Source organism: Dasypus novemcinctus, chromosome 1 (assembly GCF_030445035.2).
Source record: "Dasypus novemcinctus isolate mDasNov1 chromosome 1, mDasNov1.1.hap2, whole genome shotgun sequence".
In the NCBI taxonomy this organism is placed as follows: Eukaryota; Metazoa; Chordata; class Mammalia; order Cingulata; family Dasypodidae; genus Dasypus; species Dasypus novemcinctus.
This window is the reverse complement of record NC_080673.1, coordinates 36276329-36420507: the sequence shown is the minus strand read 5'-3', so window position 1 is coordinate 36420507 and position 144179 is coordinate 36276329.

Here is a 144179-nt window from a genome sequence, read left to right as displayed (position 1 = left end):
TAAAACACAGTTGTGCTCTCATTAGCAAAGCTCGGCCACCCTGCAGCCTACCTGGCTTATGAAGCTGTGCTGAGAGCCTGCCCAGGTAGGCTGAGGTGATCAAGAGGTACAGCTTGCCCGTTTGAAGTCTGACTGATTGATATGCATTAGCAGTCAAACTTCAAAGACCAACACTTCCTCATATTTGTGATCCAACCACTGTTTCAGCAGTAATTTATGGCCTGGTGATGTTAAATCAAGAATGGTTTAGATGCTCCCAATTAAGCTTTGTAAATGAAATGAAAAGTTCAAAGTACCCAGCTGCTTGTAAAGAGAGTGAGCTAAGTTGGGAGAAGGCTGTGGTAGTTTGCTTTGAAGTTTGTTTGCCAGCACTTCTTAGACAGTTGAACTTATAGAAAAATACTGTTTGGGTTAACACAGCTTTTGTTGGAATACATGTTTTTTTTCGAATAGCATAATCATATTATATTAGCCTAAAATCCCCCCCAAACACATTCACACACACACAGACACACACACACCTTGACATATTTGAATCCTGCAGATGAATTGAATTCTCAAACTTAACTCCACCACCTTGTGCATTAGCTTTTGAGACTCTGCCCTCTAAACCATCCATCACAGATGGCTGGCTCTCCATCCTAAAAAGCTTTAGGGAAGGAAGGTCAAAAGTTGGATTTTCATGAGGTCCAGAAAGGGCAAGAATTATAAAATCACATTATAGGAAATAAGTAAAGTAGCACACACAAAAAAATACAATTTACTGGGTCTCATTTGTTTAAAAATGACAGAGAAGAAAGAGTTTCCTTTTTGTATTATATTTCGATTCTTAAATATGAAAGAGATCTCAGAGCAGAAGTTTATGGCATTTTTCAAAAAGAATGATCAAATAAATACTGGAAGTGTCTGATTAAATGTGGGCTATACATGAATACTGATGTTTTTTCTTTAAGGAAAAAAACACCCAGCTATAAAATGACATTGCTTTTAACATAAATGCTATATAGTTCATTATGCAAATGAAGTAGGAGGCAGATCCTGGAGGCCATTGTTTTAGAACACTTCAAGCAATCTCTGAATTGCTTGGGAATGTGTGCCTTCTCACTAAGTCCCTCTGCCTGCTGTAGAGCTCTCATGCTTCTCCAATTGCCATCACTGCCTTTTAATGTTACCTAACTTCAAATCTATTGCTTTCTCCTGATTTTCCCAAATGGAATACATTTTACATTTCTATTAGAAACCTGAGCTCTCTGAAGAACGCATCAAAGATCTCTTATGAATTCCCAGACTTTTTCTCTGAGCCAAGGGCATTTTCATGAGCTAGAGAGGGAAGTTGTGTGGTAAAATGTGAGCAGGTTGCTTGGAAGCCAGGGCAGAGGCAGGGCAGGAACTACTGTTTCCTGACTCCCAACCCAAGCCCTGATGCTTGATCCACGGCCACCCCAATAAAAACAGTAGCAAAAACAAACAGTGGAGAAGCTTGGCTAGGAAAATGGTTACTTTTCCTAAGGGACAGATTGGGGGAGGGGGGAGGGAAGCCTGACTGTTTTACACATATCTTTTCAACTGCAATTTACATCCTAATGAATCATCAGAAAAGTAAACTTTTAATAAAATGTCAAGTTGAAACTGACTTCCAGTCTAAGCTATCATGACCTCCCAGTTAAGGCTCAGACAAACTCTTTCCACTGCTGTTTCTGACATCATCTAAGGGTCTGCAGTGGGTGGCATGCTGCTAGGGAGTTCTTGCCTTACTTTCACACTCCCTGTGAGTAATAAGCATCCCCCAGTTGGACATGTCAGCCAATGAAAGAAGTTATTACCATCCTAAACTGTAATTTCATTGCAGATATATAATCTTATTGACATTGGGGAGGAAATGGTACAAGGAATACTGTCATGGCCCCTGTGCTTTCAAAACTGCTGAGAGGCAGCACAGGAACAATCATTTTGAAGCCAGTCTAATAGAGTAATAGAGCAGCTGGGTTGCTCTTTTGGTCTAATGGTTCAGGACGTGTGTGTGTGTGTGTGTGTGTGTGTTAGTCATCCACACCTGCACTATCTGCTCTGGCTGCACTGCTCCAGGATGTGTGGTTTCAGAGAGCTGCCAAAAATGCTAAGGGCCCGAAGAGACAGATGATGCATCTATGGAAGCCAAATCCAGTTGTAGATCCTTGATTTTTTTTCTCTGCTACAGAGAAACCTTCAGGATATGAGGGAAGCAGATTTGGCTCACTGGACAGAGCATCCGCCTACCACATGGGAGGTCCAGGGTGTGATAAGCTGGCCCATATGCAGTGCTGATGCACACAAGGAGTGCCGTGCCATGCATGGGTGTCCCCTGCATAGGGGAGCCCCATGCGCAAGGAGTGCACCCCGTAAGGAAAGCCACCTGGAGCAAAAGAAGTGCAGCCTGCCCAGGAGTGGCGCCACACCCCTGGAGAGCTGACACAGCAAGTTGATGTAACAAAAAAAGAGACACAGATTCCTGGTGCTGCTGACAAGAATATAAGCGGATGCAGAAGAACACACAGTGAATGGACATTTGGGGAGGGGAGGGCAGAAAAGGGGAGAGAAATAAAAAATAAAAAGATGAAAATAATCTTGGAAGAAAGTACTTTTTAAAAAGTATGGGATGCATTTTGACATGGAAACATTGTATATGCTTCTTCAATTTATCTAATCTTCCTCCAATTTTAGAGGATTGCATAATCTCCAGGAAAATGGAAAAGTCTTTTAAAAAAAAATTAAGGATATCCAAAAATAAAAATTTCTGATTTTTATCAGTCCCTGGAGATTATAATCAAATTATATAAAAATTGGGTTCTTTAAGTATTCTTAGTACTGAGATAAGAGTCTGAGGAGGCAGGTTTTCTCTTTCAGGCCACATGGGTTCTCTCTCTCTTTTTACCTGCATCTTGCTTATTAAAGTTTATATTAAATCATTGAGTAATATCCTGGCTCCTTAAACTCTTCTATATATTGGGCAGCTCAGAATTCCCTACATAATAAAAACAAAAACAAAAGCAAAAAATAAATACAGGAAAAGATAGATGGCAGTTTGCAAGTCATTTATTATACTTTGAAAGTACTTAATTGCGTTGGGCTATATTAACAAAAACAATCACCAGATAGTGCTTATCTCCTAAATTTGAGTACTCTTCACTAATGATAACTAATATAGTCTTGCCTCTTGCCAGAAAGGATAACAGGTTGTAATCACCTTTATCCACTGTAGTTGGACACTAACTTCAAGAGTGCTTCTCCCCTCATTTTAAAACATTGTTCTCTTCCTCAAAGAGGAGACACTCTGACATGGACCTAGGACAGGCACAGTGCATAAGATGGGGCTCCAGAGTGAAAATGAGGGGGTAAGAATGCCTATATTATGGGGTTGTTACGATAAGAAGGAATGACATATGGGAGGTACTAACTAAATGATAAATTATTATCCCCATATCATTTACTTGATATATTTGGAATATTGCCAGATATTTCATGGGTGTAAATTGATTGTTAAAATAGTCGCAAAAGAGCAAATGATGTGTTACTCCCTAACTAAGATAATTTTGTAGTCTTTATTTTCACTGGGTATTCCAAGCTACAAGAATTAAAAATAAAGAAAAGAAACTGAGACTTTGGTTTAGATCAGAATTTGTGATGCAAGATAATTATCATATTTTCTGTATTATTTAAAAACATCTCAGCACATACAGAATATATGTATGCTTAATTTAATACTATAGAAACAATTAGTAGTCATTTTAAGGATTCTATTCAGAAATACATCAGAGATTATTACCTATCATTTGAAAAGGACTTAATTAGTTGGCATTTGGAAAGGTAAACAATAAAACAAAGCAAGCATAATGGGAAGCGAAAACTCCATAATAGGCTGATTTAAATTTTTAGTTGTCTTGGTCTTCCAAAGACCCTAAATGGTTGCTAAGTAACATAAAGTGTTAGAAATTATTTTTCACTGATAAAAAAAGTGTTCAAGATGGGTGGATTGACTAGAAATATTGTACAAACACTCCTGCTCTTGCACAAACAGGATATAAGTATAAATTGAGCCCAGTAGAATATACCATTAAGAACGGCTCCCAGGATTTAGGACTCCTTCATCTTGCATTTTGTCATGTAGGACTCCTCCAGGGAAAAAAAAATAGCTAAATTCCTCCAAAAGTATATCTTTGCAATCTTTACAAATTGGTAAAAATTTTTGCAATGTAGCTGTCATATCAGCTAAAAAGTTCAGAGAGCCAGGCTCTGTTCAGCTTACGAGAGGTTGAGAGATGTTAATTGCCAACTTAATGATAAATATTTCATGCATGATTATTTCACCAATAATTTATTGAAGTATCTTATTCATACATGAGCATAAATATCAGTAAGTGTGTAGTAAAGTTGTGAATTTACAGAACAAACATGCATATCATAATATAGGACTCTCATACATTACCCCACCACCAAAACCTTACATAGTTGTGAAACATTTGTTACAAACTATGAAAGAGCTTTGTCAAAATATTACTAATATTACTAACTATAGCCAATATCTTATATTTGGTGTATTTTTCCCCCAACCCACCCAATCATAAGAATTGTGCCAGTTTGGTAGAATTCTACCATGCTCTCCCATGAGTAGCTCCCAAAACTTCTCTTGCTTTTTCTTCCTACCTTTATCTTATTCTTGAAATTGAGAATAAAAAAGTTCTTACAAACTTAGGAAAAGACTGATTGTTTTGAAACCTGGGTATCCAGAAATGGTTTTAAACCTTTTCTATTGATCAACAACAACTTGCCTTGGTAAACATATTTTTATAAGCTGACTGATCAGTGTTGGTCCCTCACTTCTGAAAGTCAGCCAGTTAGGGACAAACTCACCCCAATAAGCACATCACCGAATGGTACCTCACAATTCCTCCTGAGCAATCATGCTTCTACGATGATGTCAATACACTCAGACATCTGAGAGTCACCAATTGCAGAACTCCATGCTTCCCCCAAATCCTACATAAGATCACCAGTGTGCTCTGCTTGAAGAGACTGTGCCTGGCCAGCACAGTCCTCTCTTACTCTTGTGAGCAATAAGTTAGCTTTGTCTTTGAGTTCAGATTTTGAGTGATGGTCTCAGTGTCTTTTGACAATTCTTCAAATTCCACCATGATCCTTCTGAAGACCCTCATTTGGCAGCATTCCAGGGGAACAGGTACATTCCATGGGCCTCTTGTGCCAAAATTCTATTTACTCTTCAGATATGCTGTCAATTTAGTCAGTCTCAACAATAATCAGAGCTCTTACTTGTTGCAAGTTCTTTTATTATTATTATTATTTTTAAAGAAACTTTAGATTATATAATTGTTACGTCAAAAATACGGGATTCCTGTACACCTCACCCCACCCTGTCCCACACTTTTCCCCATTAACAACACCTTTTATTAGTGTGGTACATTTGTTGCGATTGATGAGCACATATTGAAGTATTGCTATTAACCATGGATTTTGGTTTTTACTTTGCACTGCACAATTTTATAGGTGTTGACAAAATGTGTAATGTCCTGTATCCCTTATTCCAATGTTCCCCAAATGCCTCATGGTATCCATATTCTTCCCTCAGAATTCCTCCTCTCAGAACCTCTGGTGAGCACTGCTTTTATAGCAATGTATCAAATCTTTCCATTATTAGAATAATAATAAGTATACATTAGCCGATAGTTGCATTCCCACCTTATGTTTTATCATTCCTCAATCTTGAGGATTTGGGGATGGTGATGTCCACTTTGCTTCCAGTTGAAAGGGGGCTTAGATCCCATGGGGAAGATGGATGGAACTGTCTTGCAGCGTAGAGACTCTCTGTCTTTTGTAATTGGCATTGTTTATCATCATCTTTTGTTTAGTTGTCCTGGGTGAGTCCAGGACCCAGAATTGGAGGGTAGGTATTAGGGGTAATTCCATTGAGATTTAGGGCTCAAATGGCATATGAATAGCCAGAAGATTTAAGTCTTTGGGACAAAAAATGTAACAGGTATAGTGCTAATTATAGGTTCAAATAAAAGGGACAGAAGAACCATGGAAAAGAAAATTATAAATGAGTTCAACTCCAATACCTAGGGGGGATAGGTTATCATATATTCCAAGGTAAAGCCTACTCACAGGGTCCTGAAATCCAGGGTTGTTGGCCCTATTCATAGTATCCAGATATATTATCATAGTCTCCAGTCTAAACTGATGGATCAAAATTTTTTTTATTTTTAAAGAAATTTCAGATTACATAAAAGTTACACCTTGGGAATATTTATATGGCATTGGCTGCAACTCTGCCGATAGTCAAGGTTCAACCAGCACATGAACAGCTGGAAGATATAAGTCTCTGGGACACATATTTAATGAGTATAGTGTTAATTATAGACTCAAATAAAAGGCACAGAAGAACCATGTGTAGGTAAATTATAAATGAATCTAACTCTGATACTTTGGGGGAGATAGGTTGTCATATATTCTAAGGTAAGGCCCACAGATATGGTGCCTATTTCCTGGGGTTGTCTGTCCTGCCTATATTATCCAGTTTGCTCTAGAGCCCTCAGGAGACCCCGTGCTTGAGGCACTTTTTACTGTGGCAGTCAGTGAGATCCTCCTGAGACACGGAAAAGTGTAAGCTCTGGAAGACCTCCCAACTCACTTTGAAATCTCTTAGCTATAAAAATTTATTTGTATTTAATATTTTCCCTTTTTGGTCAAGGTCTTTTTCCAAATGCATCACTGGGTGGCACTTGGTAATAATCCCTCAGTGCCAGGGATTATTACCAGGGAGGATCATCCCTGGGAATCTTGTCCCACACTGGTGGAAGGTATTGAGTTTATATACTGAATTTGGCTTAGAGAGAGGCCACATTTGAGCAACATGGAGGCTTTCAGCAGGTAACTCTTAGACAATACATAATACTAGGCTAATTTCAGTTTCATAAGAACAAGGTTCATAAGTACAAGCATCAATACCAAGGTCTTGGTGTATTGATCTCTCCTCCTTCACTAGGTACTGCCCATGTCCTCGAGGGATTCTTGCTACCAATTTTAGAGAATGTATTAATAGCCAGACTACAAGGATGGGACTTGATTATTTTTTCAGTTATTGTTGGGTCTCCACCCACTGAGATGACATCCTATATGACCACCTGAACACATTCGTATCTATAGAGGCATTTACTAGGTTCACCCCTCCTCACACATCCCCCCACTGCTGTCAGGTCTGATTTTAATCTGAGAGCTTTTCTTTGTAATATGTCACCAGGTAGTCAGATAGCGTGGAACAAAATATCCTACCTCCCTATACTTGTAAATTAATATCTGCATTAAAAAACTTAATAATTATGAACAACCAAACAGACATAGGTCACAACAAACCCCATCCAATCTTTGACAGAATACCAGTGTCATAATGCCTTCTTGGAGAGTCTCATTTATTTTTCATTGATCATAATCTTGGGAAATCATTTGTTAAGCACCTGGTTTAGGAATGGTGGAAAATTGGCCAAGTGATAGAAATCAGTCACTTAGACTTTTCAAATTCCCTGGTCTCCAGAAGCAGCCAGTGGAAAATGGTATTTAGATAGACGTTTCAAGCACGTGGTTAGTGCTTTCAAGAAAATTGTTTGGTAAGACAATCCATTTGTGAAGGAAGGTTTTGACATTCATAAACCTCTTCCTTAAAAGTTTTTAGTGGGTAAAACATGGTGTTGCAAATTAATCTCATGCGAATTTTTACTTTCCTTGGGTATATCATATTATTCATAGAGACTTAGGTTTCAATAGAAGTAAATTTTAACTTTGTCAGTAAGAAAATGAATAGAGCACAGGACTGAAATGAAAATGGAACATCACTTTTTTCTCTATTCCTTTTCTTTTCCTTTTTGGAGGCAATGGGAAGGATGTGGTGGTGACAATAGGAGACTGATATTCAGGGCCAGAACTAAGGGTGGGAGAATGAGCCATTCACCTTGTCACAAAATTTAATAGGTTCCCCAAAATTCAGTAATCAATGTAAATTATATTTTCAGGCAATATTTTTAAAAAACCAAAATAAGTGCCAATAAATCCAAGATGAAAAAAATATCAAAAATTTCTTTCTCCTTCCTTCCCTCTTTCCTCTCTCCTTCTCACCCTCCCTTTCTACTTTCTTCCACTCTTCCTTTCAGAAATTTAGACTTGAGTTTAATGTATAATTTGTATAATACCCCTGAACCTTAAAGATTGTAGGCCACCACTACCATAATGTCACTGGGGAAATGTTTTAGAACCTGATCAACTAACTGAAAGTCTTAGTCTTAAATCCTCTGAACTCAATATCCATTCCAGTTTACGAAGGCAGGTCCAACTCAAATGCTGCAGTCTTAGACAAGGCATGCTGCTAAGTCTTAGACTTAGACTGCTTAGTGTAGCAGGGTCCTGGGGAACATGACCTGTGTAGCTCATCTCTCCAGGAGTTTGAGATCAGAGAATTTCCAAGTCTTTTTATGCATATGGAAGGAAGAAAAAAGTGTGAATGGATTCCATTATGACTCTTTCTGCTTAGTAACAGCAATCTAAACAATATTGTCATATGTTCCATTAAAACATTTTTCCATGTATTTACATACCCAATTCACAGATACTGATTAATTAGAATAATTTCAGAACTTCTAATTCTGTTGACTCATATGTCCACAAGGTATTAATTTGTTTACCAGTGAGGGACTTGTTTGAGAATCTCTTGTAGGCAACACAAATCTCCTCTTACATTTTTAACAGATGTCAAACATATGATAAGCTTTCTGGTACTTTTTATGTAATGAATTCTGGTTATATCAAATATAAACTTTGACTGAATGCCTCCGAGGGAATCTAACAGAACTTTCATAGGATTTTGCAATTATTTTTGACTATATATTTTTGAACACTTTCCCCCTGCAGATGTAATTATGTATAACATGTGTCACTTTTTTCTCTATTCTTTTTCTTTATTTCTTTGGAGGCAAAGGGAAGGAATGTGGTGGTGGGAATGGCAGATTGATACTCAGGGCCAGAACTAAGGATGGGATAATGAGACATTCACCTTGGTATAAAATTTAATAGGTCCCCCAAACTCAGTAAACAAGGCAAATTATATTTTCATGCATTTTTTTAAAAAATCAAAATAGGTGTCAAAAGAATCCATGATGATAAAATAAATAATTTAAATAAAGAATATCAGTATCACTAATTTTTTCTTTGGCCTCAGGCTCTAACATGGCTTGGACCAGTACTATTGAGAACTCTATCCAGAAGTTAGGATCACATCTTAATTCTGAAAGAAAATAACGAGGTATGATTGCATCAGTTTCAATGTGTCTTGGGATCATGTATATTTTCATAAATATTTACATGTACATAATTGCAAATGTGAATAAACATTTAGGCAATATCTAAAAAGCCATTTAGCTAAATAAAGAGAAAGGAGAGAAAGTTACATGTCTCAAAACAATGAATCATGTAAAGATACTAATTTAACTCTTTTTCTAATATAAGAAATATATAATTATTATAACAAATTATAAAAATATAGGAAAATATGAAGTGTAAACATAAATCACCAATAATTTCATACCCTAGAAATATCATTGTAAATATCTTGATGCACTGATTTCTGGATTTTCTACCAGTTTTGCACAAATCATATTTTACAACAAAATAGTAGTTTTAGTTTCATTACCTATAGTTCTATCGAAAGGGGAAGTTTTAGATCAAAACATACAGTTTTGAGAGCAGACAGACATATAGCATAACTGCCTTCCTGCATCTTCGTTACTATTTATGTCTACATGGTGTATAGTCGGTGGGGCCTGTTTCTCTGTTTATATATGAAGTACTATCATCCTTTTTCATCTTTGATGATCTGAAGAATACAGTTAAAAAACTAGACAAAACACAAGAAAACAAAACTGTAATCTGTTGCTTTAATTGGTCTTTCTAGTTGAATTAGTCATGTCTTTTAAAATTCTTTTTAAGGACTCAAATATCCTAATAATGGTGTTTTTTTTCCTGTCATCTATGAAACATTCTAATATTTGTTACTTTGCTGTGGCTCATTTTAGTTCTCTTTAGATACTAAAATCACCTCAGAGATTCTGTGTTTTTTCTTTCATTTTTTAAATTGGGTTATGGAGTTTCTACAGAATTTTTGCTTTTGATGCTGACAAGCCTTAAGCTTCATCAGGGCTCGAGTTTGCTTCATTTTTGTTTAACCCTCAGTGTTTATAATAGCCTTTATTTTTCTTTGAGAATTTAGACATCCAAAACACCTATTTTCCATGTGTCTGGAAATCTATTTGTCTCGTAATGACTTATACTCCCTCACCTCTAAGTCTGCATTCTCCACACATACTTGGGAAGCTCAATTCCCCCACTTTTCCTCCTATATAGATGTCCTTTTTTATGCTCCCACATCATTCTATGCTTCCCCTTCCACACGACACTTCTCGATATGTTACAATTGCTTATTTAACTATTTATTTCTCCTAGAAAATATAATCTCTGAATGCAGCAAAATTATCTGATCATCCATGTTTTGCTGTGCCAATTTCAGTGTCCATTGCTATGAGGCTTAGCTTCTGCAATAAAAAGTTTCCTATTTATTGTGATTAAGCCTGCCATGAACACATATCTCTTCTTAGTGTCTAAAGTGAGTTTAACTGTTTATTCCCTATTTGTCGATTAAGAGTCTCCTCACTGTAGGTGACAGAAATTTTACTTTAACCTATTGGCAAACATTATATGTGTTGGAAGGTTTAGTGCACCAAAACCTTGGAAGAAGCAAGGATGCAGTTGGGTCCCAAAAAGAGCTGAAATGAGGGAACCAAACATAGCCAGTTTCTCCCTCTCATTTATTGTTGCATCTCTTTACATTCTCAGGGTTTTTCTTCCCAATACACAAGGATTTTCTGCACGTACAGAATAACTGGCCACCTTCAGCTCCCAAACTTAAGTTCAAAGGTCTGAGGAAGAGAAAACTGACCTAAATTAGATCAGGTTACTGTGGTCAAGGGCAAAATCCTAGTATTTGAACACAGCCAATTTTGTCGTGACCACATGGATAAGGCAAGCACAGTGCCTTAGATGAAGAGGGTTCAGCAGTCTAGACTGTAAAATCTTCTCAGGTAGACTCTATATTAATTTCAGAGTCCCCCAAGAGAGGAGGTGATTCTGGATTCATAAAGCACACTCTCTCTCACTCTCTCTCTCGTTTTCAAAGGCCATAGTAATTCTTTGTGAATTTGATTTCTAAATGAACAAGAGAAGCCATTTTTAATCTGAACACATATGCATTGTATTGTACAGTTCTTAAACTTCTTAAGGCTGATTCATCTTTCCACTTACCTTGTTTTTTGAAGTTTGTGAAGGGAGTAGCAAGATGTTTAAACTGTTTGCCTGGAGATGGATTCATACATTTAGTTACTTTGCCTTTTCCTTATGCGGGTGATATGAAGATTGAATTGAAAAACAACTAATTATTTAGGGTGAAAATCATGTTAAATGATAGGAAAAAACTGTCAGACCTCACATAATATTCTTTGAAGAATATTATGAACAGAAAAGACCTTGCTTTTCCTCTAAAACCATCATTTATCTTCATCTTAATATCTACTCTGCATAGCCTCACTGCTTTTGGAAAAATCAAGCTCATGGCTCACTGACAGTACAATTATGTTAAAACTAAGAGTAACAGAAGATAACATTTCTCACATACAAGCTGGTTATAAAATATTCTTTGCTTTTTACTATTGAATTATTCATCTTCATATGTATTTGTATTTAATAGAAATGGAAATAATGTTTATGGAAAATTAGATTGGTCATTTTTGTTATCAAAATTAAGAGAAAGATCTGGACCAATATTTTATGTTATAGATGTTTTATACTGTGGTTGCAGAAAATAGTACATGTATTAACTATGAATAAATGTTAATTATTACTTATACATTCATATATAAATGTAGAATCTGTGATTGCTAATACAGGTCGACCTAGACAAATTCATCTTTTAAAAGTCCATGGATAAATGGCCTCTAATCTCAAGAAATGTGCTACAACTTTATTCTCACAAGTTTAATTTTGTATGTGATAGAGATAAAACTCCTATTTACTAAGCTTGATTAAATATAACTTAAATAAAGACAACATTTAAGAGACTCTTGTTAAAAGGGAAATAAAAAAATATCCCACAATTTTTGTGTGCTGGTTACCTTTGTTGTTTGCAACTAGTCAGAAAACAGTGGATAGAATGCACAAGTACTTGAAAAAATAATAATTCTCTTCCAGAGACTATGCCTGAGGGATTCAAATAACTTTCTTTTCATTGTTTGGCACCTTCCTTTCTCCTACCCACCCTCTCCCATTCATCCTTTAGGAGAAGCAAAGTATGACTACAACTCATTCATTCCAAATCCAACATTTCTTGAGCACCTACTATGCATTATGCCTGGCATGATGATAATTGCTGAAATAGTGTCCCAGTCATTCAATGAGTTTAGAGTCTAGCAGGAGTGACAAACAATATTTAAGTAAACATATCAAGGAACAATAGCATTTTCTAGGTTATAATAATTACATTAAAGGAAAGAAAACAATAGTGAGATATGAAGAAACAGGAGCTCCACTTTGGAGAGGGTGGTCATGAAAGGCCTTTCCTAGACAGAATTATTGAATTGACATCTGAAGGATGAATGTGAGGCAGATTTTCTAAAAATTGGAAGAAATACTTTCCAATCAGAGAAAAATCACAAGCCAAAGGCCCTGAGGCAGGAAAGGGCATAAAGGAGATCATTGAATCTGGGAAAGAGAAGCTATTGATATGTTTTAAGCAGAGAGTGACATCATCTGATTTGCTTTTTTCAATGCTCACTCTGGAGACTTTATGGGAAATGATTTAGGTTGTGAGTGGGTTGGCAGAAGGGGCCCCGTTAAGAGACTTTTACAGCAGTCCACGGTGGACATCTTCAGACTCTGGTGTGCACACTGGGTTTCCCTAAGACTCTCCAAGGACTATGCAAGCAAAGGATTGCTTTAAGAAATCATTGCATTCTTTCTTAGAACTACTCTACCTAAGAAGATTTTCTTTTTCACAAATGTTTACCTTTCATTCACCTGGAAGTCTGTCATGGGGCATTGTTCCAAGATGTAAAATCCATCAGGGCACCAAATAGAGAATCGCTTGAAATATTGATATAGATTGTAAGTATGGAAATTATTTTATTAACAGAGTTAAAGTTCTTTTGCAAGTCATGTGCCTTCCAAATGTTCTCTTCAACAAAATTCCAGAAGGACCCAATTGAATGGTCAATTTGCACCTTTTTTTCATAGATCATTTTATGATTTTTGCCAGGTGTTATGAGTTCAGTTGTGTCCCCCCAAAAAGTACATTGAAACTCCTCATCCCAGTACCTTGGAATGTGACCCTACTCGGAAATAGGTTCCTTGCAGATGAATGGTATTAGTTAAATTAAGATAAGGTCATACTGGATTAGGGTGGATCCTAACTCACTGGAATTGTTGTCCTTATAAGGAGAGAAAAGATACAGACAGAGAGGAGGAGGCCACATGTTGACTAAGGCGAAGCCTGAAGCCCAAGGATTACTGACACACCACCAACAGCTAGCAAGAGGAAAATGAGGACTCGCCAAAACAAATTTTGGACTTCTAGCCTCCTGTTTTAGTTTGCTAAAGGCTGCCAAGGCAATATACTAGAAATGGGTTGGCTTTTACAATAAGAATGTATTGACTTATAAGCTTACAGTTCCAAGACTGAAAATGTCCAAATCAAATCATCAGGAAAAGCTCTCTCCTGGAACACGTGGCTGCCAATGATCCTGGACTCCTGTCATATGGCCTGGCACAATGGTGGCATCTGCCAGACGCTGCTTCTCCTCCAAGCTCCACTGCATTCAGCATCTGGCTGTCCTTCTGTGGCGTTTTCTCTTTGACTTTTGTTGACTTCAGTTTCTTTCTTTTACTGACTTTCTCTATCAGCTTCTGTGGGGTGTCTCTGAGCTTCTGGGTCTTTTCTCTCTGTCTCTCTTTCTGAATTCATCCCATTTACAAAAAACTCCAGTAAGAGGATCAAGACCCACGCTGGGCTTCTACTTAGTGATATAATCTAATCAAATGGCCTTTAAGTGAATTTAATCAAAAGGTTCCACCTACAATAGATTTACACATGTAGGAATGGATTAATTTAATTTTCTGGGGTCCACAAAAGCCTCAAACCACCCCATCTTTAGAACAGAGACAATGCATTTCTGTTCTTTTAGGCCATTCAGTTTGTGATACTTTGTTATGGCAGATATAGGAACTAAAAACACTATGTAATCTAGGAGTTCAATGAATTTAGTGATGTTGCTATAATTACATGTCTTCCATTCTATTTATTTTTTTGTAAAAAGGTATGACAGTGCTTGCATCTAAAATGTGAAAAATAAAAATAAAATTGATAATGAACTTGTCTCTTTACTAATAAGTAATATTTATCTGTGTGCATGTGAACCAATAAGATAAATATTACACTCAGCACATTAAGATGTGTACAAATTAGTTTATTAATAGATTAATTTGATAAATTAGTCTATTAATAATAATTGTGATGATAATAAATTAGGACACTTTTAAAATGTTTTAGAACCCTCTGATAGTAGAAGATTTTTAAAATTTCCTATATAGTATATATATTTTTTATCAGATAACTGTGATATGTTGACAAATGATTTTATTTACAATTCAAAACTTAAAATTTTGTTTAAAATTCTGAAGGGAAATAGAATGAGAATATAAGTTCAGAGAGAGAAGAAACAAAGTAAAATTTCCAAACATTAAACAATTATTTGTTCGTCTGTTTTTTTTCAAATGGTTGGTGCTAGATATGAAATTGCTACATTATAAATATTCCATGTAACAGATTTATTTTAAGATGCAACATATTTACTATTTAATAAAAAATATCTTTCCTTTCCAGATATTTTGATGTATGGTAAAATATTTAAAATGTAAACTTAGATATGTGCTAGAAGGTATACTGATTTTCAAAGATCTTTTAGATTGTATGTGAGTGAAAAATTTTAAGAACGTTCATCTGCAAAAGAGACATTGTGATTAGTTAAAATGATGCTTGAGTAGGTAAAAGGTAGCTTGGCTTAACATGGTAGCAATGGAGATAGAGAGAAGTAGTCGTATTAGAAATATATTTTTGGGTTTGAGTCGACAGGACTTGGTAATAGATTGAATGTAGGTATGGAGGGTGAGGAATAGGGGAGGAAGTGATATTATTTCCTTTGTATTTGACTTGAACAACTGTTGGCATGTTTAATGATCTGGGGAATAATGGGGCAGGCACTTGATGGAAACAAAGGAGTTAAAAGCTGAGTTTGAGATGACTATTTTACTTATATGTGAAGATATCAAGTTATATATGAGTCTGGAACTCAAGAAAGAGACTGCTTCAAAATGATTAATAATCTTGCATTATTAAGAATTCTATATCTTCATACTAGATCATCCAAGATAAAAAGGTGGTATTCTCAACTACTGAAACAATAAATCTAATATTTCTGTCTTCTTTTTGTATGGCTTACATATATTAATTAAGTACTAGGGTAATTCAGGGACTTAATTAAAATAACATTTTTCATATAAGAAAAATGGGTAAATTATAAATGGAGGTAAATATTTTATTGTAATTCTAAAAATCAAGGTCTTTATCTATACATTTTCATAATGCATAAGCTCTTCCATTAGCCTAATGCTGGGTGATTATTTGCAATATTCTGGAGGATCATCATGTAAGTGCCTATTTTGAAATTCTCTAAAAAAGGGAATTAGAAAATTAGGAACTAAAACAAATACTTATTTAGAATAAAAAAGAAATCACAACAAAAATTATACATTTAAAAATTTGACAAATACCACAAAGATAAGAAATTCATAATATAGTATAATAAATTTCTTACTAAATTCCTGAATGCACATTTATATTTTTCCTGAATTTTGTTATGATCAATATTTTTTGACAAATATACAAAATAAATCTGAAATTAAGTGATACACAGGAGCAATTCAGGTATTTTTAAATTCCTACATCATTGTGTTGAGAAATATACTTGCATAATCAAATTACTCTTTGTTCAAGTTTGAATTTTCCTCCGCATAAGATATATTCAAGTCCTAACTCCTAGTTATGTAGGTTTGAACTCATTTGTAAATTGGATGCTCTAACATCCAAGATGAGGCATGAGGCCAAATTGATAAGGGTGGGCCTTAATCCTATGTGACTGAAGTTCTTAAAAGAAAAGGAAATTTGGACACTGAAATGGAAGTCATAAGAGGAGACAGAAAGGTTTATGTGATGGAAGCAGAGACTGAGTGTCAGTAAGTCTCCACCAGAGAGCTATAGAATTGGAGAAGGCATGGCCTACAATACCTTGATTTTTAACTTCTAACCTCCAAAATTGTTAGAGAATAAATTCCTGTTGTTTAAACTGACTAGGGTGTGATATCTGTTATAGAAGCCCTGGCAAACTAGGACAATTATTATGCACATATTGACACAATAATAAATATGTGTAGGGTTTTTGATATGACACATGTTGTTGATGGCCATTTTGCTGTTCCCAGTCAGTGTTTGCATGCTGTTTCATCTGAAAACAGTAGATATTGTAATACAAGATGGGCCAAAGACGGTGGGATGTTATTGGTTCATGAAGGAGGCAGGATGCATAAAACATACTTCACGTATAGGCAAATGTTGATGTTTGCAATACTGCTAGAGGTTTCACCCTACCAATATAGGAATTCTTATAAAATGTATTCCATGAAAGTCACATTAGAAAAAAAAAAAAGTATATAGCACATATCTAATCATTTATGTTGTATTATCTGAGTGTGTTTCTGACAGGAAAGAAACTCTGTTTTGACCAGGCATTGATAATAAAATCTTCCACTAAAATTTTACATTCTCAATGAAAAGAAATTTCCACACACATTATTAATTTCATACATTTCAAGGCTTCTTTCTCTTCCACTATACACATATTTCTGGGGCTGGGGAAAGAGAGAGCAGGTATTGTGATATGACATCTGGCCTGCAATTCTGTGTCAGAGCTGTCCACATAGAAGACATCTAGAAGACATTTTACACGGGGAAGCTGGCAATAACTTCTCCTGCTCTGAGGTAACTGTGAACCACAGAAGCACATTCTGTCAAACTCAGCTTCTCCTTACTGGACCCTTCATAGTTCCATTGCCACACAAGTGCCACCAGGCAGGAAAAGAGGCCAGAGTGGAAAGAGCAAATTAACCAATTGCACATTACCCAAATGTCTTTCTTCTGCACACTTGATGAAAACAAGTGCTCACGTGAACACATTTGTAAGTCTGTATGAGGATCTTGGAAGAAGCTGTGCACAGCGAGGGGGTCCAAAAATACATTTTATTAGTGTCATAATAAGTTCACCCCTGCCACATATTAAAGAGCATCTAGAAATTTGTAGTGGTCAAACTCCCAGGATCATGAGAAAAATAGGCAGACTGAATGGTAAAAGTACTTTTTCATGTAAGAAATAAGCACCTGTTTCTAGAACATTCTTTCAAAAGAAAATAATTCCCTTCTGCTATGTTAGTTCTAGATGACTGCATGTTTCCACTTGGGCTGTACCAAAACACGTTCTCTATTAGCTACACTAATTTTGGTGTCCTCAGAAAAATAACAGAAAACTGTAATAAAAATAATGCAAGGGACCAACTGTTAAATTAATTTTGGAAGTGGAACTAGACTATTTGACACTGAGTAATTATTTGGCATACCTCAAAAATGCCTAGGAATAAATGAGAAAAAAGGGGATCATTTATTAAAAACAAAAGAAAAAGCAAGCAAATAAAGACTTACAACTACTTAAAATTGATCTTACTAAAGCTGCTCATATAGTTAGGTTCTATGATAAATCACTATTTAATTAATATTTATAAGAATAAATGCAAAGAAATTACATGGATAGTAACTGGTGTGCTCATGTTTTTCATGTCAATATATATGAAGGTTCTAATATTTTTCTGCAACACTTTAATAAATATTTCTCATGATTTATTTGCCATTTACTTTTTTGGTAATGAGCTTTCATACTCAAGAGTTTCTAATTTTTGTACGGTCAAGTTTATCACAGTCAATCATTGTGTTCTTTCTTCTCTATTACTGTTATGGTTAGAAAATTCTTCCCTATCCAGACAGAAGTTCACAATTCAAATTATATTTATTAATATTTTTGAACTAATATATACTCTTTAAAATTTCTAATAAACTTAGGTTTAAAATTTTTCAAAGCTTAATTGAGCCAATATGTTCTACAAATTTAACTTTTTAAAATTTACATCAATGTTATGTTACACTAGAACTTCAACATGCTTTTAGATTCCCTCTCTGCTTACTTACTCATGAATCTTTAAAAATAAAATCTGAAATTTAGAACTTGTTAATTATTATTCAATAACTAATATTCCTATGCTTTATATACTTTCTCATTCAGTAAATATATCTTGGCAGTTGACTTTAATTCTGTGCCCATGTGTATTAAATTGATTAAACAACTTAATACTTACTGGGTTTCAGTGCTTTCTGCAAGTCTCTTTATTACCCCCATTTCCTTATTCTTGATTTCTTATTTATGACTCATATCTCAATAAGCCTGACTATAAATAGATATGTTTGTTTTGTAGAAATATACGTGTGTTGACATACTTTTCATTTTCGATTGCATTGTGAGAAGTTCATCCTTTGCCTTTTTATATGAATTGTACTTATAGAATTCTTGTGCGACAAAAATTTTCTCTAAACATTTAAAGATGTAATTTTCCTGAATTTACTATTGTGTGGTATGGTGTGAAGAATATACTCAAGGTCCACTAATTGCAAAGACTCAAGCATTTTTGGCTTTTATACACTTATTTGTTTGATTGGCTGGAATATATGAAGATGAGGTCAGAAAAGTCTATATGAACTGGAAACATGGATGTTGCTGACAACTTGGCAAATGCAAACTCAGTATAGTGGTGAAATGAAGCCCAATTGTACTGAGCTGAGGAATGAGTCCTAAGTAAAGAAGTGAAGACAGAAAATGTGAGTAAATTTTTAAGGAGATTGACAGTGAAACGGAACGTGGGACATTTGTTGGTTGCACGTGGGATCAAGGATTGGAAATACAGGTAAAATGTTTTGTTAACAGGAATTTTCCGGTGGAAAAATTAAGCCTGATAGTGCAGGAGAAATACACAGACAGAGAGCAAGGGAGAGGAATATAACTGCAAATTCTTAAAAAGAAAATAAGCTTAGGCTATTGAACAAATGAAAAAGATTGCCCTATGGTGGCAAGAGGGCACTTCCTACATTATAATAAGACTGAAGAAGATGATGAGGGGAAATGCCATTGCCATTGATAAGAAGGGCTGGAGGGGGAAAGATGATGGAGTTCACATTTGATGGCTTCTGCTTTTCTCAGTGAAATTTGGGCCTTGGTCATTATTTGAGAAAGGGTGGCAAAAGAAGTGTTGGAGGTTTGAAGAGCCAGAATCCAGATGTGAAATCATTTTCCTGGAAAATGAGAAAAATCCCATTAGAAAACAGAAGAATTGTCAGTCTGTTTTAGTGCCAAATAAAATTTTAAGTGATACATTTAAATTTAAAGGGTGTCTATTCAGTGGTTTATATATAAACATGAGTATAACATGAATATAATGTACCTTTTTTTATCATAAGGAATGTGGTGTATGTGTGGGTGTAATATGTGCATTGTCACTTTTAGAACAAACATATTTGGCCTTAATTATATATTTTATTAATGTAGGATGATGAAAACCATGAATTAGAATAAAAGACCTCTGGGAGTATGTTCCAGCATTACTTGAAGTTTTCCAGTCTAATTTACTCATGTGATCCCAGTATTTACCATACAGACTGTCACTTAATAGACATCTTAAATGTCACAAATCCTTCTTTATATTGAGGCTTACTACCCCTTGTAGACAAGAAGAATTTTTCTTCTTCATATTGCAGTTGCCTAGAAATTAGTGAGTGAATGTAAAATCCTAGTTATTACTTGTGATGAATACAAATTTCCACAATAACAAAATATGTATTTTTAAACTTTTGGCTTTGTTTAGTGAAAGAAAGTTTGCTAAAATTATTTACTGTTTGTTTCCATGGAAATACTTCTACCCTAAGTTTAATGAAAGTCACAGTTAAGGTAATAATAACCCAAATTACTTTTTTTCTTATTGAATATGATCCTTTATAATGAAATAATAGACTCTTGAAAAAAATTATTAATAGATTAATGAATGAATTAAATGCATTCAAATATTTTTAGAAAATGATGGAATATATTTAGATGGATTTTAAAAATTACACAAAACAAAAACTTTGCCAAAAATCAAAAATATTTGACTGGATACCCTGAACAGATTGGATCTGTATGTTTTATATTAATATTTCTAGTCATGTATATATTTATATTTTTTTCCTTCCTACTTCATTTACATGAGAAGAAAACATGAAGAAAGTACATTTAAAATAAAAGTTTATTAAAAACTTTACCTTAAGATACTAAAAGCTGAAACTTAGTGATTGCATAACCACTAGGAAATATAAATTTGAGATTATAGCATCTTTAACACTTCTGGAAATGATTCGCAGTATTTATTGTTGTATAGATTTTTTCTTAATAAGAGTCAATTGTTCCTCCAAGATCTGAATTTAAGTAACAAAAATTCTCCAAACTGTTTACTAGAAAACAATTTGGACAGTCCTTCTTAGTGCCTTTCATTCTATTTTAATTTCAGACTAAATTCAGTACATTACCTAGTTTTATGTTTTGCCATATTAAAACCAGATCATGTTTTTGTCAACTTCTACTTCTTCATGTTTCTGTGCTATCAGTTTTGCATATTATGGCCTGATTCTTCAGTGACTTTATTCTCTTTACCTAATATTGCCACATTCCTCGGAGACTTGAATTTTTTCCATCTTTATTTTCCCATTCAATGGCTAGAAAGTGAACATTTAACTCACTTTTTAAAAATGACTGTGAGCAAAGATTTCGAATGTTGACAGAAAATATCCCCAACCTACTAATGTACAAAATATATGCAATATATTTTATCATGGTGATAAAATCGCTATCAAGAAAGATATCAAGCTGCATTGTATAATATAGAGATTTGTTGCTTATGCTTGCTAAGATCCACTTTTATTTCAAGAACTTGAAAAATTACTTTCCAAAAAATGAAGGCACAGAGTAGCAGACTTTCTAGTTCAGGGCCTCTACAATGTCTAGAGTTGTTCACACTGCCAAAGACTGAATCTTTGAACAAAAGGGCATTCCAGCCCTATCTCTGTCTGATTTCATATGCAGTATCTTCCCAAAACAGAAGACTGTCAATAACCAATTTCTTGATGCCAAAATTACATGATATTTTGTTACTCTTCTGAAATTTCAAGGTGTAAATGAATTTAAAATTCCATTTTTAGAATCAATACTGGTAGAAGTGAGGAGTGCTTGACCTTTTTCTTTCTACTCTGAATACAGCAAAGAAAGACAGAGTACATGAAAGAAATTTAAAAGGCTTTAAACTTCAAACTTTTTGAAGTGATGTTTTGAAACTATGAGTCAGGCCACTTTATCTACTGAATGCCTTCTTTTATTCACTCTTGCTACTTTTGGCAGAGGAGGGAAATCATTACATAGCAATAAAGAAATTACACAATAGAATATTTGACTTTCAGACAGAACAAGAGTCCTGCATATTTCCCCAGTATGTGATTAAAACATTTGGCATTAGTCACGTTAACCGCTTGTGTGATGGCTTATTTAGATAATTTTTCTCCCTCAAAATCATGGGAAAACTCCAAAAAAACATGTTGGACAACAAATCACTGTAAGGTATTCAATTCATTTTATGTTTTAGGAGATGCCTGGAGTGAAGGAATAAACATAAGGGATCTTTTAAAGATTATAAAGCATTGGTGTCTATGTTCTGTTTGAATTATTACCTTTTTCCACCATAAATGGTTTGTTGTGGTTTGTTTTCTATCTATGCCTTAAAAATCAGTCCTCTTTGTCCTTCTTGATGTCAGTCCTGGTTTGTCTCCGATCTCTCCAGCTGATCTGTAATCTCTTGCTTGAGCTCCTCATCCTCTACCCTATTCCTAAATATGGGTTTTTACAGAGATTGTGTACAAGATCCTCTTCTGTTCTCACTCTGTATTTTTCTTCTAACATCTTACCTATCTATCCCCTACAATGTGGAGATTCCCTAACTTTTTTCTTCGGCTTTCTTTTCTGGGCTGTCTCCCAACTTTCCAATATGTGTAATTATAATCTATAGCCTCCCCAGCAATTTTGCTTCCTTGTCCCACAGAGTTTTCTTTCCTCTCGAAACTGTTTCCTTTTTTCTTCTTGTGATTTCCACCTTAATGAAAGGTGTGGTTGTCCATCCGATTGCCATAGTATACAACCTGACAATCAAACTTTTCTCTTTCTACTCCCATACTGTCTAGAAAGAATTAGGGCCTGTCAATTCTCTGTGTTTAAACATCTGGTATCCCTGCACTGTTCTGTGTTCTGCTAACATGGTGTCACTATCTCAGCTCTACTCTCTGACTTCTCTAGCCTTAAATGATGTAACTTTATCCTCTCTGGTCTCTCTGGCTCCAGTTCTATTCTCACTGACGCAAGATACGAAGGTTTTAGGAATATCGAGGGTCAGACTGGGTAGTTGGGAGCTTGCTAGAGAAAGGGAGAGAGAAAGTCAAGGATGCCCACCAGGAATCTATATTCTAGAAAATGAGAACATGAAGCAGAGTAGAATTTTCTTTTCTTTCTTTTTTTTTTTTTTTGAGGCACAGGGACCTGGGATTGAACCCGGGACCTCGTATGTGGGAAGATGGCTCTCAACAGCTTAACCACATGGCTCCCCTGAGTTGGTTTTTTGTTTATTTGCTTTTTCATTTTTAGGAGATACTGGGAACTTCCCATGCGGGAAGCAGGCACTCAACTGCTTGAGCTACATCCACTCGCCTGGAATTTTCTAATTAGCACATATTTGGTGTGAAAATCAAGACAGCTGTAGGAAAAGGAGTTAACTCGTGATTTTTTCACCCATAAATTTAATATTGGTCTTGCTTCCCAAATAGAGGATAATGATCATTAAAGTACCACTTTATTCAAGAGTAAGCATCTCTGTCTTTAGCTACACTAACTTCCGTGATCATTAATCCTGAACTACCTTTATTTACTTCTTTTCTTCACTTTGCTGTTCTGTGTGATCACTTTCTACAACTAATATTTTTCCACCAAATAAACCAATTTTGGATCAGAGAACCTGGAATATATCAATGTCAGAAGTCTGAGGCCTACATAGGCATATAAACATATACAAGCACCACATAAACTTACTAAGGATATTTAATGCATAAAGTAGGTTACATAAAATATTATTTTACAGAAAAAATTATGAGTTGTTTAAAAAAAGGACTGAAAAATGACTAGTTACTATATTACTATAGATGCTAGTGTTTGAATTGGGCTAACAGACAAATTATGGAAATAGCCTCAACTGAATATGATAATGATATTCATTAAAATGAAATTTTACCTGCACTCTAAACCCTGTATTTTCAGTGATATTTAAGGGAAATTTACTAGAGCTAAAATGGCATAAAAGGACCATAGGAAATATTTGAAGAGATCATTTATATGTCTATTAATTTTACAGAGATGATAAAATATGATTCTTATTCTAAGGGAACTCATAGATTATTAGAGTTGATAGACTCAAAGAAAACTCAAAACAAAAACATTACAGTGTAAGAAGTGCCTAATAGAGATATCCAGATTACTTTGAAAACACAGAAATTAATCTCTGTTTTGGAAAGATGCAAGATTATCACAGGAGTGCCCAAAGTAACAGAAAACACCAATCAGTTTTATCACAATTAATTGTGAAAATGGCATCTATCAAGGGATTAGACTAATGGCAATTTGTTCCAGAAACCCTGGGCAACCTAGCTTTCAGATTTCCTTTTATGCCAAGATGTTTTTGGAGATGTGGGACTCAACACGATCCTTGAGTGGAATTCTAGGTCCTACATCAAATTCATACCTTTCATGTACATGTTGTCAGGCTTCCTAGTTTGCTTCAGGAAAAGGGAAATCAAAGAGTAGAAGACATATTAGGACTAAATCCCTGCTAAAGACCAGCACCAAAGACTTATTGTAGGATGCACTGTGGGCAGAAACTGACCCTAACCCTTGCCTGATTGATCTCTGCATCCTGCTGATAAGAAATTTCAGAGAGGTGAACAAAATATTAGCTTGTGAAAGATATCTTTTATATCTAGTAATTCCTTTGACGAAAATAGTTATTTTCTCCCTAATTGATAAATTATATTAGATGTTTTGTTTTCATGTTATTGTAAAGTGAAAACATGGTAAGCAGTGTGAATTATTAGGCTTGATATGCTTACCTAAGGAGTTAACAGGAAACTCAGGACACTGCTTATTTAAAATAAAACTTTTGGAAATTTGTTTCTTGCCTAATTAATGCATGCTCAATAATAGTGAGGAATACCTTTCTTCCTTTTAATATGGCAGAATGTTGCTTAAACTTGATAAGATGGGACCAAAATTACACCTGCTACTGCTGTCTATATATATAAAAGAAGCATGATTTTATGTTCTATGTATGCTAAATATATAGCTATATGTGTGTAAAGTGTTTGGTTAATGTAGCAAAGTGCTTTTAAACAAAATTGGCTGTAGTTTAATTTACTTAATAGAAATATTGACATATTACTTAAATGTGCACAATTTTAAAAGTATTTCAAAGACACATTGCCATCTCCTTCACTCAAAATTTAGAATATATTTCTAGAAAAGAATGTTATTTATTTCAGTTTTGCTGACATTAAAAATAGAGAAGGAGGAAAATATGGAAGATATACAATTTCAGAAATCAGTATGAATGGGAATACTATCTTGACCATAAAACCATGCTTATTGTCCTTATCTTTTATTTAAATCACATTTCTGATCTCTTAGAATTTCATTCCTTTCCTCCTACTTGAGATGTCAAAATTTTTTTGTATTAAATTTTTGTCTATCAAGGGAATGAAAATATCAGTGAAAGTTAACCATAGAACTGTAACCACTTTGAACCCCATATTTATGACGCTTTAATTTATTTAATCATTCAGAATGATGACCTTTAAAATGGTTTTTCTTGGGACTAATTTCATGTGCATGAGACTGAGTAGCTGCATAAATTTACAGCTGGTGAGAGAATTGACTTGGATGGCCAAGGTTTGAGTACTACTTGTTATACATCCCTTAATAGTTTTGAGCTTCATTTTCCTCAGATGACCATAAATACTTCATTAGATTGCTGTTGAAATGAAATCAGTTGAAAAATCATGATGCACATATTAAATCATTCCCTGTATTATCATAGTCTCCAGGCTAAACTGATGGACCACATTTTTTTTCTTTATTTGTAAAGAAGCTCTGGATTATATAGAAACTACATAGAAAATATAGGGGAATCACATACACCCCAGCTCCTCCTCACAATTTCCCCCATTAATACATCTTCCATTAGTGTGGTACACTTATTACAACTGATGAACCAATATTGAAGCATTGCGGCTAGCCATCGTCTATGGTTTATATCATGGTTTATACTTTGTAACACAATTTTAGAGGTTTTGGCAAAATGTATAATGGCTTGTATCTGTCATTGCAATGTCATGCAGAACGATTCCAATGTCCCAAAAATGTCCCATGTTACATCTATTCTTCCTGCTTCTTCTCCTCAGAACCTCTGATGACCGCTGTATGTATATCAATGTTACAAGTTCCTCTATTACTAGAATAATATTAAGTCTACTTTATCCATAGTTGCATTTCCCCTTGTGTTTCTTCATTCTTCATTCTTGAGGATTTGGGGATGGTGATGCCTTCTCTGCTTCCAGGTGAGAGGGGGTTTAGATCCCATGGAACAGATGGATGGAACTGTCCTGCTTGCAGTTGTAGTTACTCTCTGTTTTTTGGGATGGGCATTATCTATCATTATCTTTTTTTAGTTGTCCTGGGTGAGTCCAATGAACTGGAAAGTAGGCATTGGCTGCAACTCTGCTGATAGTCAGGGTTCAACCGGCATATGAACAGCTGGAGATTTAAGCCTCTGGGACACATATTTAATGAGTATAGTGCTAATTATAGACTCAAATAAAAGGGACAGAAGAACCATATGTAGGTAAATTATAAATGAGTCTAACTCTGATACTTTGGGGAGATAGTTTATCGTATATTGCAAGATAAGGCCCATGGATGGGGTGCCGATTTCCTGAGGTTGTCTGCCCTGCCTATATTGTCCAGTTGTCTCTAGAGCCCTCAGTAGCACCACTGCTTGAGGCGCTAGTTACGATGGCAGTCAGTGATATCCTCTTGCGATGTGCGTTAAGTGCAATTTCTAGAATGACCTCCTAATACACTTTGAAATCTCTTGGCCATAAAAGCTCATTTGTATTTAATATTTCCCCCTTTTAGTCAAGGTCTCTTTCCAAATGCATCACTAGATGGTGCTTGGTAATAATCCCTTGATTCCAGGGAGGCTGATGGGCCACATTTTACTACTTTAGATAACATCTTCCAAAGTGTTTCAATGATATGCTGCAAAATACTTTTAATAATGTTCATGATTATACAAGTTTAGAAAATTATACATACTATAACCCCACTTAAAGGAGTTGCACATTGTAGCACATTAAAGGCCTCAACCTTTACCGTTATACAATAAAGGAAACGATTTAATATTGTTTAACATGGGCTTTTTGAACCTACTTATTCTAGAAAACTTTTTCGTATAATATCTCTCATATTCATTTTAATTTAAGAAGCTAATAAAGCAGGGGAAAAATTAATATTTGAAGATAATTATCATAAATAATGTTAAAATGATAGTTCATACTAATTTATATAACATATGGGTTTACCTGGAGATTTTACTTTTAAATTTAGATACATTTAGCATAACAAACCCAAGAAACACACATAGAGAACATACACTGAACAACGTGTCTAGGAAAGCAGTACTGGATATTTATTTATTGCAGAGGTGAACAGAGTAAGGAGGAATCAATTATGGAAAAATCTCCAGATAGGGTAAGCCGTAGAGAATGCATTTTTGAAGGATGTTAGAGATGTGATTAGTCAAGTGAGATTGAAAGAACATTCCAGTTGAAGCAAGTCATACATGAGGGAACTCAGGAAGCAAGCAGAATCTCATGTGTGGATGGCAGCAAGCAAATTAATTTGATAGTTATGTAAGCTCAGGTTGGGATAAATGAGGGAAATCTTGGTAAGATTGAATGGAAATGGAATCTCAGGGTTAGACAAGCTCAGGAAACCAATGTTTTTTATGGAACTTAAATATCAAAGCCTCTACACACATTTAATCAGCTAGTCAGCAGAGTTCACAATTCATCCTAAGTTATCCATTACTTTAAATACTAATTATTCTTGTCTAGACATTTCAGCAAGTTATGTGTATGGTTTCAGGAAAACATAATAAATATTTTGAGTCTGATCCTGTGCATGGAACAGAAAGTCTTTGTGTTTCCCAGTCAGCTAAGTGCGAGTGACATGGAAAATATGAAGAGGTGTTTAAAAAAAGTTGTCCCTGTACACTCACCTACCTGTAAACACTGGGCTTCCCTTTATGAATACACCTGCTCTCCTGAAGCATTCTTTCTTGAAATACTGACAAATTTTCTATTTTCAAATTTAACAGTAGAATACTAGGGAATGACTTCTATGTAACCTTATTTTACATAATACATATCATACCAGAATAGCCTTGAGAATGATAATTAATTAGTGGTTCTCAGCATAATTCAAAGAATTAGACCACAAAAATTCTTCATAATACAATAACATTTTACTATTAATTATTTTTAAAATCTCTGTGAAGTTTGAACATTGGTATAATTCAGATGGGACTCTGGTATGGTTTAAATTTGAATCTTTAGGATAGATGGGTGATCAGAGTAATGTGGACAAAATAAACAAAGGGGACTAACAGCATACATCTAAAAATAGTTTTAATACATTAAAATACATTCACCATTACTATGAATAGACTTAAAAATAATTTTCAAATAACTTTTCTTACAAGGAAGAAAATGATAGAACCTGCACTTGGCACTACACTGCTGGCTTGTGAATCCTGTTCCCATAAGTACTTGGCAAAAACAGAATTACATTTCCATGATATGTTCCATAATCTTTCATTCTTTCCAATTTTAAAACATCACCTGTCAATTATTCTGAATTAATTAGGTGGGACCGCTTTTCAGAGTGTTTTCAATGCAGAGTGTAGCTGTACATGAAAATCCATATGAATTTAAAGAATTCTTGTAACAAGCAAAAATAGATGTGAAGGCATGTTTTGTTTTCAGCCAATTATATTCTTCCAGAAAGCCAAGCTGAATTCCCCTGTGAGCAGCTTAAAGATAGCAGGGTCCTATAGTTATTCTTGGCATGCTATGTAGATATGATAGGTCCAAACCTGTGAAATTAGCTTCTTTAATGGAATTTCCATAATCCTAAGAAAGTAAAACCGTTTTTCAGCTGCTTTGATAATAATGGTGTTTCTGAAGAAATGTTTATATAGCCAAGGCCTGGTGCCATGGGCCATAATAACCAATCTGTCCCTGAGATTTGGTCTTCCATGAGAGTTAGAACAAGCCAGTGACTGTGTTCCTGCCACACAGCAGAGTCCCAATGTATTTCTTTATTTACCACGCTGTTTCCTAAAGGATGTGAATTAGCTTACAAGTTGCAAAAATAAATAGTGGGTGAGGCAAGATGAAAGGAGTAAATACCTTTAGACATTAAAGCTGATGAATATAGACCAAAGTGCACTTCAGAGAGTCTTGTGTGGCTGCTTAGACGGTCACCTCAATTCCAGCTCTAAATTGCCCAATAGCAAAAAGAAGACTGGGGAGGAGAGGGAGAAGGAGAAAGAGAGAGACAAAGCATGCTATTTAGACCAAGTTTCCATAATAAAATAAGTCAGTAATTCAGATATAGGGACATTTTTTTTTTCTGAGACCTGGATGGAAGAACATGGAGTGTGGAGTATGAGACAATATTCTTGAAAGCATTCCTAAATAACAGGTGATGCTGATTTTTATGATTTCATAGTATTCTTCAGTGAGGGCATTGTTTAATGCCGCAGTGAAATGTGATGAAGACAGTTCTCCAAGGGCCTACATAGGTCCTTTACTATGATGTGAGTCAGCATATTTCACAGAAATCCTTATGAATGGGATATCACTTTGTTTGGAGGTTCTCTTAGAATCTAGAGCATTTATTAGGCAACTAACTATTCCTTTGAGACTTGGGAAATCAGAATCTACATGCTTCTTCTTAAAATATAGGGCATTGAAAATAGATAGTGAATGTTGTTAGGCATTCTTTATCCAAGAGAGTAATGAAAAAGCATGTATAAACTATCAAAATATTGATTTATTTTAATTGAGATATGAGTTTTCTTGCAGTAATTATAGTTATTTTATTTGCACTTCAATATTTCATAGAAAGCCAAAAGGTGTTAAAGGTGACTGAATGGTGGCACCTATGCTGCTTCCCTGCTGTATTTTACCAAAACCCTTTTCTGGTGCTCAGACTACAACGTTAGATGTATTTTCCTCATTAAAAACTGTCTCATAAGTCTCGATCTCTAGTATGGAAGGAAATTTGGTTTCTGAGGTATTTCTCTTTAATTATCGGAAGGCTTTTAAAAGATGATTAATTGTGTAGCATTCAAATCTATAACCGTTAGTAGATAAAGATTGTAAGGTCAGTATTCCTACTACTATCTATGTTATTTATTTAAAAATAAATCTATCTTTCATTGGTATTTGAATAATTGCTTTTCAAAAGACATGGTTTGTCTTAAATCATTTTTAGCTACCAAATAACTATTGAGAGCAGATTGTCTTTTGACAATATCTTTAAATAATATATTATTTAATCTGGATCACACTGATTGATAACAGAATAAGATGATGGAAGTTTCTGTAATACTATGTGATGATGAAGGGTTTGAAAATGTGCTTGCTGATAGTTCTTGGAATTCAGTGGCAGGTGGAAAGGGTCCAGGAAGTAAGCACCCTCATGAGAACAGGACACTGGAGATACCCCAGTCCCTGCCCTGGCCATCTGCCTTGCTGAGGTAATGGGCATAGGCAACTATGTTGTATCCTGTAATCCTGCCCCTTTCTTTATATAACTGATCAGCCCAGTGTTGAGCCCTCACCTAAGCATAGCCTATCTCACACTCTCACTTACCAATCTAATGGAAATGTAATTGAACAATCCGAATTAGTGTTCAGGCATTTGAACAGAAAAACATACTAAATTTTTTGTCAAAGTGAAGAAAGATTTGAAACAAAATAATTATTTTATTACTTTCCCAGGCTACCCAACTAAATATCATGAAATGGGTTGGGTTAAACAATGGGAATTTATTCACTCAGTTTTGAAGCTGAGAAAATGTTCAAATCAAAGCATCATTAAGGTGGTGCTGTCTTCCTGAAAACCTGCTGCTGGTGATCCCTGGCTCCTCTGCCACATGAAGAGGTACATGGTGGTGTCTGCTGGTTTCCTGTATCTGCCTGGTTTTGTTGATTTCAGCTGCTTGCTTCCTTGACTTTCTCTTTCTCTCTCTCCGTCTTCCTTCCCTCCTTCCCTCTCTGTCCCTGGTCCTGTCTGTATACTTATCTCTCTATTAATTCTGTTTATAAAAGACACAACTAATGGATTAAGACCCATTCTGATTGGGTGAGCCTCACCTGAACTGAAGAACCCTCTTCATAAAGGTCCTACTTATAATGGGTTCACATCTACAGGAATGGATTAGTTTTAAGAACATGTTTTTCTGGAGTATGGATAGCTTCAAATCACCCCAAAAATTATGAGGGAGAGGCAAAAGAACTATAGGGACTTAAAGGCAAATACAAGGCAAAGTTAAGAGGAACCAAAACATATGAATTATCCATGAAATGTGATCAGTAGAGAGAACAGAATGTTGTAGATGTGCAGAGAAAAAGATTATGTGGTCCTTGCAGGAGTGGTTGATGATTCTTCAGTTCTAGTTGCTTCTGCAGGCACATTCTTATGATAAATCTTCAATTACTTGGATTCACAGGAGAAAATTTCTTCTTTTTTAGAACCAAAGATTGATTGCAGTTATAAAGAAATATGACCCCAAAGGGTTTTGTGACAACAGAAATTAAATGGGCATGGAAAAGTAGAAGAAATGGCATATGTAGTTAATAGGATGAATGTGTGTGGAGTTCCAACACTGATAAAACATGGATATGGACACTATGGCATAAGTTATACCTGAAATTGGAAGTTCTCAGCAGATAACAACTCCAGATGCTGGAATGATGTTCCCAGGACTGAAATGTCTTAAGGAGAATCAGCAAAAGCAAGGCTGGTCCTAGGTCCTCATATGATCAGAAGTGATTATAGACCATAGGAACAAGACTCATAACAGTAAACAGAGCAAAAATCTATGGGTAGGTCTGGGGCACATGGGGAAGAGTTGGACTTGGGGATTCAGAAGATTTTAAGTGATTTTCCAACAGAGAAACTAGAAAACGAAATAAGGCAAAGGAAATTGGCTTTTGAAGCACTATTACTAAAAAATTAACTGGTTGGGGAGTTATAACTTGGAAACAGTGTGAGAGGTTAGTGGTCAGCCCTGAGAGCCTGCACCAGGGAATCACACAGGCTGATTGAGGCTTAATTTCCAGATGAACCTGGAGGGAACAGCTCTCCAAAGGACCCTGGACAGTCAGCAACTCTTTCTTAACTCATGGGTTCAGAGCAGGCTCCATTTAAAATTAAAATAAAATAAAATGGACTTCAGCCTGCAAGTCATTGCCTTAGAGGATCCTTCTAGGTGCCAACTCTTTAAACTGTTTCTCTTCTTTCTCTTTTCTTTCTGTTTTTGTTTTTGATGGACTGCAGTAGAACTTGGCTTTGTTTACTACCCATATCTTTGTCCTTGATTCTTTAGAATAGTCCTTCTTTCCTTGTCTTAACTCAATCTGTCTCAGAGATATACCAAGACTTCCTTCACACCTGTCATTCCTGCACTTGGCCCCCTCGCTCTTATACCACAGAAATCTAATCATCCAAGCCTGTTCCACTCCCAGGCCTTCCCAGCTCCTGAAAACTCAGGACTGGCCAGAATTTTCTTGTACGTGAAGGGGGGTGAGGGAACTTAGGCTTGGAAATTAAATGGGAGTTCATCATCAAAGAGAAATTCAGCAATGGAACTTGACCTTGGGAGCAATGTTATCAGAATGACTTCTCAGACTTCCAATCTGATAGTTATGGTGACCTGGAATAGGCAAGACCATAGAAGAGAAAATCAATGACCCATCTGCCAGGAATTTAGGAAATATATGATATAATAAATATTCATTAATCAAATTATACATGAACATGATTACTAAGCTAAAGAACTTAACCTTATTATGAAAAGCGACAATTGATGTATCATTCTTTACCCTCTGTCCCAGTAAAAACAGCAACTACAACAATAAATATCATTGGCTGAGTGCTTATTATTTCTCATACAATTCTTGTAATAATTCCATGAACTACTGTAAATATTTCCTCTTCTCAGATGTTGAAAATGGGCATCATTATCAAGAAAGATCATGTCTTAAAGGCAATGTAGTTAATCATTCTCATATTTGCGTTCTCCATACACAGGCAAAAACACATGCAAACGTATGCACACACAACTAAATTTAATGCAGATGAAGTTTTCTCATCATACATCAGATCAGTTACAATAAAAGTATTTCATTCTAAGAACAAAAAATATAAACCATCTCAATATTACTATTAGGCAATAAAGAAATAGAAAATTTTCACTGATTTAAAATGTTACTTTATAAATTTCTCAAATGTATCTGCTTTCTATTAATCTTGGAAGAATAAGGTTTTTAGAAATTAGAAGCTCTTTAGATATTTGATATATAATTAAATGAATTAATGACATAAGTAATAGTGGTTATTGACTTTTCATCATTCAATTTCATTAAAATCTTCCAAAAATGAAAGCAAACTTTTATTTTGGATCTAATAAGTAATTAGAAAATCTATGTTCTTTTATAACTTTCTAGTGATATTATCATTTTACTTCTTCACTCATAAATCTCTTAGCTGCCTGGTGACTGAGTCTCCAATCCGACCACAGTGCAGACTCACATAACTCATTTTGACAACTGTTTCTCCTATGGAAACGTGTTAAGAGCGATCTGTTGGAAGGAATATCAAATGATGACCCTAGAGGTGATTATTAATATAAATCTGGCCATATTTTAAAATATATTTCAATGAGTGAATCTATATAAAATATGTAGCCACTTTGCACTATGCCCCTATATTTGCTTTACAAGGTAAATTTTATGAACAAGACCTTTGTAAATTTAAAAATATGTATTTTTGTTGATTTTATAGACAAAATTTTTGTCTCCATCCTAATACTTATTCCCCTTGCTTTTTTATTTTTGAACCAATATGATAAGGTTATATTTGCAAGAATAGAGTCAACCAAAAATTTGACAAGCATTTGTGGCTGGCTTGGAGAATTTGCATGAAAGCACTATTTTCCATAGTATATTTCTGGAATCTTATTATAAAAGAATTCATTTTAGTGTGATATTTAGACAAATATAACATGAATAATTTCCAATTATAAGAAATCTTATTGTATTATCTAATTCATAACTAAGTTTCAGAGTAAGATTTTTATAATATTATCTAACTTACAACTTAAGAGCTACAGGAAAAATTTGAAATAAGGCACTAGGATAGTCATAAAATCACTCTAGCTATGCAATAATAACATGAATAATTTCATATTGTTTTCCAAATACCACAAACCAAGAAAGAGTTCTCTTGTAAAGGGAAACTGCTATATATCATATATCTTTATATTTTTAAAATATACTGAATATGGAGTTATTGGTGTGATATCGTATTTCTGAATATGGCATTAGCATGTCCTAACTGTGGGACAGCACCTTCTCAGTTTAGGTCTTGCAAAGGAATAATCTAATTAAAACCTGATGTAGCAGTTTGATATTATTGATGAATTCCAGAAAGAAATATTGTATTATGTTTGTAAACCAATCTCCTCTGGGCATATAAAATCATATTGGATTCATAGATTTACTTGATTAAGTAATTATGTAAGCCTCTTGTACCAGTGGGGTGTTGAGTCTTGGTGGGTGGGGACTCACAGATAAAAGACATGGCAAAGAACAGAGTTAAAGGACTTTTGATGTTGGAGTTTGATGCTGAAGCTGGAGCCCTGGGAAGCAAGGAAGCCTGACCCCAGAGAGAAGCAAGATCTTGGAAGGGAGGAACCCAGGAAGCCTGAACCCTCACAGATGTCGGCAGCCATCTTGCTCCAACACGTGAAAATAGACTTTGGTGAGAAAAGTAACTTATGCTTTATGGCTTGGTATCTGTGATCTCCTACCCAAATAAATACCCTTTATAAAAACCAAACAGTTTTGGTGTTTTGCATTAGCACCCCTTTGGCTGACTAATATACCTCATTAGTTTGATTTTTTTCCCATTATTCATTCCTATTGCAGTGTACATGGAAGATATTGAAAAGGAATACAAATTGCAGAAATGGGTCAGAATAGCCCAATTTTAACTTTTGCTTTTCAATTTTTTCAAATATCAACCTCAAAATATAGTTCACAAGATTTGACAAGAGCAAATATATCTCTAAAATACTGAGGAAAGTTGACAAATTTAATTAATTTCTTTCTGTAGTAAACCAGTGAGTGCTTTAGCAATGCATCATTATGAAATACAATATAGTCTCTTCCTATCTTAAACTGATGGAACAGTGGTCCAAAATTGAAAAGAGTAAAAAGGACAAAGGACGCAGAACATTTGGAGTACGGGAGCAACTTGTAAAGGTCATAGTCAGGGGTTGGCTTGCCCATTCTTTAGTAAAGCCAGCCATAAGTACAGGCATATAATTAACATGGACACGAGGAGTGTGTACTGCCATTTTCTCTGCCATCCCACACATACGGTGCTGGAGAGGCTGCACATTTGATATTCGTCAGTGAGATCCACCCCAGATTCTTCTACTTACCTACACCTCCAAATTCAGCAGTACTGATGGTTTTCAGGCTATTGTTCTCTTGCTCGAAGAAATGTTTCTGTTCTTGAATAAATTATATCAGTAAAGTTCAAAGGGGTAATCAGGAAGAGACACAAAAGCCTCATATCTTGATTGAATATCTCCTCAAGATAGACCTTAGTAAAATACAAAATTAGATTAAAAGCTGCTCTAGGATAAATATAAGTACATACATAAAGCCACATATTTATTCCATGTAATTCCTACATCATCTAAAAATTCACTTCTAATAGTAGTCTTACATAAACAATTTCATTATTAATTGGTAGTTCCTAATATTCAGCCTAGACCCTATAGATTCATATGCTTGTTCAAATATTCCTTTTGTATCTTCTAGAAATTCAAAGTGATCATTTTTTGATGGTGCCATCATCAGTGAAAATGTGAATCACTTTAACACTTTCCTGCAACATATAGTAGACATTTTTAAAAATCTATAATAGAAACAGGTTGTACAAGAAAATGGGAGAGTTATAACAATGGAATAAACCAAACATTTCAAAAAATATTTAGCTAGCACATTAAGTACTTCAAAAGACAAGTAAAGGCAGTTGTGTTAAAATAACTAACAAATCAGAGCTAAAGTTGAAATAATTAGAACATGGAATAATATTCTGTGGTATTCTAGAACGGGCAGTTTTATCTTCAACATGCCTTCTTTACCATTCCCATTGAGAGCCATTTATAAGAAACTGCTAAAAAGCAAAGGCACTGTTATTTCTTCATTGTGAGAAACAGTCACCTTTAGAAAGACATTCAAAACTGCAACTTAACAAAGAACATTTTGCTAATAAGCCTGCAGAATACCACAGGGTTTATGAACACATAGATCAATGCCAACTACTTTAGTACATGACATTGGCAATAGTAGGCACCTGCAGTGAAGTTTTCCGTTTTTAGAACACTTTTTCCCCTGACATATTTGTATCTTTGGATGAGAAATTTTATACCAAGTAATCTCCCACAGTCATTGCTTCATATCTGAGCCCATAATTTATATTCTAGCCACGTAATTATAATTGGCTATATTGAAGACCTCTTTAACTCACCAAAAGAAAATATAAACCAATCTCTATTTTGAGAAATAAAAGAAAGGTAATATTCTGGAAATCTTGTTTTCTTATTCTGTTAAAATAAACCAGTATATGGCTGGCTCGACATTTTCCAACATACATAGAACTATTGTTCCTGAAATGACCTGACAGAAGAAATTTTAAGTGCACGTTCTTTTCTCTACTATGATAATTTTCTTTAAATAATACTGATAAGCTCATCTTAAAAGAATATGCCAAATGCTCATATCTTCATTATGTCACTACATGAAACCAAATGCTGAACTGTTTTTTTTATAACCCTGGAGCTTCCCCTTTAAGTGTCTAAATCTTACTAATACTTTAAAAAGGACACAGTAATGTCTTGAAAGGAGAATGCAGTCTGATCTGTGAGCACTTAAATTTAGAAATACGTGTATGATCTCAGAGAATCAGGCCAACAGTCATTATATTTTCAATTATGTTTAACAATTTCTGCTTATATTCATGAATATTATCTCATAGTTAATGTGCTCATCTAAAAGTATTTTTAAAAATTATCTGATTGAGTGTTTGTTTCTGTGTGCGTGTGTCTTTGGGTTGTGCATAAAAAATAGCACTTCAAAAGAACTTAATGCTGGCAGTCATTCAGATACAGACTGTGAGCTCCTCACAGGGCAGATAATGGTTTGAAGGCTTGATAAATAATGCAGTCTATTAATCCTGTTGTACGTTTGAAAACTTTCACTAATAAAATTCTACACATTGTATGCAGCTATTTTTACCTAAAGACCCTCATAATCCCAAGGAAGGTATAATAGAATTGCTTTCCTAGTATGTGCTTTTATATATAAAACACTATTAAGAGAACCAGAAGCATCTTCCTGCTATTATAAATTCAGTAGCCTCCCTGTACTGTGTTCTTTTACACAAGAATCTCTTAAATGAGTCAATCAATTATAAACAATCAGCCCAAGTACCCAAATCTTGATCTGAATACCTAAATCATATAAAATGGTTAGTCTAGCAGCTTTATGTTTCATATTTTGAAAATCCATTCTTGTGTTATCAAGAAAAAACTTTAAAAAGAAGCATTTTAAAATAAGACTCTAATATCCAGGTAAAATACAATTATTAAATTAATTCAGATATTCAGAAAATCAGTGATTTGTTTAGATCTAAAATATAAGTACATATAGAATATGATAAGGCTAATTAAATTATATTATGCAACTGATAATTACAACAGTGTACTTCATACACTTATAGAATAAATTAAAGTTCAAATTGTTGTGAAAAATGAACTAATTTGTATTTCTCTTCATATTCCAAATTAACCAAAAAAGTCCAAAATAACTTTTCTAGAAAAAAAGGAACAGAAAATTCTATGTTATATACAGTACAACATTATATAACAAAGAGACTTTTTGAATTGTTTTATAAATTAAGTTGATAGCACAATTCTAGTGTTGAAATAAAAAGAGTTTTATATTTTTAAAGATGGATAATAACAGGATGACCAGAGCTTGAAAGATGTCAACAAAGAACAAGTTCTGGTTTAAATTTTCAAATTTAAGGACTGTTCTATACAAAATTCATCTCATATTTTATTTTATTTTATTTTATTTTATTTTTTTAGGTTACTTATTTTATTTTATTTATTTTTTATTGACTTTGTAATAATATTACATTAAAAATATATATGTGAGGTCCCATTCAACCCCACCCCTCCACCCCACCTCTCCCCCCGCCCAGCAACACTCATTCCCATCATCATGACACATCCATTGGATTTGGTAAGTACATCTTTGGGCACCTCTGCACCTCATAGTCAATGGTCCACATCATGGCCCATACTCTCCTCCATTCCATCCAGTGGGCCCTGTGAGGATTTACAATGTCCGGTGATTGCCTCTGAAGCACCATCCAGGGCAGCTCCATGTCCCAAAGACGCCTCCTCCTCTCATCTCTTCCTGCCTTTCCCCGTACCCATCAGCCACCATGTCCACTTTTCCTAATCCAATGCCACCTCTTCTATGTGGACATTGGATTGGTTGTGTCCATTGCACCTCTATGTCAAGAGGAGGCTCAGATTCCACATGGATGCTGGATGCAATCCTCCCACTTTCAGTTGTAATCACTCTAGGCTCCATGGTGTGGTGGTTGTCCTTCTTCAACTCCATCTTAGCTGAATGTGGTAAGTCCAATAAATCAGATTGTAGGTGCTGGAGTCTGTTGAGGCTCAGGACCTGGCTATCACATTGTCAGTCCAGAGATTCAAATCCCCTAAATATATCTTAAACCCCAACATTAACTGCACCTCCAGCACATTCGCGTGAAAGTCTTATGAAGGAAGATCCCATCTGAGTCCAGATCCATCACACATAAACACCATTTCCAAAGAGGGGCCATCTGACCTGGTAGTTAACCCCATCGGCCATGACCATAACTACCATGGGTCTCTTAAGCCCTCAAAGGAACCAATATCTGGGGGTTGCATCTGCTTTATCTGTCTCTCTGACTCTGCTCAGTTGTGCATGAGGGCAATCCTTCTGCCAGCCTCCAGACTCTTTTTTAGAAACTCGTAGCCATATAAACTCATTTCTCCTTTCCATTTCCCCCTTACTTTAGGTCAAACAGCATTTTAAAGTCATGTTATTTTATGTAGACAGGGATATTCTGCTGATCCGCATTGAACCTTCCGTTTAAGGTCATTTTTCAGTTGCATCATCAGTTGGTAGTTGATAGTGGTCCCTCGGTGCCAGGGAGGCTCATCCCCGGGTGTCATGTCCCACGCTGGGGGGAAGGCATTGCATTTACATGCTGAGTTTGGCTTTGAGACTGGCCACATTTGAGTAACATGAAGGCTGACAGGAGGAAATTCCCAGGCACAATGTTGCTCTAGGCCTTGTTCTTATTTTAGGCTTATCAGCTCACAAGCATAGTCATTAGCATCAGGGGCTCACTGTTGAACCCTCACTCCCTCCCGGTCCCCGCCGCTGTACCTGGGAGACTGTCACTGCTCCCCTAGGGACCACGACAGAGCACCACTGGCCAGGAACCCAGTACCCCCCCTGCTGTGGTTTTTAATTGTTGCCACTATGAGTATATCCAAACATTACCATGCACCCTGGACATATGTTCTGTACAGCTCCCTGTCAGCCATATATCACCTGTCATTGGTATCCATACCAGTATCCCTGCATTGCCATTGTTGAAGAAACACTCTGTGATCCAGAACTCCCCGAAATTTGAAGCCCAATATAATGTCATGGTCCCTTACTAGGGAATGGCATATAGCGATGGGTTTAAAGGTTAGATAAAGAACTTGGATAAAGTTAGATAAAGAACTTAGATAAAGAATGTTGACTTGAAAAAATTCTACATCCTATCTTTTTCTTTTTTTCTTTTTTTTTTTTTCCCCCTAATTATTCAGCTTCTCTTCACAGGAGTCCTAGACCACAGCAATGCTTATATATAATATACAGCACTCCCATACATCCACCACAAAACCTTTTTCCTTCCACAGCGATACTCTTACACCCTATTCACATCATATTTACTTAACGTGATGTACAGAGTCTGAGACATTAGCTTTCTAACAAGGTGACATCTGTGCTTACATTATGGTGCATACTTTAGGATACACAGTTCTTTACATTCTTAGTTATCCTATGTTTTACATTATGGTTTACATTATCAGTCTGTCATCTCCTATATGTTATGGTGTAATATTACATGTTTTATATCCATCCTTGTGTACTCTCAAGAAACTCCTCTCTTACCCCCCATTTACCTTGGTTCCACACATTTAACGTCCATTTTCCCTTCCACCTTGGTGCCCACAGTGACAGCCAACCTCCGTTTCCTGAGGAGCCACTTCCAGAGATAGATGGAATAGTGTTCAGGGCCTAACTTGCTCAACTGCCCCAATGCCCTGGGAGCCACCCTTTCTCTCGAAGGATACAGTTCCCTCTATTTGATGGCATTAGTCCTCCCCAGGATGTGGGTCCACCCCCACTCTCACTACTTGGGTTTCTACCCCATGGTGTCACCCACTCTGGCAGAATGAGCATTTAGACATTCCCCAGGAGCCCTTCCTGCATCAAACCCTCCCCTCCGAGCATTCTAAACAGGTAACCCTCTTTATTATATTTTGATATGATTTTCTCGGCATTTTACTCTCCACCAACACCTGACCCTCTCCTGTGTTCGTATGCTACCCCTCCCTCCCCCCACTTTTGGGCAATGTTACCTATCCGTCCCTCCCCAGCCACCCTCAAACCCGCAAAGCCCCAACAAAAGGCAACCCCTTGCCCCCCTTTTATCTCTTCTTTGTGTTCATACTTACCACCATCTCGTCTAAAATTCCACCCCTGCAGACATCGGCTCATATCCTTCCTCCACCCTCCGATTTCCTGTAAGCCTATCGTTCAGTCTCTTGCTATCTAGGGCAGCTTGTTTATTTCATATCATTGAGGTCATGTAGTATTTGTCCTTCAATGTCTGGGTTGCTTCACTCAACATAAGGTTCTCAAGATTCATCCATGTTATCACATGTGTTTGTAGTGTGTTTGTTCTTGCAGCCGAGTAGTATTCCATTGTGTGTATATACCACATTTTATTGATCCACTCATCTGTTGATGGGCATTTGGGTTGATTCCAACTTTTGGCAATAGTGAACAATGCTGCTATGAACATTGGTGTACATATATCGGTTTGTGTCCTTGTTTTCAGTTCTGCTGGGTATATACCCAGCAGTGGTATTGCTGGGTCATATGGCAAATCTATGGCTAGTTTTTTGAGAAACCGCCATACTGTCCTCCAGAATGGTTGGATCCTTCTGCATTCCCACCAGCAGTGGATGAGTGTTCCCCTTCCTTCACATCCTCTCCAGCACTTGTATTCTTCTGTTTTTTTCATAGCTGCCAATCTTATGGGTGTAAGATGGTATCTCATTGTAGTTTTTCATCTCATATTTTAAAGCTTTATAAAGCTTGAGGAAGTATACTATAAGAGGAAGAAGGAAGTTAGAAGTACATAAATTTCTCTAATTTTTCATCTATTTTATTGTCTAAGTTACTAAATCAAGTTGGTGACTTAAACTGTAAAATAACTGAATATTTTAGGTTTAAAATAATTTATTTTGCTGCCAAAATATTAAACTTCTAATAATTCAATATTGAGATCATACTCTCAATTCAGCTTTAATTCTGATGATTTTTACTTAAAAATTACTATTAAAGAACACTCTTAAATATTTCCCAACAGCATCAATATTGATTTCCTCATATGATATCCTATCTATATTATGGTATTATATTAGACAAAATTCTTATCATTATGGTTGTTTTCAGATTTTTGCTATTTTTCTTGTTCATGTTTCTCAGTATTCACTCATATTGATTCGTTGAAGTAGAATTATAAAGTCAAAAAGCATGATTATTTTAGAGCTTTCAATCCATGAGCCATAAAACTTCTTAAAAAGTCTTCAAACCAGAGAGTGAAATAGTGGTGTCTGTCACTTCACTCTGACCAACACTGAATGCTAACCACTAAAAGGAATGACAATTTGAAAGAAGAATATTGATCACTTATTATTGCTTACATTTTTATTTTCTTGTACATAAACAAGATTAATTTTTAATATATATTGGTTATTTTATTTCTTTCTGGGATTTTTCTGCTCGTTGCTGGGACCATTCTTCAACATGTTTTTTTCATATGTAGTTTTAAGGACTCTTATTAGAGTAAAAATTATTTTCACTTTGTCAATTGTGTTTTTGGACTCATCAAATATATAAAGTTTATGCACATATATATCTATGTTCTTAAACCTGACAATATGAACATTTTTATACCAATATATATGGCAATATTAATGAGATGGACAGATTCTTTTAAACCTGCAATTTACCCAAAATAATATATGAAACAGAAAGTCCAACTAGCCCTAAATATACACTAAAGACATTGAATTTATCTTCAAAAATCTTCCCACAAGAGCATTCCAGTCCCAAATTGTTTCAAAGTGAATTCTATTGAATAATTAGGCAAAAAAAAAAAAAAAGAAGAACCTTAAATTCTTTGGGAGACTGGAGACATATATGGAGGGAGAAGTTTTCAACTCATTTTCTAAGTGCAGTTTTATGCTTGTATCAGACAAATACATCAAAAGAAAATAAAACTAGAGACTAATAGCCCTCCTGAACAGGCAAAAATACCTAACAAAATATTGGAAAATCCAGTCTAGAAAAATAGAAAAATGATAATACTTTATGACCAAATATGGGTTATCACAGAAATGCAGGGTTGACCTAACATTTGAAATTCAGTCAATATAATTCACAATATTAACAAAATAAAACAAAGAAACCATAAGAAGGTGTTAGGACATGCAGAAAACTATTCAGTAAAATTCAGCTATTTATATTTAAAAACTCTTAGCAACAAAAAGGGACAGGTAATTCCCTAATCTGATAAAAAGCACTTACAAAAATATCTAAAGCTAACTCAATGGCAAAAATTATACATTTTCCTCCTAAGATAAAAAACAAGGCAAGGATGCCTGCTCTAACAATTTTGAGCCAACATTTTACTGTAGGCTTAGCAATGGGTACAAGGGCAAAAAGAAAGGAAAAATGTAAAATGACATAATAGGTGAAAAGTAAAAGAGCAGAACTATTTGTAGACAACATACTTATTTACATAAAAAATGCTGCAAATCTTGAAAACCAGTACTAGAACTGATAAGTGAACTTAGCAAGGTTGCAAGATACTAGGTTAGCACATAAAATATTAATTGCCTTCTTTATACACTAGCAACAAACATTTGGAAATTAAAATTTTAATAATTTTATTTTTAATAGTATTCAAAAATAAATATAAAACACTAAGAGTAAATTTAACAAAATCATGTGAGATCTCTACACTGAAATTTACAAAAACATTGCCAAGAGAAAAAAGACAACATAAATAAATTGGGAGATGGTAAATCGATATTGGGAGATTGGAGGAATCAATATTAAAATGTCAATTCTCTCCAAATGAACTGATCAATTCAATAACAAACAAAATCTGAGCAGACTTTTTAGAAGTAATTGACAATCTATTTTTAGAATTTACATGAAATGCAAAGGAAATGTAATAGCCAATACAATCTTTAAAAAAAAATATGGGATTCACACTTGCTAATTTCAAGACTTTCTCTAAAGCTAAATGATTAAGAAATTATGTTATTTTAAGGACTGACAAATAGATCAGTGGAACAGAATAGGGAACCAAGAAAATTTATTTCTATTAAACATCTCTGTTTGTCTCTGTTGGTATCTTGAGGTTTACTTTGTTAATAGAGCCACACCAGATTTCATTTGCTTAATGTCTGTATTGTATATTTTCCCCACCTTTTTACATTTCCACTAATAATGCCTTTTTATTTAAAGTGTATATCTTATAGATGACATATAGTTAGCTCTTGTTTTTTTGTAAGTCCAGTCTATTTCTGCCTTTAATTAGAATGTTTAGTCCATTGACATCCATGTAATTATTGATATATTTGAATTTCAATATTTCATTTACTGATTGGTTTTCTGTTTGTCCTATATGCTTCTTCCTATTTTTCTGTGCGTGTTTTTTTTTTTTTTTGGTGGGTGTGGAGGTGTGGGGAAGTTGTTCCAATGGTTTTTAGTATTTATAGTTTATTCACATTTTAACTACCCTTCTTGCATTATTTCTGGTAGTTGCTTTAGTGCATGCCTTTGTGTCAAATCCATCTCACCAATTGCATTTATTTTTTTCACTTTTTTGTCTTTATTTGATTTTTTAATGTTACATTAAAAAAATATGAGGTCCCCATATAACCCCCACCCCCCTTATCCCACCCCTTCCCCCATAACAACAACCTCCTCCATCATCATGAGACATTCATTGCATTTGGTGAATACATCTCTGAGCACCGCTGCACCTCATGGACAATGGTCCACATCATAGCCCACACTCTCCCACAGTCCACCCAGTGGGCCATGGGAGGACATACCATGTCCGGTAACTGTCCCTGCAGCACCACCCAGGACAACCCCAATCCCCAAAAATGCCCCCACATCACACCTCTTCCTCCCACTCCGTACCCCCAGCAGCCACCATGGCCACTTTCTCCACACCAATGCCACACCTTCTTCAATTACTAATCATAACAGTTCATGAATAGAATATCAGTAAATCCACTCTAATCCATACTTTATTCCTCCATCCTGTGGACCTTAAAATGGTTGTGTCCACTCCACATCTATATCAAGAGGGGGCAGATTATTATTTATTGGATCATGGTTGCACTGATTTGTTTATCACTACTGCTTTTGATGTAAGAACAGAGTTGAATAGTTATGATAGAGGCCATTTTGGGCATCACAAAGCCCAAAATATTATTTGGGTTTTTACAGAAATATTTGCCAACCTCTGTTTTAGACTTGTAGTATGTGTCTCGAAATTATCATAGCCTATTTAAAATAAACATTATATCTCTTATATAAAATGTTAGATTCTTTCAACAGTATGATATGAATTATACCATTCCATTCTTTGGGTTATTACAATCATATGTTTTTTTCTGATATGAATTATAGTTCCCATAGTACATATTTTAATTTGCTTTAGTTGCCATTTTTTAAAAATTTGAAAGAATAGTACCAAGATTATTATTACTCAGTCTGCATTTCTTCTAATATTGTGTTTTTTGCTCAACGCTTAATCTTTCTTCTCCTTCTGGGATTCAAAATACAAGTGTGTTAGATTATTTGATATGCCACAGAGTCCTCTTCATTTCCTTTAATCCTTTTCTCTTTCTGTTCTTCAAATGTCAAATACTTTCAGTTGATTTGTCTTCATATTTGTTAACTCTTTCTACCACAGCTGCAATCTGTTGCTCAGTCAATTCAATGACATTTTCTTTACAGATAATTCATTTTTTATGTTAGAACTCCATTTTGTTCTATTTGAGTTTACATATTTCTGCTGAGTTTCCTCAATTGTTCTATTACTGTATCTACTTTTTTTTAAAGTCCTTGGACATATTTTTTTTTATTGACTTTGTAATAATATTACATTAAAAATATATATGTGAGGTCCCCTTCAACCCCACCCCCCCCACCCCTCCTCTCCCCCCCCCCCAGCAACACTCATTCCCATCATCATGACACATCCATTGGATTTGGTAAGTACATCTTTGGGCACCTCTGCACCTCATAGTCAATGGTCCACATCATGGCCCATACTCTCCTCCATTCCATCCAGTGGGCCCTGTGAGGATTTACAATGTCCGGTGATTGCCTCTGAAGCACCATCCAGGGCAGCTCCATGTCCCAAAGACGCCTCCACCTCTCATCTCTTCCTGCCTTTCCCCATACCCATCAGCCACCATGTCCACTTTTCCCAATCCAATGCCACCTCTTCTATGTGGACATTGGATTGGTTGTGTCCATTGCACCTCTATGTCAAGAGGAGGCTCAGATTCCACATGGATGCTGGATGCAATCCTTGGACATATTAATAACAGCAATTTTAAGGTCCTTGTTTACAAATCTCCAAAACCTGATTTTATTGGAGTCAGTCTATTGACTTTTTTTATCTTGATTATGGCTATATTTTCTTGCTTCTGGATAGTACATTAACTCCTGGAGCTGCTCATATTCATTTCTCCACACATTTGAGGAATAGCTATTTCATGATTCCAAGAACCTTTATTACTAAGGGGTAACATAGAAGAGGGAGGTTAGTGGGATTAACTAAATTAATATAAATTTCTCTTATACTTAGTTATCACCTGCATCTTGGCAGCTTACCTGGTGGTATAACTTAAACCTTTCCTAAGGATTTGAGCCCTTGGGAATTATAATGCTTTCAGTCAAGCATTGGTACTGCACATGCATATTTATAGCTACATTAGAGTAAGGAAGTACCAAGAGGCTCCCAGTTATATCACATGGTATATTACCTTTCCTGGATTCTCTGCTTAGGTCTCAACTAGGCTGAAATCATGGTTTCAATGAAGGTGGCCGTCATTTAAGGGGGAGATTCTGTTATCTAGCTCATCCAGGTGGTTGGAAGAATTTAATTGTAGTACTAATGCCCTCAGCTCTAGGCTTCACCCTCTCCATAGGCATTCGCGTGATGACAGTTTGATTATTCTAGGCTAGTGGAAAATGTTCACTTTAAGTATTTTTCAAGATTGCTAGGCATACCCAGAATAATCTCCCTTTTGATTAATTTATAGCCAACTGATTAAAGATTTTAACTACATCCAAATATCCCTTTATCTTGGTCATATATAGGATCTCTCACCATATTCATAAGTCTAAGCCACCCTTAAGGGGAAGCAATTGCACAAAGCCAAATGTCATTAGGAGTCACCTTAGAATTCTTCCACATGTGGGTTCTACACATATTCATCTGCCCCATTTATGTAAAAGCTGTCCCGCTTCCACATGCTGATAAGGGTCAATTACTATTCCCAAGACATTGACTTCTCTTCTCATTTGCTGGTCCTTAAAACCCAAATTTCAAGTCCTCTGGCAGCAGCCTTACCTATAGTTCACCTGTTTTGCCTAGCAAGATTCTGTTAACCTGGGGACCTGGACCTCAAACCCTGCCAAGCCCAGATTTGTGAAGCATAAAAACCCTGGTCTGTCATGGAAGTAGTAAGGGGCACCACAATTACTTGCAACCCTTAGTTGCCATTTTGTATATCCTTTCTACCAGGGATACAGCATTATATAATGGTATACACTTTAATGAGTATTCTGCAACTTGAAGAATATAATCCTTGCAAAATATTGTTTCAGTGCTTGCACTTTTCCTGTGTCTTCAGTAGGGTGTTTCAATACTTCCTGAGATCAGCTGCTGTGGATAGTGTGGTATGTGATATGACCATCAAATTCCATGGTCATGGAATACTCCCACTCCTCCATTATTACGAGGTAGATCTGCTTATTGGAGCCTCTATGGAATAAGATTTTGCGTATGTGGAACTGTTATTCTGTAAGAGCAATATAATGATTCTGGCTGAGGGACAGACCAACACAAACCTGGATTAGGTAACTATCCTGGATGGAAGTAGCTCAATGTAATGGATTTATCACCAAGTGATCAGTTTATCACCTATGTCAGTAAGAGTCCATTAAAAGCAGACAAGCTTAGACATTCAAGAATTATTTGGGGATAAATGTCTGTAAAACAGAAGTCAACAAGATCCTTCCCACCATTATGTAGAACAACTGCAAAAGAAGAGCCAGAAGGTACAATTTGGTAAGTAAAATCTCTTGTACAGTGCAATTTGAGAAAGTCTCCAGAGGAGGGAATTATCTTGGGTAAATGTTTCCTGTTATAAGAAACCAGACTTGAGAAAGAATGGCTTGGCTCTAGCACCCCTCCATGCTCATTCATTGACTGGAAGCAACCCTGTTGAAGAGTGGTCTAAGTGGGGCATCCAAAGTTACAGCAATTAGAGCTGTCATGAACACTACTCCCTAGAAAATATTCTCTTGGATGGACATCTGAGCATCATGCCCACCACAATATCCAAATTGGGATCATGAAATAAGAGTTTAAAAATCAGAAAAACAGGGATACCTGAAAGGAAACACATAAAAGTTTTAGAGTTTGATGGCATTTTCAGGCAGCTAAATTAAGCACAAGCCCCCTGCTTCTGGATTTCGAGTAATAATGAATTCTCCTATTTATGAAAATCGCTTTAATGGGTAAAGAAAGACTTCACAAGATAAGAGAAAAATGGCAAAGAATGGCTTAACTGTCTCAAACAACCAAAAATCTGTTAGGAATTCCTAGGTCACCATGGCTATTCAAATAATTCAGGACAAACCCAATTAGTTCTTTTCATATCTTTTCACTCTCCTTCGTGTACCGACTTCATTATCATGATTTTCCCCCAAATCGAAAGAAGACTATGTAAGATAACTCCAAATATTATATTCGCCTTTCAAGTAGACAGGAGAATAAGTAAAGGAACAAATTGCCCCTGAAGCCTTACAATTGAGTGTTTCACTTTTTAAAACCTCTTTCAGAAGAAAATTACACTTGAATTTCATTCAGTAGAGTTGGATTATATGACGTTTCTAGCTATTGGAAGTTTGGTAAGAGAAAAGTCCGTTGTAGATGAGAGTTAGATTAGTTGACCAATATTGACTACCACAATACTCTTACGTGATATTTTCTGTTACTAAGGCTTTTTAACTGATTAAAAACTTAGTTAGCATAAATCAATCTTGGCATTGGAGTGGAGAGGTGGGGGAAAATATAAGTGTTCTAATTTCTTCATCTCCCACTCTGAAGAGTTAAGGGATATTGTCTATAACTGAGGAAACAAAGAATATCGAGGTAAGAAAAATTAATGGTATAAAGGAAAATAGAAGAAATGAATATAATTTCAGTCCTTGGAAGGACAAGGAAAAAGGAAATGTATGACTTGAAAGAGGGAAGGAAATATGAGTGAAGTAATTTGTCATGATTTATATAGAGTTAATGAGCTTCTTCTAAACAGAATCGTTGAAAATCAGGATTAAAATACTTTATTGAGAGAAAGATAAGAAACACCAGGAAAAATCACACTTAAAATAGTTCTTTCTGAAGACTGAGTAGGGTGGAAGACCATGTAGGTAATGATAACACAGGTTTTCAATGTATTCCTTTCCACACTATTCATTTTTTAAAATTTGCAATAACATATTAATTTGTATCCATTTGCTAATTTTAATCAGTAGAAAAACAGCAAATGTAGAGGATAAACATACCCTTCAATTTGCTTTCATCAATCCTGTAAGATTTCTTCACTTCCCTTTTTTCATGTGTGACATTATAGCCAATCAAACACATCTGAGTTTAATCCATTTGTAAGTGCTTCAGTGAATTATTTACTTCTAGACTACCATTCAACTTTTTTATTAGATTGAGACATACTAAGTGTTCTATTTTTCTTTGTAGTTCATTTAAAATCTATAATTTTTTAATTAGGAAGAAGTCACAATTTTTAAATTAATAAATCTGTAACCATTGTATTGATTGTTATAGTTAACCACTAACTGATATTTCTAAAACTATGTTTTGTAGATATTGATTTATCCCACAGTGGCAGATGTTTAGCGTAATATTTCCAAAGCTTAAAAAATGTGTATCTGTTACTGCTATAAATAACTTTTATTTTAATGACAGACAAATCAAAATCATTTCCTCTGTGTCTGCTTTTTCTTCCCTGATAGGATGCTGGAACGTCCTAATGTAAAGCCTCCTTTATCTTTGTGTCCAATTCTTGCAAATTGTTGCTGCACATCTGAATACTAGCTCTTGTTTTTGTAACCAGTAAAGGAATTTGCATGTGATTTTTACCATGTTCAAAAATATATACATTTAATATTTCAAAATATCAAGGGCCAGTTGAAAAGATTCTGTTTCTTTTATTTCAACCAACTTTATTGACGACTAACTTTTCAACAACTGCGATACCACTTTTCAGTAACTAATTTTAGTATCTGTGATTTTAAATGCCACCTTCCATTGGTGAAAACTTTTACAAATTTAAGAGAAGCAAAAGTGCGAACACTGGCATGTAAGGATAAAGAGTGAAAGACTCTGCAAACCAAACAAATTCTTTAAAAATACCAATGATGATGCTAAGTCCCACACTATCGATTGCTTACTCAATACATACACCTCCTTCTCTCCTGCTAAAAAATAAAAATCACAATTTTGTCTGGAGTGGCAACATGTCCAACCCCAAGCAAAAAAAATGGTTTATAGTTGAAGCATCAGCAGCTTTCTTGCCCCATATTAGAAAAGATGAATTATTAGTAGATATATTGAGTTACTGACCTGAAATCAGCAATCTCTTAACTCAAAATTATTTAAAAAAATAAAAAACAAACTATCCTTTCTTCCTACCACTGTCATTATTTCTGTTCCTAGAAACCTAGTAGAATATTAGCAAAAATAACTACCTAATAATTTTATAGTTGTACAGTTTGCCTAATTCTTTCATAATAATGATCTCATTTATATGCAGTGTAGAAGAGACAAGAGTTTTTCCACTTGAACTATATTCATAGAGAGTGATTCTTTTCTGCAGTGCTACCTTTGAATGCAATTGGAATAAATCACTTGATTTATCTAGTCAGATTTAGAATCTCAGTAAATAAAACAGTGAAGTAAAATTTCCAGCTATCTTCCAGATAGAAAGAGACATAAAATTTGTGAATTCAGGATGCAGATATGCCTTATTTAGGTTTGGGTTTATTATGACATTTTCAGCTTTTTAAAAAAAGATTACAGTTGTAATTTCTCATCCACTAAAACAAATATAGATTAGTTTAAATGCAGGAATATTTGGCTCACAATTTGGGGGCTAGGAGAAAACCCAAATCAAGGTGTTATAAAGGCAATGCTATCTTCTAGAAGACTGTGGCATTTTAGGGCTAGCTGCTGGTCCTTGTTTCTTGGTTTTCCTGCTACATGGCAATACACATGGTAGCCTCTCCTGGCTTCTCTGGGTTCCAAGAACTTCCAGCTTCTGGCTGCTTCCTGTGGCTTCTTTCTGTGGCCTTCCCTACAAGACTTTCAGTAATAGGACTAAGAGCTATCCTGATTCAGTTGGGCCACAACCTAAATGAAGTAACCTCATCAAAAGGTTCTATTTGCAATTGGTTCACACTCACAAGAATGGATTAAGATTAAGGACATGTTTTTTGGGGGGGTACACAATTCCAAACCACCACAATTACCTGCAAAGAACTCAAGTAAGCAGAGCTGTAAAGTTTAGTTTAAGGATTTGAAATATCTTATAGGACAATAAGTGATGTCAAGGTTTTGACATAAGGCTATGGAAAAAAAAGTCTAGGATGAATGAAGATAGGGTAGAGATAAATTAGTGCTCTTCAAATTTAGAGAGAATAGCAAAATGAATTCAGTGATTGGAAAACATTAACAAAGACACTGCCCAATTCAATATGGCAAAGTGTGATGATTCCTCGTTCCATTCCTCCAAAGAAGCTTTGAGCAACCAGAAAGGCTGATATAAACATCTTTTCCAAAGCTCCAGAAAGGGCTGCAGTAAGAGGGTGAGCACCAAATCAAGAAAAAGTCTACTTAAAAGCAGTAGGATCTTATGGTTCCCTGGCTGGTCCCTTCCTCATCTCTCAATGGCTTGGCCCCAAGCCAGCCCATGCTCCCAGTGCAGATCCCTGTTCTTGGTTCTGGAGAGCAGAATAACCCTTGAAACATATTGGGAGCATGTATGTCTCACCCAGTCTTACTGGTGGTGGCCTGATGGACATCCCAGAACTTAACTTCCATGTAGAAACAGCCCTTGGAACTCTCCAGAAAGGGAGAGCAGACAAGGCTGGCTACCTGGAGCAAGAGGTTTCTGGCTATTGGACATAAAGTGTAGTGCCTGGAGCAGTGAGGAAACATTGCTATGAAAGAGGGGACACTCATAACCATTTAAATGAGGGTATTCCTAGGACAACAGGTATTTCCCAACACAAGACATTCACACAGAAAGGACTGAGGAGAAATTTCTGCTTTGACCTTGAGCTATTCTATATACTCATTGTAGGATACACCCTCAAACACAGCACTTGCACAAGACAATCTGCAAAGACTGGGACTGGTGCTTCCTCTCCCTCCTCCTCATCTTTTCCTCTTCCTCCTCTTCTTTCTCCTCCCCCTCTCCTCCTCTTCTTCTTCTCCTGTCCCTGCCCCGGCCACTTTCACTTTTGCTTGCACTTCCTCTTCTGCTTCTGCTTCTATAAGTTCCTGGCAATCAGGGAAAGCCATGCCATGATATTAGCTAGATACAGAGTCTAAATTCCAATGATAACACATTAAAATATCAGAAAGTCCAGGTTTTAACAAAAGTTTACAAAACATATAAAGAAAGAGGAAGTGAAATCGAGGCAAAAGAGATTATAGTTCAGCATTTTGATTGTGAGATTCATACATGTTGCTGTGTGTAGCAATAATTGATTCATTTCCACTTCTATAGAATTTTTAATACAATTTAAGTCTATGTTTGATGGATATTTGCAATTAAGCATCATTATGAAAATCTTCTTATAAACATTTTAGCATGTGTTTTTTGAAGCACATAACATTTCTGGTACTTATGAATGGAAATGCATATGCTAAACTTTCTAGCTTCTCTCAAAGAGTTTTGAGCGTCTGTTTCAATTTACAATTGCAATGTTTTTATTATAGTGTTCAAGGGCTCCAGTTATCCCGCCCATGTTTTTTATTGTTAGCTTTTTCATTTCCATTCTTTAAGACACAACTTTAATTTGTATTTCTGTAATAATTCTAGTGAAGTTAAACTTTTCTTTTATCAGTCACCCTTTACTATATATTTGTGACATGGCTGTTCAAGTCCCTTACCTGTTTTGGTATTGCATTGTCTGCTTTTTTCTTGTTATTTGAAAGACCCCTTTATGTATTATGGATTCATATCCTTTATTAGTTATATGTATTGGAAACAAATTCTCCTGCTGTGTTTGATTTTAATCCTTTAATATTTGTTGTAATTTATTCTATTTTTCAATTTATGTTTAAATTTGGAATGTGTTCCATATGAATTTGAAAAGAATATGTATTCTGTAAGAGCTAACTGAAAAGGAGCACATAGGTAAATCAGATTAAATTTGTTAATTGCATTTCCAAATAGTTTCTATTTGGAATATATTTCCAAATATATTTCCAAATAGCAGATTTTCTGTCTGCTTTTTTTTTTTCAGTTAATGAGAGACTTTTGTTTAAATCTCCCAAACTGATTTTGGTTTTTACCTAGTGTTCTTTTAGTTCTGTCAATTTCTGATTTATCTTTTGAGGTTACAATTGTTAGACACATACAAATTTAGAGCTATCCATATCTTTCTTGTGAATTGAATGTTTTCATTTTGAAATATACAATTTTTTACTTTTTATTTGATTAATTTCAAAATTACAGAAAATTTCAAGAGCAGTACAACTTTCATAATTCCTTTTGCTCAGAGACCCCTTCAAGTTTTGCCAGCTCTCCCAAAGATGTCCTTCATAGCGAATTGACACAATGGAAGGCCATGCACTGCAATTGGTTGTCATGTCTCCCATGTCTTCTTCAATTGGCAGCATTTCATCATTCTTTGTTTTACAGTTCCAGTCATGTGAGCTACCATTTACAATCCAAGGAAAGCCCTCTGGGCTTTATGAAAATATTTATTATACTTTTGTACAGTAAGTAAGTCCCCAATTTTGTGCCCTAGAATAGAGAACATATGATTATAAGCTTTTGCAAGGAAAGTACACTTATGGTCTATAGATGAGGGGAATATAGTTTCTTGAATACAGGATAATTCTGTATTCAACTATGTTAAACTTGTAGATCTCCAGTTCTAACTGCTTCAGAAAGACAGAACTGACAACATGCTACCATTATACAGGAAATTGTAGTTTATAAGGTACTTTCACAAGACATGGTAATTTGATTTTAACACAATCTGGTAAATTAGGTAGGACATGGATTAACTTCTTTTTACATATTAAGGAAACTGGGAGTTAGATTAACTGACTTTATAAAAATATATGACAGTTTGAATTTGGTGAATCCCAAAAGAGATTTTTTAAAACAAATCCATATTTATGGATGTTGGGCCCTTTTGATTGGACCTCAGTGAGGTTTGACACAGGTTGAGTTTCTGCCTTCTGGCAGGGTCTTATAAAAATGGAGTCAAAAAGAAATGAAGCTGCCATATTGATCCTGCCATGTGAAAGAAAGGACGCAGGAAAACAGAGAGGCCCCAATAGGCTGAGAAAGATCATGGAGTCTGGAATCAGTAGAGCACAGAGGCACAGAAAGAGACCTCCAAGAGGCTGGGTCCATGGAGAAGCTCAAGGCTAAGTAGCAGAGACTTAAGCCTAAAACTGCTAGATGTGGGAAGAAGGCTGAGCAACCTAGACTGAGAGAAGAGGCCCATGCCTGGTCCCTCAAATTAGTGGAAGGTAACAGTGGAACAGTGGGAATGTAGAAAGTAAAGCTTGCTTTAGATGTAAACTTGAAATTTTGTTTTATGCTGGTCTGTTCTAGTAGTATTTAAAAGTGAGGCACATTAATTGAAATGAAACTTGGTCCAATAATTGAAGGTGATTAGAAAGTATAGAATCTTCTTTTTAGAAATGGGATGGAATATGGTTGTAAAGAGAAATTATTTTCCTCGTTTTACTTCTTGAGTTCAAGTATTCAATAAACCAGTAAATATATATTGTCTTAGTTTGTCAAAGGGCTACCAAAGCAAAGTACCAGAAATGGTTGGCTTTTATAATAGGAATTTTGTTTAGGGTAAAAGCTTACAGTTCTGAGGCAGCCATGAAATGTCCAAATAAAGACATCAGCAGAGGTGCTTACTCATGAAAGTTAGCTATTAGTGATCCTGCCTTCTATATAAGCAAGATGGCCACCAATTTCTGCTAAGGTCCCTGCCTTCCCTTTCAAGATCTATCATCTCTCGGAGCTTAGCTGTGGGCAACAGGGCATAGGGCTTGTCTCTTTCTGGGCCTCCTCTCTCCGTATCCACTGAGAGAGTTCTCTACCACATGACACGTTCAAAAATGGCAGACCTCCCTTCTCCTGTGTGTCTCTTTCTCTGTCTCTATTTACATAAGACCCAGCACGAAGGTGGAGACTCAACCTGAGACACCACAATGACGTAGTCCAATCAAAAGGTTTTATACCACAAGACTGTAATAGTTCAAAAACATAATCTTTTTCTTTTGGGATTCATAATAAAAGAACTTCACACTGTCACAGGGACCATGCCTGTTTTGTTCATAATGACATTTTCAATGCTTAATGTACACGTAGAAGGGTGCTATGTAAATATTTTTTGATTGATTGAAAATATGATCTCAAGCAAGTCTCATTCAACCCTCTTGGTAAACTGGAGAGATCTCTAAGCTCCCTTCAAATATCCAGCAATCCTTGCTATAATGTAGTGACAGCTGGAGAATGGTGTCATGAGAGTAAACGTAAGGATTTTTTTAAAAGAGGAACACCTAGTCTTTAAGGCTGACTTCCCTCTCTGATTCGTAAAGCTCAGAGGAATGTTTCTTCTACCGCAAGATGACTAAGACACTGATGGAACACTGGTTAATGTTCTCTTTGAGTAGCTAGGCAGATTTCTGACTTATCCAAGAATTATGAGAGGGATAGATAACCTGCTTTCTTCTCTCCCAATTTCGGATTTTATCTTATTATACTTTGGAATAAAAAAAGGGAAAAACAACCTGATATTTTCTTAAATGGCACATACTTATTTTATGCTGCTATTTGTTTTTCTAATGAGTCCTATTCTTGGATAGATAGCTTTGTGCCTTCCTTAGTATAGGACTGCATGACTTTTAATTTTTTTCAATTCAGTATTCAAGTGAAATGAAGTAGAACTGAATGAGAATCAATTGGGAACAAACAGCACTGTACAGAAACTTTCATATCATCTTATGTTCCACCCACCCCCCCCTTCTCCTTCCTCCTTTTTATTGTCCTGTACCTTCTATTCCCAATCCCCTCACTCTTCTCCATGTAATGCTCAAGGTTAGGGACAGAGGAAAAGAAGTGGCCCCTGGGCTTATAACCAGGAAGCCAGGAAGGCCAGCAAGGATGCACGACTTCTAGCATTTGAGTATTTCCTAAATGCCAGGCACTTTAAATACATTGTTTCAATTAATTCTCACAGAGAAATTGATCTATAAGTGTTTAATATTATCCTCCATTTTCTAGGTGAAGAATTGGAGGCTTATGGAAGTTTAAACATTTTGCCCATGGTTAAAAATTCTGTGGGTCTGTTTCAGAGCAAGAATTTGAACACAGAGTTGTGTGACGCCAACACCCACATTATCCCCACTTCATTTACTTTTAAATAAATAAACACGAAATGTACAGAATAAAAATCAACAGCAGGTGAATCTCTTCCCAGTTGATTGTATAATGTAGAAGTAGAGCTAAAAGAGAGATGTTTGCACCTTATTTGAGTGCAATGCATTTTCTAATTCCAAAATGTTTAAGGTTTTCACTATGGACCTCAATCTATTTAGTGTTTAGGAAACAAATAAAAAGAGAAAGAAATCAAGAAGATGAGTTTAAAACACACAATTAAGGTGCTGGTACAAAAATGCACTAGGGATAGTATTTTGCCAGCACACTGAAAGCCATCTGTGCTTCAAATTTTCCAAATGAATTTTTGTATTTACTTGCCCTTGTGGCAAAATTCAGAACACTCCTTGGTCATTTGAAAATTCATGTTGACACAAGCTTTTCTGGAATTGCTTGTAATTCCATAGTAACCAAGAGCCTCTCCTAACTGTTTTCTTGGCTTTATTCATCTGTTTGCCCTTCAGTTTAGAATTCTGTAACAGTGTTGGGTTTGCATAATATCAGTTCTCGCCTTTTGCCCAGAGGCCAATGAGAGAAAAGTGTGTAGAGAATATGGAAATTCTCAACCAGATTGAATGAGAAAATTGAGGCAATTATCTGAAAATACATGTGAAAACCTGTTATCACTCAGAATGAAAGGTAAATGACTTCAAATTTCTGTTTCGTTTGGATGAAGAAGACTTGAAGAGATTGCAATCTTTTCCTTCTCATGCATAAATCATTAACTTACACATTTGCAAGAATGAAGGTGTCACTGAAGTACTTGTTTAAAAATAAATATTGCTTTTCACAGAAAGGCTAAATTCATTCTCCAGGGGAGCTGTAACCATGGTAATGACACTTGAGAACTAACATCAACAATACTCTCTTTGATAAAACTAGTTATTGCCTAGTTTATATAAATATATGCATTTTGCCTATTCAAGTATTTAAGCTATGAAATTAATGCTCTTGAACATCAGCGACCACAGATCTTAAATTCTTCTCTTCTAAATATATTTGTAAAAAAATTAGTTTTCTTTTCACTTGATATAATGGCTGCTATTATGTTATTAATAGACCAACTATTAAATCTAAGACCCAAGAGTTTTATCTGACAAAAAAAGTTATAATCTGCATCAGGAGTCTAGACATTTTTTCTTCACATTCATAGGCATGTGGTAATAATTTACTCCACATATAAGTAACACAATAATAAGAATCTCCCTCAATTCAGATATCTTTGATTTTTTATGAGAAACTTTCTCTTTTTTATGTATTTCTTTATGTTTATATAAGTTAAATTAAAGAAATTTGGAAAAATATTCTGAAAATGAAGGAAAATATAAACCACACCCCTAAATTCACAACTCAGAACACTGTTTCTATGTTGCATATTCAGATGTATTTCTTGGAGCTTATAAATTATATGCATCTGTGTCTTGAGTATTTTATATTTTAATGATATTCTTTAAAAACCTCATTTGCAGTGTTAGTTTGTGAGGGCCTCTGTACCACAGACTAGTACCACGAGCAGTTATCTTGAACCAACAGAAAGTTATTGTATCACAGTTTTGGAGGCTACAAGTCCAAATCAAGGTGTCAGCAGGATCATGCTTTCTTTGGAGTCCCTAGTATTCTGGTGGCAGCTTGCTGGCAAATCATAACTCATTTTCTGTTTCTGCCACATTACCACGTGTCTTCTTTTGTCTCCTCTTACTGTACTCAAATTTCCTCTACCTACAAGAACACTAGTAAAATTGGATTAAGGTCTATCCTGATTCACTTTTGCCTCACCTTATCTAATAGGATCTTTGAAAGTCTTATTTACAAATGAATTCATATATATGAACAGGATTTAGGAGTTGAACATGTTTTTGTGGGAGATGTGATTCTGTCCATAACAATGACTAAATACTACTTCATTTCCTGAATGTCTGATAATACCTTTAATCATTCCCCCATACTTAGATATTTGGTATTTATATATGGAATTATACTTATGGAATATTATTTCTATTTGTATGAGCTTTTTAAATACTATGTAGTCCATTATCAGTCTGCTGTTTATACTGTTCTGATATTTAGCTATTATATAGATGTATTGCTTTAAGCCACAGAAAAATATATAACTTTAACAATGTTGAATATCATTTTATTAAAGTTGTCAGATAAAACTTAACAAAGTTAAAAATTAATACAGTATAAGGAAACAAAGGTAAAATATTGAAAACTAAGTAGAAGCATTTACTCCTTCCAGAATGTGTCCCAAAATAAATATTATAGCTATATATTATTACTTGGATGTCTAATTAAAGAATATAGCCTAGCTTATTTACTCAATTTCATGAGTTACTTTATGATAAAATGAAATTACTTATAATTTAAAGGGTTTTATATGAATCTTTTTATAAAAATCTGGAAGAAAGATGTGAATAATATGGCAGTATGGACAGTTTTCTTGTGTGCAATCTCCTTCCAAAGTATACAGAAAAAAGGTACCAGAAATGTGTTTTTTTTTCCACTTCTTTCTTGAACTTTATTTGAATTATCCTATCTTAAGTTGAAGTCACTCTGTTTTCACTTAACAACAACAACAACAAAAAAAAACTACAAGCACCTGGGGTATCAAATAATATCTTTATTTAACAATATTTTAAACATAAATAACAATACTTATTTGAACATTTTACGTACAATAAATCTCCCACGCTTCCATAGCACTAATGTCTTTTGATTCCATTCCTTTATTTCTTTTTTCTAAGATTGTATTAGGAACACTGTTTCTTGTGAATTGAGACAAAGGGCACTTCCATTTACTTTTACCAGTCTTCCTGTTCTGTGATTTTGCATCCAAAATAGGGAGACCTTATGCATTTTCTGAAAGCGTCTGTGGGCCTCTCCCAAAATATAAAGTTAAATGGTGGGCATATGCTGAACCCTCTTCTATTCCCACCTTATCCCTCCCTACCACTTTACTCTTAGAGAGCTACCAGCAGCAGGGATGCTGTTTACAGCAAGGAAAATTCATTGTCTACAAATGAGCTGTCTATCAATGCAGGCCTTTCTGTTTGCTTAAAAACACCTGTGGCTTTGATCCTCAACAACAGAAAAGAAAGAATTTTTATGTAAGCATTCTGTAATATCCAATATCTTTCATACCCAAAGACCACTATCTGCTATTGCCTAGAATGTACTACTGACTTTACTTAACCACCAGGATTGTGCTGATCAGTAATTAAAAATTTATTATTTTGAAGACTTGTCAATACAAGTAATTGCTTCCTAAGAAAAAAGAAAAAAAAGAGAGAAAGAACTCAATATCTCCCCCTTCATCCCAAAATTTGATATAGAGTCTAGGAATAGGTTACAGAAAAGGCAAAACCAGAGTAGGAGGCTTAAAATCTCACTTTCAAGATGGCTACACATTTGGCCTTCCATAGTAGTTTCTCAGTGGAGTCATTCATTGTTTGGCACAGCCCATTCTTTGATGAGCCTGGGAAAATGGCTGTTTTGTTTGGGCAAAATCCAAGGGAAATTTACAGAGAAGGTAATTTGAAGAAAATAAGATGGTGTGTGATTGAGAGTTGGACCCAATAGGAATTTGGTGTTGGACAGGAGGGAATATAAATGGAGAGTTCAGGGCTAGGTGCACAGCAATGTGTCAATAAATATTGCATGTATATTTATGACAATTTTGTGAAGGGCTTGTCTTAAATCTGTTCTCTTTGACTTCTGTCCTGTTTTTCATTACAATGCAGAGGAACATAACTGATGAGGAAGGTTGTAAACAAACCACCCCCATTTAATTAATCTTTAAGCTGGTTTTGCTGATAATCTTTCTCCCACCAATCATTCTCTTCAACAAGTTTGAACAACATGCAGAATAATGAATTTAGCATAACATCCAATATCTTGCCACCTATTTACCATATCTTTTCCTCTTGTCAGTTTTTTTTAAAAAAAATGAAGATTAACAAGGCATTACTAATCCATTGAATGACTTTACCATGCCTTTAAATGTTAATTTCGTTGTCTAAAATAAGACTGGGGTTATCAGTTTTCACTTGATCGTTTGTTTCCTTAATAGTTATTTGTCTAAAAACATGCTGAGAGAATGTTTTTAGTTTTCTGAAAATTAGCATATTTGAAATATATCTTGAGATTCCTGCCTTTATTGAATAGTCGGAAGGCATTTCTCATCTGTATGTATTTTATGTTATGTTAAAAATCTCAGAAACATATGTTACAAGGAAAGAAGACAGATAATTCATATCTCAGAATAATTGCTAAGCATATACTGTTATCTGGCTGTTCTGTTGGTTGTATATGAAGATTACACAAATTTCAAATATTTTATTATTTCTATGACTTCTTTTTAAACTTCTTTTGGCCTCTTTTTTATTTCTGCTATATTTATCCTTAGCTTTGGTTAATTATACAAACTGCCATGGACATCTAGACATTATTTTACATTTTCATCCAAAAAGCATGCCAATGCAAGAAGGTAATTATGATTTTGAAAAAGCAATAATTATCTTATTTATTTATAAGCTCAAATAATAAATTTAAAGTATATTCATTGATCTTACCAGATGGCTGCTCACTCATACCCAATTTCTGTTCTCTGGAAGATGATGAAGCCAGAGAATGCAATCGACACGTGATAAAGGGTTAAGATCTTCCTGTTGCTTAACAGTTCAGGCAGGTATTTCTATTATCTTCTTCCTACTGTTACTTCAAGTAGTCATGGGTTTCCATGGGCTACAGTGCTTTATACATAGCACTGTGGTGTTTTATTAATAAAAATTGCATATGTGAGCAATTAAATAATAAAATATATTTCCTAATGTAGATATGTCCAATAGTGATTTTCAGTTGAAATTTTTTTAAACTAATGAACTGACAATCAGCCTCTTGCAGCTAACTACCCTATAAAGGTGAATCAAACTGGTTAGAGAGAATAATATCCTCCAAAACTCTGAACTAAATAAAGAAAACCTCAGGGGTAGAAGAATTTACATAATATAATTAAATGCACAATTAAATTTTATATTTTATGTATTTTATATAAAATTTCATTTGCAATATCAAACCTTTTAAGTGATTTTTTAATGTTTTTTTATGACTTGTCTTTTTTCTTTGAATTCTATGATTTTCTCTATTTTTACCATAGTCCATTTTTGCTTTTTGGATGTTAATGTGTGAGAATTAATACTTCTTTGTGGATCTATGGACATAGGCAAAAAATAGTTCAGTTTATAGTACTATGAATTTTAAAAGCCTGATATGCCTAAGTAAAAACTATCTAGTCAACATTAATTATTTCTGGTATATATGCCAAGCAAGTCCCTGGAAAAAGCTTTTTCTATTCTATATGGTATCATATTCCTTCTGCCTAAAAGACTTTCTTAACTATTTCTTGAGTCATGAATCTGTTTACAATGAATTATTTCAACTTCTTATGTCTAAAAATGTCTTTATTTTGCTTTATTATTGAAAAGTATTTATGGTAGACTGAAATAATGGGCTCCCAAAGATGTCCAAATCCTAGTTCCTGGAATCTGAAAACTTACATGGAAAAAGGGATTTTGCAAATGTGATTAAAGATCTTAAGATATGGAAATTATCCTGGATTATCAGGGTGGGAACAGTGTAATCACAAAGGTTCTTATAAAATAGAGAGAAGATGAAAGGATAGAATTAGATGTCAGAGAGGAGAGCAAACACTACAATACTGGCCCTGTGAATGGAGGAAGGAGCCATGAGCTGAAGAATGCAGTTAGCATAGAAGCTAGAAAAAGTCAGGAAATGGATTCTCCCTAGAGCTTCTAGAAGGAGCACAGAACTGCTGACACCTTGGTTTTAGTGCAGTGAAACTAATTTCAAATTCTTTACCTCCGGAAGTTTGACAAGAAATTAATATAATAAGATTTTGTTCAGGACTTTTAAAAAGTTGCTCTATTGCCTGCTTATTTGCATTTTTTTCTGTAAGTAACATGTCTTTTATTCCTGCCTGCTCTTAGGGTATTCTCTTTATCATTGATTTTGTGCAACTTGTTTATAATATGCTTTTATGTTGTTTCTATTTATGTTTCTTAGGCGTAGGGTTTGTTGAGCTTCTTGGATCTATGCATTCACGGTTTTGAATTTTTGGCCATTATTTCTTCAAACAAGAAATAATAAATGTTTCCTTTCCTTCAGTTAATTTACAAAAAAATGCATATTAGATTACTTAAGGTTCACCCACAACTTACTGATAACTTTTTCATTTTTTTTAGATTCTTCTCAGTGTTTCTTTTTTTTTTAAAGATTTATTTTTTATTTATTTCTCTCCCCTCCCCCAGCTGTCTGCTCTCTGTGTCCTTTCACTGCCTATTCTTCTGTGACTGCTTCTATCCTTATCAGTGGCACCGGGAATCTGTGTTTCTTTATGTTGCATCATCTTGTTGTGTCAACTCTCCATGTGGGCGGTGCCATTCTTGGGCAGGCTGCATTTTCTTTCGTGCTGGGTGGCTCTCCTTACGGAGTGCGCTCCTTGTGCATGGGGTTCCCTTACGCAAGGGACACCCTTGCGTGGCAAGGCACTCCTTGTGTGCACCAGCACTGCGCATAGGCCAGCTCCACATGGGTCAAGGAGGCCCAGGGTTTGAACCTTGGACCTCCCATGTGGTAGGTGGATGCCCTATCCATTGGGCCAAGTCCACTTCCCGTCAGTGTTTCATTTTGGAATCTTCTGTTCATTGTCTTCAAGATCATCAGTATTTTCTTCTGCAATGTTAAATTTTTGTTACGTCCATCCAGTGATTTTCTTACTGTTTTAGTTTACTTATTAAGCTTTTAAGTTAGAACAATTTATATTTATCAAAAACTTGCAAAGAGATTACCAAGAATTCTCATATTGGCTGCACCCTTTTCCTCCTATCATTAACATCTCATATTAGAAAGGTATATTTATTATAATAAATCAACCAATATTAATATATTATTAATTTAAGTCCATATGTTATTCATGGTTCCTTAATTTCTACTTAATGTTCTTCCTCTGTTTCAAGATCCCATTCAAGATTGCACTGCATTTAATCAATTATCCTTAGGCTCCTCTTAGCTGTGACATTTTCTAGACATTCTTTACTTTTAATTGATCTTGACATTTTTGAGGAATATTGATTAGATATTTTGTAGAATTTCTTTCAATTTAGGTTTGCCTGATATTTTTTCTCATGAATAGACTGGGATTATGTGATTTTAGGAGGAGAACAACAGAGAGAAAATACATTTTTATCAAGTCACATGAAGGATTTGCACCTTGAACATGACTTATCACTGTTGGTTTTAACCTTGACCACCTGGCTGAGATTGTGTTTGTCAGATTTCTCCACCATAAAGTTACTCTTCCCCACCTTTGCATATTTTATGGTTTGGAAAGAAGTCATTATTTACAGCTCACAGTTAAATAGCAGAGAATTTTTGTATAATAACATAATATGTAATATAGCATTGATGTTATATAGCATATATTTAATCATTAATTCTTATCAGTATGGACTCATGGATATTTATTTTATACTTTTGGTTTGAATACAATACTACTTTATTTATTTATTTAATTGTGCTCAAATTGTTCCACCTTTAGCCATGGGTTGCTTTCAATTAGCTCTTGTCGACTTTGGTCTAATCCCAACACTGGTGGCTTCTTTTATTTTAACTACTTCCATACTTTCTATCTCATCTTGTATATTTCCTTCCTCAGTCCTAAATTAGTCATTTTTCCAAGGAATTCTGATTCCTTTTATTATAGAAAAATGTTATAAACCAAGATTTGACTCCTACATGTGATCAACTGATCATTGCTATTGTGGTATAATTGTTTCTAAGCTAGCTTAGCTGTCAAAGCAAGAAAATACATGTGCACATGTTAGCCCATATATATCTACATATCTATCTATATATGTTTATATGTAACCATCTGTATCTATATCAAGCTAAATATATTATACTGATGTCATTCACACAGTGTTTTTTCATCTCATCATTGTACTTTTCATTTCTGGAAGTTTGATTTAAATATTGTTTATATATTCTATGTCCCTAACTTTTTTTGAACACATAAAATATAGCTATTTTAATGTACACTCTTTGCTAATTTTAACATCTGTATCAGTTCTTGGATGATTTAAACTGATTGATTAGTCTTTTCATTAAGTATCATCTTTTCTTGTTTCTTTGATTATAAGGTAATCTTCGATTAGATGACGGACATCATGAATTTTACTTTCCTGGGTGCTGTATATTTTTTGTATTCCCAAAATATTCTTGAACATTGTTTTAGAATGCAGTTAAGTTACTTGGACACAGTTTCATCCATTTAGATCTTATTAGTATGATTTGTTAGTTGGATACAGAGCAGTTATCAGTTTAGGGCTAATTATTCCTTACTTCTGAGGCAAGAAATTTCTGAGAACCTCATTCAAAGACCTGGAAATCAAGAGATTTCCTGTCTTTTATATTCGTTATTGTGGGTTGGAACTGGCACTATTAACAGTTCTGTATGCTCTTTAGGTATTTTAAACCATTGAGTGGCTTCTTTCCCTGGCTTTGGTTAGTTTCTCACATGCATACATCGTTAGTATTATGCTAAATACTCAAATGACTCTGCATTTCTTTAAGGCTGTTTCTCTATGAAGTTCTCTCTCCAGTACTTGTTATTGTGGACTCTACCCAGATTTGTCTCTCTGGACCCTAATGTCCATATCAACAATTCAGGTAGTCTGCAGTTTCTTATGTTGCAGCCTGCAAACTCTCTTAAGGAGAGAGGCACATTCAATTGTAGAGCTCATCTCATTTTGCTTCTCATCTCTCAGGGATCATTGCTTTTTGATGCCTGATGGCCAGTATCTTGAAAACCATTGTTGCATATATTTTGTCTAGTTTTTAAATTTTTATGGGGTTGTTTCACATGGGAGTGTGAATTCAGTCCTTGTTTCTCTGTTTATCCAGAGGCAGACGCCCTGTGTCATATTCTCTTGTTAAGTCTCTATATACATAACACACCAAAAAATTTCATTATTCCTAAAATATATTCAACTTATCACTACTTCTTGTCCTTTTTTTCTAGTCATGCACCAAATAAATTAGTTATTACTTTCCTGAACAATTTATTTTTCCCTGCACTTGGTGTCACTCTCTAGCCACCCTCTTGATTCTTTTCTATCATATCTTAGATGTTCATCATGAAAGAACACTTTACACAAGCTGCATCCATATTCTTACCTCCCCTTTCTTCACAGCAAATGGGCTACTGAATTTTCCACACAATTGAACACTCCCAATCAATGTCTTATATATAAAAAAACCTAATGAATACTTTGTAATCTTTATTATTCTTCTCTGATTGACATTGTTGATCACTCATACCATCTTTAAAATATAAAAGTTTACTGATGGCTCTACCAAAGAAACTTTGATTTATTTAAAAACATAATATGGAAGAAATGTTACTCATATAATATTAAGTTTGGCTTTTTAAAGTAGTAGAGTAAACTATCCGTGTATTCTTATCATCTTTCTTTGAGTTTCTTAGGTTTTAAGTAACAGAAATGCACTCAAGCAAGTCTTTTTTCAAGGAGAATTTATTAGTAGATAGCAAAGTATCTCAAGAAATCCAAGAGCAGGAAATGCAATCAGGTTTCATGGTGGTCTGAAAGAAAGAACTGGGAGGCAATCTAAAATCAGGCAGCTATGTTCCTGTATTATTATAACTCTTGGAATAACATGTCCAGTTTATCTCAAATCGAAATTATGCAAATTAAGAAAACCCTAACACTGGAAAAATAACAAAACTGTTACTCATTACCATATTTAATACACATGAAAATTTTTAAATACTTCTCTCATTATTTGCTAATGGATATTTATATCAAATAAATAAAATTTTCATAAGGCATTTTTGACATTTTATCAAGAGGTCCCAACTCTTCATGTCCTTTGTCTCTGTATTGTACTGAGTAAACTGATCTTAAAATTGTGAATGTAAAAATTCTGAATGCATAATTTTTCACAGTATTATTTATAACAATGAAAAACAGAGGACATAGTGTTGATCTTTGTATAATAATCAGTTTGAAGTGTTAAGATTACCAAGCAAGAAATTGGACTTTAAAATTTATCTTCTGCATATTCTGTATGATTTCATTTATGTGAAGTCCAAACATGGATAAATGTAATAATTAGGTGATAGAGATCAGAGAGTAGTTGCTTAAAAGAGAAATGTAGGTTGATTAGAAAAATATATGAGATTATTTTCTTAGGTGATGAAACTGTTAGGTGCCTCAGAGCAATCAAGGACATTATTTGGTTAACTACGTTGTATATTTCTGGGTTGATATTGTCCCTAGAGCAGAATGTTGATTAGGGGAGTTTCACTGAGGGACCACCCTTGTACAAACCTTTCAAGTACTTTTGTTTTTCTTCATTTTGAGAACATAATTCAAATCCATAAAGATTTGTACAAAGCATAATATTAATTTATTGAAGAATAATGCAAGTATATATTAATTTATTATTATATTAACACAAGTATATGCTAATATTAATTTAGTGACGAATAACACAAGTGTATATTTCCACTCATCATTCTTTGATCATTAGCAACATGCAATTTAAAAGTTCTTTCAGTGATTCTTCCTTTGAAAAATTCTCATTTAAAATAAAACAAAGACATCTAACCTAACATTCATTTAAATAAAATAATTATCTGAACTAACGCTTACCATTCTAAGAGAATGCTTTTTAAAATTGGGAAATATAAAACTCCATGCCTCAAAGTGGCACGCTTGCCACTGCAAATTCATGTAATTAAATCAATAAATTTAAAGTAAAGTTAAAGAAGGTGATAATGAGTTTGCCCATAGTAATATAAACTAATCATGTTGGAGAAGGAATGTGCAGAAACGGAAATGATTCACTGGCTCTCATTAGGGCAGTAGTGAGAAATGCAATTATAGTCAGAATGCTGAACAACCTAAATCTCCCTCCCTTTCCCACTTTTGAAGTAGCTTCTCAAGAGGAGTTGCCCTCTTCAGTGTTCCATGTTTATTTTGCAAACTCTGGTGATTAATACTTAAAATGCAAGCAGCAAAACATTATAACAAAAAAAAACATTTAAAAAAGTGATGTCTGATTACCCAAGAGTGTGCCTCATATTGAATTACATAATGTATTGCTATGTCACTTGAATAGAATATTAATTGTACGTATGAAATTGCCAAGATGCAATTTCTGGCATTTGGATTCTAAATTAAATGCAGAGTGATTGTTTTAGAGAGTTTCTCTTTATTCTGGTCACTAACTAATTAAACCCAGAAAGATCACATGAGGAACACCATACTTGAAACTGTATAATATTTTACCTTAAAGAAAAATGCTGATTAGCAGAAGAAATGCTAAGCAATCATTTGTTTTGGTATAGTTTCATAATTTTTTAAAAAGTGCCAGTGTAAATTCTGGGTGTTTCGAGGTACAGATTCTGCAAGTGCTTCCAAATGGATTGCAACTCAATAGAAGGAAACAGAGATTAAGAAAGAAGGAAGAACAAGAATCGTCAAATCATAGGCTCCTGGAGACAGAGGGAAGTGTCTTTTTCAAAATCATTTGGTTCAACCTCCACACAAACATAACCCCAGATAAAGCTTCTCAATGATTAGTTCAACCTTTTAAAAAGTCATTAATAAGCAAGAAACAGTAATTTTTTTCAGGCAAACTGACCTTAACTTGGCTAAGATTAGGTACTAGAAAGTTCTTTATTAAAAATAATATATTATTTATTTATTTTTAAAAGATACATAAATCACACAAAGTGTTACATTAAAAGATATAGGAGGATCCCATATACCCTACTCCCCAGACCCACTTTTCCCACCTCAACAATTACTTTCATTGGTGTTGTACATTCACTGCACTTGATTAATACATTTTAAAGCACTGCAACACAGCATGTATTATAGTCTACATTGTAATTTACACTCCTTCTTAGACCATTCAGTGGGTTATGGCAGGATATATAATGCCCTGCATCTGTCCCTGCTATATGATTCAGGACAAATCCAAGTCCCCAAAATGCCCCCACATCATACCTCCTCTTCCCTCTCCCTGCATCCAGCAGCTCCCATGGCTACTGTCCCCATATAATTTCTTCCATTGCTAGAGTCATAATTTCTTCCATTGCTAGAGTCACAATAATTCTATAGTAGAATACCAGTAAGTCCAGTCCAATCCATATTTTATTCTTCCATCCTGAGGGCCCTGGGATGGTGATGCACACACCACCCCTCAATTGAGAGGGGGCCTCGATCCCACATGGCTGGTGGATGGAACTCTCATGCCTGCAGCTGTAGACTGTCTCAGCTCCCCAACACAATGGTTGTCCATCCTCACATCCCTGTCAACTGACCTGGGTAAGTCCAATGAACTGGAGAGGAGGTGCTGCAACACTGCTGAGGCTCAGGGACCAGCTGGAACATGGACAGCCCAGAGACCCAAGTCTTCTGGGCATATACCAACCCCAGCACCAACCAGAGGCTCAATAGAAGGGACAGGAGCTGTGCGGAGAAGCCACACACAAGTCCAACTTCCCCACACTCAGGAGCACAAACTCTAAAGTAGGGTCCACTGGCAAGGCATCAAATCCCAGAGCCATCCACCATGACCATAGGACTTGGGCGTCTCTGTAGCCCCCAGGAGTATCATTACGTGGGGCTATATCTACTTTGGCTGTCTCTGAGATCCTGCCATGATGTGTGCAAACATGAATCCTCTGATGACCTCCCAACTCATTCTGAAGTCTCTAGCCATATAAACTCATCTGTCTTTGCCATTTCCCCCTTTTATTAAAGGTCCTTTTCTAGTTATATCACCAGTTGGTGCTTAGTGGTAATCCCTTGGCAACAGGGAGGCTTATCCCTGGGAGTCATGTCCCATGCTGGGGGGCGGGGGGGAAGGTAATGTATTTATATGCTGAGTTTGACTTAGAGAATGGCCACATTTGGGCAGCATCGAGGCTCTCAGGAGGTAACTCTTAGGCACCCTGCAACACTAGGCAATGTCAAAATTCCAAACTTAACAGGTTCATAAGCATAGTCATCAAAATCAGAGGTCCATCATTGAACCATCCTTCCTCATTGGTCATTGCCCTTGCACTTGGGGTATTGCTGCTGTTCCATTGGGGAATGTGACAGAGTTCCCTAGGATAAGAACCCTGCACTCCCTCAGTTGTCATGTGAATCTGTACCACTGTGTCAATACTCAGTGAACATTTGAACATATCTATATACCTTATATTCATGTCCAGGCAAACTCCCTCCCTTGTGTCCCCCATCAATGACACCCCACACCAATGCTCTTCCCCTGCCATAGTTGAGTCCCTCTGTGATCCAAAACTTCTTCAAAAATGAAGCCTAATATATTGCCAAATTCAATTAATAGGAAAATGAATAGTAATGATAGATTTAAACATTAAAAATAAAATACATAATAATTTAGAAAAGCTAAAATAAAGCAAAAAATGGGTTATTAAAGAAGATGAAAATCATTATAAAATTTTGTTTGATGTTTTGCCTTTCATCACTGTAATAGATGTTGTCCTGTATGCACAGTGGGAAGGCAATCTCTTCCATATCTTCCTCAATGTCTTACCTCTTTTTTTAAAAATGTATCTTCGAAGAAGTTTTAGGTCACAGTAAAGTCACATACAGAATATAGAGGACTCCCATATAACCAACATCCTCCCCCTATTCCCCCTTCCCCAACAATGATATTTTTACATGTGGCTGTTATATTAGCTACAAATGATGTACAAATATTGAAACACAGCCCTGACCATGGTCAGTAGTTTACATTATCGTTTACATATTAGACCATACAATTTTAGAAATTTTTGGTGAAATTTAAGATGGCCTGCATCCATCATTGCACAATCATTCAGACCACTTCCATTGCCCCCCAATCGCCCCCTCGTCCATCTATTCTATTCCTCCCTCCCCCTCTCCTCAGGGTTCACAGTGACAACGAAGCTTCACTGCTTGAAGGACAAGATTCATAGATACTTGCAACAATGCTGAGATCTTGACACACTAGTCTGTCTTCCCCTATAAGAGCCATCCATGCTCTCAAAAGACACCCTCCCACCTATTTGAGAACATTGGGTCTCCCAGGATGGAGGTACAACATCTTCCCTTTCATTGTATGGGTCTCCACCCACTGATATAACATGCCATGACAAGGTGAACACTCACACTTTCCCTAGAAGCCTGCCCCTCTGTCAGATGCCCCCATTAAACAGGTAACCCTTCCTTATTATATTGTCTACACAGTTTTCTCAAAATAATAGCTTCAGCCACATACCACTCAGTCTCCTGTGTTCAACTGCTCCCCGCAACCCTCCCCCCAATTCCATGGACCATCCAAACTCTCCTCTCAGCCCTAGTCCCCACCATGGCCCAACATAAGAGTGTCCTAATACCCCCATCACATCCCTTCACTGCACAACTACTTACCTCAAATTTATTATAGATTTTGCCTGTGTGGGCATTGGCTCACAACCTTCCTATACCCCCCTACTTCCTGTAAGCCTGTCTGCCAGATTCTAGCTCTCTGAGATGACTCAATTAGCTGAATTCATATCAGAGAGGTCAAGCTTTAATTCCTGGCTTGCTTCACTCAGCATAAGGACCTCAAGATTCATCCATGTTATCCCATGTGCTTGTACTGTATTCCTTCTTACAGCTGAATAGTATTCCGTTGTATGTATATACCACATTTTGTTTATCCATTCATCTGTTGATGGGCATTTGGTTGATTCCAACTTTTAAAAACAGTGAATAATGCTGCTATGAACATTGGTAGGCATATATCGGTTCATGTCCTTGTTTTCAGTTCTTCTGGGTATACACCCAGCGGTGGAATTGCTGGGTCATATGGCAAATCTATAACAGCCAAACTGTCCTCCACAATGGCTGGATCCTTTTACATTCCTACCAGCATTCCTCCACATCCTCTCCAATACTTGTAGTCCTCTTTTTTTTTTTTTTTTTGATGGCCATCAGTCTAATGGGTGTAAGATGGTATCACATTGTAGTTTTGATTTGCATTTCCCTGATGGCTAGTGATGTCAAGCATTTTTTTCATATGCTTTTTAGCAATTTGTATTTCTTCTTTGAGGAAGTGTCTATTCAAATCTCTTGTCCATTTTTTAAAATGGGTTGTTTTTCTTTTCAAAATATAGGATTTCTTTATATATGCTAGATATTAGTCTTCTATCAGATATGTGGTTACCAAATATTTTCTCCCACTGGGTATGCTGTCTTTTCACTTTCTTGACAAACTCCCTTGAGTTGCAAAAGATTTTAATTTTGAGGTGGTCCCATTTATCTATTTTTCTTTTCACTACTTGTGCTTTTGGTGTGAAGTTCATGAATCCATTTCCTATAACAAGATCATGTAGCTGCTTCCCTATATTGTCTTCTAAGATCTTTATGGTCTTGGCTTTTATATTTAGATCTTTGATCAATCCTGAGTTGATTTTTGTGTAAGGTGTGTGATGGTGTTCCTCTCTTATTCTTTTGCATATGGATATCCAGTTCTCCAAGCACCATTTGTTGAAGAGGCCATTCTCTCTCAGTTGAGTAGGCTTGGTGACCTTGTCGAATATCAGATAACTGTATATGTGAGGATCTGTATTAGAGCTCCCAATTTGGTTTCATTGGTCAGTATATCTATCCTTATACCAATAACGAGCAGTTTTGACCACTGCAGATTTGTAGTATGTTTTAAAAGTCAGGTAGCATGATTCCTCCAATTTGATTTTTCTTTTTCAATAGTTCTTTGGCTATTTGAGACTTTTTTCCCTTCCAAATAAATTCCATAGTTTTTCCAGTTCAGTAAAAAATGTTGTGCTGATTTTTATTGAGATTGCATTAAATCTGTAGATTAGTTTGTGTAGGATAGATGTCTTAGTGATATTTAGTCTTCATATCCATGAACAGGGAATTTTCTTCCATTTAGTTAAGACTTCTTTGATTTCCTTCAACAGTGTTGTGTAGTTTTCTGCATGGAAGTCACATATCTTTAATTAAATTTATTCCAAGGTATTTGATTTTTTATTTACTATTGTAATTGGTATTTTTTCTTGATTTGCTCATCAGATTGCCCATTTTTGGTGTACAGAAATGCTACTGGTTTTTTCACATTTATCTTAAAACCTGTGACTGTACTCAACTCATTTGTAAGTGTCAGGAGCTTTGTTGTAAATATCTCAGGGTTTTCTATGTATAGGATCATGTTGTCAGCAAATGGTGAAATTTTGACCACTTCCTTTCCAATTTGGATGCCTTTTATATCTTTTTCTTGCTTCAGTGTTTGAGCAAGTACTTTTAACACAATGTTAAATAGGAGGGGTGATAGTGGGTATTCTTTTCTTGATCCTGATCTTAGAGGGAAAGATTTTAGGATTTCACCATTGTATATAAAGTTAGCAGTGGGTTTTTCATATATATCCTTTAGCATACCGAGGAAGTTTCCTTTTATTCCTATCTTTTATAGTGCTTTTTATCAGGAAAGGGTGCTGTATTTTGTGTAATGGTTTTTCTGCATCTATAGATATGATCATGTGATATTTTTCTTTAGATCTGTTTATGTGGTATATTACATAGATTTATTTTCTTATGTTGAAACATCCTTGTATACCAGGGATGAAACCCACTTAGTCATGATGTATAATTTCTTTGATGTGTTGTTGAACACAATTAGCAAGTATTTTGTTCAGGATTTTAGCATCTAGATTCATTAGAGAAATTGGTCTGTAATTTTTCTTTCTTGTGATGACTTTGTTTGGCTTTGGTATTAGGGTAATGTTGGCATCATAGAATGAGTTAGGCAATGTTCCTACTACTTCTATTGTTTGGAAGAGTTAAAGCAAGATTGGTGTTTGTTCTTTCTGGAATGTTTGGTATAATTCACCTGTGAAGCTGTCTGGTCCTGGACTCTTCTTAGTTGGGAGGTTTTTAATGACTGATTCTATCTTTTTACTTGTGATTGATCTGTTGAGGTTATCAATTTCTTTTTTCATCAATGTAGTGTGCTTATGTGTTTCTAGGAATTTGTCCATTTCATCCAAATTGTCCTTCTTATTTTCCAAAGTACCCTCTTATTGATACTCTTTATTTCTGTGGAGTCAGTGATGATATCCCCTTCCTCATTTCTCATTTTGTGTATTTGCATCTTCTCTCTTTTTTTCTTTGTTAATCTATCTAAGGGTTTGTCAATTTTATTGATCTTCTCAAAGAACCAGCTATTTGTTTTGTTTATTTTTTCTAGTGCTTTCTTATTTTCTATTTCATTTAGTTCTTCTTTGATCTTTGTTATTTCTTTCTTTATACTTCCTTTGGGGTTAGTTTGTTTGCTTTTACTAATTCCTCCATGTGTATTGTTAGGTCTTTGATTTTAGCTCTTTCTTCTTTTTTGACATATGAATTAGTGGCTATGAATTTCCAGCTCAATACAGCTTTTGTTGCATTCATAATTTCTGATATGTTGTGTTGTCATTTTCATTAGTTTCAACGTAGTTAATGATTTCTTTTGAGATTTCCTTCTTGATCCACTGTTTGTCTAAGAGTGTGTTGCTTAACTTCCATATCTTCATGCCTAATCTGGTTCTCTAGCCCTTGCAGATTACAGCTTCATTCCATTGTGGTCTGAGAAGTTACTTTGTATGATTTATATCTGTATGAATTCATTGAAACTTTCTCTGTGGCCTAGCATGTGGTCTATCTTGGACAATAATCCATGTGCATTTGAGAAGAATGTATATCCTGCTGTATTTGGGTATAGTGTTCTATATATATCTATTAGGTCCCTATCTTCTAATACCTTATTCAAAGTCTTTGTTTCTTTATTGATTCTCTGTTGAGATGTTCTGTCTAATGGTGATAATGATGTATTATAGCCCTCCACTATAATTGTGAGAGGTACATATTTCTCCACTAAGTTTTTCTAGTGTTTGCTTCAAGTATTTTGAGGTGCCCTGGTTAGGTGCATAAATGTTTATGACTGTTCTTTCTTCTTGAAAGATTACCCCTTTTACTAATATGTAGTGTTCATCTTGTCTCTCACTACAGTTTTGCATTTAAAGTCTATTTTGTCCAATATTAGTATAGCTACATGTGCCCTTTTTTGGTTATTTTTTGCTTATAAGATTGTTTTCCAGACATTCACTTCCAGCCTCCTTGAATCCCTGGGTCTAAGATGGATTTCTTGTAAACAGCATGTAAATGGGTCATATTTCCTTATCAATTCTGCCAATCTGTGTTTCTTGACTGGTGAGTTTAATCCATTAACATTCAGTGGTATTACTCTCAAGGAATTACTTACATTAGCCATAATTTCTTTGGATTTATTTGTGTCATATCTTCTTTTTATTTCTCTTTTTGTCTTTTTAGTTGTTCTCACACTTTCCTACTACTCTCCCTCTCCTGTTTTTTCCTTTCAACCTGCAGAACTCCCTTTTGTATTTCTTGAAGGGCAGGTTTCTTATTGGCATACTGTCTTAGTTTCTCTTTATCTGTGACTATTTTGACCTCCCCATCATTTTTTAATACCAGCTTTTCTGGATAGAGAATTCTTGGCTGGAGATTATTTTCTTTTAGTACCTTGACTATATCACACCGCTTCCTTCTTGCCTGCATGGTTTCAGATGAAAAATCAGCACTTAATCTTATTGAGCTTCCATTGTATGTGATGGTTCTATTTTCTCTTGCTTCCTTCAGTATTTTCTCTTTGTCTTGAGCTTTGGGTAATTTGATAAGTATGTATCTTGGAGTAGGCCTGTTGGGATTTATACTGTTTGGGGTGCACTGTACTTCCTGAGCATATAGCTCCATCTCCCTCAATAAGGTTGGGAAGTTTTGTATCATTATTTCCTCCAATATCCCTCCAGTCCCCTTTCCCTTCTCTTCTCCTTCTGGGATGCCTATAATGCATTCGTTTATGATTTTTTTTGTCATTCAAGTTCCTAAATCCCTGCTGGATTTTTTCTATCTTTTAATCTATCAGTTCTACTATCTGTTTGATTTCAGATGTACTGTCTTCCACATCACTAATTCTTTCCTTTGCCTGTTCAAATCTGCTGTAATTTGCCAAGACTGTATTTTTAATTTCTTGGATTGTGCCATTCATCACCATCATATGTGCTATCATTTTATGTATGTTTACAATTTCTTCAGTATGCTCTCCCAGTGTTTTCTTAATGTACTTAATCTCTTTCTTCACTTCATTAAGTTGGTCCATGATATTTGTTTGGACAACTTTGATTAGTTATTCCATGTTCTGCTTCTCTTCCTGGTTTTCAGTTTGTTCATTGGACAGGGTCATGTCTTCCTGTTTCTTAGTATGGTTTGTAATTTTTATTGATACCTAGGAATTTTTTTCTTGATGAGTTTGTTCAATTGACTAGCTTCTCCCTTTTGTCTAGGGTTTTATTTAGTTGCTGTTTTTGTGTGTGTGTAAAGTTTTCACTTTGACACTTTGTTCTTCTTATTCTATTTCCTTGTTGTTGTCTAAATTCCCTTGAAGGAAAAAAATAAGGCCAAGGAAAGCAAAAGAGGTAAGAAAAGAAAAAGGATAATTGTACTATTGATAATAAAAGTTAGCAGAAGAACCATATAAGACCTAGGAAAATGAATATTTAATTCATGCAAGCAGTGTAGAGTTATAGGAATAAAAAAGTGGAGTAACTACAATGAAACAGGAAACTGAATATGGAGAGTATGTAGTATGAATTAAAAAGCCAGAATGATGAGGAGAGAGTGAAAGAGAAAAGAAAGGACAAAAAGAGGAAGACATAATAAAAGATAGAAAACAGAATAGATGAGTTAGAAATAAAAGCCAGAAAAATTGGGGGCTAAACAAAGAGATGTGGAATGTAAGAACAATAACAGAAAGTGAAAGATAGGAAGATATAGGAAGGAAAAAGAGATAGCATTGGTAGCCAAACTTGGTATACACAGAAAAGAGGAAACAGCAAAGAAGAAACAAGCTGGCAGCACCTAATTACAAAAAATATTAATGATAATAATAAAGGGGGGGATAAAGAGAAAAGAAAGTCAAGAAAACAAATAAACAAAAAAAAAAAAACCCCACAAGTAAGTACTCAACCAAATACTAAGGAAATCAGCCTTCCCTCTTAAGTCCCTGTGGAGTTTCCCAGGCTGCTGGTGTTTATCAATCAATTGCCCTGAAGCTTTCTCACTGCAGATTTTGAAGTGGGTTTTAGTGAGTAAACAGTTAAATTATAAGACAAAAGTCACCTTTTTTTTTTTTCTCAAAAAAGTAAAAGACCCAAGGGAAGCTAGTACAAGAATAGAATAATGTTGCTTTCCTGTCCTAAAAAATTGGCTAGATGTTTAATATCCTAGTGGGTTACTACTCTAATAGGAGCTGGGAATTGAACTAGAGGCCTTGTATACTCAAGGAAGAAACTCCTCCACTGAACTAAACTTTCTTGTTTTGTTGGCTAGCTATTCAGAAAGCTATCTGAGTCTCTTTCCCTAGGGCAGGATTGACTCTTTGCAGTTGGATAAACTGCTGATAGGAATCTGTCCTTCCCTCTATTTATTCTAACTGCTTTCTCTCCCAGGGCAGAAGGATGGGCAATAGCCTGTGTGTGAGTTCCCTTTTGAAATTCAAATAGGACCCTAGTGACTTAACTCACAGCAGAAAATAAAAATGACTCTCAGTCACTTTGAGAACACCCACTCCTTGCAAGGAGACACTAAATAAGCTCTTGGAAGCTTATTAAGCACTTCCCAATGTCCATCTCCCTTAAGGGAGTTGCACAGGACTAGTTAATTGCCTGACTCCACCTTCTCCCAGACCAATTTTCCGTATCCCAGGGCAGTTAGGTAAATCAGGCTACCTCAGCAGGTTTGCCTCTCCCCTCTTCCTGGTTTCTCCTCAAACCAGCTCAAAAAAGAGGATTCAGGCAATTGAACCCACACATGGGAGATCCCTCTCCCCACTTCAACAGAACCCTCCCATTCTCAGGGTATGCCTCCACTAGCTGGGTGACGGGCAAGAGTTGGGGATTGCTGCAGCTTCCTGCCCTGAGGGTGGGGTTCAGGCATTCCACAGCTCCAGCCTCAAGCCCCAGAAACTCAGTTTTACCTTGAGCAATCAATCTTTTTCTCCCACTCTCTACAAATCGATTCCCTGAAGCATCCTACTTTTTGGGTTCCCAAAACAGCTCACTCAGGCAGGATTTTGCCCCCCACTCAGCCACTCTCTGCAAAGGAGATGATGTGATGATGTGGGTACATTTATTCCGATGCCATATTGCTCTCCTAAGTCAGAAAGTTCTTTTAGATGTTTAAGAAAATCTCTCGTTTTAATTCCCAGCCTTTGGTTCTACCTGTGTCTTTTGGAACCACAGAGCAAATGTCTACTGGCTTTTATATGACAATATTTCAAATGAAGTGAGGGTGGAAACCACTCTGATTCCATATACACTTCCTACTCATCACCATATGACTTCTATTTTCCAGCTAGAATACAACCTTCTAATAGCTTCTTGGATTCACCCTAATTATTTTTCCTCTTAAAGCATGACAACTAGAATTCACAAATAGTAAGCTCAGTCATCACTATTACTAGGAATTTTTCTTGACCTTTTCCTCTCACAATCTGGTGGAAATATCTGCTTTGGAATCTAAAAGCAATTCCTGTTGAATTAAATAATATATGGTATATCACGGAGTAGAACATTAATGGTATATGTAAAATTGCCAATATGAAATTACTGGCACTTGGATACTACATTCTCCTCCTTTGCCACACAGTTTTTGAAGGATTTGTTCACCTTCCTGTCAACAGCTGGCCTGCTTTAATCCCCCTGAGGGTAGGACCATGTCTCTTCAGGTTTATATGTTTAGAAGTTTATTTTTCTGGAGACAGAGTTAAGTTGCCCTTCCTAAAACTGGGAGGAATTTGGTGGAAAGGTGTGCCTCACTCTATGAGTAATGAAAACAAATGGTAAAAGATAAATGGGCTTTTGATTATAATACCTAGACTAAATCAATCGATCAATCAATCAATCAATAGGAACACTTTTGTAAAGTTCTCTTGTTTATATTTCTCAGTTTGATTTGTTTGTTTGATTTTCTTGCTATGCTTTGCAAGAAAATTCTTTAGTGGGTAGGATGATGCTATGCCTTTCTTTGGAGGCCAAAGGAATTTAGAATGTTTATTCTGCAGTCAATCCGTGGGCAGTGAACTCTGAGAGAATAATGTAGAAGGTTCGTGATTAACTTCTCTTTCTTCTTAAGGACACTCATTTATTCAATGTCAAGTCATAGCACCAACCACAGCACTTAGTAGAGTACGAAAGATAAATAATTGTGTTAAATTGAATCAAATAGACTACAAAGAATACTATCTCTTCTTGATCAGGAAACCACTGTTGGAGTACCCAAAAATGCTCCAAAACTCAAGTTTTGCTTTTTTGATACAAATGTAGCAACAATATATTTTTATTTTTTTCTCCTAAAAACATTATATTCAACTTGAAAGTAAAGAAGTAGGGGATAATAAAAAATAGGGCTATGTGTCTTTTCTTGCATATAGCAGAGTACACATAGAGTCTAGAGATTAATTTAATTAGCATCACTGAAGCAGTAGATCAATAAGAACCTATTCAGACAGCAAATTTTTACAAAGCATTCTACTTTTTAATTTTTATGACATTTTCTTTATGAATGTTGAAACAAAGATATTAATATAGAAAAAACTTTAAAATGCAAAAAAGTATGAAGGAGAAAATATAAGTTGCCCCAAATCCTATAAACCAGAAATAACTACTATTAACATAGTCCACCCTTTATATATACACACACAATTACATCCACAAATGTATGGAAATAAAGTCTGACATATTGGAAACACACAGTGAGTATTAGCTATCATTAGCAAATAGTAGTTATTACCATTCTGAAACATAATTTCAATTATTAAGTTATATGGACTTTATGGATATATTATACTTACAAAAGCATTCTTCCAATTTTGGAGAGTTCCATTGTATATTATGTGCTGCTAACATTTTTATAAATAAATCTATCAATGTAGCTCAGAATATTACTTTAAATTTATAGAAGTGAAATTCCTGGTTAAGACAAAAAAAATTTTAAAAGGTCATATCAAATAATTTCAAATTGCCCTCTAGAAATAAAATGTATACATTTTTATTCCTAGCAACTGGCTAATCACATCACATTTCCCTTGAAAACAGTGGACATTCTCATTTGAAAAAAAAAGTCTTTAATGTTCAATACATAAAAATAGTATCATGTGCCTTAAATTTATGTCTTGGTTATTTTTTTTTCATTTTTATTTCTTTTTGAAGATATTGTTTAATTGACCTTTATTATACTCAGTTTTCTATTTGGGAAATTGTCATTTAAAAAGTTGATAAATATTAAGTATTATCATTGTGTACAAAACTCTTAGTTTGTTACTTCACTTTTAAATTAAATATCACAGAGTTAAGTAAAGTAGCTTTAGGTATGTCTTTGTTTCAGAGAACACCTGCAATTATCTTATTACTGGGCAATTTTACATCACTGAGTTATTATGTATGTTTTATTTCTCTTTGAATTGTTTCTAGGATAAATCAAAGACCAGATTTTCTAATCAACATTTTAAAAATCAGAGAACATACCCAATGTTAAATCTGACTCATTATTTCAGGAATACAAATAATTATGAAGAACAGGAGAACCAAGAAGAGTTCCAAGACCACCAATGCTCCAGTGTTAGTCCTGGGTGCTTTTTGTGCTATATCAGTACACATTCTGTCACAGATCAACACGTGAGGACTCCTAGCAATGTATGCTTACTTATAAGAAAGAGTTGCTTAAATTATAAAATAATTCCCTTTCATACTCTTATAGCTACATAGCTTATGAGACATTTCTTTTCTGGGATCCACACCCCATAAATCCATAGATTCCAGCTTTGTTTATCATATATAATCTTAAACAAACCTTATATATACTTATAAAGCATTTCACAGATTAGTACTCTCCCTCTAGAAGATACTAGTACTATGTTTGCCAGAAGGTCTATCTTTAGCAAGTTGCAAGGAAATTAGACTTACTTTCCAACCTCCTGAGTGAGCTAGTCATTATTCCTTCAATTAATGCTTAAAATGATTATAACCTGGGAAAGTACCTTGACAGTAGCTTTTTGAGAAACCCTGGGCTGGAAGCACCCAGCTAAGCTGTACCCAGATCCTGAACTACAGAAACTGTGAGATAAGGAAGGTTTATTATGTTAAGCTCCTATGTTTTGGGTAATTTGCTGCACAGCAACACGTAATTGATACATATTTTGATACCTGGAAATGGAATGCTGACAAAATAAATAGCTAAATATGTGGGAATGACTTTGTAGCCCAACAGAGGGAAGAGGTTGAAACAATTCCGAAGAGTTTGTTAGAGAAAGCCTCAATTTCTTTGAAAGACTGTTAATAGAAATACAGACTTTGAAGTTGCTGTAATTTTGAACTAAAAAAGAAGTGAGATGTTATTGGAAACTGGAATATGGGAGAATCCTTGTTATGTAGTGTCAGAAAGTTGAGCAAATTTATTTTATTAAAAAGGTAAATTTATTAAAATAGTAAGTAAAAAAATTATCTACTGAACTAGATGATATAACTAAGGAAATTTACAAGTGAAGTATTGAAATTTCTGGTCAGTTTCTTCTTTTTCCCCATAGTAAAAGGTGAGAGAAGACGAATGCATTGAGTGAAGTACTATTGAAAAAAAAGAACCAAGTTTTGATGGTTTTTGAATATTATCAGCCTCTCCAGCTGGCAAGATTCTAAAATTAAGAAATGACTTCTGAGAAAATATCAAATCCAGGGCATTAATAGAAAAGCATGGTCCAGAGATAAATATGAAAATGTTACTATGACACATTTGGTCAAGCTCTCAGAAATATCAATGTCAATGCCTTATAGTATGATTCAGTCACACGAAAGACATTGCAAAGAAAATTTTAAGTATTTATAACTAAGACGTTTGTGTATGTGGCCTTAGTCTAATGAAGTAAATACCAATGAGATTCATAGGAGGACCACGGAGCAGCAGTTCAAAGTGAAAAGTGATTGTTGGACCCCACCCCAAAATTCTAGCAGGAAGCAGTGTGAGAAAGCTACTCAGCTGAAAATATGTGTTATCCTTCAAGAACAAGGAACGTCTCAGCAGGCAGAACCAAGACCCAAATGATGATGCGAAGAGTCATGTAAAATTATTTTCTGGTGTTGAGAACTAATAAGGGAACTTTAAAACTTTACCTGGTTGTATTTCAGAATTGCTATGGACCTCTTTTTCATGTTTGGATCCCATTTTCCACTTTTATGAACAAAAGAGTCTACAGCAGTTATACTATTCCTGTACCACCTTTGTGTACTGTGCATATTTGGAATGTGGGAGGCATGTAACTTACCTATTTAGTTTTACATGTTTTCAGACTGAAATGAACTCTACACAATAAGCTACATTTCAGGAACCACAGCTAAGGAGTCTCGTCTATGACTGGCATGATATAGATTATGAAGTTCTGGATTTTGAGGTAATACTTTAATAACCAGAATTTGGGGGCAGGTGAGTATATATTGCAGGTGAGTATATGTGGGAAAGATGGGAATCGTTAGGGTTAGAAGGTGGACTATAAGTAGCCTAGAACTTATCCCTTATTATCTTTGCCCCTGGATTCCTGTCTGATAGAATTGTGAGATAATAAATGTTTGCAGTTTAAACCTGTTAAATTTAGGAGTAATTTTAATATAATAATAGATAATAATATAATATTGAAATCAAAAATAAATTCTGGAACTCAACTTCAAATTCAGTATTTCTATGGTTCTTTAAAATTACTGAAATATTATTTTATATGCCCAATTTCAGACATTTTTTAAAAATATATCAAAACATTCAGAATTCAACACCTAAAATATGCAACTATACTGGATATTGAGCAACAAACTCTGAAATACACTGTCCCTGTCATTAAGAAGCTCGCTGATAAGTAGGGAAAAAAGAGAGACAATATTATTAAATTATGATAAACTCCATAACTGAGGTATGTTCATTATGCTATAGGACCGCAAAAGAGGAAGTATTTGTTTCTATATCAGGTGACAGGAAATGCTTCACAGCACAGATGATCATAGATCTAATTCTTAAATGGAGATTTTTGCCAGTAATTTATGAAAAAAGTTATAAAATTAATGGTTATGCACACTGCCTCCAGGTTACTAAACTATTGCCTGAATTTGAGTTGTCTGGAAGCCCAGGGAAAAATCCAAAAAGGAGCACACAAATCTGCTAATTAATCAGTTCTGTGTTGCCATTGACAGGACTAGAATATTCAAAGAGAAAGGAAGTTAGGCAAAGTGGCTTTTCTAAATGACCTTTCCAATTAAGAACTCATAACTATTTTGGAGTGTCAGATATTTTGACCTGTTGAAGTAAGTAGGCAGGTGGTTTGCATACATACTAAAACTTTCCAATTTGAAATTTTGAAACATAAGAATTTGGCGTACACAAAAGTGGGTAAAATAGTGTTTATCAAGTGGGGAAAGAGAATAAGCTATGTAACTTACTGCCTGAGTCATCTCAGTTTAAAATAAGAGAGTAACAAAGTTATTTGGTTTTTGCACAGGAGAACTGGGCAAAATTTCATTCCATACCTACTATTTTATGGTATTTGATTCTCAGTGAGATGCTGTTAATCCAAATCCATAATAAGTGTTTTATTTTTCCAAAAAAAAACCATCAAAAACAGTTTTTTTTTTTTACATTTATGCACTGAAAGAAATTTTATTATAAAATAAAGTGTGTGATTGGGCTTGCTTAGTCCTACATCGTACTTGGGTAAAATTACATCATACTTCTGTATCCCAAAGTTAATCATGTTACTCACAAAATTGAAAAGGAGATAACACCAAACAATTTGCTGGTTGGAAGAGGGGATTAAAATAATCCCTAGAATTATTAATTTCCATGTATATGTTATCCTGTTTCAAAGGCATATTAACACCAGGCAAGTCAGAAAACTATTTAGCTGTATCTACTAAAACTGAGCTTATACAATTTATACCTATGATCCAGGAATTCCCCTTCTAGATATGTAAAGACCCAAAAGTGTACATATATTCCCCTAAACACATGTACAAGAATCTTTATAGCAATGCTATTCATATTATTCTCAAACTAGAAAAGCTATCCATCAATGAAGTAAACCATTATGTGATTTCTACACAAATTATAGTACTCAGATTTCTTTAGTGTTAAAAAAATTTCCTGGGAGTGGATGTGGCTCAAGTGTTGAGTGCCTGCTTCACCTATATGAGGTACCTGGTCAATCCCCAGTGCCTCCTAAAATAAATAAAAAACAACAATAACAACAAACAAATCTCCTGCAACTTCTCTGCAATTCAGCTGCATTTTAAAATTCGAAACAAAATATTCATACATTGTGTTATTCATGACTTTTTCAGTTACAGCTACCTTAGGGAAAGGGGGATTTTATTGTTTCATATATTTGGGAGGAATTGGATCTGGCAGAAATGCTCCCAGAATCAAAAGGAATACTGCAAGAATCAGAAGCTGTCCCTCCTCTCTCTCTTTTCACTCATCTCTCATTTCTTCTTGTTTTTGTTTGACTTTATTTTGCAGACAGACTTCCTCCATGTTACGGGTGGAATTGTATACCCGCAAAAGACATGTTGAAGTCCTAATCTCCAGGACCTCAGAATGTGACCTTATTTGGAAATAGATCACTAAGGATGGAATTAAGCATGTTAAAACAAGAGCATACTCGAGTAGGGACTAGTGTCTCTAAGAAGGGGAGAGGGTTGGAGAGCAAGAGAAGAGGGCCATGCTACACTGGAGGCAGAGACTGAGTCATACCACAAACCAAGGAACACCACAGATTGAGAGTTACCACTAGAAGCCAGTACAGAGGCATGGAATAGATGCATCCCTACAAACTTCAGAGGGAGCTCGGCCCTTCTGACACTTTCATTTTGGACTTCTAGCCTCCAGAACTGTGAGACAGTAGATTTCTGTTGTTTGAAGCCACCTAGATTGCAGTGCTTTGTGAAGGCAACCCTAGGAAACTAAGATATTTTGTGTAGTGACAGAGACAGCCTCTAACAGCTCAGATTCTCACCCTTTTAATTTCACAAGACATAGTATTTTTGTACATTCGTTTCTTTTTTTATAAAATGGGGATAATAGTACCTTGCTCATAAATTTGTCATGAAGATTAGATGAGCTAATGTAGTCAAGTGTTCAGCAAAGTGCCAGGCATATAGTAATACTTGGTTTGGCTATCCGGCCTGAACTTCATGCCTGAAATCTAAACTCATATATCTAATGATTTATTTGAGATCTCCTTTAGATTCCTAATAATCACTTTAATTTAACATTTCCAAAATAAAGTTTCTGGCATCCCCTCCAATCCTGCCTTTCTCACAGTGTTCCTATATCAATATACCCAATTCTTCTAGTTGCTCATGCCAAAAATCATCCTTGACTATTGTATTACTCTCACATTGTCTTAGTTTGCCAGGGCTAATATAACTATATACCACAGACTGGTTGACTTAAACAACAGGAATTTATCATCTCACAGTTTTTGACGCTAGAAGTTACAAAGTCAAGGTGAGGGCAGGATCATGCTTTCTCTGAAGTCTGTAGCATACTGGTGGTGACTTGCCAGCAAACCATAACTCAGTCTCTGCCTCTGTCACAAAGCCATCTGTCTCTTCCTACAGCATCGAAATTCCCTCTACTTATAAGAACTCTGATCATATTGGATTAAGACACACTCTGATTCAGTTTGACCTCAGGTTAAACTGACAGGATCTTCAAAGATCTTATTTGCAAATGAGTTCACCCAAGGACCAAAGATAAGGATTTGAACATGTTTCTTTGGGAGACATGATTCAATCCATAAGACACCTCCAACTCAATTCTGTCAGTGAATCTTGTCAGTTAGACCGGGGCTGTCTAATTAAGAACTTTCTATATTTATGGCAATGAACTGTACTTGCTCTTTACAATATGGTAGCTATTAACCTCACATGACTATTGAGCCCTTGAAATGTGACTGTCTTAACTGAGTAAAAATTTTGAACTTTATTTTAATTTAAATTTAAATAACCATATTTGTTAGCAGCTACCAGATTAGATAGCACAGATAAACCTTTCAAAATATATCTATAGACTCTCACCACTTCTGATGAGTTACATTGCTATAATCCTAGTTCAAGTTACCTTTATCTCTAGTCTTATTTCAAATTACTCCTTAACTGACAGCTCTCTTTCATCATTGCACATCTTCAGCCTGTTCTCAACACAGTGACCGAAGCAATAATGTTGAAATCTATATTGGACCACATCACTACTCCTACTAAAGCTCTTTTCAAAAGTCCGAATTACTAGCTCCAATGTGATCTGGCCTTTTTGTTACCTTTCCAATCTTCCTTTTCCAAATCTCTCTCTTGTTAACTTTGCTCCAGTTACATTGACCTTTATCTCAACAGGCACATTCTCAGTCAGGGCCTTTGAGGGTGTTTTTTCTTCTGAAATATTCTTCCCCTAGCTTCCCACATGGTTTGCTTTTATACTTCTTTGTTTCTTTGCTCACATTCTTAGTGAGGTCCTCCCTGTTTACCTTTTCTAAATTTTCAAACCTTCCCTCAACACTTCTTATCCTCTTGCACTGTTTTTTTTCCTCTTAAAAAGTATAATGAATATTCTAGATATTTTATTTTTTTATTTATCATATTTGCTGTTTGTCTCTTGCCAGAATGGAACCTCTATAAAGACAGTGATTCTCATTTGTTTTGTGTACTGCTATATTCTGAGAACCTGGAAATGTGCCAATACATAGTAGGATTTCAATAATATTTGTAAAAAATTGGATAGATATGCTATAGATTCTACAAAGCATTTATTTATATATAAATTCTATTTAATCTTGCCATTTTTATAGATAATGTATGACCCACATTAATGAAAGCTTTCAGGCAAAAAGCTTGAATTTTTTTCTAAAAATATTCATATATCTAGTCTGAAAAAACATCAGGATAACATTTCTTTTAAAGGCAAGGTCTTGGTATGTAAAGTTTTTCAAACAGGCTTCTTTCTAGACTCCTCCTATTGCAAAAGTAAATTTATTTACTTAAGACAAATCTCATGTATAGGATACCAAGATGAGATGTTATTTCGTTTTTTCTTTAATTTACAGTGTTCTATACCAGGGTGTAAAACGTTTTCAAATGTAATTAAATTAGTCTAAACAAATGTTACCAGTTAAAAATTCTTAGTTTGATTTGAAGTTTCTCACTCACACAGAGATTTTAATATGGATACTTATATTTTCATTTTCAAAAAGCCAAAAAATTTCTATTAAATCTTACATTGATTCCTTCAAAGTAAATTATCTTATGTTTGCTATTGAGAAAAGCATATGTACAAATGATGCATGATTTTCTGAAAAGGTAAATCCACCATTTTAAAATGTGAGAATATATTATAAACCATTATATAATACTAATATTAGAATAATTCAGTAAAAATTAAAAATTTTTGTTAATGTCAAATTCCACTGTTGTCAATAGCTGCTTGGTTATAACTTATGATATTCTTTATCGTGAAATGTTTGCAGTATACCTTAATGGACTTTTCTAAGCCCAACATTGTGCAACTGTGCACTGAGGAACCCTGAAAATTTATAGTAAACTTGTAGAGGCATCACAGGTTATCAAAGCCAACACAGAAATACTCAACATCACTCAGACTCTCTCTAAACTACTAGCTCAAGATAGTTCACAGTTTCTGTGTATCATTAGATCATGAAGCATTCCTTTCTATGGTGACATATGTTTGTGAACCTTGGTTTCCAGGGTTGTTGTTTTTTTTCTGTAATAAAAGCCAAGCACTATTAAAAATTCAATGTGGAACAGAAAATGAAGGTAGCACTGCTCAATCAGATTTCAAGGACTAAAAAGTTGTTTGGTACCCAACTGGCCCACATGACCTTAAGTAATTGCAGTTATTTCAGAATGAAATAAAATTTATATTTTTATTTAAGTGCAATGTTTACTCAAATGACTAGTAAATTGTTAGGGTATTAATATGTGTTAAGTTGTTTAGACTTAACTACTTAATAAATTTAACTGTTAAGGGTTTGTTTTGGCCTTGAGACAATTTGAAAAAAATTACTGAGACACTAAGGGCTCCAGGAACTGAGAAAATTTGGGAACCTGTGGAGTCAGGTATTTGTTTCCTAGTTCCACTTTTATAATTTACTGTAATTCTGCTTTTTAATTTTTATAACTGTAGGAAGCACAGTTTATAGGAAAATCATGTGATGAAATTCTTAATGCTATAAAAAAAATACATGTCAATGAATTTGTGGTCCTGGTCCTTATCACTTTCAATTTGTTTATTATTAATAGAACTTGGAAACAATATTTAATTTGGATTAATAACAAAGATGATTAAAATAATAGTGAGGTTTTGTTTCAGGACACTTCAAAACATAGTTTTGAAATTCTTTGGATTTGACACAACCCAATTGAATTCTGCCAAGGCACAGTTTCCCTGATTTTTACGTTCTTGTATATTGGTGGAGTAACTTAATCCTTATGTTACTGATGCATTTACACTTAACTCAAGAAAATATTTCATAAATGCTGTAGCAGCTGATATCCAGAAGACCTTTAGAGAATTTATATATGAAAATTCTAAAGTTTTTAAATCATTCTTGAACTTATTTTCCTTAAACCAGAAAATCACAATCTTACAAAAATGTGGAACTAGAACCTCAAATTTGACTTTATTTTGGTACAGTTCAGAAACCAAATGGGAGTAAACTAGTGAAACTTTTTTGAGTGGACCTCTTATTAACTATTTAAATGTGGTGATTTTGAGTTGTCTTTAGTGAAATATGATTTCAATAATTTAAAAACTTAATAAAAGTAAAATATTACATATATATTGTCTTTTTTTTCCTTTATTTAGAGAAGATGTGGGTTTACAGAAAGATCATGCTGGATTTTCATACACTGCCCAACCATCAGCACCGTGCATTGACGTGGAACATGTTACAATTGATAATAGCACTTTTTTATAATTGTACTATTTTTTTAGCAGTAGTTACCTTTCTTACAATTGATGTAAGATTATTAAAATAGTACTATTAGCTATATTCCGTAGTTTGTATTAGGTATTTTTTCCATATACCACTGTATGTTAACACCATGTATTAGCATTGTACATTTGTTATGATTCATGAAAGAATATTCTTATATGTGTCCTATTAGCAATAGGGTTCACTGTGTTATACAGTCCTATGTTTTATCTTGTAATTTTTATTCAAGTAACATATACAACCTGAAGTTTCCCCTTTTAACCATATTCACCTATGTAACTGAGTGCTATTTTTTACACTCACAATAATGTGCTTCCACCACCAGCATCCATTTCCTAACCTTTATAATCAACCTTAAGAAAAATTCTTTACAAATTAAGCATCAGGTCCCCATTCTCTTCCCTCAATTCATCCCCTGGTAAACTGTATTTTAGATTCTAACTCTATGAGTTTGCTTATTACAATTAGTTTATAGCAGTGAAATGCAGTATTTGTCCTTGTGTGTCTGGCTTACTTGGCTCAGCATAATGTCCTCAATGTTCATCCATGTTGTTACATGCATCGCAACTTCATTCCTTTTTACAGCCAAATAATGTTCCACCCTTATTTATACATTTTGTTTATCCATTCCTGGGCTGATGAACACTTGGGTTGCTTCTATCTTTGGCAATTGTGAACAATGCCACTATGACTGTTAGTGTGCAAGTATCTGTTCAAGTCCCTCCTTTTGATTCTTTTGGGTATACACCTAGTAATGGACTTGCAAGGTAACATGGTAATTCTTATACTTAGCTACCTGAGAAACTGCCAAACTGTTTTATCCATACTGGCTGCACCTCTTTTAGATTCCCACCAGCAATCAATGAGTGTTCCCAAGCTCAACTTCTCCAACACTTGCAATTTTCTGATTTTTTAAACAGTAGCCATTCTAGTGGATGTGAAATGATATCTCATTGTGGTTTTTATTTACATTTCTCTGAGAGCTGGTTACATTGAGCAGGTTATGCATTCATATATCTTCTTTGAAGAAATGACTATTCAAGTCTTTGTTCATTTTTTAACTGGGTTGTCCTTTTACGGTAGAGTGGTAGGATTTCTTAGACAATCTAAATATTACATCATTATTGGATATGTGATTAGGAAACATTTTCTTCTGTTGAGTAGGTGGTCTTTTCACTTTATGACAAAGTCCTTTGAGGTACAAAAGTTTTTAATTTTGAGGTCACATTTATCTATGTTTCTTTTGTTGCTTGTACTTTCAGTGTAAATTCTAAGTACATTGACTAACACAGGATCTTGTGAATTGTTCCATCATTTTTTTTTGGTGTTTTATAGTTGGTTCTTATATTTAGATCTTGGATCCATTTTGAGTTAATTTTTGTATACGGTGTGAGATAAGGATCTCTTTCATGAATAAACCATATGCATATGGTTCTTTTGCATATGGATATCCAATTCTTATACAAACATTTGTTGAAGAGACATATCTTTCTTAAACGAGTGGACTTGGCAGGTTTACAAAAAATCAATTGGCCATAGATTTAAGGGTCTATTTTGGAATTTTCAATTTGATTCTATTAATCAATATAGCTATCCTTGTGCTAGTACCATGCATTAATTTTTTACCACTGTAGCCTTGTAATATGTTTTTTTAATTAGTTTTTTTCATTTTTAAAGAAGCTTTAGATTACATAAATGCTACATTAAAAAATATGAGGGATTCCCATATGCTCCATTCCCTCTCCCTCCCTCTCTTTCCCACATTAACAACATCATTAGTGTGGTACATGTGTTACAACTGATGAACCCAAATTGAAGCATTGCCACTAACCATGGACTACAGTTTACATTTTAGTTTACACTCTATCCCGCACAATTTTGTAAGTTATGATAAAATATAAAATGGCTTGTATTAGTCATTGCAATGCCATGCAGATCAAATTCAATGTCTTGAAAATGCCCCATATTACAACTATTCTTCCCTCTCAGGTTCCTCAGATCCTCTGGTGGCCCCTGCCTTTACATCAATGATAAGAGTTCTTCCATTGCTAGAATAATAAGTCTATAGTAGAATAATAATATCTACTTTAGTCCATTGCCCATACATCAATCTTGATGATTTGGGGATAGTGATGCCCATTCTACTTCTAACTGAGAGGGGCTTAAATCCCATGGAGCAGATGTTTGGAACTATCTTGCTTGCAGTTATGGACACTCACTGTTCCTTGGGATGGGCTTTGTCCAGTGTCATCTCCTTGTTAGTTGTCATGGGTGAGTCCAGTGAGTTGGACAATGTGGCAACTCTACTGAGATTCAGGGCTCAACTGGCACATGGATGGATCAAAGATTTAAGTATCTGGGGCATATATTTAACAAGTATAGTGCTAGTTATAGGTTCAAATAAAAGGGTCAAGGAGCCATGTGTGGAGAAGTCAGGAAGTGTGAGTTCTCTGGCTTCGTTCTTATTTTCAAGATGTTTTTGGCTATTTGTGAACCCTTACCCTTCCAAGTAAATTTGATATTTGGTTTTTCAGATTTATTTTTAAAGAAGCTTAATCTTCATAAATGTTACATTGAAAATATAGGGGATTCCAATATACCTTATCCTTCCCCTCCCACACTTTCCCCCATTAACAATATCTTTTATTAGTGTGGTACATTTGTTACAATTGATAAACACATATTGAAACATTGCTGCTATGTTCTGTAGTTTACATTATGGTTTACACTTTGCACTGCACAATTTTATGTTTTGACAAAATATATAATGGCCTGTATCCATCATTGCAATATCATGGAGAACAATTCCAGTATCCCCAAAATGCCCCACATTACACTTATTCTTTCCTCTCCCTCCCTGCAGAACCTCTGGTGACCATTGTCTTTATACCAATGTAACAAGTTCTTCCATTACTATAATAATAAGTCTATTTTAGTCCATTGCTACATTCTCCACTTATGCTTGTTCATGCCTCAATCTGCTTCTGATTGAGAGGGGACTTAGCTTCCATGGGGCAGACAGATGGAACTGTCTTCCTTGAAGTTGTAGATACTCTCTGTTTTTTGGAATAAGCATTGTCCGTTATCATCCTTTTGTTAGTTGTCCTGGGTGAGTCTGATGAACTGGAGAACAGGTGTTGGCTCCAACTCTGCTTAGATTCAGGGCTCAACTGGCATATGAACAGCTCAAGGATTTAAGTCTCAGCAACATACATTTAATTGGTTTACTGGTAATTATAGATTCAAATAAAGGGGGCAAAAGAACCAGGTGTGGGAAAATTATAAATGAATCTAACTCTGATACGCTGGGCAGGATAATTGGCTTTTCCATTTCTTTAAATTAGGCCTTTGGCATTTTGATTGGGATTGCATTAACTCTAAATCATTTTGTGTAGAACTGACATGAAAAGGAATGCCTTTCCACTTACTTAGGTGTTCCTTGATTTCTTTTAGTAATGATTTGCAGTTTTCTAGTATAAATCCTTTACATTTGTATTAGTCAGCCAAAAGGATGCTGGTGCAAAGTACGAGAAATCTGTTGGCTTTTATAAAGGGTATTTCTTTGGGGTAAAAGCTTACAGTTACAAGGCCCTAAAGATTCAAACTCAAGATTCTGTCTCACCAAAGTCTGTTGCCATGTGTTGTAGCAAGATAGCAGGCAATATCTGTGAGGGTTCAGTCCTCTTCCCTTTAAGGCTCCATGGGCCCAATTTCTTCTCATCTCAGTTGAATGCTGGCATAGGGTTCAGGTGATGTGTTCTCCTCAGCTGCAAAATATCAGATGACTGTCTTATCTGTCTCCAGGGCCCCAAGATCAAAGTTCTCTCTACTTCCATATGTATGGAACTCTCTCTATTCCTGAGTATCTTATTCTGTCTTCTTGACTGAGTGTCTATTTATATAATCCACCAAGGGGGCAGGGACTTGACGCCGAATCACCCTAATGGAAGTAGTAAAGCCTTTCAGAGAATAAAGGGGTGGGGGGTTAAAGTATACAGCTGTAAGGCTGGAGGGTTCCAGAACTGAAAAGCATAGGGAAAATGTGGCACTGAGTGAAGAAGAGAATTTAAACAAATAATAGGTGTTGGAGAGAAAATTCTGCTCAAAAACGAACAGAACAGATCAAGATTCCCAGAGAAGGAACAGAAGAAAGGAAAATTTCTTCTGGAGATGAAACACTTGAACAAAAAGCAGAATCTTAAAACTTGTACCCCATATCCACAGCAAGAATCAGATAGAAGATGAACTGAAAAAAATCTGATCAGTTAAACTCACTTGGATATTCTAAATGTCCAGAAAAAGTTGTATCAGCATCAGAAAGCCTTAACAGAAAGTCTACAATAAAACCTTCAAGAAGGGGGCAAAACTGACCATCAAAATTAAATCATCCATATAATCAGATACCTAGTCATCAGCAAAATATTATAAGCCATACTAAGAGACAGGAAGATATGGCTCAGTTAAGGGAACAAATTAAAAATTCAGAGAAGAAAAAGTATGAGCATGAAGAAGAATTTGAAAGTTTAAAAAAAAACATTGCAGAAATTATGGAGATGAAAGTCACAATAATAGAGATTAAAAATACACTAGAGCATACAACAACAGATTTGAAGGGGCAGTAGAAAGAATAAGTGAACTAGAAGACAGAGCAATGAAAATTATACAGTCAGAAGAACAGATAGAAAAAGAATAGTGGCACAAGTTGGCCACTGCAGTTTTTCCACCCCTTCACTCTAGGGTCCCTTTTGTATGCATCACTCTTCAGCTTGTGTTCTGCCCTGCACCCTGGGTATGATAAGAATGGGGTTTCAACTCACTTCTGTGAGTTCCTCTGTAGGAAGGACCCAGGCCACTGCATCTGGAGAGCTACCAAGCTTTGCCTGGGACTAAGTGAGGGGAGGAGAAGAGGACCAGCTGGCTGGGGATATAAGTTTCATATATGATATTATACCCTTTCTTCAATTCAGCTTTTGTGGAGTCTTTCTCCAGGCTCTAACATATTCCAACATTCTAAGCAAGTGGAATTTGTCCTTATATTTGCTAAATCTCTGGGGAAGGCTTTTAAGTGGAAGTCTTATGTCATCATATTGATGATATCACCCTCATATATGTTGTCCTTTAAAGGAAACACTCTGATTCTGAAAATGGAAAAATGCATTGTCGTCATTTTGCAAGGTCTCTTATTGAACAAATTTGGCATAATAAGTAATTTTGCTAATTACCTAATCTTATTTTTCATTGCCAAACTTATCAAAACCAACAGAAAAGCCCTTTCCATAGTATTTAAGTCTAATAACCATTTTCTATACCCTATAGAATGTGTCCTGTACCAAGCAAATAGTTACTGTGTCTAAAAAACTAAAACATTTTAAAAATGCATTAGATCATGTCTGCAAAAGACAAATGTTTGTTAATTACACTGTTTTATTTGGCCTAACTTTTTAATGTCCTCAACACAATGAAATAAAATTAAAATTAAACTCTAAGCAAATGCTAAATGTGGGTAACCTTATTTTTTATTCAACTATCAACTTTCTAAAACATGTGTCCCCCTTATATACATAAATTCAATGTGTCATCAAAATATTTATTAGGTTGAACTATATTAAATTGCCATTTTGGAGTATAAACCAGTGAAATAAAAGTAATTTCATATAAGTTGTACCATATCTGACCATAAGTATGCCAGTATGGGGAGTATTAATATCATTTCTGGAAGAATTGCTTTATCAGGAACTCTTAGTTTTCATATATTTTTAAAAATATGTTTATAATACCACCATATTTTTTTAAATCCAAAACTTTTCTTAATAAATTTGAAAACAGACTGAAAACCTTAATAGTTATTCAAATTTATCAGTCTGATGGATAGGTTCTGCAATTGTAGCCCGTAAATATAAGTGGTTTAAAAAATAATAAGTTTAATTTCATTCTTTGTCTGCTGTTCATCTGTTGTTTTCATTCTAGGACACAGGCTGATAGAGGACTTGATATTTGGACACTGAGAGTCATGGAGACAGGGAGACAGGGAGAAAATTATATCTTAAAGTTCCAATGGAAAGTAAGACTGTTTACTTTGGATTATATCTCCTAGGCAAAGCCAAACATGTGGCGACATCTATGGAAATGAGAAAGCACAATCTTGCCAGGAGTCCCAAAAATGAAAGAGTAGAATATTAGGGCTCTAATGAGTACAATAGTTACACTTTAAATTAGAGTTCTTACATTATTTAAGATCCATGGCAGAATGTGGAGCTTCAGTAATGTCTAATGTTACTCCAAATACAAGTGAAGAAGGATTTATAAATATTAAAGTAAAAATGAGTCCTGGGGGCAGCAGATGTGGCTCAAGTGGTTGGGTGCCTGCTTCCCATGTGGGAGGTCCTGGGTTCAGCTCCTGGTGCCTCCTAGAAATAACAATAACAACAAAAAGAAACAACAAACAAATTCAGTAACAATTCAGGGGAGCTGATGTGGCTTAGTGGTTGAGCATTGGCTTCCCGCATACGAGGGCCAGGTTTCAGTCCCCGGTTCCAGTAGCTCACAAATTAATTAATTAATTAATTAATTAGCTGGGGATATAAGATTCCATCATGTGTAGACTCCACCAAGGCAGTGAAAAAAAATACTGTATATTATAGTGAAAGAATATTTGCACTATTCTTTTATTGGATGAACTAACATCTCTAGATTCAGATTCAGTTAACATGTATCACAGTAGGACTGGATCAAATAAATCAGTAGATATGATCTGACCCCAAGTCAGACAGTCATACTTCACAGAGCCAACTAGACTATTGACATTGGCTTGACAAAGATTCTACCCCAAACAGTCAACTGACTTATGTTGATTCAGTCAAGAGTAAAGGAAAAATGAATCAGCGAAGTTGTTTGGCTTTCAGGACCGATGTAATTTACATAGACACACTGTTTGCTTGATTTAAGAGATCTGATTTTATTATAGACTGATATTGTTAGAAAGGAATGTGAAACAGAACACTTTGAGGCTATAAACAAACTGAGAGTTCAGTCCAGCAAACAATACAGAAAACAACTTTAGCAAACCTAAAACTTATTCATTCTAATTTGATCATGTTCATTTCTTGGAGGTTTTTTTTTTTCTTCTTTATTTTCTTTTAAATGTTACATTAAAAAAATATGAGGTCCCCATATAACCCCCACCCACTCATCCTAACCCTCCCACATCAACAACCTCTTCCATCATTGTGGCACATCCACTGCACTCGGGAGTACATTCTGGAGCACCACTGCAGGACATGGACAATGGTCCACATTGTAGTCCACACTCTCCCCCAGTCCACCCAGTGGGCCATGGCAGGATACACAATGTCCAGCATCCATCCCTGCAGCACCACCCAGGACAACTCCAAATCCTGAAAATGCCCTCACACCATATCTCTTCTTCTGTCTCCCTACTATCAGCAGCCACCGTGGCCACTCTCTCCACATCACTATTACAATTTCTTCCCTTACTAATCACAATAGTTCCCCAACAGAACACCAGTAAGTCCACTCTAATCCATACTCTATTCCTCCATCTTGTGGACCCTGGGATGTTTATGTCCAGTCTCCCTCTATGTCAAGAGGGGCCTTAGATTCCACATGGATGATGGATGCAATTCTTCTGCTTGCAGCTGTAGGCACTCTTCAGTCTCTCCTTTCCATGTCCCTTTTAGTCCAAGCTGACTGTGGTTTTGTTCATATGGTTCTCTCAAAAACCTTGTTGGTTTAGCATGCAAGAAGCGGGGGTCCAAGCCTTCAGACAGACTTTCCACAAGTCTTTCTGATATAACTGCATCTTCAATCCTGATTTACAAGTTCCAAGCTTAGTTAAGTTCTCCAATGGGACACTTTCATCTGGGACCATTATTCCCAGAGACTTGGAATTACCAGAGTTAGTTTCTATTTGCTTTGTGCTTGACAGTTCAGTCCTCAATATATCACTCTTGTCTAGCATTTTGCTATAAGCTGCAAGCAAAAGTCAAGCCACATTCTCTGGGTTTACATTGGAAATTTCTTGAGCTAAATGCCCAGGATCACCATTTTCAAATTCTGCCTTCCATAAAACAAAAGGACTGTATCATGCTAAGTTCTCTGCAACTTTAAAACAGGGATCACCTTTCTTCCAGTTTCCAATAACAGTTTCATCATTTACTTCTGAGGCATCATAAAAAGTCTCTGTGGCATCAATATTGCTATCAACAGACTCTTCAAAGCAATGTAGGTCTTCCAAGCATTTCACAATTCCTCCAAAAAACACCCCTTACCCACTTATAAAACTATTTCAGCATTCTGGTAAATGCAAAAGCACTACCCGACTCCTGGTACCAGATTCTGTATTACTCACCAAAGGTTGCTGATACAAAATACCAGAAATTGGTTGGTTTTTATAAAGAGTAATTATCTGGAATAGGAGCTTACAGATACCAGACCAATAAGCATAAATTACTTCCCTCACCAAAGTCTATTTTCACGTGTTGGAGCAAGACGGCTGCTGATGTTTGTGAGAGTTCAGGTTTCCTGGTTTCCTCTCCTCCAGGGTCCCACCTCTCTCTGGGTTCAGGGTTCCTGTTTTCCCAGGACTTACTTCTTCTTGTGCTCAGGGACCCTCTCTTCTTGGGGCTTGCTTCTCTTTCCTCTGTGTGCCCACTTCCTAGGGCTCCAGCTGAAGGCTTCAGTGTAAACCTGCAACATCAAAACTCCAATATCACAAAACCTCAACTCTGTCCTTTGCCATACCTCTTATGATGTGGCCCAATCAAAGCCCTTTTCATAGCTTAATCATGTCAGGTACAGACCAGAATACAAACATAATCCAATATCTATTTTTGGAATTCATAACCATATCAAACTGCTATAACAAACATATATAATATCATACAGGACTCTCATAACTCACCATACCACCAGTACCTTGCATTGTTGTTAAACACTTTAACTAATGATTAAAGAGCATTGTCAAAATATTATTACTAACCAAATTATTTTCTCTTAGCCTACTCTATTACTATTAAGTTTATATCATTTAAATATGAACATACATAAACAATAAATGTATAGTAAAAGTTGTGAACTTACAAAGCAAACATGCATAACATCATACAGGAGTCCCATACATCAACCCTCTACCAACACCTTGCATTGTTGTGAGATGTTTGTTGCAAATTATGAAAGAAAATTGTCAAAATCTTACTACTAATTATAGTCCTTATCTTATCTTACACTTGCTGTATTTTTCCCCAACCCACCCTATTATTATTTTTTAAATGTATTTTTTATGAAGAAGTTGTAAACTTATAAAAAAATCATGCACATGTATGTGCAGCATTCCCAAACAATGTCCCTTTATCAGCACATCACACTGTGGTGGAACATTTGTTATAGATAATAACATCAGATTGTTTCCATGTCCATATTGTACATTTGGCTCACATTTTCCATATTGCCCCATTATCAACACAGTACTTCTTTGGCATAGATGCAAGAATATTATATTATTACTGCTAATCACAGTCCATAGGTCACTCCAGTTATTTTTCCCATGCTTCTCCACATGCTCCACCACCCTGCAATAGTAATGTACATTTGCTCTAGCTCTCAAAGGACACCCTTGCATCTGTACCATCAACCACAATTCTCATCCACCTCTAGATTTACTCTGTTAATTCAGTTCTTAGTTTATTCTCTAGCATTCTGTCAATTGGCATTTTCACCCCTAGACTACCATTTTCAGCCCATCCCCATTTATAAACTAGCTGTTACTCACTATTTGTTACCATCTACTCTATACATTTCCACACTTTTACAGTAAAGCTTATTAAAGCTTCTACATACATTAAACATCAGTTGTCCATCTCAGTCTTCTTCCTCTTATCTCCTTTAAGAATCGACCACCTACTACCAGGTCTTGAAAATATTTTCCTACAATTTCTTCTAGAAGCTTTATGGTTCTTGCTTTTATTTTTAGGTTTTGAACCACTTTGAGTTAATTTTTTGGCTATGGATATCCAGTTCCTTCAGCACCATTTGTTGAATGGACTGTTCTGCTCAAGCTCTGTGGATTTGACAAGTTGGTCAAAATCACTTGACCATACATGTGACCATACCATCAGTTTGATTCCATTGGTCTATGTGTCTGTCTTTATGCCAGTACCATGCTGTTTTTACCAATATAGCTATGTAATATTATTTAAAGTCTGGAGATTGGGGTTTGCCTTTCCTTTTTAAGATGTTTCTGGCTATTCAGGACCCCTTACCCTTCCAAATAAATCTGATAATTGTGTTTTCATTTTCTTAAAAAATACTGGTGGAATTTTTATCAGGATTGCATTGAATCTGTATGTCAATTTGAGTAGAATTGGCATCTTAATAATATTTAGTCTTTCAATCTGTAAGCATGAAATGTTCTTCCAGCTATTTATACCTTTTGAAATTTATTTTAGTATTCCCTGCAAAGCTTATCTTTTTGTTGTAAATTCTCTCAGTTTCTGTTTCTTTGTGAATATTCTAAACTTGCCCTCATTTTTGAAAGATAATCTTGCTGGATATAAAATTCTTGGCTGGCAGGTTTTTTCTTGCAGTGTCTTAGATATATCATGCCACTGCCTTCTTGCCTCCCAGGTTTCTGATGAAAAATTGGCACTTAATCTTATTGGGTTTCCCTTACATGTTATGCATTGTTTTTCTCTTCCTGTTCTCAGAATTCTTTGTCTTTGGCATTTGACATTCTGATTAATATGTGTCTCAGAGTAGGTCTATTCATAATTTTTCACATGGGAATATGTTGTGTTTCTTGGACATGGATATCTATGTCCTTCAATAGGGTTGGGAAATTTTCTACCAATAATTCTTCAATTATTCCTTTTGCCCCTTTTCCTTTCTCTTCTCCTTCTAGGACACCCATGACATGTATGCTTGCACATCTTTTTGCTGTCATTAAGCATCCTGAGACCTTGTTCAATTTTTTCCATTCTTTTCTTCATCTGTTCTTTTGTATGTTTACTTTCAGAGGCTGTTTCTTCAAGCTCATCAATCCTTTCTTCTACCTCCTCAAGTCTGCTATTATATGATTTCAATGTTTGTAAATTTCATTTCTTGCACCTTTCATTCCCATAACATATACTATTTTTCTAGATATGCTTTCAAATTTGTCTTTGTGCTCATCCAATATTTTCTTAATATCCTTAATCTCTTTAGCCATTCCATTGAATTTATTAAGGAGATTTGTTTGAAATCTGTGATTAGTTGTCTCAACTCCTTTATGACATCTGGAGGCTTATCTTGTTCCTTTAACTGGGCCATATCTTTCTATTTCTTCATGTGGATTATAATTTTTTGTTGGTGTCTTGGCATCTGGCTTACTAGAGTATTTATTCTGAGTTTTTCTCTTTAGTTTATGGCTTCCTGCCCTTTTTCCCTTGCTGGTTGTGCAGTAGGAGCCAAGGATGTAGTTTGTGCTATAACCTGTGAAGGCTCAAGCTGCCCTCAGTACCAGGGAACAAAGAGGCTTCTCCAAACTTTCTCCTTTGTCAAGAATAGGGACAGAGTCAAAGCTGTGTTTAATGATCCAAGTCATGCAGGCCTAGACTGTAGTTGCCCAGAGAGACTGAGCTTCATGCCCCCTTCTTCCCTACCTGGGGTGGGGATGGAGCTGCAGGTATGGGCAGCAATCTATGTAGTGTGGGTCCAACATGACCACATTTGCCCTGGTAGACTTCCAATTATTTAGTCTGTGCCAGCCAAATGTACCTGCAGGTACCTAGATAGACTGGTGCAGGGCTAGACAGCCTCCTCCCTGCCAGATGTGGTGCTGAAGCTAGCCAAGGGCTGCAGACCAATGTGGGTGAAAGAAACCAGTTCCTACAGTCACTGTGATTTTTGGACTGCCCACCTTCCCCTCATGTTGGGGAAGAGTCATTTGCATTGCCATTTGTGCTATGGCAATACAAATGATTCATTGTTTTTAACTTCTCATGGATTTTTCTCCAGAATAAACCATATTTTGGGTCACAAGACAAATCTAAAGAAATTTTAAAAGTTCAAAATTATTAAAAGCACTTCCTTTAATCATAATGGTATGAACTGGGAAATAAACAATGGACAGAAACAGAAAATTCAGAAATCTATGGAAATTAAACAATACTCTCTTAAATAATCAGTGGGTCAAAGAAGAAATTGCAAGAGAAATTAGTAAATATCTCAAGACAAATTAAAAGGAGAAAAAATATCAAAACCTAGGGATACAGCAAAGGAACTACTGACAGAGAAATTTATAGCCATCAATATTTAGATTAAAAAAGGAAAATGAGACTAAATAAAGACTTAACTCCACACTTGGAGTAACTAGAGAAAGAACAGCACACTAATCTGAAACCATGCATGGGGAAAGAAATAAGAAAGACCAGAACAGAAATAAATGGAATTGAGAACCAAAAAAAACAACAACAACAAATAGAATCAAAACCAAAGTTTGGTTCTTTGAGGAGATCAACAACATCAGCAAACCTACCTACAATGGCAAAGAAAAGAAGAGAGAAAGTTCAAATAAATAAAATCAGAAATGGAGAGGGACATCCCCACTGAGCCTGATGAAATAAGAGAGATCAAAAGAGGATACTGAAACAACAGTGTGGCAACAAACTAGATGATGTAGACTAAATAGACAAGTTCCTGGAAACACTTGAACAACTTAAATTGACTCTAAAAGAAAAAGAATCACCTAAAAAACTGATCATAAGTAAAGATATAGAAAATTCATATAAAAAAAACTCCAAGAGATGAAAAGTCTAGGACCATATAACTTCACAAGTGAATTCTACCAATCATTCAACAATGATCTAATACCAATCCTGCTCATACTCTTTGAAAAAACTGAACAGGAGAGACTGAGAAAACACATTCTAAGAAGCCAACATCACCCTAATACCAAAACCAGACAAAGATTCTATGGAAAAAGAAAATTACAGAAAGCTAGCTTTGGAGTTAAGCAAACTTCAGGAAGAGATAAATGGACTTTAAAAGTTTCATTGTTTGCTAAGGTATTCTCTTGAGTTTACTTGTGTCATGGCTTTAGTTGAGAGAGAATTTCTTCTGGCAAAGGCCCTTTTAGCATGTCCTGCTTTATAAGTTCTGGTTCACTTCTCTGCTTACTATCTCTTTGATGAAGATGGATTTAGATCAAGTGACAACGTATGTACCATTTCTATTTTATTTCATTTTTTAAAATATATTTTTTATTTTTTAAAAGACACGTAGATTAAACAAAATGTTACACAAAAAATTATAAGGAATTCTCATATGCCCCACTCCCCATACCTCCCACCATTCCCCACATTAACAACTTCTTTCTTTAGTGTAGTACATTCATTAAAGTTGATGAACACATTTGGAGCATTGCCACTAAGCATGGATTATAGTTTACATTGTAGTTTACACTCTCTCCCACTCCATTCTGTAGGTTATGGCAGGATATATAATGGCCTGTATCTTTCACTGCAATGTCATTCAAGACAATTCCAAGTCCCAAAAATATCCCCATATTACACCTTTTTTCCCTTTCCTTGCCTTCAGCTCTTCCAGTGGCCACTATCTCCACATCAAAGATGTAATTTCTTCCATTGCTAGGATCACAATAAGTCTAAGTAGAATACCAGTAAGTCCACTCTAGTCCACATTTTATTTCCCAACCCTGGGGACTCTGAGATGGTGATGTCCACTCCACCTCTAATTGATAGAGGGCCTTGATCCCATACAGCCAATGGATGGGACTCTCCTGCTTGCAGTTGTAGTCTCTCTCACATCCTTGGTATGGTGGTCATCCATCCTCACCTCCTTGTTAGTTTTCTTGGGTGAGTCCAGTGAACTGGAGAGTAGGTGTTGCAACTCTGCTGAGGCTCACGGCCCAGCTGGCACATAGACATCCAAAGATTCAAGTGTCTTGGATGTACACCTACCAACTTCAGTACCAACTGTAGGTTCAAAAAGAAGGTACAGAAGAGACATATGGAGAGAAATCACATCTGAGTCCAACTCTGTCACACTTGGGAGCACAAACTCCAAAGTAGGACCCACTGGTGAGGCACCAAACTCCAGAGCTGTCTGCCGTATTACTGTAAAATCTGAATGTATCTAGAGCCCTCATTATATGGGGTAGTACCTAGTTTGGCAGTCTATGATATTCTGCTGAGACATGCCTGAGCATTACCCCTGGGATGATTTCCTGAATCATTTTGAAGTCTCTTAGCCATAGAAACTCATTTGTCTTTACTTTTTCCCCCTTTTATTCAAGGCCTTTTTCCAGTTGCATTGCTTGCTGGTGTTAACAAACTAAAAGTAATCCCTTGGTGCTAGGGATGCTCATCCTCAGGAGTAATGTCCAACACTGGGGGGAAGTTAATACAATTTATATACTGAGTTTGACTTAGATAGAGGTCATATTTGAGTAACATGGTGGCTTTCAGTAGGTAACAATTAGGGTATGCACCCTTTTTAAAACACTTTCTGTTTTGAAATAATTGTCAACATGCAAAAAGTTGAAAAAAATACTACAGAGAGTCTTATGTACCCTTTGCCTAGCTAATGGCAAGAACAACATTGCTGTCAGATGTCACTTGGTTAAGAGTCCATTAACCAGTTTTTCTTAGAATCTGGCTTTTTTCAATTTCGTCATGTCTCTTCTGATGATTTAAATATGTTTCTTTAAATCTTAAAGGCAAAACCAGGAGGTATAATATAAATCACTTAAATGCAAGTTCTCTTAAATTGCATATTATTGGTTTAAAAATTGTCATGAGTATTGCCTCTGTGCTGGAGAACCTGAGACCTTCTTCCATTTTACTCTCAGATTCTATTTCTTCCTTTGCCTTGTGCTCCATTAGGTAATGACATATATGAATCATCTTCTGTGTACAAATATTTCTCCTAAGTAGGAGAAAGAGAGATAAAAATGGAGATGATGTCATAGAATGAACTATATCTTGGAAAAGGAGAAAGTAGGTATTTTCACTGTTGCTTTATCATAACTTGACCTAAATATTCTATCTTCAATATATGTGGCACAACAAAACAATGGCTCCCACTCATTAATGAGTTCTATCTATTTAGCTCTGAGCTATCCATTTTATATGTATTATTTTCTTTTTCACACTTTTATTAAGGTGTATTGACACTGTTTTAAAATGAGGAAAAACTCAGATTTTTTCAAGTTTTCTCACTTCTTATTAATGGTGGTGTCAGAATTTAATATCAACTCTGCGTGACTCCTATGCCATGTTAACTTAACTGTCTTATATGGACTTGAATCAGAAACTGGCCCCTATATTTATATTATCCTAAGGTTACTAATCATTCTATAACCAGATAAGCAGGTCTCTGGGAATATGGTAAAATACGCACATGGAGAAATTCACTTTAAGTAAAATTAACAAGAAAGAAAAAATTGTCTCTTTATTAACCCAGTCATTTGCATTTCAATACCTTCTAATAATTTTTTCCAGTTCTTTGCAACATAATTAGGCAGCTTAGATATAGATGCAATGCTATCAACCTAAATAGGTAAGATGAAATGTATTAATTCTGGTAAGCAAAATGGATTTTCAAGCAAGCTGTCAGTAAGGGACTGATATATAGTAATTGGTTTCTTAGGAGATGGTAGTGAAAAGTAGATTCTAGGACATGGGGTAGAAACAGGGAAGTTGGTCAACAGATAGCAAATTCAAGGTCAAAGGACCATGAGATTCAGGACACATTCTCTAGTTGACTGGACTCTAATGAGAAGAGGCAGGAACAAGAAATAATAAGAAAATAGTAAGAAAATGGGGTAGTAAATGTTCACCATCACAGTGACTGTGTTTTGCAAATATGGGTAGCAAGTAGAGTTCAGAATTGAGGAGAAAAAAAGTCACAAAATTAAGCCCAAAATTCAGACGCAAAAAAACAGCTAATAAAATTTGAAGTACAGCTAAATAATAAAATTGGCTATTGTACCTTGGCGGGCTGAGGCTTTTTGCCTGGTAGAGTGACCCAAATTTTCATGCCTGAAATTTCTGGGTCATTGGCGGTACTGACTGGATTGGGGTATTGCAGTTTTCCATTGGCTCTAATCACAGGGCAAGGGGGTACTAGGAGAAGCCTTAAGGGGTCTCCTGAATTACAGGCAATTGCTCCTTTATCTCCTTTGTTTAGTTGCAGACCTATTTCAGGGCCAAACACCCCAGCAAGTATAGTAATTCCTTCCTTTGCATGTTAATTCAGAGTATGAGGATTCCTAAGTGTCCTGGTAGTAGTCTTACCTTCCAGTTCAATGGAATCGTTGTTCTCTTGGTGCAAGCACACCTTCTTTTGGAACAAAGACCTGTAGTTCAACAGAGCTTAAGGTTGCAGGGACAGAAGTAAACTTTTTTCTAGTGCATCATTAAGGGTAATAGTGAGTGGTGCCACACTTATTTCTACTCCTTGTTTCCTGGATCCATGAATCCTGTTTGAGGGAGAAACAGCCCCATAGAGTGGACACTGATTTCGAGCATATACAGCTTCTTAGAGAATAATGCCCAGCCCTGCAAGGTAGTGCTGTAATTGCAGTCACATTTAAGCCTTTAAAAGACCATTCCATCATTCTATCAATCCAGCTGATTCAGGATGATGGGGAACGTAAGACTAGTGAATTCCATGAGCATGTCTCAATTCCCAGACTTCATTTGCTGTGAACTGAGTTCCTTGATTAGACTCAGTGCTGTGTGGAATGCCATGAGAGAGGATAAGGCATTCTGTAAGTCCACAGATGGTAGTTTTGGCAGAAGCATTGTGTTTAGGAAAAGCAAACTGTAGCCAGCTTATGTATCTATTCCTGTTAGAAAAAAATACTGCTCCTTCCATGATGGCAATCTGCCCCTAGGTAGTAGGGAGATAACCTCAGGGAATTGTGCCATAACAGGGACTGAGTGTTGGTCTCTATTGCTGGCAGATTGGGCACTATGCAATGGCTTTAGCTAGGCTCACCTTGGTGAGTGGAAGTCCCTGTAGTTGAATCCATGCATAAACTCCATTCTTACAAACACGGCCACTTCATTCAAGAGCCCATTGAGCAATGATAGGAGTGGTTGTAGAAAGAGGCTAACTAGTATCCACAGAATAGGCCATCTTATCCACTTGATTATTAAACTCTTCCTTCTGCTGAAGTCATCTTCATGTGGGACACAAATATTTTCATGTTTTTTGCCCACTCAGAAAGGCCCATTCACATTCCTCTTTCCCAGACCTCTTTGTCACCAATTTTCCAATCATATTATTTCCAGTCCCTGACCATATAGCCAAACCATTGGCAATAGCCCATGGATCAGTATTCAGTTGTACTTCTGGCCATTTCTCCTTCCAAGCAAAATAAACAACCAGATCCACTGCTTGAAGTTCCACCCACTGGATTTCCCTCCCTTCAGAGATGTCCCAGAAAGAGGCTGTCATGCTGTAGGTGTCCACTTTTGGGTAGCACCTACATATTATGCAGAACCATTTTTAAGTCAGGCCTGAGTTTACTCTTGCTCAATCAACTGATTGTAAGGAACTCCCCAAGAGGCTGAGAAAAGAAGGTAATGTGCAAGGAAGTGGGCTGAGCATTTGGGCCACTTCCTCATGTAACTTATTTGTGCCTTCAGAATCCGCTTGAGCCCTATCTCATATATACCACTTCCACTTTATTTTGGAGTTCTGCGGACACACAAAACATTATGGTTTGGCAGGTCAAACAATACTCAGCTCATTATAGGTAACACAGGATTCATGGTAACTTGGTGGCTCGTGATTAAGCATTCTGTCTCTACTAAGGCCCAGTAGCAGGCCAAAAGCTGTTTCCCAAAAGGAAAGTAGTTATCTCTAGAGGATGACTAGGCTTTGTTCCAAAATCTTAAGGTCCTATGTTGTAATTCTCACATTGAAACCTGCCAAAGGCTCCAGACAGCATCTCTCTTTACCACAGACACTTCCAGCACTATCGGATCTGCTGGATCGTATGGTCCAAGTGGTGGAGCAGCCAGCACAGGAGCCTGGATCTGTCACAGAGCCTCCTCTTTGGCTCCTCACTCAAAACTAGCAGCTTTTCAGGTCACTTGGTAAATGGGCTGGAGTAGCATACCCAAATGAGGAATATGTTGTCTCCAAAATCGAAAGAGGCCAAGTTGGCAATATGCCTCTATTTTGGTCATAGGTGCCAGATGAAACAGCATTTCCTTCACCTTAGAAAGAATATCTCAACATGCCCCACACTACTGGACACCTAGAAATTTCACTGAAATGGAAAGACTTCGTATTTTTGTTAGATTTTTCTACCATCCTCTGACACACAATTGCCTTACCAATAATTCTAGTGTAGTTGCTACTTCTTGCTCAGTAGGTCTAATCAACATGATGTCGTCAATGTAATGAATGGATCAGTGTGATGTCTTGTGAGAGGAAGAGATGATCGATATCCCTGTAGACAATATTATGACATTGACATAGGACTGGAGAATTGATATACCCTGAGGTAGGAGAGTGAAGGTTTAAGGTTTCTATATAATATCCTCTGAATAAGTATTAAATTTGCTACTTCCAGAGAAGATTTTGAATATTTAATTATAATCATTTGAGAAAAACTAAAGAAATAGTTCATCTATTTTGAAAAGTTAATGCTAAATACACATTAGTCCTCTTCAATAAACTCCATCTTTAATTTCTTTTTGACTAATTGCTGAATAGAAAAAATAGAGTATATAGAGCTTTGGGTCACCTTTAACTTTCATTGATATTATACACATACTCTGGTTGAAGGGACAGATTTGACATTTGAATAAACACTGAAAAGTTTCTAATATATTATAACAGGTATCAGAAAACCTTTTCTGTAAAAAGCCAAATAGGAAATATTTTTGGTTTATGGAACATAATAGCCTCTGTTACAAACTTAACTTTGCCATTATAGCATGGAATTAGCCATAGACAGTATGTAAAAAAGTACATGTGTACTGTGCCAATAAAATTCTTATTCAGAAAATTAGACAGTGGGATGGTTTTGGTTTGCAAACTATAGTTTTCTGACCCCTACATTATAATTTCTTTCTCACTGCCTTTAGCTGTAAATAATTTCTGTTTGTTTTACGTGGCATTTTGTTATCCTATGGAATCATTGTACACATATGTACCTCTGACATCTTACCAGATCAATATAGGTGTTTGTGGTCATCTGACTCACTCTTCTGAGTTTTATAGAAAGTGATGCTGGCATAACATGTTATGGCAATTACTCCCTTAAAGCTTCTCAATTTTCTGTAAGAAACAATCTTATGGAAGACCAAGGAAACATGAAATATCAGATGATAAGGGAAATTAGTGGTCATTTAGGATAGGTTCTTATTTTGCAGATGAGGATATTGGGATAGAGAAGTTAAATGATTGAACAAATAAATCTAGATAGGGAAAGAAAACACAGGGAAAACAGGCAAACACATTCTAGAGTTGAAGTCAAGCTTTCTGACCCTTTGTTATTGTGCTCTTCTCACTATGTTGAATAATTTCCTAAATGTCTATCATAATCACTTAATAAATATGATTATAGAAGGAACTGCAACACAGCCTACACCTTGACTAATATCAACTCAAACAATGTTGATTTCATTTCTTTCTCATACTCTGAAACTGTTTCAAAATAAACTTTATTTAATTATAATACATTACATACTAATTCTCTCATTTGCATGAACATCTATGTGGTGCCTTTAGGGTTAATAATTCAGGTCCACTATGCACATTAAAGAACCACATCAGTGATGAAAAATGGGGACATATCTTCTAGAAAATTGAAAGTCAGTGTAGTTTTGATTATCATGTGTGCATGTATTTTTCTCCCATGAGCACTGTGGAGATGAGCAGAATGTGAGGAATGTGATCTCCAGGAGGATACCAGGAGTTGGATGTGAGGTTGCTAGGCAATTCTCCCTATTGTTTTAAACAAACTGCACAGAGCTGGCAGCAGCTGTCAGAGTTTCTGACTCTTAAGAAAAACAGAGCTGGAAATCACAAAGAACAAAGGTCTTCCACAATAAATGGCAATAAATAACAGGAACTCTCTCTGCCAGTAAATACAGGCACTTGGAAGTTAAAACAATTAATATGGTTAACAAACCTAAGCAGTCATTTGAATTTCTATTTGTTGTCAAATACTTTTCCCCTCCAGTCACTTTAATTTAAATGGTAAGACAATCTGAAAAGAGAATGGTAAATTATGACTTTGACAAATTATCCCTTAAAAATACACCATTTTCCTGCTTGGTTCTCTGATTTTATTCCTGAAGAATTTTACCTCAGAGCCAAATAATATAGTATAATCCTTCCTCTAAAGAAGTTTAAAAGAACTTAAATTAAGAAAAATTTACAGTTTATATTTTTAAAAAAACAATTCAATAAACTGTATTATCACAATTCACCCTCTTACTATCTCTTTTTTAGTCTCATTCATCCTGTTTCTCATTCCTCTTGATCATTGTGGTTATGTGATATGATAAACTTGTATAAAGCTACACACACACATACACACACACACATTAGAGCATGTATAACTGGTGAAATCTGAATAACCTCCATGGGTTGCATCAACATCAGTGTTTTTGATTTTGATATTTGCTATAGCTGTATATGGGGTTAACACTGGGAAAGACTGGAGAAGGACTCATGGGATGTGTCTGTATATTTCTTTGTAACCTCAAATGAATCTATAATTATTTCAAAATAAAAAGTTGAAGAAAACAAACAAGTCGTTCATTTTTAAGTAACATATTTTTAACATTTCAAAATTAGATAGGTTCTCCACAAGTATAGTCAAGTTGGGTTAATTCTTATCTATATTGAATAATTCACTGTTTCAACGGATTTTCTCTTGAGCATCCCTTTCAAAATAATATGATAGGAGTAAACCAGACATTTCCTGGTGAATTATTGATGGGCTTAAAGGTTAACTGAAGGATGCTTTTCAAAATTTTCAATTTATGGAATTTACACCTTTGAGAAATTTAAAATCGAGAATCACTCTGAATAGAATGAAGTTTTAAGAATTTGCACACTCAAACAAAACTAGTGTTTTTAAAACAATATTCTCTGAGGCAGTTTTTTTCTAAGTGTGTATTTGTTTACTTTTTTATTTTGAAATAAATACAGATTCACAAGAATTTGCAAAGATAGTACTTCAAGTTTCCTTGTATACTTTACCAATCTCCTCAATGATTACATAAGTATAAGTATAGTCAATATTCAAATATTCAAAGCAAGAAATGAACATCAGTGTAACGTGTGTGTGTATAGTTGCATGACATTTTATCACGTTTATAGACTCCTCTAATCACTATCACAATCAAGATTCAAAACTATTCCATCATCACAAAGATCTACTGGTGTCAATATTTTAACAGTTCATGCATAGTGGAGAAGTTTCATCTCCTTTTAAGCCCCTCTATCCTCCAGTTTCTATAAGTTAATTGTCTTAAATATTGCTCTACATATATTAAGATACACATCAGATGATGCTTTAATTTTTGTTTTGATTGTCAAACATGATTTGGAAAACTCAAAAGGTAAAGGAAAATGTATTACATTTATCCATATATTTGCTCTATTATTCTTTCCTCCTTCTTTGTGTTCCAAGATTTCTTCTTTGATCATTGTTTTTTTTTTGGTTTAGAGAACATTTTTTTCACCTTTCTTTTAGATCGGTCTGGTGGTGACATTCTTAGTTTTCCTTTATCTGAGAAAGTCTGGATTTCCCCTTTATTCTTGCAGGGTATTTTTGTTGTATATATAGTTTGAAGTTTATTCAGCATTTGAAATATATTGTCCAACTTCTTTCTGGCCTCCATAGTTTTACATGAAAATTCCATTGTCTTTTGAGTTGTTTCCCCCTATAGGTAAGGTATTATTTCCCTCTCACTGTTTTCAAGATTTATTCTTTGTCTTTAGTTTTCAGAAGTTTAACTATAAATTGTCTTGGTTTAGATTTCTTTGGGCTGAACATGTTTGGGGTTTGTTCAGCTTCAGTATTTGGGACATTTTCACCTACTATTTCTTTGAGTACCTTTTCAGGCCATCTTCTTCTCCCTTTCCTCCAGCGTCTCTAATGGCATTAATGCCACTTCCTTTTTTTGTAGTCCCACAGATCCCTTGGGTTGTGTCTATTTTCTTTTCAGTCTACTTTCTCTTTGTTGCTTAGACTAGGTAATTTCTATCATTCTATCTTCAAGTTCACTATTAGTTTCATCTGTATTTTATGCATTCTTATTGAGCCCATCCTTTGCATTTTGTTTGTTTGTTTGTTTGATAAATCATTGTCTTAGCTTGCCTGGCCTGTTATCACAAATACCAAAACCTAATTGTTGGCTTTAACAATAGGAATTTATTACCTCATTGTTTTGAGGCTAGAAGTCCAAAATTAAAGTGTCAGCAAAGTAATGCTTTCTCCCCAGAGTCTATAGTATTCTGCCACCAGCTGCCTGAAATCATTGGAGTTCCTTTTCTTATCTCTACCTTCTGTCACATGGCTATATCCTCTCTTCTTTCTGTGACTTCCAATTTCTCTTTCAATGGCCTCCAGTAATCTGGTGTAAGGCTCATCCTGCTTTTATTGGCCATCTTTTTAAAATAACATTTGCAAAAGATACTATTTACAATGGGTTCACACACACACAGGGAAATGGATTAAAATTAAGAACATGTCTATTTTGGGGTACATAATTTAATCTACAGAATTGTTGTATTTTTAAATTTTCCATTTGGTTCTTCTCTATATCTTCTATTTCTTTACTGAGACTTCTATTTTTCATTTTTTTTCAAGTGTCCTAATAACTGTTTGTTGAAGTATTTTTATGATGGCCATTTCAATCCTTGTCAGATAATACCAACATCTATATGATCTTGATATTGACATCTGTTATTGTGTTTTCTCGTTCAAGTTGAGATTTTCCAAGTTCTTGACATGACAGGAACAATTTTAATTGAAACCCAGATATTTTGTATATTATGGGATGAAACTCTTCATCTCTTTAAAATCTTCTGTTTTAACAAGCTTTCTTTTTACCATACTGCTGAGGAAAAAGGGTTACTGCCTCACTACTACCAGATAGGGGTGAAGTTCCGGGTTCTCCATTTAGTCCCTTTTGACCCTAAAGCAAGGAGGGGAGAGGAGTGTGTCCTTGTTACTTCTAAGTGGGGGGTGGAGGTCCAGGACTCTGACATAGTCTCCACTGAATGGAGATGGAAGACCATACACCCTTGTCAGTCTTTTCTGAAGTGAGATGGTTGTTGTCTAAAAGTTTTTGTACTTCTAGATTTCTCCTTTTTTGATCCTATGGCTAGAGAGAGACCAGGATTTTCTTCTTTGTTTTTTCTTTTTTTTTTTTTTTGGCTGCTCCCATTGACATTTTTCAGTTACCAGCTTTTCCAGGAGCTAGTCCAGTATATACAAGGCTAAAAGAAACCTATAAAACTCACACTGTGTTGTTTGTTGAGTCCAAAAATCTGTAGCCAGGCTGCCTTCTCATCACCTTCCTGTTTTCTTATTTTTGTTTTATATATAACAGCCAAGATTTTTAGATGTGCTTAGTAGGAGGAATAGGAAGAATATATCTATATTCTGGCTTATTCTGGTTACTATTCTTGTTATTGTGTTGTGGTTGCTTTTGGTTTTAATGTATGAACTATTTCTTCCCAAAAAAAGACTACAGACTATTTGAAATTAGCTTTCTCATTTCCCTTTCTCTCCGTATGAAAGCATCTTTGCCCCTATATTTACTTTCTACATTTTGGCCTATCATAGGAGACAAGGAATCTGTCCTATCCAGGCATGTTTGCTTCAGTTCCATTCTTTCTTCTCCTTTGCAAACCTCTCATCTCTATAACCTTCTCTTTCTCTAGAATTTCTAATACCTTTCCATTCATAGTGTTTTGTTGTGGTGGTTGTATTTCACAATCCTGCTCTTATCTTGGAGAAATGGCACAAAACAAAATGATACTACTTTTTGTCTTCAATTTACTCCTCTGGTTTCTACATCTATGATGGATACATTCTTCCTAAGCGATCTTCTTCTTGTTCTTCTCATTTAATTACCATCTTTAACCTCAGGTTTTAGTTTCATTTCCCCATTCAAATTGTATTTATAAAGTTATTATTCATTCATTGTTGAATTTAATTGTTCTTACAATATCATTGGAATGCCTTAATTTTCATCATTTGACCTGATTGACAAAACCCCTATTATGCAATGGTTCTTTTTTGGTATCCACAACACTTCAATTTTAGCTCTCCTCCTCCATTCTCTGATCATTCCTTCCTGTTCCTACAGCTGACAATGCATTTTATTTTCATTCTTTACTCTCCTGTCCATCTCACTCTTAGAAAACATGGGAAGCTTTTGTGGCTTCTAATATTTTAACTTGTAAATGACTATCAAATCTCTATTTTAAGAAAGTCAAAGGAAGAGTTCTATTTTGAAATTTCTAAAAAGTCCAATTAATATCTTTTGAATCAGTGACTTTATTTTTGGTATTTACTTCTGGTATTACCACAAGATATACAGTATGCCTCTTTGTGGTTATCTACACAGAGCAATTGTGTGTGTGTGTGTGTGTGTGGAGAGAGAGAGAGCACAAATACACATACACAGACATGCAAATCAGTGAAAATTTGAAAAGCTAAGCTCTATCACTCCATGTTCTACCCAGGACTGCTTAATTTACATGTAGTTATTTGAAATAAAAACATATATTTTCTTTATTAATTTGATATGCAAAATTCAAATATACAACAAATAAAAGTCATTAAAACTACTAAATTCAAAAGACTTATTATATGTTGCATTTGTTATATTCCCAACTCCAGAATTACTGGGCTTACATGCAGCTTTTAACCTTTTCATTTTTAGGTGATGTGATGTTACTGTGTCAACTCGTCCAGGTAATTATGCCCAGTTGTTTGGTCAAGCAAGCACTGGGCTAACTGTAATACAAGGGCATTTATGGACTTCAGTCACCATTGACTTTACTGCGGTGGTAAATCATAGATAGCTGGTTATAATTACATCCATCAGGGAGATTGCCATCAGCAATGAGTGACGCTTAGCCAGTCAGTTGAATCCCTTAAAAGGGGAAGTGATTCCGGCATTGAGTGAGAATTTCCCAGCTCATCTTTGAACAGCCAACATCTCCAGAACTCATCAAGAATCTTCACTGGACTTTCATCGGAGCTCCGGTTGCTGGCTGCCTGTGGAACTTGGACATGTGCATCCCCATGGCTGTGTGAGAGATTCTGATAAATCTCTTACTTTGGGCAGATATCCCTTGTTGATTCTGTTTCCCTAGAGAACCCTGACTAATACAGTTGCTTAGAAATTTCAGATGAATAGTGGAATAAAAAGACTATAACATCTTTATACAGAAACACTAAAGTATCATTCTTTTACTTATATTTCCATTACACAGCTTTTTTCTCTTTGTATTTCAAAGCAACAAGTGTCAGATCAGAATTTTGGTCTCTTTTTTATTCTCAGTTTTTTTTTTTTACCACTGTAGAAGAGCTAGTAATGAAGCCTGCAACATAATATTTGTATGGGATGTATTGGCTCTTTAAATTTTGTTTTCCTCCTTGGAAATCAAATAGAATGCCTAGGGCTCTGAATCAGAGAGTTGCTTTGTTTGTCAGCATGAAGACTCTTTGTGTAAATTATAGTCAAATGTGGTTTTAAAAGTCCCTCTGAATTACATATTAATGATCAAAGGATAATTTATCTGAAAAGTTACCCGTGAAGCCTATTGTTTTCATGAAAGAAGAAAGCATATAAAATTTATTTTTTTTCCTTGCAGAAAAGCTTTATAATAATTTAGGAGATGTCAAAATGTGTTTTAAATATTAAACACAGGTTAATAAAAAAACTTCTGGCACTCAGTGAAAGGTCTAGAAATTGTAGCTATTTTTATGACAGTATAAAGTTTTTCATGTATACAAAATCTTATTTTGTTTCATATTTTCCTCCTTCTAAATGTGGATAATAATTTCTTGAAATATGAATACATATTCCTTCTACCCAACAGAATTTAAAAGGCATATTTTCACTCATATATATGATAGATAGATAAATAGATACATTTTTATCTCTCTCCCCAAGAACTTTGTATTTAACATTTACATCTTATACTGTTTTAAGAACTCTCCAGTATAAATATTTTTCTTCTGCCATCTTAAATGACCTGAAATATATAGAGTTCCCTCATTGCTTTATATTATTGTTCCTATTGTTTTCACTTCCTGGAATATGTTCTATCCAATTTCCTCTCTACCTATTCAAATATTTAAACCTAAAGATTTAGTTAAATTCTGCCCACTCAACAAGACTTTCTTTCTACCCCATTTACCAGCATAGCTCAGTATCCTTTTGTAAGGACCACCTGAAGTTCTTTTAACCACTAATACTAGGGACAATTGTGTTTCCTCTTAGTGTCTGGTTTTTAACTTATTTTTACTGCCAATCATATAACAGTTTTTGTGTCTGTGTGTAGTTATTTACAAAAAAACCGAAATCTCTAATACATTCTAGCATCTATAAAATACTTCAAAGTATGCTAACTACCTTTATAATTAAATATATGGATGAATTAATTTTGCTATTCTTATTTTCTCTTCTTCCTATTGTATATGTTCTTAATTTTTTAACATAATTACATTATAAAAATAAAGGAAACATTTTATTTCACACAAAAAAGTAATCTGACAAAAGGCATTTCTTGTAAAAACTATTGTAAGAAAGAAAACAAAAATTGAAAAGTTTCATTTTAATTCCATTCGTAGTCACTTTAAATATCTATATCTATTTAAATCACGTTTGTGTATAAATTTTGAGTTTGTGAGTACTGTACGAGTCTTGAAATGCATTAAAATTATATATTCAATTTTTAAAAGTGTAATATTATATGAATATCTATCACATCATTAACTAGTCTTTGAAAATATGACATAATATTACATAATAACATACCACATTACTATATCATGGTTTAATTTAATGTATTCCCCTCTGAATGGACACTTATGTTGAGTTTTGATAACAACATTATGTTGAATAGCTTTATTGCTAAATCTTTAACATCATGTCATTAATATAAATTAATGGCAATGTAAGTCCCAAATCTATTATTTATATATGGCTAAAATTATTGATACTTATTGCCAAATTTCTCTTCACAAAGTTTCTCCATAAATAGTAATTGTGGACATTATAATTCTTTATAAATTTTATACTATATATATTTCTCTAAATCACTGCAACATTTTTGAAAGAAAATGTATAAATGCATGAATGCATGAATGAATGGATATGCTTTTTTGTTTTTTGTTTTATTTGTTTTTTACTATCAAGTGAATTTGGGTTTATGCCTGGAATGCACATCTGATTTCATATTCAAGCATCAACAAACTTAATTCACCACATTAACAAATTAAAAAGGAAAAAATATATAATCATCTCAATAGATAAAGAAAAACATTTAATAATTCCAATATCCATTACTGATGAAAAAAGAAAAAAATATCAGCAAGATTATTAGCTTGACATAAAAGGACAAATAGTGCATGATCTAATTTGAGCCAAATACTTAAAACCTAGGGTATAGGTTTTGTTTTTTCCTCTATTTTTTTTTTAAGTGTTACTTTCAAAAAGTATAAGAGGTCCCCATATACCCCCCACCCCACTCCTCCCACATCAACAACCTCTTTTATCATCATGGGACATTCATTGCATTTGGTGAATACATTTTGGAGCACTGCTGCAACACATGGATAATGGTTTACATTGCAGTTTACTCTCTCCCCCAGTCCACCCAGTAGGCCATGGCAGGACATACAATGTCCAGCATCTGTCCCTGCAGTTCCACCCAGAACAACCCCAAATCCTGAAAATGTCCCCAGATCATATCTCTTCTTCCCTCTCCTTACCCTCAGCAGCTATCGTGGCCACTTTCTCCACATCAATGCCATAATTTCTTCCATTACTAATCTCATAGTTCCATATTAGAATATCAGTTGGTCCACCATAATCCATACTCTCGAATGGATATGTTTTGAAAACAAATTTATCTCTCCTCTAAAATCATATATCAATGCTATATCCATTTAATTCACAGATTTTTCTATTCTGTGGTCTTTTCTTTTTTCTTCTACCAATAATATTATTTTTATTTCCAGAAATAAGTTGGAAAAAACTCCTTTTAAGCAGACACTAAGTATGGTATTTTCTCTAAATCTCTGTAGTATTTTCTGTAGATGTGGAGTATAGTTGGAGGTCATAAAACATTTTCATTTGAAATTAGGTTTCACAGTTCATGAAAAAAGGAACAGAAAAATACAATTATCAAGAACTAGTATTAAGTATTGAGGTAAGAATATAAATAATAACAATTTCTTTTGTCCTGTCTTTAACATTAACATAATGACAGCTAAAAATAATCATTAGTCGCTGTCTTTATTCAAGAATATTTGATTCTGACAGCTTCAGATTAAATTATTTCCCAAATTCTGTATATAACATCTCCCGAGTCACATTTCAAGTCATCTAATCCTTAGAGTTTCTAAATAATATAATTAGAATCATTTAGTTGTCTTATGTCAAAACTCTGAGAGCACAAATATATATATGTATTTAAACATTTTACTCAACCAAGAGAAATGCATAGAACACATAAAAATGATCAAAGTGTCAAGTTGAAAAGATAACTTTAAGGAAGATGAACTTGAAATTGGGCTATATCATATGATTAGAGTATTGATACAATTACTTTCTGGGGAAGAGAACAAGCTCAGTATACATGGTCATACTTGAAAATCCAGATTATGGTCTTTAACTATTCCTTTCACACTCAGGGGAATGAGCATTCCTAAGAGACAGAAACAATTTCAAGTTAAGGAAAGACACTATATAACAGGTCTATAACTGCACCATATGCTAGAGAATAAGAAAAGCTGTCAAGGCTACTGGGGTCATGTCTAAATATATAGGAGCCAACTAGAAGAGACAGAAAAAGGCTATTTTGTGCACCAACAAGAATGATTATTGCAATAGAGAGAAGTGCATCAAAACAGAGTTAAGATGCACTAATTACCACTTAGCCATCTACTTTTCAGCTTCCAGCAGTAAGTTATTTTCTGTAATGTCTTCTCCTTGGCCATTTTATCTGTCCTTGATATTTGAGCTTCTATTTTCCATTCACTATCATGTTAAAGGGGCCTGAAAATCAGTAAAAAGTAACTCATATGCTCATTTCCCATATTTAAAGAGAAGTTTGGATCTTAGACTTACTCTATACAGATTCTTAAGGAAGCACATACACACAAAACCTGCCTTGTGTGATGAAAACAATGAAGAAACTCAATTTGCCTTTTTGCATAAAAGTTAACTTCTTTACCTTTACCATCTTCATTTTTCTCATTCAATGTCTACTGTTACAAAGGGTTATTTATTCAAATTTAGAAGTAGAAAGAGGACAGAAGAAAGAATTTGGCTACATGTCCAGAAATAATATCTTATGCAATTTGTATTTCTAGAAAAAGATGTCATTTTCAAACTTTTTTCCTAATCACAATTTAAGTTAAGTAGTGAATATGATAAGGATTTCTTAGGATCTCTACTGTTTATAGAGAAAAATATACAATATGTCAATCTCACCTTTATTATCCTGTATTGTACATTATTATATTTCCTTAGAAGAAAATAAAAGTTTGAGATCATATTTGACTTAATCAGTAATACATACTTTGATCTGATTTGAAGATTCTTATAATGCATTGAAAAAAATAATGGAGCTAAATGTACAGTAGAAAAGAAGAAGCACTGGATCTGGGTGCAAATCATGAATCTATGCTAAATGTAATTGTATTGAATCATTTGAGTTTGTGACTTTGTTTATCTTACAAAATTACATAATTGGCCAAGGTAGTGCAACAACCATCTGTCCACACATTTTTTTTTTTTTTTTGCATTTGTGATAATGCACATCCCATTGATCAAGTTGGTAGTGTAAGATACTACTGGTTTCCATTTCCCCCAAGAAATCTTTGATTAACTAGCAAATGCTGGTAGAGCCATCTTCCTCAATGAACCCCAAGGTAGACATGGATCATGATTTAGAGTAAAATTACAAGAACGTTGTTTGGACTAGAATCAATGTACATCACTATTACAAGATGATAAGAATATAATGATGCATGGGAAAATGCAATTAATTTAATTTATGGACTATAGTTAGTATCAAAATTGTAGTATTCTTGCATCAGTGTCAAAGAAGGTGCTATATATAGCACCAAGAGTCAATAATAAGAGACATGGGATTTTTCTTTTGGACTAAGAAAAATGTTCAAAGCTTTACTAGGGTGATGACAACACAACTCTGATGAAAGTAAGAATCATCTAGCATACACTTTGGATAGACTGTACAAGGCACAGGTCTGTATAACACAGCAAACCATGTGGTGGAAGATGGACTGTGTTAACAATGCAAATATAAAAGTGTTCTTTTATGAACTATAACAAATGTACAATGCTAACATACAGTGTTAATAATGGATGTGTGTGGAAAATTTACCAAGTATATGCTGTGGGCCATAGTTATTGATAATAGCCTGATCATATTCTTTCATAATTTGTAAAAAATGTTTCACAACAATGTAAGGTGTTGGTGGAAGAGTTTTGTATGGGAATTCTGCACATTATGCAAGAATGTTTTGTAACCTCACAATTTCTTTAATAAAAAAAAATGGGAGTGAGACTAACACATACACAAAAGACCAGGCTTGGACACACAGAAAAAGACTTAAAAACAAAAGCAAAAACACACACACAAGACAACTTCAATATTCTCAAGGAGCTTAAAAAAAAATGTATGGAGGTAAAACTAATGGATATTAGAAAAAAATCAATGACCAAAATGAGAATCTCAATCAAAATAATAGAAGTTATAAAAAATGAAGCAAGAGAAATACTGAAGTTACAGACCATAGTAACAGAAATAAAAACTCTGTAGAGGGTTTCATAAGCAAATTAGAGCTGGCAGAAAAAGGAATCAGTAAACTCAAAGAAAAGAAAATCGAAATGATTCATGGTGAGGAATAGAAAGAAGAAAGAACGATAGAAAGGGAACAGAGCCCAAGAGACCTGGGGAATTCCATCAAGCATACCAATGTGCACATTGGTATGCACATTTTCATTTAAAGAAGAAAAAAGAAGAAAGAAAGGAGAAGTAGGAATATTCAAATAAATAAAAGCAGTAAAATTCCCAAGTATAATTAAAGACATGATTAAATACATTCAGAAAGTCCAACAAACCCCAAGCAATACAAACTAGAAAAGAAACTAATACATTCAGGAAGTCCAACAAACCCCAAGCAATACAAACTAGAAAAGAAACATACCCTGACACACTGTAGTCATACTCTTCAACGCCATGGAAAAGGAGAAAGTTCTACAAGCTACAACAAGAGAAAAGCACTGTGTTACATATTAGGGATCACCAATAAGATTAAGTGCAGAATTCCTATCAGAAATCATCTAGGAAAGAAGGCACTGGAATGAAATATTTAATGTGCTGAAAGAAAACAATTTCCAGCCAATAATTTTATATCTAATGGGATTATCTTTAAAAATATGAGAAAGAGATTAAGACATTCCCAGATAAGCAAAAGCTGAAGGAGTTCATCACCATTAGAAATGATTTTCAAGCATTGCTAAAGGAAATTCTTCAGAATGAAAGGTAACAGAGTGCATTAAAGAGGCTAAAAGAAACAGATTTCCAGGAAAGGTAATCATATAAGCAATTATAAACACCAATACTAGTGTAGTATATTTGGGTATGTAACTACAATTTTTACTTCTTACATGTTCTAAAATGCAAATGCTTAAAATATAACAATAAGTCTATGGCCTTGGACATACAATGTCAAAAGATATAATTTATTAAAAGTAGAGTAGAAAAGTAGGGGATGGAGAGTTATAGAAAGTGTGTGTCTATGCGATTGAAATTAAGTTACTATCAAATCAAACACATTATTAGAGATTTAAGATGTTAAATTAAAGCACAATGGAAACCATAAAAAGATTATCTGAAAAATATATCAGTAGGAAATAAGAAAAGACTCAATGGTACACTACAAAAAATCAAATAAATATCAAATTTGGAATTAGCAGAAATTGAGGGTACAGAAAGTATACATCTTAAAAAGCCCAAATAATAAAATGCCAAAAAAATCCTTCATTATCAATAGTTACCTGAAATGTAAATGGATTAAACTCTCCAGTCAAGAGGTAGAGATTGAAAGAAAAGATAAAAAGCATGACATAGCAACTTTGAGGTTTATCTTAAATTTGTAGATGTAAGTAAGTTGAAAGCAAAAGGATAGCAAAATATTCCATGCAAATCATAACTAAACAAGAGATGAAGTAGCTGTACTTATACCAGATAAAATAGACTTTAAGCAAAAAATTATAAAAGTGACAAAAAAAGATCACTATATATGGATAAATGGGTCAATTAAACAAGAAGACACAATATTTATAAGTATACTGTTAGTGGGAATGTAGTATGGTACAGACACTGTGGAGGACTGTGTGGCAGTCCCTGAGGAAGTTGACTATAGACTTGTCATGGGACCCAGGAATACCATTACTAGGTATATAACCAGAAGAACAGACAGAAGTGACACTAACATACATGCACACTGATGCTCATAGCAGTATTATTTGTGATAGCCAAAGTTGGAAACAACCCAGGTGTCCATCAACTGATGAAAGGATAAAAGAGTTGTAGAGTATACACATGATGGAATATTTTGCAGTGGTAAGAAGAAAAAAGTTGTGAAACATAAGACAACATGAATGAACATGGAGGACTTTATGTTGAGTGAAGCAAGTCAGACATATAGGGACAAATAATGTGATTGTGCTATTATAAACTAAACATATTATGTGAAATATAAACATATTATGTCAAATATGAATATGGGTAAAATTGCATATATAAGGCCTTTTAACTTTTTTTTTTAAGATTTTATTTATTTCTTTATCCCCCCATCCCCCCCCCCCCGGTTGTCTGTTCTCTGTGTCTATTTGCTGCGTCTTCTTCTTTGTCAAGACCTTTTTACTTTGAATTTGAACAAATGTAGGTTAGTAATACAAAATGTTATTATCAGATAAAAAAAACATTAAGTGAAGGAGACTAGACACAGAGTACTACATATTGTATGATTCCATTTATATAAAATGTAAATACAAATCACTCTCACCTTTTTTTAAATATTATATTTTTTAAAAATTCCTTTCCCCACCCTCTCCCCATTGTCTGCTCTCTGTGTCCATTCACTGTTTGTTCTTCTTTGTCCGCTTGCATTCTTGTCAGCAGCACTGGAATCTGTGTCTCTTTTTGTTGTGTCATCTTGCTGCATCAGCTCTCCATGTGTATGGTGCCACTCCTGGGCAGGCTACGCATTTTTCACATGAGGCAGCTCTCCTTGAGGGATGCACTCCTTGTGCGTGGGGCTCCCCTAGGCAGCGGACACCCCTGCGTAGCACGATACTCCTTGTGTGCATCAGCACTGCGTGTGGGCCAGCTCACCATGTGGGTCCGAAGGCCCTGGGTTTGAACCCTGGACCTCCCATATGGTAGATGGATTCTCTATCAGTTGAGACAAATCCATTTTGCCACATACAGAAGTCCTGGCTGGCAGTTTTTCTCTTTCAGTACTTTAAATATATCATACCATTTTCTTCTTTGTACCATGGGTTCTGATGAGAAGTTGGCACTGAATCTAATTGAAGTGCCCTTGTCTATGATGCTTTGCTTTTCTCTTGCTGCTTTCAGAATCCTCTTTAACTCTGATATTTGTCATTCTGAATACTAAGTTTTTCATAGTAGGTCTATTTAGATGTTTTGTTTGAGGTGCATTGTCCTTGGATATTGATATTTATATCTTTCCTAAGGGTTGGGAAGTTTCTGTCATTATTTCCTCAAAAATTCTTTCAGCTTCATTTTCCATTCTCTTTCCTTTCTGGAATACTGATAATGTATATGTTTTTGTGTTTCCATTGTCATTCAATTTCCTGAGATCTTGTTCCATTTTTTTCCATTTTTTTTCTTTTTCTGTTCTCCCGTCTTGCCCAGTTTGGATGTTCTGTCTCTAAAACCACTAATTCTGTGTTCAAGCAATTTGTCTGCTTTTATGTCTCTCTAATATATTTTTAATCTCATCCATTATGTCTTCATTCCCATATAGTCTGTTACTTTTCTTTGCAGGCTTTCAAATTGTTCTTTATGCTCTCCCAGTGTCCTCTTAATCTCTCTTTTCTCTTTACTCATATTTTCTTTCAATTATTTGAATTGATGTAGGGGAGTTGTATGATTATCACCGATTACTTATCTTAAATCCTGTATCTCTTCAGGATATTTGGATTGTTCCTTTGGCTGGGCCATCTCTTCCTATTTCCTAGCATGGCTTGTAATTTTTTACTCATTTCTAGGCATTTGAATGTGGTGGTGAATTTACTTTGATAGCCAATTTCTCTTACTTGCCTATTGTTGTTGTTTTTCCCCACAGCTCTTTGATATTTGGTTAAACTTATTCTGAGACTTTAAAATTGCCCTGCTTGAGTTATCAAAATTAGGCCAGGGACTCACTAACAGGGTGCAGATTTTCTCCTGAGTTTTGGTTGAGACTAAAAGTTTTTCTCTATGCAACTTCCAGACCCTGCCAGTAGATGGTGCCCATCACTGCATCTTTCCACACATTTGTTTCTTTCAATCTGCTTTCCCATGTTTTGCTTTGGCCAGAGCTGAGATTCAATGTGGGCTCTGCTGACTGAATTCACTGAGAAGAAGACCCCGACTCTCAATCCCTTTTCCCCTGTAACAACTGACAGGGTGGAAAATGTCTCTTTCCCCCTCAGTCAGCTGTGGTGACCAGGGGTTTTACCCTAGCTTAATACCTTTGGGGTTAGGGAGGGGAGTTATTTGTTGTTTTGGGTTCTCCATCTCTCTGCCCCTGACCCCCTCGGGAGTTGTGTAGCACTGTTTTGGTCTGCTGTTCCCCAAGCAGCTCCTTTGCACAACTTTTAGCACTTTCTCCATTGGTTATGTGAGAAAGTTGAGTCCTGCCTGCCTACCCTGATACCACCTTCCTGGAACTCTTCTAGTAGAACATTACCTTTTGAAAATGGATTTCTATATATTTTATTTTTCTATTTATTTTAACGTTGACCCCAAATACAAAACACATTTAGCACCTGATTATATCATGATCTAGTGCTTATATAATCAACTGACTGCAAGTATTTCTCAAATTTTACTGTGCCTAACTCTCATCTGAGAATTTGTTAGAAATTCAAAATTGTAACGACCATCTTAAGTTATAATTCAATAGGCTAGAGTAGAGTCAGATTGTCTGCACTGTTATTGAGCACCAGGATATTCTAGTGCATCTCTTTTTATACTTTGAAAATAATAGCTCAGTAATCTAATTGGAATTTCTTTTTTAGTAGTATCTGATGACAAAATGATTGTTAAACAGATGTATATAAAGAAAGAACACAAATTCTTCAAATAATCCAACCAAAAGCTTCCTATCTGCTTCTAAAAAATTAGGTTATGTGTTTTAGAATTTGCTCATCAAACTTATTGTGTTTACCTCATGTTATACACATACGAAGAAAAAAATGCAGGTTTTAGAAAATTATTTATTGATTTAATCAACCTCATCAGTTACCATCAAATAAGGGAGGGAGACTTGTGGATTGTGGGAAATGAATTAAATGTTTACCTCCAGTACACATGGTTTCCTATATACTCCATCAGCTCTATAGGAGAGTAGCTGGTCCAAGCTTTTCCTTGGCCTTGAAACATGGTCTGCTGAATTATGCTGTAAGATATTGATGTTGTTGCTAAACTATGTGATCATATTTCTCTTGTCTTGGCTGGATATAGTGTTCTTGGCTTTTTCTTTGTTCTTGCTGTTGTTGATTAACTAGCCTAGGAATTATCCTTAGCTTATCTCCATCAGTGGAGACAAACATGAAGAGAAGACTTTACTCAAATGATGTAATAGGCTATAATTTCCAGATGAAATTCTGGTGAGAAAATATCGTGGCAAATATATTTCCCATTCTTCCTCTCTTGCATTTCTTTAACTTTTTCTTCATGTTCCTCTCTGTGAGGCCAAAGAAGTTGAAATTTTCTTTCTCTCTCCCTTCCTGAAGCTTAGACACTTGGCTTAAAAAATTAGGCACCAGGAGTTTCTATTTCTCCTGATCACATTTAAATTATATTCCTAAATGTGACATATTTGAGAATATACTTTGGTATTGATACATGTTATATAAGCAAAACTAAAATAATCAATAACTCATATGCAAAATCTTACTATAATCAATTATGTACCTAAATCAGGCTAGTTATATCAACATATATTGAAGGGAATTGTTATATTATTGTCTTAGATGAATTCCATCACAGGGTCTTTTCAGCTCTATCTCCAAAATACATTGAATATCTATATTCCATTCTCTATTTCTACCAGTTTAGTAGATTTTGCACTAATAGCCTCAGTTGCATCAAGCACCTCTGGATAGTTCTCTCTCACATCGTCTCTGGGCTTGACCATGTGAAATGCTTGGTTAATTATTCATCAATAAATGTGTACAAGCAAAGATATATATATGCTTGTACATGGGAAACTTGCCCTGGGAACACTTCTGTCACCTTTGGGGAAGGAAGCCCAGTCTATCCTATTTATGGACGCCCAACCACACAGGTGTTCCAAATCAGCCTCTTCACCCAGTCAGTGAGCCAATTAAAGGCAGTTGCATGAGTGAATACAGGAGTGTCCTGCAGAAAAGCCACCCTGGCAACCATTTCATTGTGAGAAAAAGAATTCCTTTTTTATTCATTAATGTTTTAATGTATGCATCAGAATTTTTAACAGTTTAAGGAGATGGAAACAATTGACATTCACAATATGGTATATCTTATAGATCCTGGAAAGGCTGGGTTTCCATGGCCTCTGCTAAAGCTTACCTATAACCAGAAAAGTCAATTTCTTTCAACTGCCTTTATTCTACCCTTTTATATATTCCTACAAACCAGGTCTCATCTTAATCATATGTGATTAGTTTCATGAGAGAAAGTGAACAATTTATTATGTTCTTCCCAAATCTATTTACTACTTTCGTTAGAGAGTTAGTCTCAATTTTGTTCTTGAACTTCACAGTAAGTGGTTGGAAATTTAAGATCTTGAGATTTGGTATTGATCAACCCATTTTCTAACATTAATCTATACTAGACACATAGACATTGCCTTGAAAACAGATTCTTCATCAAGAATTAAGCTCTCACCTATTGAGTGCTTTTTCTGTATTTAAGACCCATAATATTCTTTCCTCTGTCAAAGACATCACTTTTTGCAAGAGAGGGTTGAAAGAATTTTCCAAGTTATGTGAACCCTAAATCTTCTTTCATCTTGCTCTACATTAAGCTGTTTAAAATGAGATAAGAAAAATCATTAAAAATTCTTAGAAAATTTAAAATATTATGTTTCTTGATTCACATACTTATAAATTAAACTAATCCATACTAATACATATGGATAAGCATCAAAAGCATAACTGAGAGGCAGAGACAGCTTCTCAAAAAACTCTTGGATGGCCTATTAAGGAATTTGAATTTATCTATATGCATCCAGAAATCAGCAGAGAAACTGTTGAACAATTTGAAGGAGTAGTGACTCACTAGAAAACAATTTGGGTGGTGGTATGCACCAAGTGCTGGATTTCTTTAATTTATGACACAGATTTTCCAAAGTTCATGAAAAAAGAGCATTTGGAAATTGCATTATCTCTTCCTCTAAGTGGTACTTTGCATAATTGAAGAATTAATGAAATTTCCCAAAATATGCCAATACTTACAAAAATTGGATGGTTTTAATATTGACTATTTCAGAAATCATAGCATAATTAGAAATGCAAAAAAAAAGAACATGTGATTTGTAATAAAAATTCACAGATCCTTGTCCAGTTTCCTGACTAGTTCTATGAACTTAAATGAGTTTACCTCACTGAGCATGAATTTTTTTCAGTTGTAAAGTGAGGATGAGAATAAGCCAAGAATTGTTGTAAGAAAAAAATAAAATAATAAATGGAAAAAGTTGTGCAAATTGTAAAGTACACTAAAGATATTGTCATTTTTATTCAAAGTAAAATTATGTAATCATTTACACATTTTAAGTTGACTCTTCAAACTTTTGTCTTCTAGATTATGTTCAGATAATTTTACTAACAAGGGGAATAGCTGTATCCCAAAATAGCACTGGATTGCTCATCAAGTCAACCAAATATGCTCCATCAAAGATTCTAAAATTATGAATCTGACTCAATATGAACTAGATATAGAATCCTTGTGTGTATAAGTTTTTATACATGTTAAGTGACAAGGTTAAAATATATTCAAATGGAGGTGAAAAGATACATTTCTAAGGTAAAAATACATATTCTGATAACTAGATAATGATGATAAACTAAGTATAACTATCACGAATAATTTCTATTATTCGTCCCTGTATCTGAACTATAGACTCGATTTAGTCTCTTGGAATTTATGCTAATTTATCAAGTCTGGTTGATAGTTTTTAAGTTTTTAAAACAATTGTTAGTTAGAAATACTTGAGCTAAAATGGCCATAGCTCTAATATACTCCATAGCAGAATAAGATATTCTGAGGAAAAGTCAATTTTGTTTTCATTTGGAAAAGATAATTTTCAGCTCTTGCCTCAAAGAAGTAAAGAAAACTAAATTTATTACTTTTGCTTCCCAAGCCAAAAAGTATCAGTCAAACCATGAAATAATATTTTAGTAAACAAAAGGACATCATAATGATGAATTTCCATTACTTTTAAAATTTTAACTCATATATTGGCACATGTGTTTTAAACAATGACCAATTTAACAGAGGGAACCTAAATAGTATATTAAATAAGTGAAGTTTGTTTTATAAAGTAAATACTTTTATCATATTATTGTCATTTGGCTAATTTTTAAAGTATTCTATTCTATAACTTCTAAAACACTAGAAAACTTCATTTGAAGACTATTGCTGAAAAAAAAATTATTTAATTCAATTCATTTGTTGCTCATCCAAAGAACACAGAGCAGAGAACCAGAAATACCAAATGCTCTGGGACATAAAATCTCAGGATCTGGAAAGCGGTCTACATATTATTATTCAATCCTTTATTTTGGCCAAGATGGTGGCTTATCTGAGTTCAAAGAGCCAAAAATATCAAAGTAGAGAACAAACATCCATAGACCTATAGGTGGATGTTAAAGTGCATACCATGTCAATTCTCTTTGTGATATCAATTAGTTACAACTTTGATTCTTGTTTGCCTATCAGTCAATACTAGGTAAACCTGGACTGAACACAACCCCAACACCTACAGAATAAAAACAAAACAAACTTTTGAGAGAAATACAAGCATTCTTGGTACCAAAATTGAAAGAAATAGCACAAAGAACAAAAGAGGCATAGGTTAAATCTTTGCAAGACTGCATAATTCAGAATTTAGAATATTTGAATTTAATTATTCAAGGTCAGTCTAACTTTATTCAAAGTATATAGCATAAAACAAATGTACATATTTTCACATATGAAAGGAGTCATAAATATATGTACACCTATACCTTCATGTTAAAAACATTTAATATTCTTTTACTTTAAAGGTTTATTGTTTTATTACTCTTGTTAGTGTAATATAATACATAAAGCTCTGATTTTTCTACTTTTGGATTTTTAAGACAAAGAAAATCTCTATTTCTGGGAAATTTAATGTTAAATTGAAGAAGCTTAGCACAAAAATAAGAAGTGCTGAAAGGAGTGAAAGAAGAAAGAAATCATCCTGCTTTTCAGCTAAAAGAAGTTGCCAAAAATAGAGAGAAGCTTGAAATTTCCATAGCTTTATTGCATGTTATTTATTTTTTTAGTTTCAAACTTTGAAATATGAAAATGATGATTAAATATCTAAACAATCAATAACTCATATGCAAAATCTTAAAGACAAAACTATAATCAAATATGTACCTAAATGAGGCTAGTTATACCAACATATATTGAAGGGAATTGTTATATTATTGTCTTAGATGAGTTCCTTTATTCTTACCACAACAATCCATCACAGTGTCTTGTCAGCTCTATCTCCAACATACATTGAATATCTATATTCCATTCTCTATTTCCACAGGTCTGATAGATTTTACACAAGTAGCCTTAATTGAATCAAGCATCTCTGGATAGTTCTCTCTCACATTGTCTCTGGGCTTGACCGTGTGAATTGCTTTGTTAATTATTCATCAGTAAATGTGATACAAGCAAAGATGTATAAATGCTTATACATGGGAAACTCGCCCTGTGGAACACTTCTGTCACCTTTGGGGAAGGAAGCCCAGTCTATCCTATTTAAGGAGGCCCAACCATACAGGTGTTCCAAATTAGCCTCTTCACCCAGTCAGTGAGCCAATTACAGGCAGTTGCATGAGTGAATACAGGAGTGTCCTGCAGAAAAGCCTCCCTGGCAACCATTTCATTTTGAGAAATAAGAAGTCCTTTTTTATTCATTAATTTTCTATGTATGTATCAGAGTTTATTAACAGTCTAAGGAGATGGAACCGATTTACAGTTAAAAAAATGGGAAATGGAAAAAAATGGAAAAAGAAAGTTGTCCAATCATTTCTACACTGTAGTTAATAGCCCTCTGCCATTTTGCTTGGCCTCCTTCCCACCACTCATCTCCTCTAAAATCACTCCCATGGACTCCAAATGTTTCTCACTTAATGGTGTTTAGCACTTCACCTCTCCCCTTTGCTCCACCCACCTTTTCACTTCCAGCAGGATCCAAGTGCTCAGCAGTACAAAGTGGCCTTTGATTTAATAGTACCCCCCTGGACAGAAGATCGTTTTGGTTTTAAATAGCTTTGTGTGTGTGTTTGGGCTTACATGAGATAGGAGAACCAAACTGATTTTCTGACATTCAGTTTATATGTAATCAGAATATTCCATATAGACAGGCTTAACATTCATTCATTCAACAAATAATTATTGAATGCTTACTTGTGAAAAGAAATGCAGTGCTTGCACTATTGGAATGATAGCCTAGTGAATAGTCAAAAATCATAAATATCAATGTATACTTTTGGACTCTAATAATCCCTGTTGAGGAGAGATGTGCAGTTCTTTGAGAAACTATAATAGACTACATTGGGGAAGGGATAAAATAGGGCAGTGGCTTCATCAGATTTTTTTTAAGATCATGCAGGGAGTAGCATGAAGAATAAATGGGGGTAGGGCATATGGACACTCTTGGAGTAGTACAGAAGGTAGCTGTTTAGATTGGACAAGTCTGGGAGTAGGGGGAGAGGGGAGGTGATAGAAGTGATTCCCACACAGCCCTGAACTAATCAACATCTCCTTCTCCTCTTCTCCTATCTTTCCTGCTGGCTCACTTTGTCCTAGTCTTTAAATTCTACTTCTGTCTGTTCACCTTCCACAACTTTCCCCCAACTTTCCTGTGTATGTGAACAAATCTGATATACTTTCCTTCTTCCTCCTACCAATTCTGGTAGGTTGGATAAGTATGTCTACTACCCACAAGTTTTATTCAAATACTTTAATAGACCAGACAAATGGGAACAGACTTAAGACATTGACAGAGGAAAAAAATTAGTGAGGTGTTTCTGTGTTGGAAGATGTTTATATTTTCTGTGGATACTTTAACTACTCTAAACAAATATCATTACGTTCTAGAGCTGATGCTGTAATCCCTCCATCAAAACTCCAGTATTTGGCAAATTAAAATTGTACCAATATACTATTTTCCACGTATTTTACTGGAAAAGCCTAAAAATTTGGTAACATATTCTATTAGTAAGTTTATTAGGAATTAATTTTCTGATGAGCCAGTTGGGCAATCGGCAAACACTATCAAAATTGCAAACACATGTACCCATTAATTTAACAATTCTACCTCTGCAAATTTATTCTACAGGTTGATTACCCACATTTAAAATGACTATATATAAGATTATTCATTGTAGAACAGTTTTTAATGGCAAAAGCTGAAAACAACATAAATGTCCATCAACAGGTAACTAGTTAAATAAATTATGATACTTTTGTAAAATTGAATAATATGCTCTTATGAATAGAAATGGAAAATTCCTGCAAATATTAAGTGAAAAAATGCTATGTTTAGAATGATGTTTTTTTACAAATCTATTTTATTGATACATATTATTAAAGCATAAATCCATCCCAAGTGTTCAAGCAATGGTATTTGATGTAACAGCATAGTTGTGCATTCATCACTCAAGTAATTTTTGAGCATTTCATTATTCCATTAATAATAATAACAAAAAACAAAACTCAACAAACAAAACTCATCACCTCTCAATTTCTCTATGCTTTCCCTGCCATACCTAGCTGCTATTCCATTACCTTCTCTCTAGTTTATTTGTATGTATTTAAATTTTGTAAAAACAGCCTTACATATACAATATCACCCATAGTCATATTTTACATGAGGTTTGACTATGTTATACTTTCCCATGTTATGTTTTTTATTTCTTTCTAATAATGTAAATGTCCTTAGACTTTCCCTTTCAATCACTGTCATACCCATATAATATCTCTGCTAATTACAAACACTATAATGTGCTTTTGCCATTTCTATTCATTTCCAAATATTTACAACCTTTTTACCAGTTCTGCACAGATTAACACACAGCTTACCCTCATTCTATTTTCTGGTGACCTATATTTTAATTAACTCCAAGAGTTTACCCAACATATTTAGTTCATAATAGCACAATCATACAGTATTTGTCCTTTGTGCCTGGCTCACTTCACTCAACATAATGTCCTCCAGGTTCACCTATGTTGTCATAAGCTTCATGACCTCATTTCTTCATACTGCTGGGTAATATTCCATTCTAAATATTCACTACTATTTGTTTATCCATTCAACAGTTGATAGACACCTGGGTCGTTTCCAACTTTTGGCAATCATGAATAATGCCACTATGAACATTGGCATGCAGATATCTATTTGTGTCACTGCTCTCAAATTTTCAGGGTATATACCTAGCAATGGTATTCCTGGGTCAGTGGCAAGTCTATCTTCAAATTCCTTAGAAACTGCCAAACTATCCTCTACAGTGGCTGTACCAGACTCCATTCCCACCAACAGTAAATCAGTGTTCCTTTTTCTCCACATCTGTGGGGAGCCACCCGCTGTGAGGTCTGTTTACAGCCTCTCACAACATGGCGGAGTTCACAAATCTGCCCTGTCATTTCCTTATTCTTCTCCTCCCTGCTTCTTTGTTCTCCCCCTCCCGCCACTACTCAGGTGACCACAGCAATACGCATGCGCAAGGCGCGAAACTCCGCAGACCCAGTGCGAACTGTCGGCCAATCCCCTCCTTGGACGTCTGCCACCCACTAGACCAGCCTATCACCTATGTACACGTTCCCTTCCCTCTCTATATATCCCCGTGTTTTACCCCCAATAAACGAGGCTTGATCAGAACCTTGTCTTGCCTCCATTCTTCTCTCGACTCCTGCCCCACCCAGCTTCTTTCCACAGGTCCCTGGACTCACCCCCGCCAGTTCGGGCACACATCCTAATACTTACAGTTTTCCAACTTTTTAGTTGTGGTCAGTCTGATAGGTGTGAAATGATATCTCATTGTAGTCTTGATTTGCATCTCACTAATCACTGGTGATGTTGAACATTTTTTTTATGTGTTTCTTTGCCACTGGTATTTCTTCTTTGGACAATTGTCTTTTGCCCATTTTTTAATAGATAATTTGCTTTTTATTGTTGAGTTGTATGATCTCTTTGTGTATTAGGGATTTTAAACCCTTATTGGATATGTGATTGTCAAATATTTTCTCCCAATGAGTCAGCTGCCTTTTCACCATTTTGGAAAAGTCCTCTGTGATGCAAACATGTTTAATTTTGAGGAGGTCCCATTTATCTATTTTTTTCTTTAAATAGATCAACTTCCTTAGGCGTTTTGGTTGTAAAGTTTAAGAAAATATTGCCTACCACAAGATCTTGAAGATGTTTTCCTATATTTTCTTCTAGAAGTTTTATAGTTGTTTTTATATTTAGGTCCTTGATCAATTTTGAGTTGTATATGGTGTGAGATAGGGGTCCTCTCTCTTTCTTTTGGATATGGCTGTTCAGTTCTCTCAGCACCATTTGTTGAATAGACTGTTCTGCTCCAGCTGGGTGGGCTTAACAGCCATGTCAAAATTCACTTGACTGTAAATTTGAGGGTCAGTTTCTGAATACTTAATTTGGTTCCATTGGTCAATCACTCTGTCTTTATGCAAATACCATGTTTTTACCAATGTAGCTAAAGTCTGGAAGTTAGAGTCCTCCAACTTCATTCTTTTTAAGACATATTTGGCTATTCAGGGCCCCTTACCCTTCAAATAAACTTGATTATTGGCTTTTAGATTTCTGCAAAGAAAACTGATGGGATTTGTATTCAGATTGCCTTGAATCTGTAAATCAGTTTGGGTAGAATTGACATTTTAACGATATTTAATCTTCCAATCCATGAACACAGAATGTCCTTCCATTTATTTATGTTTTCTTCTGTTTTTTTTTAAAGCATGTTTTGTAGTTTTCTGAATACATGTCCTTTATGTCCTTGGTTAAGTTTCTTCCTAAATATTTGATTCTTTTAGTCACTATTAGAAATAGAATTTTTTTCTGATTTCCTTCTCATATTGCACAGCAGTAGTGTAAAGAAATGCTATTGATTTTTAAAAATTAAACTTGTATCCCAAACATTACTGAACTTGTCTAATAAACCCATGTGTTTTCATATTTTCGTTTATGTCAATATATTTTCTGAATTCTCTTACAATTTCTTCTTTGACTCACAGATTATTTAAGAATGTGTTGTTTAATCTCCATATATTTATGAATTTTCCCTTTACCCATTTAGCTTTGTTGTGGATTTTTCAGGATTTTCTAGATATAGGATCATATCATTAATGAATAGTAAAAGTTTAACTTCTTCTTTCCTATTTGGCAGCTTTAATTTCTCTATCTATCCTAATTACTCTAGCTATAACTTTAAGCACAATACTGAACAATAATGGTGACATTGGGCATCTTTGTCTTGTTCCTCAACTCAGCAGGAAAGCGTTCAGACTTTCATTGTTGAATACAGTGCAAGCTATAGGTTTTTCATATATGCACTTTACCATATTGAGAAAGCTTCCTTCCATTCCTATCTTTCAGAGTGTTTTTATCCAGAAAGGGTACTGTATTTTGTCAAATGCCTTTTCTGCATCAATCAAAAGAATCAACTGATTTTTCTTCTTCATTTTATTAATGTGGCTTATTACACTAATTGGTTTTCTTGTGTTGAAACACCCTTGCATACCTGGTATAAACCCACTTGATCATGGTGTTTAATTCTTTTAATGTGCTTTTGGATTCAGTTTGCAAGTATTTTGTCGAGGATTTTTGTGTCTATATTCATTAGAGATATTGGTCTGTAACTTTTTTTTAGTAGTATCTTTATCTTGTTTTGGTATTAAGGTATTGTTGACTTCATAGAATGAGATTGGTAGTAGTCTTTCCTGTTCAATTTTTTTGAAGAGTTTGAGCAAGTTAGGTATTAGATCACCTTTTGAATATTGGTAGAATTTACCTGTGAAGCTGTATGGTCCTGGGTTTTCATCTTTAGGAGGTTTGTGGGCTTTTCATCTTTGGGAGGTTTCTGATGACCTTTTCAATTTATTCACTTGTGTTTGGTTTGTTGAGGTCACCTGTATTTTCTGTGGTCAGTGTTGGATGGTTCATGTGTTTCTAGGAATTTGTCCATCTCATCCACATTTTCTAGTTTGTTGACATAAAATTTTTCATTGTATCCTTCTTTGATCTCTCTTTTTTCTGTGGGGTCAGTGGTAATGCCCACATTTCATTTCTGCTTTTATTTATTTGCATCTTCTCTTTTATTCTTTTTCAGTCTAGCTAAGGGTTTGTCTATTTCGTTGATCTTCTCAAAGAACTAACTCTTGGTTTTGTTGATTTTTCTCTATTGTTCTTTTCTTCCTGAGTTCATTTATTTCTGTCCTGATCTTGATTATTTCTTTCCTTCAGATTGGTTTTGGCTAGCTTGCTCTACTTTTTCTAATTTCTCCAGGTTTAAAGTTATTTCTTCAATTTTAACTTTTTCATTGTTTTAATGTAAGCATCGAGTGTCCCATAGGTTTTCATATTTTCATTTATGTTAAGATATTTGCTGAATTCTCATTCATTTTCTTCTTTGACCCACAGATTATTTAAGAGTGTATTGTTTAATCTCCATATAATTATGAATTTTCCTTTTATCCATTTATTATTGATTTCTAACTTCATTCAGTTATGATCAGAGAAAGTGTTTTGTATGATTTCAAACTTTTTAAATTTATTGAGAATTGTCTTTTAAGTCAACATACGGTCTATCCTCTAAAAGGATCCATCAGCACCTGAACGGAATGTATATCCTGCTGTTTTGGGGTGCAATGCTCTCTAGATGTCTGTTAGGTCTAGTTCATTTATCATGTTATTCAAACTCTCTGTTTCTTTATTTATCTTCTTTCCAGATGTTCTATCCAATACTGATAGTGGTGTATTGAAGTCACCAAATATTATTGTAGACACATGTATTTCTCCCTTCAGCTTTGCCAGTGTGTGCCTCATGTTTCTAGGGGCACTCATGTTAGGTGTATAAATATTTATTATAGTTATTTCTTCTTGGTGAATTTCCCCTTTTATTAATATATAATGATCTTCTCCATCCCTTATAACAGTTTTACATTTAAAGTCTTTTTTTCCCCTATATTAGTATCACTCCTTTAGCTCTTTTTTGGTTTTTACTTGCATGGAATATCTTTTTCCAACCTTTCATTTTTAATAAAGTTGTGGCCTCACATCTGAGATGAGTCTTTTGTAGACAATATTTAGGTGGTTCATATTTTTTTTATACCTTCTTCCAGTATATGCCTTTTGATTAGGGAGTTCAAGCCATTAGCATACAACATTATTGCTATAAAAGCATTACTTATTTCATCCTTTTTGTCTTTTGGCTTTCTGTTGTCATATATTACTATTGTCTGTCTTTTTATCCTTTAATTTACCCTTCATTATAATCCTCCTTTCTACATTATTCTCCAAGTCTCTTGCCCTTGCTTTTTCCATTAAGGCTGCAGCACTCTTTTTAGTATCTCTTGTAATTCTGGTCTTTTGCTAACATATTCTATCAGTTTTATTTATCTGTGAAGACTTTCAACTCACCCTCATTTTTAAAGGACAGTTTTGATGGGTACATAAGTTTTGGTTGGCAATTTTTCTCTTTCAGTACCTTAAATATATCATATCACTTTCTTCTTTACTCCATGGTTTCTAATGAGAGGTCAGCACTGAATCTGAGATTCCTTTTATGTGATGCTTTGCTTTTCTCTTGCTATTTTCAGATTCCTCTCTTTATCTCTGATATTTGTTATTCTTAAGAATAAGTATCTCTGGGAAGGTCTATTAGGATATTTTATTTGGGTTATGTTGTCCTTCTTGTATATTAATATTTATGTCTTTCATAGGGGTTGGAAAGTTTTTGGCTATTATTTCCTCAAATGTTCTTTCTGTCTCTTTTCCATTCTCTTTTCATTCTGGATTACCAATAATGCATATGTTTTGTGTGATTCACATTGTCATTCAATTCCCTGAGATCCTGTTCCATTTTTCCATTGTTTTCTCCTTCTGTTCTCCTGTCTTTTCCAATTCAGATGTTTTATAATTGAAATCACTAAATCTGTCTTCAAGTCATTCAAATCTAATCTTCTGTGCCTTTAATGTATTTTCAATCTCATCCATCATGTCTTTCATTTCCATAAATTCTGCTACTATTCTTTGCAGACTTTCAAAAAAATTTTTATGCTCACCCAGTGTCTTCTTAATATCCTTTATCTCTTTACTCATATTTTCTTTCAATTCTTTGAATTGATTTAGGAAAGTTGTGTGATTATCATGGATTAATTGCCTTATATCTTTTATCTCTTCTTTGATATTTGCCTCAACTTATTCTAAACCTTTAAAATTGCTCAGCTTATTTTATCAAAATCATTCCAAGGGACTCGCTAATGGAGTGCAGATTTTCTCCCAAGAGTTAGGGTGCAGAGAACCAAGAGCAGATTTTCTCCATTAATTTCCAGAATGACTGGCAGATGATGCTCAACAATGTACCTTTCCACATAGGTAAATATCAGTTTTCTTGTGTTTTGATGTGGCCAGAGCTGAGATTCAATGCAGGCTCTGGTGGCCAAATACACTGAAGAGAAACCCCCCACCCTCCAGCTCCCCATCCTTTTCCCTTGTAACAGCTGACAAAGAAGAGGATGTCTGTTCCCCTCTTAGTGAGCTCAAGTGAATCAGGGGTTTTACCCCAGCTTAATATCATCTTGGGAGTGGAACAAAGGAGCCTTTCCTGTCTGCCATTGGTGTTTGGTAACTCATATTTGTTGTCTTTGTCTCTCTGTCCCTGATCCTCCTGGGAGGTGTGTAGCTCTGTCATGGTCTGCTTGTCCACAAAGCAATTTCTGTGGGCAGTTTTTGGCTTTTTCTCCTTGTTTTTGTGGGAGAGTTGAACCCTGCCTGCCTACTCTGATGCTATCTTTGTGTCCTTGCTATTTTTTAAACTTAAATAAAAATTTTGAAAAAAATTTTGAAAAAAATTTATGTTAATGAAAAAGACATTATTGAGAGAGTACAGAAGCAAATTGGCCGATTCTGAGAAGATATTTGCCTTACATGTACTTAAGTTTCATATTAAAAAATAAATAATTTTTAAAGGTTAATAATAGCAAATAAACAAACAACACAATTGAAAAAAATGGTCTGAGATTTTGAACAAAGATTTCATAAAAGAGAATAACAAATGGCCAAACACATTGGAAGAAATTTTCAATTCTACTAATCAATAAGAATATGCAAATTATAATCACAATGCTCTAATACAAATATATCCCAAATGTCCAATGTGGGGGAAAAAAGCAAATGTTGACAAAGATTTCACATAGCAAAATTTTCTTACACTGATGAAAGGAATTTAATTTGATATGTTAACTGCAGAGTTGTACTAGATACACTGTGACTCATCACTCATTCCCAGTTATATTTGTAAAAAATAAAATAAAATAATATATATATATATGCATACTAAAATACCAAGCAAAAAAAGATTGTTAACATTAAAATTTATATTCATCAAAAACTGGAAATTAATCAATTGCCACCAGTGATGGTTTATTTCAATGGTTAATTTGGATAGTCTATAGTGTTGTTTGGTCAAAGATTGGACCTAATTGTTACTTTCAGGGTATCACATAGATGGGTTTAAATAAAGACTAATTTGATTCCATCTAAGGATGATTACATCTACTGACATCAAAGGTGATTGCCTTCAGCAATGAGGAGTCTCCTCATCCAATTAGTTGGAGGACTTTAAGTAAGAATTGAAGACTTTAGTTTTCAGAAGGAAGAATTTCAGTCTTTACATCAGCCTGCCCCATTCTTCTGGAGAATCAACATCACCTCATTAGTTTCCAACTTGCAGCCTGCCCTGAAGAATTAGGACTTGCCAATTCCTACTGTCACATGAACCAATTCCTACAATAAATCTTTATTTACATACATATGGTTCTGTTTCTCTGGAGAACCCTAATATACCACCCATCATAGTAGAATAGATAAAATAATTGTGATACATCCAAGCAATTGAACACTAATCTTTGTATAAAAATGGACAAACTACAAGAAAAAAAAACACTGATGAATTTCACAAATGTAATGTCGAAATCAGGTGCAAAAAAGTATATCTATATGCATCCACATATAAGCAGTGCAAAAAAGTGCTTTTAGAAATCAAGATAGTGGTTGCACAGGCAAGCGGTCATGAAGGGATAAGTCTAAGAGGCTGATAAGTTGTTTTCTCCATCTAAGCCTTATTAAATGGGAATATATTCAATTTGTGAAAATTTTTTATTTGTGTACTTTCCATATATATGTAATACACCAATGAAAAGTTTGAAACTTTCTTGATTAATATAAAAGAAGCCAAAAGAAAGAGAGAGCAAGGAATATGTTAGAAATGTGGCAGGTAGAAAGTAAATAGTATTATAGAAGTATAAACATATAATTCAGCAACTACCTTAAATGTAAATGTATGGAATATTCCAATTAAAGACAAATATTATCAGGTTGGATAAAAGAAAAATTGCATGCTAAATACAAAACCTTAAATCTAAGAACACAGAGAAGTTAAAAATAAAAAGATGCAAAATATAATTTTACTCAAGCCAAATGAATGCCAGTGTAGACATTAATATCAGACAAATTAACATTAGGCAAGATGTACTACTAGAGAAAAAGAAGGAATTTTCATAGTGATAAAAGTGCAAATTCACCAGGAAGACATAACGACTATACTCCATGATCTAAATTTGTATGTACTTAATAACATTACTTCACAATTTATAAAGGCAAAAATTGACATAACTAAAAGAAAAATAGAAAAAAATGTATGTGTTGTTGGAGGTTTTAGCACACTTCTTCCAATAACTGATAGTATAAACAGATTCCCAATCAGTAAAGATGTGGGAGGTTTCAACAACATGATAAGCAGGTGTAATGTACATATATAGGAAATGCTGCCCCTCATTATGGCAGAGTACACATTCTTCTAAGTCCACTCTCAGCATTTACCAAAGTTGACTATCTCCTGGGTCACATAAGTCAAATAAAATAAAAAAGACTGCATTATCCAGAGCACATTTAATAACCGCAAACTAAACCCTGCTTCTTGACTTCAGTTCACACCTCTGTCACCCAGCACACCAGCTTTTCTCTTCTTTGAATAAGGCCACTTGTTAATCAGGTCACTCCTGTCCTAGCCCCTACCCTCCTATTTTTAACCTCTGTTGGACAACTCTGTCCTGAGACCAATGTACTACTGTCTATTTGTTTTTCAGGTCTGGGCTTCAAGTGGCACTTAATAATTGACCTTCTTTGAACACAATCATAATGGACTCTGCCCTCCAACTTACTCTCTTTCATATCTCCCCATTTTATATGTATATAACACTTTATATTATCCGACATTTCTTGTTTCTTAACCTATTTATTTTCTAAAAAAGTAATTGGCCTGAGTCTAGGGTCTAGCTCTCTTGCTTACCATATGGCTCCTGGCACACTGAAGTTCAGTAAACAATATTCGAATAAATAAATCAGAGACTGTTGCTATTCTGATCCCTAGCTACTGCCAGGTTAAGGCTTTTGACTCAGTTCATGCTTGCAATAAAATTAAAACTGTGAATATGGCTATTTTTGTATTCTTGACAATTGATACAAATAGAAATTATTCAAAGTATGATCTAATGACATCCTTATTTTTTATTTCATTTTGCTTTCTGAACCTCTAATTCCTTTGCCAGTATGTCTCACCCATTTTCTTTGACTTTTTGCCAAGCATGGCTCTTTGCTACTAATTTTCAGTACATTTTCACATTTGTATTTTCCAAAAATTTCTATTTCACATGAAAGCCAATGTATTTCTGAAATATGTACTTTTCATGTACAGAATGAAATTTGCATTTTAAAATTGTATTAGACTTCTGCCTCATTTTTAGATTACATGGTTATAATTTTTATGTTTATAAATTTTATTTGTGAATTTCTTTACTATTCTAGTATGTTTAAAAAAAGACTTTAAGAAAATTTAACACCTCTGGATATTTTAGAGGATGTTGTAAATCCATTGAGAAGGCTGTGTTTATACTTGGGTTACATTTTGGAATGAAACAAGATTCACCAGAAGTTTAAGCAGTAGTGGCAGAAGTAATGGAAGAGTTCCAAAGGGAGCTGGGATTCTGAGGAACAGTGTGGTAGTGGGTGAATTGCTATCCTTCCCATAGGTTCAAGGGCTATGTAGATTTTGACACACCAGTGATAAGCTATTTTGTGTTTTTCAAAAACTAGAATATACTTAGAATCTAGATACAATTGTTTTATTCCAATGTAATTAGAGGACCAGCAACAGTAGAAAATGATTGAGTTTATGCAGATGATCTAGCTTACTTTAAAAGTGAGCATTTACTCATACACTGAAGAACATCAGGTTTGTTATTATTTTAATATTATTCAAGAAGGTTCTTGTTCAGTGTTTTGGGGGCTTTTGTGAACCCATAATTGCACATTGCGGTAATTCATAAGTGGCAGTGGTATTGACTGTACTAACATAGAGTTCTGAAAGATAAAAATATTTAGTTTTTCACCTGTATAAACTACTTTTTTGCCAATTATTATTTTTGTTTTCAGTCCGTAAGAATGGTCATGATTAATTCAGTGCCATGTTTATGTCCTCTCAAGTTTATTTAATTGAATAGGGCTAAATAATATTTTCATTTTATGGATAAAAATATTGAATTTTCACTGAGCAGCTTTCACAAAGCCATATAGATGATTTAGATGATTTGTGTCATAGTCACACCCAGTATTCTTAAATTTACATTACTGTATAATCCATACATTGACTATGGACATTCTTATCTACTAACCTTATAGGAAGTGACTGCAAACATGATTTTTTTTTAGGAGGTACTGGGGATTGAACCTAGGACCTTGTACATGGGAAGCAGGCGCTCAGCCACTGAGCAGCATCCACTCCCTAATGAGAGTTGGTTTTTTCATTTGTTTTTAGGAGGTACCAGAGATCAAACCCAGGACCTCAAACATGGGAAGCAGGTGCTCAACCACTTGAGCTACATCCACTCCCCTAAATATGATTTTTTTGTTTCAGTAAAGACTAGTCTCAGGTGTTGACCTTGGGATTTACTAACTATAGGAATTTTCAGAAATTTCTTAACCTCTCCAAACCTCAGTTTCCTCCTTTGTAAAAAGGTCCACCACATTGTAAGGCTTTGTACATACTAAATGAGTTTGTTTGCAGCAACTGCTTAGTTTATTTGCTACTATTACTCCTGTTCGAGATAAATTCTTTAGTCTTTTACTATACTTTCTAAATTTACCATGTAATGTTGTAGAAATATCTAAGATTAAGGATTAGACTAAATAAGAAATAAATTACAAATCAACATTTTCATAAAACACATGCATATATGATCAGTCTTAAGTCTTTCAAGATACATTACTTTTTTTTTCAGGTGAAATGATGAAAACCCTGCCACGGGAGTGGTTCATCATTATTCTTTTGTTAAATTTATAAATCATTAAGATTCTACTCACTGATGATGAAGACAGACAAAATAAACAAGGAAACAGTCATATAGTATGCAGTGAAACTTTAACTAGTTTGCTAGCATTGCCGTGCTATGGGTGATACCCTGGGTTAAGATCGACAGGTTTTAATTTCTTTTTAAAATGATAAGTATATGGGATCCATTAAATCTTTTAAATTAGAAAACATTGTTTAGCCAATAATACATTTGCTTTTAAACATGCCTTAAGATCATTTGTAATGCATATTTTTTCTATTTTTTATTTCACATATTATTAGAACCTTTGAATATATAGAGTTAATTGATTAAGATTAAATCCTAACTAAAAGAAAATTTAAATTGAGAAATTACTGAATAGGGAATTGCCCAGAGAATATCCCTTTCTTTCTTCTAAATTGGTAGCCAAACTTTGAAAGACTATGCTACCGCTACAGTGTTTGAGAAAACACTCCAAGATGCCAAGACCAACTGCCAAAAAAAGAAATCAAATAATACCAAACATCAAAAGCCACTTTTCAAAGTTCTAGTCTGAAACAGAGGATTATAAAAACATTATGTGCTATAGTAGTAACAAAAAAACCAAAATGTGTCAAGCAGAAATAATTCTTGGACTTTTAAACCCAATGAGACCCCTGATTAAAATATTAAAAAGAGAAAAGCAACATGTTTGAGACAGTTGGAGAAAGGATAATTGATAGTGAAACTCCCACGTTTGAAACATAATTCAACAAACACATTTATTTTACTCACTTTAAGGTGTTATTTCTGGTGGGTTTTATATAGTATAACATTATGCTTAGCCTGTCCTCAGTAAGTACCACTGCATTTAGAATATAAATAGAATTGTTTCCCATCGTCACTAACTTCCATTTTCTACTCAGACTGGGAGAATGAAAAGATATAGGTTTCATGAAAAGGTCAGCATAATTTCCTTTTAACTTTTTTAACCAGATAATTTACTCATTTTGAGAATCAGGTTTTTTTTTTTAATCTATGATTTAAGATCAAGAAATATTAGCGCTAATCATTAGGTACACTGAGAGTAGATTAGAAATATAAGTACTGTATTCACAGTAAATTTATTTTATTTTATTTTTTTGAGTTTTTAAAGATAATATATATATATTTCATTTTTAAAAAGATACTAAGATTACATAAATGTTACACAGAAAATATAGGGGTTCCCATATGTGCACTCTCCACTCCTCCCACACCCTCCCACATAAGCAACATACTTCATTAGTGTGGCACATTCATTGCAGTTGATAAGCATATCCTGGGGCCTCGTCACTGAGCACAGACCACAGTTCACATTGTAGTTTACACCCTCTCCCACACAATTCTGCATGCTATAGGAAGATATAAAATGGCCTTTATCTGTTGTTGCAATGCCTCAGGATGATTTCCAAGTCCCAAAAGAGCCCTCATATTACACCTGTTTTTCCTTTCTCCCTGCCCCCAAATTCTCCAGTGGTCCCTGCCTCCACATCAGTGTTGTAATTTCTTCCATTGCTAGAATCACAATAAGTCTATAGTAGATTACCAGTAAGTCCACGCTAGTCCATAGTTGATCCCCCAATGAGGATTCTGGGATGATGATGTTCATTCCGCCTCTAATTGAGAAGGGCTTTGATCCCATACAGCCAATGGATGGGATTCTCTTGCTTGCAGTTGTCGACTTTCTTGTTTTGTTGGTATGGTTGTTGTCTATCCTCACTTCCTTGTTAGTTGTCCTGGGTGAGTCCAATGAACTGGAGAGTAGGTGTTGTAACACCACTGAGGCTCAGAGCCCAGCAGGCACATGGACAACCCAAAGATTCCAGTCTCTTGGACACACACCTACAAACTTATGTAAGACATTGCTTTTATTAAAGTTATAGCATTTTTGTGATTAGGATTGGGCCCCAAAACATGGTCCACGTGTTGCGACTAGTTTGACCTCTGATATTTTTGCAACTAGTCTATCATATCTACTAATAAACTGGTTAATATATTAGAACAATGAAGCAATACTATCAGAAAGGCCACAGTTTTTTGGAGGAAAACTCCATTAAAATATTCACTATTTAACACATTAGATTGTACAGGGATGGGTAATAATTTTAGTTATAAATTATAATTTAGTTATA